At 39.8% G+C, this 117,256-nt stretch overlaps 6 protein-coding genes across 10 annotated transcripts; 4 read left to right on the top strand and 2 right to left on the bottom strand.

Moving 5' to 3' along the window:
• Positions 1–540: 540 nt before the first annotated feature.
• kcna10a (potassium voltage-gated channel, shaker-related subfamily, member 10a) lies at positions 541–29,245 on the top strand (the record flags this gene model as incomplete). The annotated part of the gene is made up of 2 exons (XM_081387470.1): positions 541–691; positions 27,416–29,245. The coding sequence occupies exon 2, from the start codon at positions 27,554–27,556 to the stop codon at positions 29,243–29,245; it is 1,692 nt and encodes a 563-aa protein (XP_081243596.1). The 5' UTR covers positions 541–691; positions 27,416–27,553.
• A 24,802-nt stretch (positions 29,246–54,047) lies between these two features.
• On the top strand, positions 54,048–61,207 carry LOC308702970 (uncharacterized protein). Its single transcript, XM_081386166.1, has 6 exons — positions 54,048–54,196; positions 55,019–55,619; positions 57,710–57,850; positions 58,037–58,101; positions 58,328–58,594; positions 59,356–61,207. Exons 2-6 carry the CDS (start codon positions 55,028–55,030, stop codon positions 59,398–59,400), a joined length of 1,110 nt encoding a protein of 369 aa, XP_081242292.1. The 5' UTR covers positions 54,048–54,196; positions 55,019–55,027; the 3' UTR covers positions 59,401–61,207.
• Positions 61,208–63,391: 2,184 nt separating this feature from the next.
• pnpla1 (patatin-like phospholipase domain containing 1) lies at positions 63,392–66,966 on the bottom strand (the record flags this gene model as incomplete). The annotated part of the gene is made up of 9 exons (XM_081386506.1): positions 63,392–63,695; positions 63,785–63,907; positions 64,061–64,193; positions 64,274–64,504; positions 64,816–64,876; positions 65,311–65,520; positions 65,643–65,708; positions 66,354–66,586; positions 66,762–66,966. 9 exons carry the CDS (start codon positions 66,964–66,966, stop codon positions 63,392–63,394), a joined length of 1,566 nt encoding a protein of 521 aa, XP_081242632.1.
• A 699-nt stretch (positions 66,967–67,665) lies between these two features.
• etv7 (ETS variant transcription factor 7) lies at positions 67,666–75,700 on the bottom strand. 3 transcript variants are annotated; one of them, XM_081385929.1, is made up of 9 exons: positions 75,400–75,700; positions 74,763–74,883; positions 73,312–73,476; positions 73,093–73,212; positions 72,147–72,293; positions 71,112–71,267; positions 70,830–70,972; positions 70,656–70,756; positions 67,666–69,121 (listed from the first exon to the last, which is right to left on the bottom strand). In XM_081385929.1, exons 1-9 carry the CDS (start codon positions 75,433–75,435, stop codon positions 68,938–68,940), a joined length of 1,173 nt encoding a protein of 390 aa, XP_081242055.1. In that variant the 5' UTR covers positions 75,436–75,700; the 3' UTR covers positions 67,666–68,937. The 3 variants fall into 3 exon arrangements, with proteins under 3 accessions (XP_081242055.1, XP_081242056.1, XP_081242057.1); XM_081385930.1 differs by having other exon boundaries at positions 74,763–74,880; positions 75,400–75,556; XM_081385931.1 differs by having other exon boundaries at positions 72,147–72,224; positions 75,400–75,556.
• A 1,172-nt stretch (positions 75,701–76,872) lies between these two features.
• ube2t (ubiquitin-conjugating enzyme E2T (putative)) lies at positions 76,873–79,989 on the top strand. Its single transcript, XM_081386339.1, has 7 exons — positions 76,873–77,014; positions 77,223–77,340; positions 77,438–77,507; positions 78,398–78,503; positions 78,677–78,775; positions 78,987–79,070; positions 79,218–79,989. The coding sequence occupies exons 2-7, from the start codon at positions 77,232–77,234 to the stop codon at positions 79,338–79,340; spliced, it is 591 nt and encodes a 196-aa protein (XP_081242465.1). The 5' UTR covers positions 76,873–77,014; positions 77,223–77,231; the 3' UTR covers positions 79,341–79,989.
• Positions 79,990–80,327: 338 nt separating this feature from the next.
• On the top strand, positions 80,328–116,257 carry LOC308702872 (uncharacterized protein). Of its 3 annotated transcripts, none has more exons than XM_081386013.1 (4): positions 80,328–80,379; positions 81,089–81,526; positions 102,154–102,591; positions 115,709–116,208. In XM_081386013.1, the coding sequence occupies exons 2-4, from the start codon at positions 81,091–81,093 to the stop codon at positions 115,903–115,905; spliced, it is 1,071 nt and encodes a 356-aa protein (XP_081242139.1). In that variant the 5' UTR covers positions 80,328–80,379; positions 81,089–81,090; the 3' UTR covers positions 115,906–116,208. The 3 variants fall into 3 exon arrangements, with proteins under 3 accessions (XP_081242139.1, XP_081242137.1, XP_081242138.1); XM_081386011.1 differs by lacking the exon at positions 80,328–80,379 and adding an exon at positions 80,499–80,678 and having other exon boundaries at positions 115,709–116,257; XM_081386012.1 differs by lacking the exon at positions 80,328–80,379 and adding an exon at positions 80,505–80,529 and having other exon boundaries at positions 115,709–116,257.
• Positions 116,258–117,256: the final 999 nt, after the last annotated feature.

Below are 117,256 nucleotides of genomic sequence, written 5' to 3' on the forward strand. Positions count from 1 at the left end.
ATTTTTTGTAGCTGCAGCATCTCTCGGTGGCCGGCAGGGGGCGTGGGGTCCATAGATTTTCTAGGTCCATTTTCCTCCAAGCAAACGTGAGTCTGATGAAAATAAATGAATTGCTACTTTTTTCATACATGAAGTGAAAAACAAAACACTCTTGCTTTTATTATCAAAGTAGACAGCTATAGTTGTCACATTTTTTATTCTAGTAAATATTTCTCAGGGTAGGTTTATTTTTTTATTTATTTTTTTTAAAAAGAAGACAATTTATAGACACAGACATTTCCACAGTATACACACGTTGACATTTTAGCATGGCACAGCAATAGGGATACGCTTTTCGTCATTATTATTTAAATAATAGATCAGCTGACACGTTTTGTAGCCTACTACAGCACATCTGTCAGTGTCCGATTTGTCCTGCCCCTGTCATTCCCACACATAAATTTAAACACGGATGTTCTGCTGGAATCCAGGATGAAAATAAACTTCACCAACAATGCTGGAAACTCCTTTTACACACTTTACATTCTAATGACTGTGCAAGATACCTGCTACCTGCTGTTTTTACGACGACTTTCTCGAGCTTGTTTTGTCGAATTTTTCATTGTTTACGCGCGTCTCGAGCTCTGCTGCGCGTCACCGTGTAGTTGCACGGGCGCGCGCTGGCAGGAACACATCACTGCACCTCTCACAGGTAATGTCAACATTTACACCTGAACAAAACCTTTCAGATTCAAGCCATATTTCACCTAGCTGTAGAATAACTGAATTTATCCTGTATGAATTCGCCGCAGAGTTGTGTGAAGAACAGTATATCAGCTAACTGGGAACGTTCTCAGAACTTTAGCTAACTTTAGCTAGAATGTTCGTTCTAAGTTATCTGGTCTTCAGTAACGTTCTCAAGACGGTATTTATACTGTTTTTTATGTTTTAGTTGGACAGTTCAAACCAAGTAGCCTAGAGTTTGAGTGCATCTAGAAAAAAATCATTAAACTATATGATTATTGGGTAAAACTTTACAATAATGTATTAACTAGCATGATCTAACAATGAGCAATACATTTGTTACTGTATTAGTTAACCTTTGTTAACGTTAGTTAATAAAACTCCAGCTGTTCATTGTTTGTTCATGTCAGTTCACAGTGCATTGACTAATGTTAACTAATACAACCTTTGATTTTAATAATAATAGTAAATGTTGAAATTAATATTAACTAAGATTAATAAATGCTGTAGAAGTATTGTTCATTCTTAGTTCATGTTAACTAAGGTAGTTAACTTATGTTAATTATTGAACCTTATTGTAAAGCGATTATTTTAGGTATTGAGTCGTAGCATCTTCGCAGATGATTTGCTTTAAATTGAAAACCATCTTCCCACTCTCATGTCACTCCATAGGCTATAGTTTTATGACTTTTTTTTAACCTGTGGAACACAAAGTTATCAAAATGTAAAATATTCTCTTTTCCATAAACTACAGTTTGTATAAACTACAATATACATATTCAATTTTGCTTAATTTATTAAACACACACACACACACACACACACACACACACACACGTTGTATTTTCATGTTTTATGTCTTATCCATATTCTATCCCCTTACACTAACCCTAAACTACCCATCATGAAACACTTCAGGTAACACTTTGCTTTACTTACCATAGTTATAACAGTAAATTATGCATAATTGCATGCAATTAACCCTCAACCAAAACCGAATCCTACTCCTAACCTTATACTGTAGTAAGTACATGTTGTTAATTATTACTCAGTACTTTAAATGTATAATTACACTGTACAAATGACACCTTATAATAAAGTGTAACCAAACTTTCTGCATTTTTACATTTTCAAAAAACATCACTTGGTGTAGTATGATTTATAAGCTGTTTTCCTCATGGGGACCAAAAATGTCCCCACAAGGACAAGGATTGTGTCCCCATAATGTAGGGTTTACCACACATTAGGTCAGTTTGAACTTGATCCTCTTGCTCAGGCCACATATTACACTTATATAAAAAAAAACCTGCGGGGTGTTAATGTTTTGTTTTTTCTTTCCTTTTCATTGGTCATATCTTTTCCTAGGGCGACAAGTCAGCCAGGGCCACCACTGGTTCACACTCCAAAAAAAGAAAATAACATCTAAATTAAAATATGTCTGTCTATGAGCTTGAGACACACGTCAGGAAAAAAATACATTGAACAAGACTTTTGCAATCTAGCCAGCATGGAGTGCATGATAAATGTTGGATGTCCACAATACTTTAAGAGGCTATATGTAAGAATTTGCATGTATTAAACACTTTTTTTATTGCCAATGTGTGAACATCTTGTAACGAAACTTAAAAAATGAGACCTTCCCCAACTTCCTCATTGTCTGTGAAAGCCTGTAGACTTATTTTTATGTGAAGGACTCTGCACGTTTTTGCCAGGAAAATCAAAAGGATGTGACGTCTACTTACGCTCCCCGCTCTTCCGTTCAATGACACATGAAACGAATGCTAATGCAAATTTCAGGATAATGCAGAAAGAGCCATTCTGTTCTGTAATGTCAATGTGCCATGCAAAGAAAAGGGATTAATTCAATCTAAAGTCTCACATAGCCAGAACTACTGTATATAATCTACAGCAGTGGTGCCCAATCCTTTTGGAGCTGAATTGTGCAGGTAGGTAGATCTCCAGAAGCAGCATTGGGCACCCCTGATCTATAATCCCAAATATATATTATAATCAAATAATCATAACAGTGTAATTTCATCTGTTGACATGATGCCGGTGAATTGCAGAGATGGTGCAAACATGGCAAAGATGGCTTTCTCAACTGCTGTTTTCTCACCGCTGTCCTTTTTGTTGTGCGTTTGTTTTGTTATTGAGAGGAAAGCACGGAGCACATTTTTACATTCATCTAAACATCTCTTTCAGAAGTTTGGACGCCGTCAGGATGTTTGTTAACAGTATATCGCTACAAAGGTATTTCCAACTTCTTTTTACTTCTAAGCAAAGAACAGAAAACATCTTCATTGTGAGTATATCAGGGCCTTGAATCACGGTCAAGCAAAAGCAATTCTGTCATGACAACTCTTGGGAGATTGGTGTGGTAATAGAGATGGTCATGGTAATGGATATGGCAATGGTAATGTATTTGGTCTTACAGATCTATACAGGTGGAGCTGGGGAAGATGTAGGGTTTCCGAAAGTGCGCTGTATTCTGCTACCAGCAACACCCCGGTATTTGTTTTAGGCCCCGTCCACACTACTGCGTTTTCGTTTAAAAACGGATACTTTTTGCTACGTTTGCACCTCCCGTCCACACTAAAACGCCAAAAACGGAGACCCAAAACGGAGAAGTTTAGAAACGCTGCCGACCCGTTTTTCGTTTTGAATCTCCGGAGGGCGTTTTAATGTGGACGGGTCAAAACGGAGGACTTTAGAAACGATGACGTAGTAGAGGCTCACGCTCGGCTCTATGATTGGGTGTCATGACATGGCGTAGGCTATATCTTTGCTAGCAGCTGTTGTCCAAGTAAATTCTGCATTTTACAATGCTATAACTGCCTACATGCGCCGGAGGCAAGCTATTATTCGAGCGATCTGTGACAATTCCCATGTGCAGCGGCGGTATCGACCGTACATGGAGCGTCGGTTTTGGGTTAACCCGGGAAGAACCAGCGCATGGTGGGATAATTTTATCAATGAAGTTGTGTTCACACCGGCACGCGCATGCCCAGTGTTGGTGAATGGTCACGTGATCCGCGTTTTCAGTCGTTTTAATGTGGACGGAGATCAATTCTAATACGCAGCTAAAACGCTGGTGTGGACGGAGATCGTATTCGTTTTAATTCTCCGTTTCTAAACGAAAACGCAGTAGTGTGGACAGGGCCTTAATGTTGAGCCGCAGCTCATTGGACACTGATGCAACAGCAACCAATCAGCTGTGCCATGTAGATAATGATGTGATCGCTACCAAATGAGTCAAAGACTTATCAGCCTGCACCATCTGTTTCATGCCAGAACTAGGTAATCAGTTGCTTCCTGCAGTCCATTTAACAGCCACCGTCATCACTAATAACAAGGGTTTCTGAATTCTGCTGTACAGCTCCTTTAAAACAGATTATTTCTTTAAAATACTTAAAATACAAAGATGCAGTGCTCACATGTTGACCTTTTGTGACAACATGGCACCAAATATCACTCTACGGGCCAGATTTACTAACAGCTTGCTCCATCACAAACCCTCTTTTGGAGTAAAAAAAAACTACTTTCAGGATTTACTAAAGACAAATTAGGTAGGAAAAATATGAAGGTAATATGATGCCATAAAGAATGTAAGAAAGTAAGATTTGAGAAAGTGTACATAAAATTGCAAGCATAAATTTAATTTGCATGCGCAAGAGAAGATTTGTAAAGGTGTAAATCGCCTTTCAAGTGTAAGAACAAATATTTGCAGCATTTTACTGTTATTCGTAAGTGTAATTCATGTATTGTGAAACTGCAGCTTCATGCTAACGCAAAATAAATATGATCTGTATTCGTCTGACTTTCATTTTTCCACGCTTACACTTTTGGCACGTTTTTTTCGCACAAATACGGCCAAAAGCACTGCTGGCCTGTGAGCAGAAATTTGCAAGTGAAAACAACAGTCAGGAACTGCAAAACCGATTGATCGCGTAAAACCAACCTTTGTAACCTTCGCGTATAACCCTATTTGTACAGTTGCGTCTATCTTTTAGCTGTAATTGGCACAATTCTCTCACTCATTGAGTTTTCCAAGCGCGAAGAGGAGGGCGGGTCCACCTTCATCATGTATCCAATCAAATGAGCTTCTCGCTGACACTCGATTTACTCTTATCTGATTGGTTCAATAAACACGCCAGTCGCCAGAACACATCTTTATCTTCTTTTGGCTCAGCATCGTTCTCGTGGCCGAAATGGTACTTCTAATGCACACACACATGTTAAATAAATACATAAATCATGATTGCTTAATAAGCTGTGCAACATTAGGCTGACTAAGGGGCTGTTTACACCTGTCCACTTCATGCGTTTTCTCAGATCTGATAGCTATCCGATCGTGAAAAGACCAGGTGTAAATGCCCTCCGAAACGCATTCGAGACGGATTTGAATCCGATCGCTCAAACCACTTCAGGAGGAGGTCTGGGCCGCATTCCTGACGAAACTAGACAAGTGTAAATGCATCTGGTTGTTGAAACCACATATGTAAATTGTACTCCTCCCAAAAATGCTACAAAATAAACGTGTGAAAGCGTGTTATAGGCTATATATAATGTTATAGCCAGATATGACGACGCTACTGGAACACGCGCATCACCGCAGATGAGAAGCTGAGCATCTATTCATTAATCCAACGTGCACCGCAGACGCTTAACACACAATCATCATCATTAAAAGTAAAGAAATGAAATGATCTTACCAGGGCTGTTGCTGCTCTCTCTTATTGCGGTCTTTGATTTGTAAATTTTAGCTGATGATCAATAAAATGCAGCTCATATCTGTTGCTTTCGGTGACGAGCACTCCATTAAATCCGCATATAGTGCGGGAATTGAAGATCGGATTTAAATCCGTTTCGCAAAAACACATTTATGTGACCAGGTGTAAATGGAATCGTTTTGATAAATCAGATAGCTATCCGATCTGAGAAAACACATGAAGTGGCCAGGTGTAAATATCCCCTAAGGCTGACTGACATTCATACTGAATTTCGAGCTGTTGTTAACGTTATTTAGTAAATCTGGACCCATGTTCTTTATTTTATTTATTTTTTAAAGGAGAAAAAAAGAAAGAAATATGAAGTCCTAAGCTTTAATGAAATAGTAATATATATATTTTTTAATTTTTAATGTTAAAAAAGGAGAAGACAAGCAAAAACTATTCTTTGTATATGAAATATAATATATACATAATGTCATGTAATATTTGGAGTGCATGATTAAGGGTGGATGTTGTTGGCACAGGTTGGGCAGAGAGTGCCGGTGAGAGGAGAGCTCATCCTCCTGCCCTCCTGTTCACAGTGAAGGACCTTCTGCGTCAGTCGTAGGCGTTGACCATCAGAGACACTAATGCTCTTGTTAAGCAGTGCACAGATGGGTGCGCAGCAGGGGCAGGGTATTTTTAGTGTACATTTTGGAAGGGTTTCTGCAAACTCCTTAGCTGATGATTTTGTGACCTTTGAAGGTCACTTCACAGACTCTTCCAGCAGACATAGATGGAAAGACTTCTTCTGTATAATATCCCAGCATAGGTTGTAATGGCGAGTCTTACATTTGCTCATTCTGTTAATAACTGGCTCTGCGATTTGAATGTTTAAACAGTTAAAGTGTATAATTTCTGTAAAGGTATTAGATGATGTTGGCATGCAAACATGTTTGATTTATCAAACTGTGCCAGTTGGCAGTGCCAATCCCTTACCCTCCATCTTATTTATTTCCTCTGCTCAGTGCAATAAGCCCTTCATCATGATGTACAAAACTAAAAATGTAAGTTAACTTTTGCAAGAAAAGAAAAACATCCCGATACTGTACAGTACACAGTTAATAAGACTTGTTTACTCTGCTCTGGGGATTTTCTGACCTTGTACACGTGTTTATGTGCTTGAAGTGGAAGCGGAAAAGTAACATCTGTGTGGCCGGGCTCAGCACTTATCTAATGGTTAGTTGGGGCTTGTTTGCAGATGTGATTTGGCAACTAAATCAGGCTAGAACAGCTGCCACACAAGGGCAGATCATGACCCCACCAGCGCTCACAGACACCAGACATTCACAGAGCTCCAAGCTGAGTCAACCAGAGGTGTGTGAGAGACGGAAATGAGATGGCAAAAAAAGTGCCCTCTGGCTTTGATTTTTAGAAGCTCAATGAGAACATGATGAGCTCATGGAAGGCAAGAAAATATTCAATATATTGAATATATATTGAGAGATTTACTCCACATAGATAGAACCCAAAGCTGCACATATTCAGTGTCTACACAGGCCAGTTAACACTATGCTATAGACTAAACTGCTAGCTTGCTAACGGAAGGCTTTCTGAAAACAAAGAAAGGAAATGTTTAGTTTGGCCATTTATAGATTCTGGAACACCAACCTTATTTTCCAGTAATTTTATTTTATTTTTATTTTTTTACCAACCTCATTTTAAGTAATTTCCTGTGAATGTTTGACCTTAATAAATAACCCTTGATAAATAACTGTAAGTGCAGTAAACGGTAAAACTATCTGTGCTTCCAACCAGTGTGCTTATGTTCACGATAATTTAATCTGACTGTCTATTTACACCAAGTGTAAATAGCCTACCTTGTTGGCAGAGGCTAACTCCGCCCACCTTTGTCTAATTAAACCTGACAAAAATACAAAAGAAACCGTTTGATAACAGGATCAGTGGTGTGGAGAGAAAGGTGTGAATTCGACGCAAGTTCGAATCTGCCATTTTCCGAACTCATTCTTCTTCATTTTCCCTATGACATATCAGTTCGTTATTCAAAATTAACCACAAATTTATGCATCATCAATCCTTCTCCCAAAACATGTTTTTGTCCTACCCTGATTCAATATGGTAAGTCTGGATTAGTGTTATATTTTAGACCAAGTGGGATGGTTTTCGTGGGAAATTGCGTACGTGCGTTACTCGCACATGCTTTTCTCATCTTATCAGTGCCGGTCCTAGACTTCTGGGGGCCCTAAGCAAAACTTTGTGATGGGGCCCCTGTCAGTGCGTTCATAAAAAAACCCAAATTACCTTCAATCTCTTAATCTGTTCTTTCAGAGCAGTTTCAATGGCAACAAACAACAGTGAGTTGAAACAGTCAGTACAATAAAACATTAAATTACAAACAATAGGAAAAATACAAAAGAAAAAAAATATACAAATGAAATAAATTTAGTCTACAAATAATAATAGTAATAAGCCTACTCAACAGAAATTGCATAAAGTAAATCAAATGTAAAAATAAAACACTGCATAGTGTTCACCGTATGAATTATATATACAATCACTCTTATTAAAGTTATTCAGTGAAGAGCAGTGAATGATTCTATTGATTACTTTCCCAGCTGTTTATGTTCCAGTTTGATACATGCTCTTAATCACTGATTCGAAACCAGTTTGCAAAGGTTTGGAATAGGGCTGCACGATTTGGGGAAAATGTCATATTGCGATAATTGAGGTCAATATTGCGATTGCGATATGCGATATAATAAACAAATAGTTTCATGAGTCAACTTGCTTGGTTCTCAAGGAAAATAAATACACACACAGATTAGTGATAATCTGCCTAAAGAAAAAAGTTCTTTAGTCAAGAGCAGTGAGTGTTTTTCTCTGTCCCCTTTGTTCTTTGATTAACTTTAGCGACAGATATAATTAGTGGCTACTGTGTACTGTCCCTTTAAGACCAGCCGCTGCTCTCAGAGACGCGGATCTCACACACGACTCATTCTCTCACGAGTCACAACTCTTCACGTTCATCAACGTCACACTGTTCGTCACAGTCAAACATTCCAGCAGCGCGCTCTTTTTTGTCTTATCGCGCATGAATGGTTTAAAAGCATTTGCATGAATAAGAGCGGGATCATGTAACACTAGTCAAAGGATGCCAAAAATTAACAGATGCTGCGTTAATTGTGTTAACAGCGCTAATTTGTTTATTTAATATAAAATTGCAGCATTTTGCGTCATATAATCGCGTAGGCTTGACATCGCGATTGCAATTGCGATATGATTAATCGTGCAGCACTAATTTGGAAGTTTCACAAAGCGTGTTTCGAAAGCGCCCATCACTACTTAAAGGTCAGAGTCATCTTGGGAATGTACTTGGGAATGTATTTTCAGTTATGTGAATACAGCTTCTATCCAGTTGAATGAGAAAATTCTGGAATCTGAAAAAGTATAATGTGATGAAGACTCGTTTGCTGAAATCACATAACATTGATACAATGTTAGAGTTTTGTTTGGTTGTTGGCCTCTGTCAAATGGGACTTTTACGGTTCTTTCCATGTTTATAAACCCATATGGCTGCTGATGGCCAGGGGATTTGTCTCTGCTACTCTGTGCACACTAGAGTGGATGACCCAAAGGGACAGGCTTTTAATTTGGACTCTGGCATCTCTATGTCTGAGGGCTTCCTCGTCTCTGCAAATCTCAGAAGCTGTGCCAAGGAGAATCCCCAAGCTCCACGGGCCAAAATGCAGAATGCCAAAGAGGGAGAGCATCCTTTCCTGTCAGATCCATACATGCAAAGTCACTGAGTTTTAAGACTGCAATTGAATAAAAACAATTATGTTGTGTTTTTCAGTATTTTAGTTTCAATAGCAAAAACTCAGTTACAAAAAAATGACTTTATCGGTCTCTGAGAAACAGCAGAGAAAGCACTTTTTTTTTTTTTTTTTTTTTCGCATTCTTTAGGAAGTAAAAATAGAATTTGAAAAATAGTTTCCTTTCAGCAGCCCAGTAAGCTGAAATTTCTTCCCATGGATTGAACACACAAAACTTGGGAAGAGAGAAAGAAAATAGATTAAATAAATAAATATGACTGGTTGCCTAGTTATAATAGAATATTCTAATATTTTTAGGTTGTATTCGTACTGACGCACAAGTCAAACTATGACGTAGAGGAGGGTGAAAACATAAACCTCTCTCAGTGTGTGACTATAAACATCTATCTATCTATCTATCTATCTATCTATCTATCTATCTATCTATCTATCTATCTATCTATCTATCTATCTATCTATCTATCTATCTATCTATCTATCATAGACGTTGGAACAGGGGGGGCGGGGGGGTCGGCCGCCCCCCCCCCCATTTCCCCACCCCTCTAGGGGTCAGCTAGCTGTTTGTTTCGTTGTTTTTGTTTTCCGTTGTTTTTTATGTATATATATTATATATATAAGGGTGATTCTCCAACTACAGGCACTTTTGTTGTCCCTGGCCTTTTTTTGTAAATAAATAAACAAACAAGTGCACAAATAAACTGTCATTATGAAGTTCATGCTCCAACATCATAGTAACCACCAAATCTTGCCCCTTTTTTCTTTTAAAAAATGCTTTTGCATGGCTGTTTATTAGCAGATTTTGCAGTTTTATGCTTGTCCCCAACCCAGACTGGCCCTCTTTGAATGTTAGAAAATTCTATTAAAGGATCGATTTAAAAATATTTTTTAACATGTTTGTCTTAAGGACAAATAAAATAATATCATACCATCGAAATTCCATATGTATATCATAATTTTAAACTATTTTTGGAATGAAATACGTCTGTCCCCAGGTTTTCCGTCATTTCCACCTCCCTCAACAAAATCCACTTTAATAGATCCACTTTAAATATTTTATTTACTTGGTAATCATGGAAATAATAGTGAAAAGGACGTATTAGTTGAAGATGAAACTTCAGGCACATGTGCTCTTCAGCACAAGAAAATAAATCAAGGTAAGTCAAGCTTTTATACAGAATATTTTTATTCAGCGTCATTTCCACCTTGGCTGTAGTTCGGTTGAATTATGTACAACAAATATGAAAATAATGTATTTATGTTTATTACGAGTAAACAACATAATAAGTCCAAAAGTAGCTAAGCCTGACATGAGGGTGTGCTAATATTGCAGAAAAACTGCTAAAATGTCATTTCCACCTCCGTCATTTCCACCTCTGAGAAATTTGAGGCGTAGATTTGGACATGATATATGCTGTTTTTGTGCGCTTTTGGCATGTTCTCATGACATATTTGTGCTTTTGGACTGAGAACTTTATATATCACCATTCCAGTACACTCTAAATGTATTTTTATTTATCTATATTTATATGAATGTTTTGAGCAGGTTTATATAATTTGCATATCATTTGTAATCATTATTTTTAAAACTATTAGGTATACTGTTCAACTCATATATGTTAAATAATAAAATACATGGTTAAAAATATTTTTGGACTGGCAATTTAAGTAAAAATAAACAGAAACAATCTTTCCACCATAAACCGTCATTTCCACCACTTTCCACCACTACAGTTTTTAAGAAAAAAAATAAGAATAACCAATGATGTGGATCTAAATGTATTTTAAAATAAGTAGTAATAGTTCATTACTTACAATATATGTGTGAGTGACTTATAATAAACATAGACCTGAGCAAAAATGAGATGCTGTAGGCAAAAATCCCAACTCGTGGCAACCCGTGGCATTTAGCAACTTTAAATGAAAATGCATTAAGTTCATGAAGTATTAAGATTTATTTTGTTACATGATTAGGTAGCCACTGATGTTGTTGACAGATACATAATCTTATATAACAATTTTACAATATTATATTGTAATAAAATACATAAATTGAAAAGTGGTGGAAATGACATGGCTCTTCAGAAAAACTGTTAAAAATAATAATAATCCATGGAATTCTAAAACTGCCCACTGTTATATTGTGTTAGAAGACAAATGAATGAAGCTAGGAAGATTGTTTTAAGAGTGTTTTAAGAGAGTGAATTTTACATAAACTTACAGTGCCAAAAGTGCTTCTAGTTGGAGAATCACCCATAAATGCAAAATCTGAATGAAAATGTGTTTGATTTAAGCCTATTTAAAAATTTTGTGTCATAAAATTTCTTGTTTTTAAGCCTTTCGCACGTACGTTCACACCGGTGTGATTAGAACGGTCAGTGCATCACATGATCAACTGCTAAATTCAAATGTTGAATTTAGCCAGAGACAGGCGCGCTCAGAGCTGTCATATATCATAGACCAGGTTGAAATCACAAAAATGTGCCTAAATAAAAATCCTCAGGCATTTTTGAGTAAAAGTTGGCAAATAGACTATTCTAGGGGTATTTTTTATGCTGAATCCATTTTTGCTGTTTGCCAAGCTGTATCTCTTACATGAAACTCAGTAGAGTGCAAAATCCAAGATGACCGCCTCATAAGCCAAAATGAGCAAATTTCTCAGCACTGGCTCAAAGATAAACTGTTTTTATAGTACTATAGCATTTATTGAGTAAAGGAAACAAACAGAATAGTCAGAACAAGTTAGTCATTCTGTCTTACAATATTTCAGGTAAACACTGACAATTGTGTATTTGAGTATGTCCATGTAAGAACATCAACATCATGCTGGTGGCAGCAAAAGGCCTATATCTTAAACCATCATCCTATTACATTAAGAGTGTTTATTACTTTTCAACATTTACATGTCCATGTAAATAAGTTTAAGGACTTAAATTTAACCAAACTAAATTCTCTTTTGGTTTATTTATGAAAAAAATATTCTCAGAAAGATTGCTTGTAAATATTAAGAATTGAGACAAATTAACAAATTACTAAAACATATCACGGTAATGTGCCACACCACTAACATTAGCTTTGAACAGATAAAGGAAATAAACACAGTAAACTTGGCCTAAAATTACCTTATAAAGTTGGACATAACATTAGCTGAATAATAACTAAAACATGAACTGCATGGCATATAAAATGTAATGTTATTTAAACAATGGTAAAAAATAAAGTATAAAGTCAGCAACACCTAAGCTCCAAAATTATCAAAAATATTTATTTTACAAGACAACTATCGCATGGCGTATGTGACGTTTCGAGCACGCAGGCTCTTCACCTGATGAAGAGCCTGCGTGCTCGAAACGTCACATACAGCAGAGCAACGCAGACGAGACCTTTTACATTTACATCGTGCACTCATACATCTTAAGGCGCTGTTGCAACTGATCAATTCCAAACAGTAGTCTGACTAACCGAGGTTACGTTAGGTAACCAAGTACGTTCTCTTAAGAGAGGTTCTCTCGTATTGCGTAAGTTGCTTACGCTATGGGAACCCCTTGTCAACGCCGTGTGCGCCGATCATCCACTGCATGAGTCCCAGGGAAGCCCGGGGAACACAAAACATGTGGGAAACAGGCGGCCAGCAACGCGGGCCAGCACATGTACATAAGCACTTCATAGGGAAATACAGAGCGGCTCCGCCGGTCTCTGTATAGAGAATATCGCCCTTAGTACAGCTCAACCAGAAGAGCTAATAGTCACATGAGAGTAGCCTGCACACGAACAAACTGGGAAGAACATACACACCACTTAGACTGATAAAAGTCTAGCCTGCAAGGCGGGAACTTCCAGGTTATAAAACTTAACAAATGTAGAGGGGGAGGCCCAGCCTGCCGCCATACAAATGTCATGAATAGAAATCCCACTGGACCAAGCTCACGATGAAGCCATGCTTCTAGTGGAATGGGCCCTGATGCCCAGAGGGCACTGCAGGGGTTTGGACGCATAGGCATGCTGCGATAGCGTCCACTATCCATCTGGACAGGCTATGTTTCGAGGCGGCGAGACCCTTGGTGCGCCCACCAAACGAAACAAAGAGCTGCTCAGAACGTCTGAAGGCAGCAGAGCGTGTGATGTAAACTCTCAGCGCCCTGACGGGGCATAGGAGTTTTTCACCGCCCTCGCTATCGGATGCTGGCAGAGCCGATAGGGAGATGATCTGCCCTCTGAAGGGAGTGCCAATCGCTTTGGGGACATAGCCATGTCTCAGTTTGAGGATGAATTTAGAGTCATTTGGTCCAAACTCAAGACACGCGGGGCTAACAGATAGCGTGTGTAGATCCCCCACACGTTTTACTGATGACAGAGCTATCAGAAAAACGGTTTTGAGCGAAAGGTATTTTAGGTCCATGGATTTTTAACGGTTCAAAGGGAAACGCTTTCAGGGCCTCTAGGACCAAAGAAAGATCCCAAATAGGAACCGAAGGGGGTCGCAGGGGGTTCATCCTCCTGGCTCCTCTAAGGAAGCGGATGATGAGCTCGTTCCTTCCTATCGCGCGGCCGTGCGTCGACTCTGCTAACGCTGCAATAGCCGCAACGCAAACTTTGAGTGTGGAAGGGGACCTGCCCTTGTCCAGCTCAACTGCTCTAGAAGGAAGGAGAGCACCCACGAAACCCCACATGTGCGTGGGTCCTGGCTCTTTGTAGCGCACCATTTGGAGAACACTGACCATTTAGACGCGTAGAGTCTTCTCGTAGAAGGAGCTCTAGACTGCGTGATCGTGTTCACGACCCCTTCTGGCAAAGCAACGGTTATTCGTTAATTATCCACGCATGCAGAGACCAGCGCTCTGGATGGGGATACCGCGAACGCATAGCACAAGCGGTGCCAGACCACGTGCTGTTCTGTGTTCTGGACAAGAAGCACTCTGGCAATTGCTTCTCTGTGTTGAGGATCGTGAAGCTTGCCTCTACTTTGTGCAGCTGATTTTAGTGTCAAAAGGCCCTGTTCTGTCGCATTGTATAGCTTATCTTTCTTGGATTCTTGGCATATAATGCAAGTATCCAATGACATTGACCGGTCAGGCTTCAAACTACACACAGCTTCCATAATTGGTGATCTTATAATCTGCCCAACTTCATGGGTACAATTCCACAACTGGAAATATTTTGTGTTGGTTCATGTCGCTTTTTGGATATAAAAATACGAAGTGTGGAAATAACTGCAGAAAGTAATAGAAAGTAGAAAGTAGAATAAAAAACCTCTTGGATAACTCTGAACTCAATTCACACACTTTGATCCAAAGACAATAGTATGCATGTGACTCCAAACAAATGACTCTCGCATTTTAGATATTCTGTTTGTCCATTTGAAATAAGGAGAAAAACAGATATTTTCATGACTACAATGAATAATAATGCAATTATCATTGTCACATACAAGTATCTTAATTCCCACCTAAATAAACTTTCTCGTTAATTGATGTCGTGCATGATGTAAAGTTTATAAATATAGAATTTCCTGACATTTTAGAGGTCATCTTGAAGTTTGCGCTCTACTGAGTTTCACATAAGAGATACAGCTTGGCAAACAGCAAAAATGGATTCAGCAGAAAAAATACCCTTAGAAAAGTCTGTTTGCCAACTTTTACTAAAAAATGCCCAAGGGTGTCACATTATCTGAAAATTGACCTAGTCTATCACAACTTTTCAGTGTTTTCAACCACATACTGCTTATTTTAGGTTTCAGACATATAAATTCACATAAGTACTAAAAAAACAATACATTTAGAGTTTGTCAAATACATAACGTTACTGATGTCTATGGAAGAGGTAATAATAATCCTTTCCATTATAATTCGACACGTTTTATTCACATCAGATACACATTGTCTAAGTAACTTTAATGTTTACTCTATTCTTCTCCCAGTTCACCAGCCACTTACTTTTAAGTATTTCGGGAGAAGTGGATGAATTCACGTGGTGTAAATCCAACAGATCCGATTCTCTGACCTGCGTCTGCGGCACAAATTAACATGGCGCCGCCCATCGCGCATACAGCTCAACTAACGCGATGCGATCGTTATAAAGGTGTTTAAACAACAATACAAAACATTCCACTTGCATGTATTATTTGACAAGCGGAATATCAGATATTTCATGCCATAGCTAACACATTTGTGAATATTCTGAATAAAAAAGGGAAAAAATGGCATAAAAGCAGATCATCATTCATTCAGCTCTGTTGCGGTTGCTGCTGCGGTGTGTCACGTGACAAGCAATGACGCGTCACCATGGAAACCATAAAGTGACATTCTAAATAAGTCGCCTTGAACCCCAAGCACCCCCCCCCCAAGAATCCCCCCCCCCTCTCACAATATAGTTCCCACGTCCCTGCTATCTATATGTCTGTCTGTCTGTCTGTCTATCTATCTATCTATATAACCTTTAAGGTTTTATCACATGTGTCAAAATGTCTTTATGTATTTTCCTTTTCTAGTTTTAATTAATATGAATCGATATATAAAGCCAGTCATTAAAGCTTTCAGATTGCACATTACTTGAGGACGGTTGAACCTTCCTCTCATTTGAAGTATTAGCAACTTTATTTGGTCGCTATTCTGATGTAGCCTACTTCCAGTGACAGGGCATTAAATGGTGCTTTTAGGATTATTATTTTTTTATAGGCAGAGACATATAATGTCCCGATGTGGGCTTGTCCTGCAGTAAATTCCTTTTAGGTCATACTGGACACTTCCTATTAAAGGAAAATCCTGCTCCATAACATATCTTTTAACACACGCACGACATGTTATGGGTCTTTCTTATCAGGCAGTGATGGACTAGTCATCTATTGTGAAGAAGCTTCTGGATCCTGATGATGGATTGATGTTTTGGACTTGTGCCCACTATAATTGAGCCTGCAGCCATGTGGCGCTAATGTTTAGTTGAGCGAGGTGATCCTCAGCTTATATCACTGATCTGCCTCTGCCACATTAATCCTCTTAATGTAACCATCCTGATTCCCAACCAAGCCCAAAATCACCTGCTGTGGATCGGGTGTAGCCCAATGCAATTACAATGCACTTTTTTTGCCCCACTTAATTTTAAATAATGGCTCAATGTCGACAGAAAGAAAATGTAGACTCATATGTCTGTTGTTTTTTATTTAACCCTATATGTTATGGATTTATTCATTTATTTTTTCCCAATAGCATCAGCAAATATAATGTACTGTTTAAAATTATTTTTGTTGTGCATTTTAAGTAGAATCTTTTACAGAATATAAAATTAATGTTTTTGATTACTAAACTGCATCTTACCTCATGGAATGGTTATAATCACTTTGAGAATTCCCCACTTAAGTCTTCAGTCTATTAATAACACAGACAAAATTGTTCAAAGGACAAATGGCGTTATTTAGGATTTACACGCTTAGCCTTTAATGGCTTTTGACTTTCATATTAATTTCCTTTTGAGTGACAGACTGATTAAGGAATTGTAATCATGCTTGTTATGGAAACATTCTGCTTGTGATGTGCAGTTAAAACCTTTAAAAGGGTCATGTATTGAGAAATATCATTTTCCTTGATCTTTTGATGTATTAGAGGTCATCATATTCTAAAAAAATATCCTATACGTTTCAAAACTCAAAACTTCCTTGTTAGTCCAAAAACAGCTTTTATTGAAACCAAACTCAGAAAATGACTCGTTCGGGATTTTGTCACATTATTACGTCATGTGATGAAAGACCACTTCTGCAGAAGAAGATCAACGCCTACTTCTACATCATTGCCTCTTTAGCCCCGCCCACCGATTCACGCATGTCATGTAATTGTAAATTAGAGAGATGCAAAAACAGGATTACTTCAGTAACAAAAAGATAAAGACACCTCTGAGGATTACAATTACTCTGTTTAGTCTGTCTTAGTTTCATTTTCAAGGACTTTTAGTTTGCTCACCTGTTTTCTTCCGCTAGTCATAGCAGAGCCTGTCTACGGAGAGCCTTGGCACTCCCTATTCAGCCCCATTGTATTGATTTTGGTTGCAGTTCCATTAGAATTCCACTGGGGGTGATCGCGAGCGAGTGCAGACTGAATGGGAGTCAATGGGGCTATACGGCTAAATGTGTCTCTTTCACCCGATTGCCGTTGAGAAATCTCAGATTTTATTGTAGGCTTTGCAAGTTCAACATGGGTTATAGGTCGAAAGTTGAATGAACGAGTACTCATTTCTTTTCGATTTCTTACAGGTTGAGTTGTTGTTGCCCATAACACGCTAGCATTCTGCTAATGCTGACGTCATTGACATTTTAAAAGACTTTTTAAACCAAATAAGTGACTCTAAAAAATCTAACACCCAGCAATGTGTAATTTCTTTGCATCTCCTTTCGAATACAACATTTAAATTACTAGACAAAAAATTATATCCTGAGAAAAGTGGATTTTGAGGGTTTTTCGCCATAGACCTCCATTCATTCTGCACTCGCCTGCGAGCGCCCCCGCATGGACAGAGACGTGTTACTGCAGCCAGTCCAGAAACCGGAAGTAAGCAGAGAGTGCCAATTCTCTTCCTATTAGACATTCTCTGGTCATAGTCTCCTTGGTTTCTCATTAATTAGATCCCACCTGTTAGTATTCAGTTCGTCATCTTGAATATTTAAGCCCTTCAGTTCCCTCTGTTCCTTTGTCCAGTATTGTTGCATCTTCTTCATCCTGCATTTAAAAAAAACATTTAAATATGTCATTTTGGTGATAAAAAATCAAAGGGAAACAATTATTGACTACAGGGGGACTTTAAAACCCGACACTGCAAATTACAATATATACATTTTTCATTTTATCGAAAAGGATGAACTATGAAAATAGTCTGTAAGAACGACACTGCATCAAAGCGATGGTACATTCATTCATTCATTCATTCATTCATTCATTCATTCATTCATTCATTCATTCATTCATTCATTCATCCATTCATTCATTCATTCATAACACCGTAAGTCATCCTTTGTCAATTATTATGGCGGTAACTCCAAGTACTTAATTATTTTAAAATGCAAAACTGTTACCCAATTATAGAAGTGGGTGTTTACTTCCAAGTCTTGAATGCGGCAAGCCTATCAAATCAGTGTTTGAATGAGTGGCTCAAAAAGGAGAGAAAATAGTTTATCAGTTCTAAATTAGGATGTTTTTTGAAGAAAAGTGGAACTCAGAGAACATTGCAAAAAGGACAGAAATGCAAGGACAGAAATGAGCACCCGTTTAACAATCTGTCACATGGAGATGGGCCGTCTTTTTAAAGGACCTGGTTTAAAAGTGTAATAGAAGTCACTGTTTGATTTAATGACCAGACAGAGAGAAATTGATGAGAGCATTCAGTGTTTGAACTGCAGCCCACAAGTCATTAATCATGTCACATTACCGCGGCACTGGCCAGTGCATAATTAATCTCTCTTAGCAAGAACAGACCAGACACGGATAGTTACAGCATGGTGCTTTTATCTGAGAATCTATTATGAATTATCATCTTCACTAGGTTTTCGCTTATGAAAGTATAGGTGTAATAAATATAGTCAATATAAAGTTAATAGCGTTATTATACTTACACTTTGAAAGGCACTTTAAAGAAGTGTTCTGAGTGGTTGCCAGGGTGTTGCTAAGCAGTTGCTAAAGTGTTCTGAGGGGTTGCTTGGTGGATGCTTGGGCATTCTGAATGGATGTAGGGAGGTTGCTAGATAGTTACTCAGTTGTTCTGCAGCAGTTGCTAGGTAAATGCTAGTATCACGTAGCCACTCTATTGCAGCTTTCATTGGCCAAGGACCGCCCAAGAGGACATTTGACCGACATGTAAAGCAACCAAACACAGTTCAAGAGTTCACATGTTAATGAAATCTGATGTAATATTATAATGCGTATTTGGCTTGCTGTCCGGGGGGAGGGCTCCGAGCTCGGAATTCGGCCCGACCCCAGAGTACTCCCCCCTATAAATGTATAGATCATAGGTATCTATGATCAGACCCAGCTGAAAGTGAGGTGATGGGGTGGTGGCGGGATGCTGAGAAATTAGTCACGAGACAGTAGGTAAGGGAAGGCTTTATTTATACTGGCTTCTTCTTGTGCTGATTGGATGATTACCTGAACATGCTCCTCCCGAACTTTGTTACATAAAACTTCATTTTGTTTTGATCCGCGTCATGTTTAGGGGCGTTAAAATGTAAAGTTATAAAAAAAATGTAAAGCGATAACAGACTGGCGTGCATCTAATAAATTATTCATTCAAGAACGTTGTGCAAGTTTACTGCAACAATGGAGCCACGAACTTCACATTCATTTGAAAATCCAGCGTTTAGTTGATCCTGATAAGCGCTCATTGTCACAGTTTTAAACATGATGGCTTTCTTTTTCCATGAGGGGGTTTGGCATCACAACGGCTTTGTTTCCAGGCGGACTGTTAAAGAACGCGACACACGTCTCCCGGACATCCTGTAGAACTCAACCCATCAGATAATGATCCAGATAAAATGTTTCCAGTTAAGTGTGCCATATGCATCAGACGTTTAGCCAACGGTCCGTGGGCGTGACGTCTGACGATGAGACTACCGGTAAATGCTAGGATATTCTTGGTGGTTTCTGAGTGGTTATTAAAGTTTTATAAGTGGGTCCTGAGTCATTGCTGGGATGTTCTAGGCCAGATAAATGGATGGATGGATGGATGGATGGATGAATAGATAGATAGATAAAACGACAGATAGATGGATGGATGGATAGACAGACAGACAGACGGACAGATGGATAGACAGATGGACGAACGAGATAGATGGATAGATAGATAGATCAGTGTAGACAGACAAACAGCAGCAGTTTTCACAACAGAAAAAAAAAATCAGTGACATCTGATGCAAGCCACAAATCAATTAATCAAATCTACAGATAAGTTGAGACAAGCAATCGCCTGTCATTTGACCTCCACCTGTCTGTGGATGATGGAGCTGATCTGTAAGTGTGGAGGGTGGATCGACGCGCCGGTGAGGTGTAGTGATCTTTAAATAAGCAGGCTCAGGACTGATGTGATATGTAACCGATCGCTCTGGCAGGGATTGATGCTGGATGATGTAAGGCACTGGTCAGGTATATTCAGCTTTGGTTGATCTACGCTCATCAGATGTGTCTGGGCTGCACCGGTTCGACATGTCGTGATGAATATAAAATCTATCGTATGACAGTTAACAGCTGTTTTACAAGGGCGATCAGATGTCTCTCCCTGTTAAAGGTGAGAAGGTGAGCCTCTGAGGAGAGATTGGTTACAGCATTGCCTATATGAACCTCTATTAAAGTTTGATCCTTTAAAATCAGTCTATTTTACTGTTGTGTGATAGCTAATTCCTCTCTCTTGTATTTTGTGTTTTATTTATTTTTTTTATTTTTTTTTTTACTATTTTTTTTACTTTTTTTGTCTTTCTCTGTGTGTGTGCGTGTGTGTGGGTGTGTATCGAAACAAATGTCTGTGTTTGTGTGCTTGCGTGTGTGTCTGTGTCTGTGTGCGTAGTTGTTTGCGTAGTGTGAGCTCTAGTTTCTCTCCAGCATAAGGTTACCCAATGCGGACTTTAATAGATTAAGCCACTCTGAACCCAAATGTAGAACAAGCAACAAGCAGAAACAACAGCCGGACAGGAGACCCCTCTCTCACGAGAGGTAGGCCTGTGTGTGTGTGTGTGTGTGTGTGTGTGTGTGTGTGTGTGTGTGTGTGTGTGTGTGTGTGTGTGTGTGTGTGTGTGTGTGTGTGTGTGTTCAGTTAAAAAAATGAGTATTTGGCAACATCTGTTCAGACACCCTGACATCCTAAATGTTTGAGTAATTTTGTTCTAAATTATCTGTAATTTCAATGTTTTGTAAATGTAAATGTTGCTTTTAATATCCTCTATATGCTCTACCATCATAAATTTTGAAGTGTGAACATTTAATTTGTCAGATTATTGTTTAGATTATACTGTTTAGAACTAAAATAGGGTTTTATATGAAATATATATATATATTTTTTTATATATGTATTTTTAACTTTTTATTTATTAATATACGGTCAAATATGATATGTTGCGTGAGATTCACTGATATAATATTCAATTTAATGACAAGAGTCATTAGTTATTGTTATTGTAAGAGTTCTTAAGATTGTTAAAAATGTCCAGCTATAGAACTGGAGCTAGAGCTATGATCTCAATAACTATATTGAAATGATTTTCAATTTGAAAAGATCCTTATAGAAAGAACCCCACAGTGATAAATGGTTCTTGATATGAAGAGGGTCTTTGCTAAACTTGAGATGCTGAGAATTTTTTATTTTTTTTTAGTGTATAGAGAAAAATGACAGAATATGATGAAACTAAAATATAGGATAGAATAGGGTCATATTTATTTGAATTTACTTCTGTGACTTTCACATCATGTGAAACATAAAAAAAGAAGAAGATTGAAACCTAAAATTAAATTGCCTAACTAGAATAGCTAATTATGAAAGATTTGATTAGATTTTCCCGGTGTGATTTTCTCTGCCAGCAGAGGTGGTGTTGAGTGACGCTGAATATATTCCTGTAAATATCATTATCCAGCCGAACAGCCCTGATCAGCATCACACACTTCTCTCAATAACATTTTCTCTTCTGCTTTATTCTTTCTTTGCTTGTATTTTTTCCAAATATATGTAAGTATGTCCTGCTACATCAGTGTTTCTTCATTGTTGTAATTGATTTCCCTCGGAAAGCTATACAACTATTTAAACTTATTTAATCTTATTATACCTGTTTTAGCTTCTTTACACTGGTTACCTGATCATTTAAGATTTTATTGTTGACATACAAAGCATTAAATGGTTTGGCGCCAATGTATTTAGATGAGCTTTTGAGACCTTATATGTCTTAGATCTTATTTTAACAAATTGCTGGCTGTTCCAAGAACCAAATATAAGACTAAAGGAGACGTCTTCAAAGTTATGGAGTAGTTTGCCAGTGGATATTAGATCTGCTGAATGGGTGTCTGTTTTTAAATGTCGTTCACAAACGTATTTGTATAGACGTGCATTTAGTATTTTTGTGTGTTCTGGGCTTTGGGTATATTTTATATTTGTATTACATTTTGTTTGTTCATATATTGTATATAGCTCTTCATGAATGTATTCTTAATGATTGTGTTCTTATATTGTGTAAAGCACTTTGTGCATTGCAGCGTTAAAAGTGCTACATAAATAAAATTTTACTTCGTTTAATGACAGCCTCTCTCTCTCTCTCTCTCTCTCTCTCTCTCTCTCTCTCTCTCTCTCTCTCTCTCTCTCTCTCTCTCTCTCTCTCTCTCTCTCTCTCTCTCTCTCTCTCTCTCTCTCTCCGTGACGCACATGTTCTCTGTTTTCTGGTCAGTGGCAGCTGAGCAGGATGACTCATTTTTGGCATCTTTAATTAAACATCTGTTTGCGCCTCTCAAACCATGCTCATATTGAGATTTAGCCTGTTAATGCAGGACTTTTAGAAACCTATAATACCTGTACTGTACATCAGAGGTGGACAGTAACAAAGTACATTTACTTGAGTACTGTACTTAAGTACACTTTTTGAGTATCTGTACTTTACTTGAGTATTATCTTTTCTGGAAACTTTTTACTTTAACTTCACTACATTTGAAAGACAAATATCGTACTTTTTACTCCACTACATTTCTGTCAAGGCCCTTGAGTAGAAAGTAGTAACGTCTGTCAAGGGATGATTTTGGTTTGGAAATGAAAGTCGGGTTGACGTCAAAACCCGACGTCAGACAGACATTGAATTTTGGTTGGAAATGAAAGTCGGGTTGACGTCAAAGCCAAAAAACTAAGCCAAGGGCACTATTTGAGGGAACAGCCATTTGGGTGTCCGAAACCATTGTAGACGTTATTGAGTACACTTATTCAATCTCATATTCAATCCCACTACTGGAACTGTGTTCTAGAAATAAATGTGATATTGATATGAGGGTAGGCAGGCATAAGGTACTGTAAGTATTACATTCAACAATGCAACAATAATAAAACAATGCATTGACATTTACTTTTACTTTTGATACTTAAGTACTTTTAAAAACGAGTACTTCTGTACTTTTACTTAAGTAAGAATCGGTCTTTACAACTTTTACTTGTAACGGAGTAATATTTGACCAGTAGTATCTGTACTTTCACTCAAGTAAGGAAGTTGTGTACTTTGTCCACCTCTGCTGTACATGCATGAAATCAAATCCAGTTACACTTTATTTTGATTGCCCACTTTAGACATTCTACTGACTGTAAGTAACTTTGCAACTACATGTCAACTTATTCCACTAACCCGAACCCTACCAGTCTACTTATACTCTAATGAGAGTTAGTTAGTTGCAAAGTTACTTTTAGTTGGTAGAATGTCTAAACTGGACCGTCGAAATAAAGTGTAACCTAAAACTAACTCCTGTTACACTTTTATTTCAGGGTGTCCTTGTTTCAGTGTAATTATACATTAAAGTACTGAGTAAATTAACTACTTACTATAGGGTTAGGGATAGATTAGGTTTAGTCTAGGACTAGTTGTAATTATGCATTTATAGTTATTACTATAGTAACTACATGTAAGACGTGTAAAGCCTGTTTTATACTTCTGCGTCGGACCTACGCCTAAGCCTCTACGCTGTAGGCAACGCGTTGGTTTTCATTTATACTTCTGCGTCGTTGTCCGCGTTGACGCGCAATTACACTTGCAGAGGGAGCGTGCATGTGAAACCCGAGGGAGGGGTTCTAGCAGACCAATCACAGCGCTTGTGTCCGCGTAGAGTTGACGCGTTGTTACATTTTTGAAGAGGTGCACGTCAGGGTACGCCGAAGGGTACGCGCGCTACACGCAGCCTACGACGTAGCTACGGCGTGAGTTCGACGCAGAAGTATAAAACAGGCTTAACAAGGACACTGCAAAACTCTTTATTTTGTTTGTTTATAGCCATTGTTTTTAGCATTGCTCTGTGGTAGCTAATGTGTTCGAAGCGGTGATTTCTAGGATATTCAGGATGATTGTGGTTAACCAAGTCATGTTCATCCCTGATATTGTTGTCTCTACATTGAACTCAGAGCCCTCCTTCAATGTAAGTCAGTGGGATTTTGCACCTGTTTTTCATTGTCCACCAGGCAAAAAAAGTCACTTAGAAGTGTAGTAGATCTGAGGTATCATTCACATCCACGGTACAAATGTGTGGGACGAGTTGTATTCAATTTTAATGTCATTAGTCGTGTTTCCATTACAGATTTGTGCAAAACATTTGCGATATTTTCTAAATGTCGAAATGACGGCGTTTCCATTAATTGATGTTATGCGACTAAACTTTTTTTTTTTCATCTCGCAATAAGTCATTCCAAAAATCATGGCAATGGATGTTGGGAGGTTTACATATATCCCAGCCACCGCACTGGCCATTATTTTTAATGGAAGGAGACGTAGGTGTGTTATCCAAGCATTAATGGCAAGGAAAGACACGTATACTTAGGAGGGCCATGTATGAGGTGTTTCTCCCTCCTATCTGCTTCAAGATCTTGAAAAATGTTGGCATTTGTTTGTTGTTTAGAATCCAGTATTCCAGTAATTATTTTGACTTGTATGATTTTAATCTTCTGTCCAAACATACTGTCATCTTTAAAAAATGATTGACTTTTACGTACGCCAGATGACCTTCAAATGCATAAATTTTGCAAATGCGTATTTTCAGTTCTCAGTTTAAATTTGCGCAATTTGAAGGGTAATGGAAATGCGGCTATTGATTACCGGGGTTAAAACCACCAGAGAGAAATACTCAGTCCTGTTATTAATGACTTGTACAGCTTGGCTGAAGGCATTGCAACATTTCCTCTGAACCCAATGCAGGTCAGTGGAATAGTAAGTGAATTAGATGAGGGGCGATTGTTTTCCCCACAGTCTTGGCCTTTACTGGGCCAACAGTTTCTCTTTCTCTCTCGGCTTCCTTGGCTCTGCTGCTATCTCTCGACTTCTCTTTCGGCGGCTCTCTTATTCTCCCACACCGCCTCACAGGCCAGGACTCTGGTGTCAAGTGTTTGACAGGGGTTACACATTAGCTGAGGTGATGTCCGGCCGGCTGTTGTGTCAGAGGTGTGTCACCATAGAAACGGGAAACGTCACATTAAGAACAGCAGGGAACCCGTCCAAATGTCCGGTCACATGTACGAAACTCGAGTTTGTGACAGCGAGAGGATATGGGAATGCAAAGAAGCTTTGCAACCTTTAGCATTTGAGTGTTAATATGAATGGGTGACTAGGTCACATTTTACCCCAAAATCAAAAGAAAGAAAATACAAAATTATTAAATATTTTGCATAAAGCCTGTTTTAAGATGCACATACATTCATGATAATCAATCTTTCCAAATTCTCATTCATGTAATCTGTCCAGTTATTGTTAATGGTGTTATCCCTTAAATGTTCTTTTTTTTAATGCACTATTTATTGTTGTTTAATAAAAACATTATTATTTATTTAAATTAAACAGTACAACATATACTACCATGATGTATAAATACTTTTGGTTCCACTTTATATTAAGTGTCTTTAACTACTATTTACTAACATTTAAATTAATCATTTAATACAATGCACTTACAATGTTTTTACATTTTAAATTGTACTAAAAAATACTTGCATGTAATTGTCAGTAATTAATTGTCAGTAATTAATTGTCAGTATATATACATATATACTGTATCCCACTGTTAACCTTTCCCTTACCTCTTAACCCATCCTTAAAGGCCCACTGAAGTGCCTTTAAACGTGTAGCGTTATTCAATGTGTTGACATAATTTCCACTGAAACAGGAAGACAGGGCGGGACATATCGAACAGCTCCTCCCGTTTTTTAAAATAGCCAATAGCGTTTATTTTATATCACAACTCGGCCAGAGCCGTTGAGCTCGATAAAGCTGCAGTTTCCTCCTAATCTCTAACCGTTTCTCCTCCTATTCTCCTCCATATCGCTTTAAAATACAGCATTCTGTGCAGAATTCAAATGCTGATATGTTTTCTGGCCTGCGCCGACTCACACATTTGATCCGCTCTGTGCTATCGTGTCTCTGGTCCGGAGCTGCGGCGTGAGACTGACACGAAACCAGACTTCATTCGCCCCAATGGAAAGCATATTTACACTTTCTGAATCGTTCCCTATCCCCTATGTTGTGCACTATATGCCATTCACCATGTAGAAAATAGTAAATGTGTGAACAAGTGACCGATTTCAGCCGCAGATTCAGCGTCTATTTATAATGTAGGGGGCGGAGCTTCAGATTCTAGAGAGCATTTGATTGGACAGAAAATCTGAAGAGAAGTGCAGAGTGATGTCATCAAAATCATTGATCCATATTGGCGGAAGTGAGAGACTGTAAGTTTTGAATGCTTATATCTTCTAAATGCAAATTTTGTCATTGTGTTGGAGCACACTAGATTATAGATAACAGTAAGACGAACATATTCATACTAAAAGCCAAAAAACATCAATTTTGGATTCATGGGGATTTTAAACCTACCCATACCACCCGACATGTCCCTAAACTTGTCCCGTATCCCACCTCAATAGCAGCACAAGTGTTTTGCAATACAACACAACAAGTGTATTTTTATGTAAGTACATAGTAGCTAAAGACACCTAATATAAAGTGTGACCATACTTTTAAAATAGTTCATTTAATATATCATTATTTCTTTTGCATTACAGTAATTGTGAATTGGAGGAGGACATGTGTTTAATTCTCATAAAAACATTGTAACAATGAAAAAATATACTAAGAGCTGAACATGTCAGTCCAAAAGAGGATGTTTAACGTTTCCTTCGTGGATTGTGATAGACTTGTGAAATTTGCCATCACTCCCACATTTGCAGTGTAAAGTAGATTATCAGCGAAAACAAAAATAACCCAGCAACGACTGGCATTTTTGGAAGTGTTGTGATGCTGACACCTCCCAAAATATGTCACCTTCACCAGCTGCTCTCCTTAGGGTTCGTCTCAGAGCAGTTACCAAGAAACAATGTGCCTCTCAAACACCATTTACTGCTTTAGTCTGAATTTTACTATGCAAAAACACGCTCTAACACTTCTTCTTTGTTTTGCAGGTCACATCACTGTTGATTCTTCCTCAGTTTGTTGACCTTCACCTCAGAATCAAATGCAGAAGAGCATTTGAAGTATTAAACCAGTGATTTTGTTCTGGTGAAGGTAGAATTGGGCTGTTGTGTGATATCTGGGGCCACATGACGGTCCAGGCTGGAAGGATGGAGGTGGCACTAGTCGACTTTGACAGTATGGAAAATATTGACAACTGTGTGGACAACTTCAATGACCCAGACTATCCCAATGAGATGACAGCTTTGACAGTAGAAATGCCAGAGTTTGGGCCTGGCAGCACCTACTGCAATACTGCAAAAGTGTCACCATATAAAGAGAAGACCCCACCAAATCTGGATGTACCGCAATCACCTGTCCTGCCCCCTCGCACAAGGAGAGGACGTGCTAGCTGTGCTAGTCTAATTTCCAACTGGAAGTTACTTTTGAACAGTGAAGGAACACAAAGTGAGACAATCTTCAGTAAACTGGCCAAAGAATGCTACGAGGACTTGTTTGTTGATAAGCGAGGTCTTGATGAGGGTGATCAGAAGGTCATCATCAACATCGCCGGTCTTCGCTTCGAAACCCGCCTGAGGACCCTCAACCAGTTCAATGAGACTCTTCTGGGCGACCCAATGAAAAGAATGGGCTATTTTGACCCAATGAGAAACGAGTACTTCTTTGACCGCAATCGTCCAAGCTTTGATGGGATCCTCTACTACTATCAGTCGGGGGGCAAGATTCGCCGGCCTGCGAATGTACCTTTAGATGTCTTCTCAGATGAGATCATCTTCTACGAGTTAGGACAGGAAGCCATGGACCAGTTCCGCGAGGAGGAAGGCTTTATCAAAGAAGTGGAGGTCCCGTTGCCGTCCAATGAGTTCCACAAGCAGTTCTGGCTGCTTTTTGAGTATCCCGAGAGCTCAAACGCAGCCCGAGGGGTTGCTCTCGTTTCCGTCTTCGTCATCGTCATCTCCATCATCATATTCTGCCTGGAGACTCTCCCAGAATTCCGTGAGGAGCAGGATATTTTTCCAACTGCTGGTTTTTCCTTAAACCAAACGCATCCCTCAGGTTCTCCTCCAAGCGCCTCCCCCAAAACCATCACCAGCACCTTCTCCGACCCCTTCTTCATCATTGAGACCGCTTGCATTATCTGGTTCTTCTTCGAGCTCCTGGTGCGTTTTATGGCCTGCCCAAGCAAACGAGAATTTTTCAACAACATCATGAACATGATTGACATTGTCTCCATTGTTCCCTATTTTGTCACTTTGATAACTGAGATCGTGACCACCACCCATAAGACCAACACAGGGCAGAATATGTCCCTGGCCATCCTGCGAATCATTAGACTGGTGCGAGTCTTCAGGATCTTTAAGCTTTCCAGACACTCCAAAGGCCTGCAGATCCTGGGCCAGACACTCAAGGCCAGCATGAGGGAGCTTGGGCTGCTCATCTTCTTTCTCTTCATTGGCGTCATTCTCTTCTCCAGCGCCATCTATTTCGCTGAGGTGGACGACCCCAACACCCAGTTTGTTAGCATCCCTGATGGATTCTGGTGGGCTGTAGTTACCATGACCACTGTGGGTTATGGAGACATGTGTCCCATTACACTAGGTGGTAAGATTGTGGGCACTTTATGTGCCATTGCTGGGGTGTTGACCATCGCCCTGCCAGTGCCTGTGATAGTCTCCAATTTCAACTACTTTTACCATAGAGAGACAGAGCAGGAGGAGAAGCAGCCCATAGCTGAGACAACCGATGAAGCTTCAAAGTCAGGGAACAATACAAAACATGCAAGTAGTTCCTCTCTGAACAAGGCAAATGGGAAGTATTAAGTATTAAAACCCATATTGAAACTTCATTTTCATGAGCATAAATCACATTAAACATCTGCAGGTCATATTTCACCCCAAAATCAAGAGATTATTATGGAAGCTTGTTTCCGCCACAAAATAAAAAAAAATAAAAGATAATTGCGACTTTTTATCTCACAATTGCGAGTTTACATCTCGCAATTCTGACTTTATTTCTCAGAATTGCGAGATATAAAGTCAGAATTGCGTGTTTTAAAGTCGCAATTGCGTGTTATAAAGTCAGAATTCTGAGATATAAAGTCAGAATTGCGTGTTATAAAGTCAGAATTCTGACTTTATAAGACGCAATTGCGACTTTATATCTCGCAATTCTGACTTTATATCTCAGAATTCTGACTTTATATCTCAGAATTCTGACTTTATTTCACGCAATTCTGACTTTATATCTCGCAATTCTGAGAAATAAAGTCAGAATTGCGAGATGTAAACTCGCAATTGTGAGATAAAAAGTCGCAATTATCTTTTATTTTTTTTTATTTTGTGGCGGAAACAAGCTTCCATAGATTATACACTGCCCAGCCAAAAAAAAAAAAAAAAAGAAGAAATTCGCTGTTTGGATTCAAATAGGCAAATGCTTAAGAGTCTATGACTGAATCATTATTGATTATTATGTTTCTAGCATGTTATATGTCTGGCAACAGTTCTTCTAACCCCAATTGATGGAGTGTGTAGCTTTTACTTTCTTAAACAACCATGTAGGAAGACACATCATGGCCATATTCCAGGATGACAATGTCAAGATTCATCAGACTCAAACTGTGAAAGAATGGTTGGGAGGGAGTATGAAGAATCATTTAACACATGAATTGGCACCTTAAATTCATTGAAGGTCTTTGGGATGTGCTGGAGGAGACTTTACAGAGTGCTGGACTCTTGCATTGTCAATACAAGATCTTGACCAAAAATTTACCAAAAAAAAAAAACATCACAACATTTATTTCCATCAAGAGGTGCATACATATCTTGTATGGACAATGCACAACAAGTTAAACAAGTACTTCTAAGACTTTACCATTACCAAAAAAAAAATCATGGTGCTAAAAAATGCATAGTTTCCCTAAAGAAAAAAAATCTATATTTTTCTATTTATTTTGTGGTGAAAAATGACCCAGTCAGGTTCTTCACTGGTTTTGTGAGATTCAGCCAATGAGTTTCATTTTTAGTGTTTGCAAGATTTTTCTTGGCGAAACAGATGCTTATTAAAGTTACCTAACTAATAACAGTTTCTCTGAAAACATAAGTAACATAAATTAGATTTCCATCCGTGTTGCATAATCCTATTATTAAATAATAAAACAATTTAAACCATCTCATAATCTCATAAACCTATCACATCCTGTCCACTATGTGTAATTAAAAATGAGAGAATCACTCTAAAATTAAACGATAAATGCACTATCATCAAGTGCATTTGGGTGGCTTAATGTTTTCATCAGCAAATTACCGTTTTGGGTAACTTGCAAAACGCCTTTAACTTTTATCTCTAGCACCTTGCTTTGTCATATAAGTGTCTCTATGTATGTGTTTTCTAATATAATTCCAAGTAAGTAGTGTATATCATAATTCTATCATGTTGTATTTGAAATGATAATCATGGTTTGTTGTGGCACTTTAGAGGAAGCTCAGCCAATGAAGAGGAGAAATGTATTTAGAGTTTTCCACTTACAGTACATATTTATTTCTATGAGCATTACAGTGCCTTTCACTCAAACGGGATGTACCAGGTTTTATATTGAGTGGAATTGATTTCATCTTATTAATGGTAAATGTTGACTTGAGTTGAAAGAAATGGACCTACGTATCAAGACTTTCCAGTCTTGTTCTCTCTGATTATCACTTTCTCTTGACAATTTTCAAAGACATTCACTCTTGGATCATTTTGATTAATAATAAGTGAAAATACATAACGTTTTGTTGGAGAGAGAATCAGGGAGCTATGAGCCAAGGTCTCATTGTATTATACAAGTTGTTTTTCATTTATGGGAATCTTGGTGAGCTGTTTTCCCCAAGACATACGGGATGTACTGTAAACACATATTTTCATTGTGTTTTTGGTGTTAATAACTGCTGCTATTTTATACTTACCTAAAGTTATGTTATTTTAGTATGAAGGAGAAGTAGTGTGCTATTTCTGTTTGAATTATTAAGCAGATAATCTGACATTTATTTGCACATTTTGCCTCTATAATGATGGTTCTTTACAGACTAACTGAACACTGTGGTGGTGGCGCTACAGAATGAATTGAACATTTTAACGCATCCTTTTATTCTAGAATTAGAATTCTAATGAGAAAATTCAAAGCCTTCAAAAATATTAAAAACGAAACTTCAGGAACTTGAAAATCATGTGCTTAGCCTGACAACTTATCATAGTTGGTCGTACATTTATGACTGTAAATAAGTGACAACATAAAGCCATTGAATGTGTTAATAACTGTGTTATTACTGTATGTATTAAAATTCTACATTGTGTACTTGTTGAAGTGTTTGGTATGAAATGCAAATCTCAGGCTGCTGATCACTTCAAATCTTGTTTCAATAATTATCATTAGATACTTGCATTTATCAGCTGAAATCCTGAATTAGTTATTTTATGCCAATAGTAACTATAAGGCTAGAAATGTCATGTCTCTTTACTGTTATCAACGCAATAGACCAATCTTTTTCTCTCTCTCTTAGATTTTCTTAATTTCGCAGGAAAGCAAAGACTTTGGTCACACTTTAGTTTAGGGTCAAATCCTCACTATTAACTACGACTTTTGCCTCAATTAACTCCTAATTACTGCTTAATAGTTAGTAAGGTAGTTGCTAAGTTTATTGGGTGATTAAGGGATGTTGAATATGATCATGCAGAATAAGGCATTATTATGTGCTTTATAAGTACTAATAAACAGCCGATATCCTAGCATGCTAATTAGCAACTAATTGGACCCTAAACTAAAGTGTTACCCAGACTTTGCCTATAAGCATTGAATTATTCAAATAGCATTTTAAGTAAAATATAGAAATTGTCCTTCAATGTGTCTGTCCCCAACATGAACTGCAATATACAGAAACCTATTTAAAATTAAACTATATAATTAAATACAATTAAAAGGTATTGACTAAATGGACTCAATTATCACAAATGACACACATATACATATATTACTACTGTATAAGAGCCTTTTTCTTTTCAGTAACCTACATTCATGTATGTAACTCGCATCAGTGTTTTACATTAGTCTAATCAGAAAGTGTGCCAAGGAGTTATCTGGCGGTCAGGTCTTTGAGGTCTTCCACCTCTCTGGAAAGCCCTCTGCCTCATTCACTTACTTTGTGTTATATAAGATGCCCTCATTACCGACAATAACAGGCTAGACTTTCACTGTAACTTGAGCAGCTGCTCTTTTTCTCTTTCATCAGAGACAGATCATAGACATGCTTCCCTTTTCCTCTCACATTGTTGCTTCGGCTGTATCTGAAATCACTCAATATACCCTTGTTCTATGTAATACATTACACCACTAATATAGTCCACTGTAGTTGTTAATGAAAACAAGTGAGGGAATTCGGACACTGGGTGTGCCGGAAGTGCTGTGGAATTAATTTGGCGTGACGCTCGCAGTGCACGCAGTGTCCACTATGAATTCTGACACCACTGCAAATGGCTTTTCCCTCTAATAGAGGACTATATAAGGGTTTAGGGGGCGATTTCCAATAAGCCTTTTTTTTTTGTTTTGTTTTTTTGTGAAAAAAGATTTGGCCACATTATAAATGTTTTAGTACAATCAACTTGAATGTTTAAGTCATTCCAACTTAAATTACATTAAACTGACTTAAAAAATTAGTTTTTTTTTTTTATTATTATTGTTTAATTTATAGTAATGTGATGGGACCCCCTCGAAAATGAGATGTTACATCTCAAGGGGCTATCCTTTCAAAAAATTCAAAAAACTTATTTTGATGAGTTAAAGCAATGTTAAAACGCATGTTGTCATAACTTGATCATATACGTTTTTTTTACAGTGCACAGACTTGCATGTACAAGTGATCTAAGGAGTATTTTACTTTAAGTTTACTTTAACCAGTTTTCATACTTCCCTTCTGCATTTAATTTTATTGAATGTGCATAGTGTTCATCAAATCTTTAAAGTATATTTACAAATATAATATTGACTAATATTCTCAAAAAAGTACACTTATTTTGATGCATTGACTAAGCACATGTAAAGTACTTGATTATCATTTTAATTTTATGTTTTAAATGTACTAAATTTCATCATTTCAAATGTGCAATTAAAAATATATTTAAATACATGGCATACATGTTTCAATAAAAATTACATTAAATTATATTTTAGTTTATCATTCAGCAGAACACTCATTATATTTCAAACACAATATAAGTCCTACTTAGCACTCTTAAGTTCAATTAATTGCATTTAATAAAAAAATCAACAAAAATACAGTTTCATTCATTGTACATAACATGCAATTAAGTGTCTGAAAATGTTACATTCAGTTCACACTTAAGAATATTCTTTTCAAGTGTATTATTTCCATAATAGGTACTCCTTTTAAAAGTATAAAGCTAAAGTGTAAGTTTTTCTCAAGGGTTGTGTTGATGTATTTCCTGTTGAAACAGGAAACTGGGCGGGAATATATCAAAGTGCTCATCCCCTTTTATTTATATAGCATTTTGTTTACATATTTGCTAAATGCTAGCTAGTCAGAGGCATTCCGCATATAATGTGTAGTAGGCTATATCTGCTAAAAGATGATATTTGTCAACTCTTAGGGGCACATTAGCACATCAATTAGCTTCAAAGCTAACAGACATGGATTTTGATTTCATGAAAGTTAGTTGAAATGACTCCATTACCTCCCTTAAAAACCACAGACTACAGAAAGATGGACTCTGTCGGGCTCTGACTTGTTTTATCCCCAGTCATAATAGCTGTGTCTCCTGTAGCGATCTGACAAAAGCCCCAGGAGTGATCACTTTAGTATACTGTAGGTAACTCTAGCCCAAACGCTGCTAAGAGGTGAGAGACAATGAACAATGGGAACATAGAGTTTGATTAATGGATGATATGTGGCATATGGTACTTTAGTAAAAAACAAAAACAAAACAGAGCTGTGAACAGGAGAGGGAGGCAATGAGAGATACTGTCAATGTATTGCAGCTGTTATTTATGGACCTGAAAGCAGCTCTTGAAGGGTATGATAATAATTATGATAGTCAGATCTATTACAGGCTCTTACAAGTTCTTAGCAATGGTTTATGTGTGTGTGTGTGTGTGTGTGTGTGTGTGTGTGTGTGTGTGTGTGTGTGTGACTGTGTTTGCAGGGAGTTAGTTCTTGTTTTACATTTAACAGGAAGACATGACACCTGCCTGCTACATACACACACACAAAATCAATGTAATATTTATGTAGTGTAAACAGACCAAACTGAGTGAACCCACTTGCACTATACTGGTTTCCAACTTTAAAACTCACCAAGCACCAAATACAAGAGACAAACAAATGTAATTCACAGAATTAAAAAACAATTTCTGGTGCATAGTACATAGTACATAGTGCATTGTTTTAAAGGTTAAACGTGATTAACGCCTAACCCTAACCCTCTACCCTAATAATGTCACCAAACGCACATCCAAAGATAATGTATTTCTAAACAGGTTTCAAACCTTTTCTATCTGTTATTGTTCACATATTTTTAAAATGCAAATTAGTTTCATGTAATGTAAGGCAAGTACATTCACCCACCATTGGCAGATGTTGTTCATTTTGGATTCTTCTGACAGCATGCACTAAAATCACATTGTGAAGAACACATGAACAACTAAACAACTAATATGTTATTTAAAACTGCATTTGGTTTTCTATTTTAATTTGACCAACATTTATTTGATGGCATCTGTTGGCAGTCGCCTTGAACCTTCACTGACACCTGGTGGTGTGGATGCAGCGTCACACAAAAGCTCCATTTTCAGTTACTGATGCTATTGTAATAGTTGCGGTCAGACATGATTACACATGAGTCGAACAATGTTTTGGTAACACTTTATTTTACAGTGTACTTGTTAAGTTTACATTGTGTTACATGTAGTAATAACTATAAATTATGCATAATTACATGCAACTAACCCTAAACCAACCCCTATTCCTAAGCCTATAGTACATGTTAATTTTTACTACTCAGTACTTAAACGTATAATCACACAGAAAAACGGACACCTTAAAATAAAGTGAAACCGATGCTACTCAGATAAGTCTTCATCTCATATAAATATGATTTTCAAAAGCGCTGTTAATTTATGTGTAAAACTTTTAATTGAGGAAAAATTACTTATTGCACCTTTAATCACCAAATAGCATATCATGTAACATATTTCTATGTATTATTATTTTTTTAACCACTACGTTTGTAGTTAATAAGAATTTTTTTTCTTTCATTTTTTTATTCAGCAAGGATGCTAAAAATATTGAAATGACTGATGTACACATGTGTGTGTTTGTGAGAGAATTTAAACTCTACATTACACATGGAATGCAACTATTGAGTATGCCATGTCTTCATGTGTGTGTGTCTGTGTGTCTGTGTGTTTGTGTGTACACATGCAAGTCACACATAGGCCTACTTGTGACGAACAGATGACTATGTGGAAGCATGTGGAAAATATTTCAGGTGTATTTTAACAACTAAACATCACCAGGTTATAGATGTTAATGCCAGAGATAAATCACTGAAGTATTGAGAGGTGACACTACTTTTTCTTTCTGTCTCAGCTGCCTCATACACCTGAAATATCATGATGTCATGATGCACACACACACACAAAAAAAAGATTTTAAAGTTGAAATCTTAGTTGTTTTCAATTGGTGGATCTCATGTGAGTCATAGGTTGCCCCGCCCGCACGCCAGTAAACACATCCTCAGAGAAGAGAAGACACTGCAAGAGGGAGGGAATAAACAACAACCAGAGTGATGGAAGAGTGAATGAGTTCAAACAGGTTAGTAGCGCCACACACACTTTTGAATCGCTGTTGTGATAAATAATAATAATAATAATGTCTCCTTTCCTTGTATGAACAGACCAGACAATATGGAGGAGATGGAAATCCAGGCAAGTCGACTCTCGACTCAGGCAAGTCTGTTATGGATCTGTGAAGGAGAACTCAAATGCAGGATGACAATTAACAGCTTTATTGATAAACAGATAACACGACGAGGTAGGAGAAGGTAGCAATCCAAACAATAGGTAGAGATGAGACAATGCCAACAGCAGAGCAGCAGATGTAATGAGGTATCCGTAGGCCGGAGTGAAGAAATGGCAGATCAGAGTGAGACCAGAGGTAACCAGCCAAAGCCAGACAGGAACTTCTTACAGCTTGACTTCTTACAGCTTGACACTCAGGTATCTCAGGCTCAGAACAAGGCTGCTCGCTGGACAGGATTAAGACAGGACTGGAACAGAGAACAAGACGGACAAAGCCAATGGCAGTAACCAGAGCACTGACAAACTTCTACAACAAAACACTAAAGACTTGAGAGAAACCAGACTTGAGCAAAACGATACTGAGACAACATAGTACTCTGTGGTACAACAATTAACGAACTGGCAAATACAAGAGGGAAAGAGCAAACATATAAAGGGAGCTAAGAACATGAGGAACAGGTGAGCACACTCAGACAAACAAGGACTTAACGAGACGACAGGTGCTAACACTCAAACAAGGACTCAACTAAACAAGGGGGCGTGGTAACGGGAAACAAGGAGGAAGGGACAGAGGAGCACATGGCAAACACAAACAAAGACACAGCCATGTGTTAAAGCACAACACAAACATAGAGACATGAAACAAAGACAACACAGACAAAGCTGACAGGGCAGAACCCTGACAGTACCCCCTCTCTAATGGACGCCTCCAGGCGTCCAAAACAGGCATAGAAGTCCACGGGGGCAACAACTGGGGAGGTGGGTGGGGTGAAAACATTGAAGTCCCAAACTGACCAGGGAACACAGAGGGAGGGACGGGGCGGTTGGGAACAGAACCGGGAAAAAAGTTCAAGGCTGACAAAGGTGCCAGCTTAGGGGAACCATAACCAGGAAACACAGAGGGTGGGATGGGGGGAATGGGAACTTGATTAGAGGCACTCTGGGAACCAGGAACTGGCCTAGCTGGTCTGGGCCTCCAAGGAGGCTTGACAGGTCTGGGGGCGAAGACAGGGCTGGTAGGATCGGGGAAAGTCTTGGAAACAGGTAAGGGGACTGACTCGGGGACGCCCTCCTGGTCTGTGCAGACGTGCACGGGGACACCCTCCTGGGCTGTGCAGACGTGCACGGGGACTGACTCGGGGATGCCCTCCTGGGCTGTGCAGACGTGCACGGGGACACCCTCCTGGGCTGTGCAGACATGCACGGGGACTGACTCGGGGACGCCCTCCTGGGCTGTGCAGACGTGCACGGGGACACCCTCCTGGGCTGTGCAGACTGGAGCAGAAGGCTTGAAAACAGTGCTTTCTGTAGCTTCAGCGGGCTTTGGGACAGCCCTTTCAATAGCATCAGCGGGCGCTGGGACAGCATCTTCAGTAGGATCAGCGGGCGCTGGGACTGCACTTTCAGTAGCATCAGCGGACTCTGGGACAGCGCTTTCAGTTGCATCAGCGGGCTCTGGGACAGCGCTTTCAGTTGCATCTGCTGGCTCTGAGACAGTGCTTTCAGTCGCATCAGCGGACTCTGGGACAGCGCTTTCAGTCGCATCAGGGGGCGCTGGGACAGCGCTTTCTGTCGCATCAGCGGACTCTGGGACAGCGCTTTCAGTCGCATCTGCGGACTCTGGGACAGCGCTTTCAGTAGCGTCAGCGGACTCTGGGAAAGCGCTTTCAGTAGCATCAGCGGACTCTGGGACAGTGCTTTCAGTAGCATCTGCGGACTCTGGGACAACGCTTTCAGTCGCATCTGTGGGCTCTGGGACAGCGCTTTCAGATGCATCAGCGGGCTCAGGAAACGCCCTCTCTGTAGCAGCAGCGGGCTCGGGAAACGCCCTCTCTGTAGCAGCAGAGGGCTCAGGAAACGCCCTCTCTGTAGCGGCAGCGGGCACGGGAAACGCCCTCTCTGTAGCTGCAGCGGGCTCGGGAAACGCCCTCTCTGTAGCAGCAGCGGGCTCGGGAAACGCCCTCTCTGTAGCAGCAGCGGGCTCGGGAAACGCCCTCTCTGTAGCAGCAGCGGGCTCGGGAAACACCCACTCTGTCGCGGCAGCGGGCTCGGGAAACGCCCTCTCTGTAGCAGCAGTGGGCACGGGAAACCCCCTCTCTGTAGCGACAGCGGGCTCGGGAAACGCCCTCTCTGTAGCAGCAGCGGGCTCGGGAAACGCCCGCTCATTAACAGCAGTGGGCTCAGTTAACGCCCTCTCAATAGCAGGCTTGGAACTAGTGGACAAGACAGGATTAACAGGCATCTCTAGGATCTTGACAAGACTAGTTAGAAGTTCAGATAAAGCCTCTGCAGCAATGACAATAGGCATCTTGGGACTGGGATCAGTAAACATAACAGGACTGGTAGAGGTTGTCTCTGTGGGAATGACATCGCTGATCAACGGCATGGGAATAGAGCTCACTTGGCTTGATACCTCAGAAACCATTGGATCTGGGGCTTGGGAATGGAGAAATGTAGACTGTTCAGCACGTACCCCTCTCCTCTTTCTCTTGCGACGAGCTGATACTGCTTGCTGGGCTCCTTCTGTAGTATCTGTAGCCAACTCGGCCAACCCAGGCGGAGAAGCAGTAACCCTCGTAGAATCAGCACTGACTGAAACAGATTGAACAGGCTCTGAAGACACAGGATAGTTCTCGTTAGTAACAGGGAAAACAGAGGTTAAGTCGACAGACTCAGAGATGACTGGAACAGGCATAATTGACTGAGGGAAGACATCGGTTGACTTGGCTGTGTCATGAAGAACAGATGGAGACTCAGATCTTGAAGTGACCGGGAGTGACATAATTCTCTGAGAGATGACTACGGTGGATCTGACAGTGTCTTGAATAACAGACCGTGACTCCGATCTTGGAGCGACTGGGGCTGGCGTTATTGTCTGAGAGGTGACAGCGGTAGATTTGACTGTGTCTTGAATAACAGATGGTACCTCAAATCTTGAAATGACTGGAACTGGCATATCTGTCTGAGAGACGACAGCAGTTGATTTGGCTGTAGCTTGAATAACAAATAGTGAGTCAGATCTTGAAGTAATTGGCATAGTTGACTGAGAGATGACAGCAGTTGACTTAGCTGTGTCTTGAATAACAGATAGTAATTCAGATCTTGAAGTGATTGGCATAGTTGACTGAGAGATGGCAGCAGTTGACTTAGCTGTGTCTTGAATAACAGATAGTGAGTCAGATCTTGAAGTGATAGGGACTGACCTGGATTTCTGAGAAGTGGTGAGGGTTGGTTTGACTGGCTCTGAGGTTGATGTGGTGAACTGGACTGCCCTATTCCGTCTGGATCTCAGTCTTCTCGTAGAAGCCAAAGGAGGATCATAAATGTGACGAGACAGGCGGGGAAAGTTGAAGGCAGATGCAGGTGGGCTTGGCGGCATTCCCCACTTACTGCGATTACCAAGGTAACTAACGAAACCCCAGAAATCCAGAACACGGAGAGAATCCATCTCCCATGCAGGCAAGGGGTCATCCAGGCAGGAGTTAAAGATATCCTTGAGAGCTGCATCATTATAATCTAGCCCCCTAGACCAGGTCCAAAACATCTGGGCAAAGCCCCCAACTCCTAAGCCATCCTGGCGAAGAGCGGTGAGACTACAATGACGGGCCAATCTCTCTTGCATGTTGGCGGGTGGCAGGACCTTGATGCTCATCCTGCTGAGTCCTGTAGTGGCCAGTTCGTTCTGTTATGGATCTGTGAAGGAGAACTCAAATGCAGGATGACAATTAACAGCTTTATTGATAAACAGATAACACGACGAGGTAGGAGAAGGTAGCAATCCAAACAATAGGTAGAGATGAGACAATGCCAACAGCAGAGCAGCAGATGTAATGAGGTATCCGTAGGCCGGAGTGAAGAAATGGCAGATCAGAGTGAGACCAGAGGTAACCAGCCAAAGCCAGACAGGAACTTCTTACAGCTTGACTTCTTACAGCTTGACACTCAGGTATCTCAGGCTCAGAACAAGGCTGCTCGCTGGACAGGATTAAGACAGGACTGGAACAGAGAACAAGACGGACAAAGCCAATGGCAGTAACCAGAGCACTGACAAACTTCTACAACAAAACACTAAAGACTTGAGAGAAACCAGACTTGAGCAAAACGATACTGAGACAACATAGTACTCTGTGGTACAACAATTAACGAACTGGCAAATACAAGAGGGAAAGAGCAAACATATAAAGGGAGCTAAGAACATGAGGAACAGGTGAGCACACTCAGACAAACAAGGACTTAACGAGACGACAGGTGCTAACACTCAAACAAGGACTCAACTAAACAAGGGGGCGTGGTAACGGGAAACAAGGAGGAAGGGACAGAGGAGCACATGGCAAACACAAACAAAGACACAGCCATGTGTTAAAGCACAACACAAACATAGAGACATGAAACAAAGACAACACAGACAAAGCTGACAGGGCAGAACCCTGACAAAGTCGACTCTCGACTCAGGCAAGTCGACTTTCGACTCAGGCAAGTCGACTCTCGACTCAGGCAAGTCGACTTTCGACTCAGGTAAAAGTTGACTCTTGACTCAGGCAAGTCGACTCTCGACTCGGGTAAAAATTTACTCTCGACTCAGGCAAAAGTCGACTCTCGACTCAGGCAAGTCGACTCAGGTAAAAGTCGACTCTCGACTCAGGCAAGTCGACTCTCGACTAAGGTAAAAGTCGACTCTCGACTAAGGTAAAAGTCGACTCTCGACTCAGGCAAGTCGACTCTCAACTCAGGCAAGTCGACTCTCGACTAAGGTAAAAGTCGACTCTCGACTCAGGCAAGTCGACTCTCAACTCAGGCAAGTCGACTCTCGACTCAGGCAAGTCGACTCTCGACTCAGGTAAAAGTCGACTCTCGACTCAGGCAAGTCGACTCTCGACTCAGGTAAAAGTCGACTCTCGACTCAGGCAAGTCGACTCTCAACTCAGGCAAGTCGACTCTCGACTAAGGTAAAATTCGACTCTCGACTCAGGCAAGTCGACTCTCGACTCAGGCAAGTCGACTCTCGACTCAGGCAAGTCGACTCTCGACTCAGGTAAAAGTCGACTCTCGACTCAGGCAAGTCGACTCTCAACTCAGGCAAGTCGACTCTCGACTAAGGTAAAATTCGACTCTCGACTCAGGCAAGTCGACTCTCAATTCAGGCAAGTCGACTCTCGACTAAGGTAAAAGTCGACTCTCGACTCAGGCAAGTCCTATATCAGTCCTAGTAAGTGACGAGACCAGGCAATCTCTGTGCGTGTGGTGCTGGCTTATGTAGAGCGGTAGATGAGGATGATGACAGACAGGTGTGATGATTGAGAAGAGTGTGCTGGTGATGGCCAGGGAGGATTATGGGAAATGTAGTGTGCAGATGTGACAGGCATGGTGATAGGTGATCCTGACACCGGGTGTGTGTCCATTGTTTGCAGTGTGTGTGTTCCTAATGTGTGTGCACTAACTTTGATGGGTTAAATGCAGAGGACAAATTCCAAAGTATGGGTTACCATACTTCACTTAGTAGTCTCTCAGACAGTGAAACCTGAAACCATTATGTGAAGTCAGCGATCTTCTCGGCTCTGACATCAGTGCTTATAAATGACCCGAACACTAGAAGGTTTCAGTTTGTGTCAGTAACCAGTACTGGTTAATGTTAAACACTTTTTTCCAGTCTCATGCACCAAACTAACTTGCACTTTTATTCCCTTCATGCATGCTATACAAGCATAGGTATACTTTGAACATATTTTTTAGGATAAAAAAAAAAAAGTATTCAAATAAAATGTCATGTTCTAGGTCAGATGCTATCAATTGTGCTAAAGTCAAGTCAAGTCACATTTATTTATATAGCGCTTTTTACAATACAGATTGTTTCAAAGCAGCTTTACAGTGATAACAGGAAAATAATACAAAAAAAGTTTGTTTCCAGAAGAAAATAGCGTCACAGTCCAGCTTAAAGGGATAGTTCACTTTGAAATTAAATTTTGGTATGTTTTAGCTTACCTCAAGGGCATCCAAGATGTAGGTGTCTTTTTTTCCGCAGTAGTTTCAATTTTGATATTTTTAGGTCAAACCGTTCTTGTCTGTCAGTCATTTAATGCAGGTCTATGGTCACTGTCTCAAAGAGCATGCACAGAGTCCAAATTAAAACAATTCCCCGTCGTCCAAATTAAACATAGACCTGCATTATATGACTGACAGACAAGAACGGTTTGACCTAAAAATATCAAAATTGAAACTACTGCGGAAAAAAAGACACCTACATCTTGGATGCCCTTGAGGTAAGCTAAAACATACCAAAATTTAATTTCAAAGTGAACTATCCCTTTAAGTAAGTTCAGTGATGTTTCATTTTTTTGTTTAAAAAAAAGTTATTAATTAGTTAATTTATATATATATATATATATATATATATATATATATATATATATATATAGCCGCTCGGGAGTAAACCGTGATGTTATCATCCAGCTCAGTTCAGTTCTTATATAATAGTGTCAATGCAAGCAGATCAATATTATTGTTGAAGTTGAATATTAAATTAAATGTTAAATTTAATGTCCCCAACTAAGCAAGTCAAGCCAATGGCAACAAAGGTGGAAAAGGCGACAGTGGCAAGGAACCAAATCTCCATCAGGTGGCAGAATGGAGAAAAAAACCTTGGGAGAACCCAGGCTCAGTCGGGGGGGGCAGTTCTCCTCTGGCCAATGAATGAACAGTGTATGATTATGATTCAGGCAGCATTATAGGTCAGAAGTCAGATTGGTTTGGAACAATCACAATATTATCCAGTTCCATCTGGTTTAAGATCAGAGTCATCACACCGGGATGGAGACGGGTTTGTTGAGGGTCAGTGCCGATGGCTGTCGTATCGATGAAGCCTTCGATGAGAGTCTAGGTGACACAATTTCTGCTAACACTTCAGGGATGCGTTGTGGTCGTGTCTAGGTGAACGTCCTCCTTCTGGTCTGGATACGGCCCATATCCGGCTGACTACATCATGCGTTGTGGTCCTGTCTAGGCGCAGGTCCTCCATCTGGCCTGGATACGGCCTGGATCCAGCTGATTACAGTAAACCTCAGAATAAGCAGAAAGACTAACATTAGTGTAGATGCCATTCTTCTTATGATGTAACGAGTACATCGGGTGTTATAGGAAGTGTTCCCGGTTCTGGCTGGCTTAATTAATGCAGCCTAATAATCATTTAACTGATTTGAATAATAGTAATGTATAATTTTCTATGTGTATGCCAAGTTAAAGAGATGTGTTTTTAGTCTAGATTTAAACTGACAGAGTGTGTCTGCTTCCCGGACAATGTTAGGAAGACTGTTCCAGAGATTTGGTGCTAAATAGGAAAAGGATCTACTGCAAGCAGTCGATTTTGATATTCTAGGTATTATCAACTGGCCAGAGTTTTGAGATCGCAATAGTCGTGAAGGACTATAATGCGTTAAGAGCTCGCTCAAGTACTGGGGAACTAAACCATTTAGTAATTTGTAAGTAATCAGCAATATTTTAAAATTTATATGATGTTTAATAGGGAGTCAATACAGTGTTGACAGAACCGGGCTAATATGGTCATACTTCCTGGTTCTGGTAAGAACTCAAGCTGCAGCGTTTTGGACTAGCTGTGGTTTGTTTATTAAGCGTGCAGGGCAACCACCCATAAGAGCATTACAATAATCTAGCCTTGAGGTCATGAACACATGAATTAACTGTTCCGCATTTTTCATTGAAAGCATATGTCATAATTTAGATATATTTTTAAGATGGAAGAATGTGGTTTTACAGATGCAAGAAACTTGGCTTTCAAATGAAAGATTAGTATCAAAGAGCACACCCAGGTTCCTAACTGATGACAAAGACTTGACAGAGCAGCCATCAATTGTTAGACAGTATTCTAGGCTAGTACGTGCAGAGGTTTTTGGTACAATCATTTGAAACTCTGTTTTTTTTTTCAGAATTAAGTAATAGGAAATTACTATGCATTTTACTATCAGCTATGCATTCCATTAATTTCTTGAATTGGCAAGTTTCATCGGGCCGCGAAGAGACATAGATCTGAGTATTATCAGCATAACAGTGAAAACTAATGCCATGCTTCCTATTGATATCTCCCAAGCGTAGCATGTACGAAGTGAACAGCAACGGTCCTAGTACTGAGCCTTGTGGTACTCCAAACTGAACTTGTGATCGATAAGACATTTCTTCATTCAGAATCTTCATTTCTTCTTCATTCTAAAGTGTATTTAGTTATGCACAAAAAAAAAAAAAAAAAAAGAATGGACAGATCCTATACAAACTATGATTAATGTGTTATTTGAGATCCAGTATTTATGTGATGCCCTTCTTATAGCTTTTGGATCTTTGTATCACTTCTGGTGGACCCAGTGTGTCCTGCATGCATAATGATGGAAACATAATTTTTTACATGTGTAATCTTAGACTTCCTTCTCACTAAATAACAACAGTGCTCAGGCTGTTTTCAGCTGGTGACTGCTCTGAATTTCTGTCCCACAGCACAATTCACAATTCAGCACAATGCTTCTTCTCACCACATCTATATGCCTTAAACACTTTTTTCTCAGCAGGGAAAGACTTTCTGCTTGAGCTTAATGCTTAGTTGGGAATGAATGCGTTTAATTTAGTTGGGAGATTTGGTGTTTTAATCCAGGTCTTGACAAAATTGAAGATTAAAGACGAATAAAAAGGTGATTTGGAAGCAATTTAATTTCAGCTCTTCAAAAACTCACTTCACTTCTATTTGAACAGTCTGTCTGAACACTTTAACCTTGATTTTTTAGATAATAGAATACTTTTTCTATCTTAATTTAGGATAACATTTTATTTAATGGTCCACTTTAGACATTTTACTATCTATAAGTAGGCCTATGTTTGTAACTACATGTCAACTAACTCTCATTAGAGTATTAGTAGACTATCTGCTTAATAACTGCTAACTCTTTATTCCTCCAACAGACATTCTACTGACTATAAGTGACTTTGCAACTACATGTCAACTTATTCTACTAACCCTTACCTAACAGTCTACAACAGTCTACTAAAACTCTAATGAGAGCTAGTTGACATGTAGCTACAAAGTTACTTATAGTCAACAGAATGTTCAAAAGGGACCACAATAAAGTGTTACTGATACGCTATGGTTCAACAAATTTGTTTTGAAGAAATTAATACTATTGTCAGAGTGAATGCATGTTCCTCTCGGGGGAACTCAAAGTTTTTCATCCCATATTTTTTCCACCACCATGTCCCTTTAGGATGGTGCTCTGTAACTCAGCAGAATGATTTCTGAAGGATCATGTGACACTGAAAACTGGAGTAATGATGGCGAAAATTCAGCTTTGTATCACAGGAATAAAGTACATTTTTAAATAGACATTTATAATATATATATTTAAATAGAACACAGTTGTTATTTTTATTTGTAATAATAGTTCACAGTATTACTGTTTATACTGTATTTTTGATCAAATAAATGCAATCTTGGTGAGCATTCTTTAAAAAAAAAAAAAAAAAAAAAAAACGGTATAGTGTAACATAACAATATGGAATTGTTCTGATTGCACAAATAAAATTAAAATAAACACCACTCTTTCATTATGCCACTAACAGAAATTCTAAATTCTAGCATAATTTGTGTGCTGTATATGTTTACCTGTGTTAAATCAATTTAGTCTTGCATTATTAATAATTCAACTTAAATTACATCTTTTACATGATAAATTGGACATATGTTTTGACACGTTTTTTTCAAACCCTATATATACAGTTGTTACGTTGCTGGTCAGGCAAAGAGAGGAGGTGGATCTGTAGGCAGCAAACGTTTATTTATATTTACATACTAAAACAAAGACAGAACTCTAACACAGAGAAAAACAAACTGAACAGCTTTGCTTGAAAACCAAAGAAAATATTTGACAAAGGAACTGAGGAAACAGAGGACACTAAATACAACAATGAACTAAACAAGAAACAGGTGAGCATAATCAATTAAGAAATCAGAAACCATGGAAACAAACTAGCAGAGTAAACTTAGAGGCCGTTTACACGATACCATTTTCAACTAAAAACTGATTTTTTTTTTACAACAATGGCATTTTGGGGGCCTGAAAATGCAAACTTTAAAAATGGGTTTCAAAGTGCACGTTTTTGAAAACGATACCGTTATCGTCTCTGAAACTTCAAAAACGTGAATTTGTGAAAACGGTGACGTCATGTGCATGTGTATTACGTGTTCAGTCTCTAAGTGCGTAGTGCTTCTTTACAAAGTGACATCGCCAACTACTGGCCTGTAATGAATAATACAACGTTTTTAGTCCTTTTCACAGAAGATCGATTAAGGAAAAACGTCTCAGTTTTTAGTACATTGTTGTCGTGTAAATATACCCTAGGGGAACAAAGGACAAGGTGGCGGGAATGCATGTACAGTAATTATGGTTTTCCAACTGCCATAAAACCTCAAAAGAAGAAGAAGAAGAAGAAGAAAGGAACAAAAGACACAGGAACTAAACATAGGAACAGAAATCAAAACTAAACATGACAACAGTACATCTGCACACCATTAATGTGAGTGCTGGTGGTTTATAATCATTTAAAAGGGAAACATTTTAGTGAGGCATTCTTGCATAAAAAAGCACAGACTGCCTCAGCAAGTCAGAAAACCCATTGACCTTCCCATTATCTTAAACAGAGACAGTGTGCATTTCAAAACAACTAAACTTGCCCATCTGAACACCTAGTGCAGAGAGATGCTTGTCTTTATTCTTGTCTTCTCACAAATTAGTTACTGTGTCCTGCTGACTCAAGTGTTTTGTCTTTGCACAGTGTGAAGTTTGTGCACAGAGCAAAGACAGATGATTTTGGCCTCTGTTACTATGTCTGCTCCTCTAACCAGATACACCAAGCCAAAAATAACCAATACCTTCCTTTGCAAGAAACCAAACCAGCTCAATGCACTGGTCTCCGCAGATACACGGAACTTTCCATCAAAGAGACTCGTTAAAGATGGAGTGAACTCATGAAAGTTTAACGAGTCAGGAGAAAATCCTCTGAACCATCCGAGCTGGCACTAAACCAGGCACTGACAAGTGACAACAAGTCAAGTAAAATATAGTTGCTTAAAAGGAATATTAAAAAGTAATTATTGCATTACTGTGACTCTCAACAGAATACAATATACTGAGGAATGGACTTCAATTAAGACCCCCTAAAAGTGTGAACAGTTATTATGTATAATATAATATAATATAATATAATATAATATAATATAATATAATATAATATAATATAATATAATATAATATAATATAATATAATATAATATAATATAATTAATATAATATAATGGAAACACACATATGGAAACATCAAGGTCAGTTCAAGGTCCATTAGTGTGACCATTTCTTTGGTCTGGACCAAATGAACCAAGCGAACCAAACTACAAGTTTGAACACACCCTAAAATAACACTTCCCTGAACTATGATATTTGCTCAATGACATATGATTCAAAGCTAAAAGAATACTATGAGTCTTCCACAGAGGTTATTCAGTAAAAGGACCCTGGAGGATGGACTGGGCATGTGAGATTGTCTTACTGATTGCTGTCTGTAAAGAACAGCAAGATTTTGTCCATGGCTCTGGACTCTTGACTTTGGACTCTTGACTTTGACTTGTCGACTGGTCACTGGAAGCAATGCGATACGCAGAGATTGTGATCAAGCAGACAAGAGACCCAGCTGAAATTCTTTCTTGTTTCTTTCTCCTAAACTTAGTCTCACCACATTAATGTTTAAAAGACACTTGACTTGCAGTTCCATATAAAATGAATAAAACTGATGACATTAAATTGCTTTAATTATGTCATTTAGTCAAGAGAAAGACAAGTAAACAAGTACACTTAATATGAGGTGAAAGTAACTTATGCTATTCTTAAGTGTATATGTGTAATATGTTTGGTCAAGCTAATATGAAGTGTGACAGGTCAATGCTGTCTATTTGATATACTGTCATTATTATGCATATTTTTAAGGCAGTTTGAGGCTATAATCTGTTTTATTTTGAATGTTACAAGAAACCGACTAAGCAAAGAATCTTTGTAGAAGAAATATTAGAAAGATGTTTATCAAATAAGAAGCCAATACAAATGCAATCACTCATAGGAGGATCGCTCCCTTGAGGAGCACACATAGAGTTTTTAGATCTTACTCATCTCGATCATACCCTGATAACAGCCTCTACAGTGTGTTTTTCCAGGAAGGACTCAATCCTCAAATAAGAGGACGCTTGCTCCTCTAGGGACATTTCGAGAATATGTGGACTTGGTGCTATTTTAATGTGGGATCCTCCCATGTTCGCCCAGGAGGCAAAGCCCACTTCTAAGTCTGCCTGGTGTGTGAACCAGTTGCTTTATCAGTCCCACCAGGTGTGTGAACCGGTTGCTTTATCAGTCCCACCAGGTGTGTGAACCGGTTGCTTTATCAGTCCAACCAGGTGTGTGAGCCGTTTGCTTTATCAGTCCCACCAGGTGCGTGAGTCGGTTGATTTATCAGTCCCACCAGGTGTGTGAGCCGGTTGCTATATCTGTCCCAGTGGGAATATTGGTGGAATTGGATGAAGAGGAGTTGTGTCCTGCACATCCTCCAGCATTGGATATCTGTTATTTACGCCGTTTAGAGTAATTGATGCCCTGATTTCCTCCCTTCCTTCTCCGTTGGTTCCATCCGGCATCCAAGTCTCTTTGTCTCTGCTGGTCCCATCTGGCTTCAAAGTCTCTGCATCTCCGCCGGTCCCGCTCTTCTTCCATGTCTGCCCGTCTCTGCTGGTCCCACCTGGCTTCTATGTCTCCTCTTCTCCGCTGGTCCTACTCAGCTTTCATGGCTCCACCTGGGATGTCATCCTTCCGGCTCCACAGGGCTCCCTTGTCCCTCCGGCTCTCCCTCTGTCAGCCGTTGCTCTGCCTCCATCTCGGACTTCCAGACTTATTGGGTTGCGGCTCATCCCTCCACTTCTTAGGCTTTGTTGGGCTCCTCCTTCCCTCCGGCTCCTCCTCAGTCTTCAGTCCCATCAGTTCCACCTCATCCTTCCGGCTCCACCTCGGGCACTCGTCACCATGGCTCTGCCTTACCCTCCTGGTCCTCCAGTGTTGCTTGGTGTCTCTGTCCATCGGACTCTGCCTGGATCTCCACCTTTCCCGGATTTACATCTGTTGGTTGGGCTCATGACTCCACCCTGGCTCCTCTCTCCATCAGTTCCACCGTGGGCCATCCTCCTCCTGGACCTTACTGGGGACGTCCCATGGTCTCTTCCTCCAACTACTTCTTCATGGACTCTTCCTCCCCCATGGACCCACCCCCAGAGTTTTGGCAACCCTCCCTCCACTTTTTTTTTTGTTTTTTTTTTTGTTTAAGGCACCATGAGGCACCTAATGGGGAGTGGTGTAAATGTAACATGAGGTTTTAGTTTTAGTTTTGTACTTCCTAGTTTTCCTGTGTTAGTTCTTGTTTTCTTTGTGCCATGGTTATTCATTTGTTAATTGTTTATCTCCACCTGTTCCTTATTGTTTCCCTTAGTTTGTGTATATAATTTGTGAATAAATGTGACTGCTGCGATTAGATCTTGCCTCTCATTGCAACCAGTGTATGAGACATCCACGCACAGTCTTTGTCACATGACAGTGGGAACACGGGGAAACAAAGAGGTGCGCTCAATCTTTTTAAATCTTCACTTCTGCTTACCTGTTCTCATGTTTTCTTAACCATCAGGGCACATCTGAAGACAGGGGCAGTAACGAGTCATGACTGCGTAACATTTTAAAGCTCTGCACTTTATCACTCTTTCTTCACATGACAACCACCCATGTGTTTTGCTCTTCTAACTGTAAGTCTGTGCATGTGTGTCATAGTCCATCTTTCCTCTGAGTCTGCAGCCCCAGACGCAACATTCATCATTCTAAAGGTCATCTGTCTCTGTCCTCTTTTTCTCCTTTGCTCCATATTTTTTCAATCTGTCCTAGCTTCCACACCCGCGCAATCAATACACTTCGATAGCGTTCTATTGTCATCTCACCATTTTCTCTTTTCCCTACCTTCCTAACAACATGGAAGACGCCCATCTCATTTGAACTCAAACATATGCTCAGTCCAAAACCTAAGCATCATTTTATGCAATTACAGACATAAATACTGCTATCTTAATTATAATGTCCAATAAGATGCATTCCCCATTTCCCAATATGCCTACTCTCTTTCTACACAGTATGCAAAAAAGTAATATGTCTGAATTCATAGTATATTCATAAAACAGTAAGCAAACATATTTTCACCCTTGTGAAAAATAATTGCTGTCTATAGGAAGAGCTTAAATAATACATTTTAAAACAACATAAGTATGAACTGAATGTGATGTTTTCAGACACAATTTCCTGTTTTTTACAATCAAATGAAAATATAATTTAGTTTAAATTTATATTAAATGCAATTAGCTGAACTTAAGAGTGTTTTTTTGACCCATTAAAGTAGGACTTTTGTACATTCTTATATTCAAGTTAATAATTACTTTGATTGTCTTTGAAATATGGTTAAAGTTACTGATAAATGTACTGACAAGCATTTATGGTAAACTGAAATATATAATGTCACTTCTATTAAAACTTGAATGTCATGCATTTAATATATTTGTAATTACACATTTGTAATGATAACATTGCTATTAAGTTCATTTAATATATATATATTTTTAATGTAATATCAAATAAGACACTACAGTTAAATTATTATTATGTGCTTTTCATTTGACATTATTAGAACATGCACTTTTTAAAAGTGTACTTGAAAGTACTTGAAAAACATGAAAGTGAACTCTCTTTAAGTGCATTTAAGTGGCCTTTCATTTCATTAATATTATATTATCTGTTTGATTTAAAAAAAAAGATTTCAAATAGAAGTAGGCTAATTATGAAATTACAAATAAAGATGTACTTAAGTCCTACTTAAGTCGGTCAAACAAAGTAGAGGTCTGCACTCCCGCGGGAGTCCCGCGGGACCCGCGGGTTGCGACGCAAAACAGTGCGGCGCGGGACAAATTTTGAAAGGTCATTGCGGGCGCGGGCGGGATGATGGAGGTGCACTTGCGGGTGCGGGCGGGAGGGATGATACGCTGCACTCCCGCAAATTAAATATGAGTGTAAAGTAAAATATATAAATGATTAAAGTAGCGTACATAATTTGTAGTTTTGAGGGAGATTCTGTTTGGCAGCAATAAAAACGTTTTAAGCAGCCTAAACTTGTGGATGTTGTCCTTTGGAGTACGGGCGGGGCCTAATCTCACGCACACTTGTTTAGAGACAATTCCTTCCCGCTGCTCCGTGTTCGAACTCGAAAGCTCAAAATAGACAGCAATAACATTCTAACATTATCTAATATATAATTATATATATTAGATAGATAATAATATTACCTAATCGAATAATAATTTTTTTTTTTTTTTGGTTACTGTTAGCCTACTAGTGAATATTATGCTGTTCGTAGGCCTAATATGGGAGCGTTTCGTGTTTTGGTGATCACATTTTAAATGTTTAAATGGCCTGTAGTCTAGGATAAAAATTATCCGTTTAACAAATGTTCCTATGTGTGTAGGCCATGCCTAAGGCTGTTTTTATGTTACATGATAATTAAGCCTATTGAAATTTGGGCCGATTAATGTTTATCTTTGTTGGCGTTAGTTACTGTAAGGAATTATGTGCGCACGCATTTTTTTTCCAAGACCTTTCGTGAGACAGAATGTGAACATCCATCCTGCTGCCTGCCGTCTTGCGGGCATTTGCGGGCGGGAGCGGGACATAATATCACAGATGCGGGCGGGAGCGGGACTAAAAATGACAAATCTTTGCGGGAGCGGGCGGGAGCGGGACTGAACACTGCGGGAGCGGGCGGGAGCGGGACTGAACATTGTGTCCCGCGCAGGTCTCTAAAACAAAGCACTCTTCATTTAATATAAATCGAAACTATATAATAGGCTACATTTTCACTTAATTTGAAGTAACATGTAATAAAGTTTCAGAAAACATTACATGCAGTTCACACTCAAGTATAGCCTATTTGTTTAAGATTTATAATTTCCGTAATAAATACTCTCTTTAAAACTATGACAAAGTGCACTTCTTTTTCACTTATGACTGAGCGCTCTGTTTTAGGAAACAAATCACACTGCAAATCTATAAATCTCTCTGAATTGTATAATCTCCATTGCATGCACTTAAAAGTTGCTACACTGTCTTTTAGAATTACGTATTATTGTTTATTGAATTAAATGCCCCCTTTAATCTCCCTGGCTGACCAACTTCAAGCAAATCTAACATTAGTGTTAACCTACTTCTGAATAATTAAACTGCTGGAGTTGAGTTAAACTCATGTGAATTATTCACTTGGGTGACTTAGAGGTAACATGGTGTTTCCTGACCTATATCTGTTTGAAAGATGCCAAAAAGACACAGGATCTCACGATAAGCCCTATTTTGACTTGCGTATGGTCTCTTAAGGGAATTTAAGTTGAATATCTGCTCTGCCGCAGTCTATGTAAGCACAGGTTATGTTTCGCCAGTCAGATTGAATTCTGTGTGATAGGCTCCTGCAGTCATCAAGCTGTCAAGTGTTTTGATGTTATCGGAATGGAACGGAATAATTAAATAAGGTGTCCGACAGTTTGTCAATTTAAAGGATGGTCAGGAACTAACCGAGCCTAGTCTGATGAATAGACCAGTTTACATTGTAAATATTTCATTGATTATTTCCAATTAGTTTTAGAGAGTGTTTTAAAGGAGGCACCGCAATGCTGAATACAGTACTGAGTCTGAAGAAGAGCTGGGTTTTCTTAAGCTCAAAGAGAATGAAATACCCAAATATTTTAACCTAAGGCAGTTTATAAAGAGAAAATAGAGAGGCCTTTATGAACACATAGTTCATAATTACAATTACTTCAGTTTAGTTGAAGACATACAAAAAGACTATATGCAACACTGTAAAAAATTATTTTCATGATTTGTTATCACTTTTTTTTCTTCTTTTGTTAAATCAGCTTAGGTAATTAATGTGGATTAGATAACATCATATTTAGATTTTTTGTTGATTAAACCAATCTCCTTAATAGTAATAATAACTAAATATATATATATATATATATATATATATATATATATATATATATATATATATATATATATATCAATGATCTAAAAAAATTGTAAGACAACCAGGTAACTTTTCTAAGTTAAATCAACAATAATGTTTACAGTGCATGAAATAATGTAACTATGACGCTATTACATTTGAGGCTCAAGGAACATAAATGGCGGACATTGAAATGCAGAGATGCATTTCTGCCAAGCAACAAGAGAGGAAACTTGTGTCTTGTCTGTAAGTAGCATAAATAGAATTAACTTTGAATGAATATCGCCATCTTGTGGAGAGTTCAAAGTGACAACGGTAGTAGCCTGCATGTGGAGTCTTGTTGTTGTTTTGTAATGACTACAAAGTATCCATATGCTAATTAATATTCATGAGGTGGGTGGGCCGTGAATGTCACGTGATCCCGTCGGAACCGCCAACTTGCAGGGAAGTTGTCGCGTTACTTCTGCAAGACAAGTGCAAGCACTTTTTTAACCCGTTATTTGATCTCTAACGTTACGTCCAAAGGTGGTCTACATCCAATAAGGTGAGGTGTATTTACTTAAAATAATGAGGTCGCGATAAGTGTAATGAACGGGACAGCGCGTCTGGCCGTCTCAACAAATGAAAAGTGTTTTTATGAGACTACGAAGGTAAAGGCTGTGCCTCAAAACTTTTTAGTGAGCTGCCTACTTAGACAAGCATTTGGAGCCATCATAACCGTGGACATGTTGCCCAAAAGTATCTAAGTAGGCAGCTCGCTGGGTTATGAGACACGGCACTGACCTAACTTCCGTTACAGATAACAGATAACTTACGGTTTCATTTTAACACTGTAAACTGTATGAAGCCACTTGGTCTAAATATGACTTTTACCATAGTTAGATGGTAGATGTTTTTTTTTACCATAGTCCTACTGTAAAAAACTGTCATTTTGTGTGTATATATATATATATATATATATATATATATGAATTCATCAGATTGAAAAAAAAGATAATAATATAAAACAGTGAAATAATATAAATCGTTTTGATTATTATGTAAATAAATAAATAAATAAAAATGATGCCTGACACACAGTTGTGGGTCATTTTCACCATGGTTAATGTTTACCAAGGTCACAGAAGTCTCAACGAAGATCTTGGGATGTAATAAGAAAATAAAGGTTAAAGACAAAATAAAGGTTATAAAAAACACTTGAAAATTTGTCAAAAAGAGCTAATATGAGAATGTGGAACTGGAAAAGTTAATGTTTGATTGTGTGTATTTTGGATAGATCAAATGCTATAAAATAGATGAAAATACAGTGTTCATGTGTGTGTTATTTGGTTCTAACTTCTAACAGTATTATATTGTTTCATTATAGACACTGTGAATGCAAAGTACAAACATGTTCAAGTCTGCTTCCCGTAACTCTCAGCTGCTGTTGTTGGATCAGAAGTGTGCTAAATGTCTGTTAGAGACGTACGTCAAGCGGAGCCTCAGCCTGAATGAAGGATGCAAGAAACATCAGCTGAAACAACTCAAGGCGGTGAGTAGGAATGAGCGAGGAAGCCAGGCCAGACGGGCGTCCAGTGACCCCTCCAAGCCCTGCCTGTCAGCAGAGAGGCTTCTGAAGATCAACCCGTGCCCAGAGTGCACTACATCAGCATCTGATTTGCCGTGTAAGGGCAAATCAGCACCGAAGAGCCAAGCCAAGGGGCGCTCTCCCTTAAGAGGTTTTCTCAAACTCTTCTCTAAGAAGAAGTCTGACCTGAAAGTGAACGGAGAAGGGGTTTCAGAAACAGACTGTGGACAGTCTACAACAGAACAGGGGGTTGGCACTTCTTATGAAAGCTCACGCGGCCACACTGAGACTCTGAGGAAAAAACACTCTCTGAAAAAGATCTTGTTCAGCGATCAACATGTTGAGCAGAGAGAGTCATTACAACGGGCAGTTCCTGGCGGCGTGGAAGGGCTTTCAGATGGTGAGTCAGTGCGATATTGCCTAAAATCTGGATCTTTTCTGAGATTTTATTGATAATGGTAATAATAAGACAATATTTTTTGTGTTTTTTGCGCTGGTAACTTGGCTGGTTTGGGCCTGTCATGGACAGCTGACCCCAGAAGCTTTTCATATTCTTTCAATTCTGTGCGGAAATTAACGTTTTCATTAAGGAGCAATATCTGCCACGTTAAATTGATTTCCAGTGCCAATTTTTTTACCTTATTAGATGAATGCATATTCATCTTTTATGTCAAATTCTTACATTGAAAGGAATAGTTCACTTAAAATGTAATAATGTGTTTCACACCTGTATGAATTTATTTCTTCTGTTGAACACAAAAGAAGATATTTTGAAGAATGTCAGTAACCAAACAGTTGATGGACCCCACAGGAAAAAAAATCAGATGGGGCATTAGCCTATATTATAAGAAGATATTTTAAAGAATGTTGGTAACCAATCAGTTTCTGCTCCCCATTGACTTCCATAGTATTTTTTTCTGTCAATGAGGACCAGAAACTGTACATTCTTCAAAATATCTTCCTTTGTGTTTAATAGAACAAAGAAACTCATACAGGTTTAAAATAACTTGAGGGTTACAGAATAAATAAATGATGACAGAATATGTATTTTTTTCTGGTGAAATAACGTGTCATTTAGGGAGTCAAGGTCTGTTCACACTAAGACACTAAAAGTTCAATACAGAAATTCGGTGCAATAAACATTTTAATTTGAATAAAGGGGTGGTGGTTGCACAACAGTTTTCATTTCCTTGACTTCCGTCTGAAATCGCATACTGTTTAGTAGATACTACCTTTTGTTTTAAACCTGCTTTGCGAGTCGCGACCACTAAAAAAATTATGTTCAGTATAGTATGAATGTATGTATGTAATCTGGGTGTACTACATTCGCCATGTTGTCATTATCATGTGACTTACCAGCGTCAATGGCATCACTTCACCTCCATTCATAAATCCTCTCCCGTGGCCTCATGGGATAGTAAAGTGTCCCTCGAGTGCACACTTCAGAATCCCACTGGAAGTAGTACATCATCCTGGTACTTTTTGCCTACTCTTTCATGAGTACTATATGAATACCATTCAGCTCGCATACTGTTTTTCGCCTGCTAATGCTCTATAGTATGCAAGTAACCATATTCGGATTCGGACGCATAGTGAATGAATTTTACTGTGTTCCAAGGTTCGAGTTGAACTCTGAACTGTTTTCCCTGTTTTCACAGAAAAGGTCTGACTCACACCCAAATACAATGCATTACAGTGATCCTAACAGGTTGAAAGAAAGACATGCACAACTTTCTTTCTCCAAGTCCTCAAAGGAGAGGATAGACCTCACCTTAGATATGTATCTAATATGAAAAAAGCTGTTTTCATGTCAGCATTTATTTGTCCATCGGATATTCCACCTAGGTTTTTATCCCTGAAAGCAATCCCAGGTGATCCTCATCACATCCCTTTGGACCGAAAGAGAATTAACTTTAAAATGACCTTTAAAATTGTTAGCCAACCAACCCTTAACACACATCAGTCAGACATTCATACAGAGACTCAAGAAAAAGTTGCTCAACACTTATAGAATTTCAAGAAAATGAAGTAGATTATATATTTTTTACATTTTGAATGTATTATTATTTGTTAAATGTCAGCGACCCATCTCTACACTGACTGAATAGCAGAGGAAGAATCTGGATCAGGTTCTGTACTCTTGTATTTGGTATTATTTGATGGAAAAAATCTGAAAATGTAAGTAAAGTTTGACTTCCTTTTCTCTCCACGACTGTCAGGTGTCAGAAATGGAAAGTTGCGCATCGTTTTGTGTACTCTGGCAACTGGAGCATTTCTGCTTTTCTATAAGCGGTCTGGGAGTGAATTTGTATTTTCAGTCTGCAATGTTTTTTGTGCCAAAGTACCGAGTTTTAGTGCCAAATAATTATGCTGGTGTGAACAAGCCTTCAAACTTAAATGTCACTGTGTCATTGGTCCATATACATCAACTAAATAAAAAAAAAACTTGTGTATGTGAATGGTTTCTTGTTTCCCTTCCTCTCCCTGTAGTGAGTGCGGACTCCAGTAATACATACTTTGAGAGAGTTTCAGAGGAATTGGAGTGGATTGTGAATGAGATCCAGTTCAGTCCGAAAGATGATTCTGCTCCACTGCCTTCTAGTGCTTGTGTAGAAGATAGCAGATCTTCAGGTGATTCTCTATGAAACATGACTAGCAGGAGATCCAGTCAATTCATGTTTTTAGAGCAGAATAAATTCCCCAGAATACTCTGGGGGATCTGGCTCTGGGAACATTTTACTTACTTATTAATTGATTTATTCAAAGCTTGTTTCAATTTATCACAAGTTGTAAATGTACACACTTGTGTCTCCTCAGGTGATGACAATACAGAGAGGATTATCAGCTTGCTGAAACAACATGGAGATATTATTGATCAAAAAGTTAGCATTTAATCATTACCGAAGTTTGAGTCCCTATCATTTGACATAATGTTCAGCCATTTGACTGTTATTCACTATATACAGAAGCTATTTTAAGGAGAAAACAATTAATTATGAACACATTTTATTACATGGCTCTTTAGGACATTGTATTCTGACTGCTCAATCACACCGTTCTGTGGTTTTTCGGTCATATTGACCAGCATAATGACAAATCTCCTTCTAGATCAGCAAGAATAAGGGTGTCCAGGACTTCCTCCAGAAACTGACGTACAGCTCCTTCCAGCAGCTGGCGGATCGCTATATATCCCAGATCCCCAGTCCTCTTCCCCAGACCACAGACGCCTCCCCTGAGCTGGTCAAACTCGCCTTCACCCTGGACTTCACTGCTAAAGTAGCTGGACTGTGCAGCCAGACGGTCGGTCGAATCATGGGGTTCGGTAATCAATACCTACAGGATTCCTTCACACAAATGTGTGCGGCCCATAGACAGGTAAAAACGGATCAGGCAGCAAAAAGCAAAAGCACTTTATCATTAAAAGGGTTAGTTCGCCCAAAAATGACAAAATATCCTGGCTCTTCCAAGCTTTATAAAGGGAGTGAATGGTACTTTAGTTTTTGAAGCCCAAAAAAGCACATCCATCCATCATAAAAGTGATCCATACGACTCCAGGGGGTTAATAAAGGCCTATTAAAGTGGGCCTTCTGAAGTGAAACGATGCATTGTTGTAAGAAAAATATCCATATTTATCGATTTGCTTCAGAATGCCTTTATTAACCCCACTGGAGCCGTATGGATATCTCTTATGATGGATGGATGCGCTTTTTTGGTCTTCTAAAGCTCAGTCATTATTCACTCCCATTATAAAGCTTTGAAGAGCCAGGATATTTTTTTTAGATAACTCCGATTGTGTTTGGATTGTTTAATTCTTCTGATGTTGGTAAACAGTAGCACTGTGGGCCAAGTTTCTGTACCAAAAGGACGGGTTGATTTGTAAATGTGGTCATGCATCTGTTGATGCATTTAAAGCTGTGACAGAAGCTATAGAAATAAACGCATATTTTTTCCCACTGCGGTCCGGGAGGAAGTTTTGAGTTCTGAAATTCAATCTCTTACATCAAAGTTAGTCTTTAAGTTAGTTATTTAGTTCTAGTTATTTCCTCATTTTGTTTCCTGTTTCTTGTAAATGGTTTCAGTTGATTTATTATACGTGTGCAGTTTGGTCATTTCTCCTGTTTTTCATTTCCTGATAGGTGCCTGAAGATTTGGAAGGACAGAATACCTGTGATCCAGACTGAGAGCTTATTACTGTGAAGTCAAAAACGACAAATGGTACCATAGGGTAAACTCTGGGAAAGAATATTGTGATATATGTGTAGCTGCTTTTGTGAACAAGCCAAATGTCGTTGTATGTTTATACTGTAAGCTTTATTACCATTGTATAAACTACAAGGACTGAACCTAATGCTGAAGCTGTGAATAAGAAATGTTTCTTGGGTGCCGTATCATCTGAATGATCTGAATGAACATGTGACACTGAATAATGATGCTGAAAATGCAGCTTTACTGTGACGGGAATATTTATTGTAATATCATTAAATTGTAATACATTCAAATAAATGCAGCTTTCTTTCAAAAAATACTATATAATCTTACCAAGCCCAAACTTTTGAATGGTAGTATGTATTAGAAATATTCTGCACTGTGACATTTTAGGTTAAACCACAAGAAAATCGGGGCCTCATGCTGCGTGTAACCTCTTTTCAGAACCGATATTTACGCTAAACAACATTACGCTTGGGTATAAAATGTAAGATATGGATCTAAAGTCTTGTGATTTTTATATGGCTAGATCAGGTTGAGCTTTTAAAAGGTAATTCGTCGTGCTCTTTAACTGAGGAGGTGGTGTCTGTGGAAGGACCAGCAGATGTTTGTTCTGATGGTGGGAGAGGATGTTTCTTCCGACTGCATGATTGAGACCAAGCTTCGATGCGCTCTCTTTTGTGCCATTGTGCTGAAATGGTAAATGCCATGAAATAATGGCAGTATTTGTTTCTGGATGTGAATGGCAGCAGGGCAGTGTTGTCTGGAACTGTATTAGCCACCCTTGACATTTCAATGCGTCCTGTAGAAGATTGAGCACCATTGCTAATCAATCTGGAAGGTATTCCTGGAGGTTGGGATTTGATGTCATCGGGGTCCTGTGATCTAACCACGGCTGCGTACGAAAACTTAGGCAGCTGACTTGTTGCCTTACTTCATCAGGCAATGACTTTGCGGGCAGAGTTTGTGCACAAAGGTGCCTCATGAAACTGATTTCAGACAGACTTCTGAGGCAGCGCAACGGTTTAATGATCTACATCAAAATAGAGCGAATATTTAATTACTATAAAAGTAATTTCTCACTAGAAATGGCATCAGAAGTGGAAAACGTTGGTCAAAAACACATTTATACACGCAACTTTCAGACGTTATCTTTATTTTTTTTTAGCTCAACTGTTACAGAATGGAAAGCACAGGATTGTGGGATATCAAAGGCAAATCAATCAGATGAAGTGAAACTAACATTGGATTTTATAATTGGTCGAACTATTTAAAGGTCCCGTTCTATGCCCCTTTTCACAAGATGTAAAATAAGTCTCTGATGTCCCCAGAGTGTGTATGTGAAGTTTGAGCTCAAAATACCCAACAGATCATTTTTTACAGCATGTTTAAATTGACATTTTTTGGGGTTTAGAAAAACGAGCCGTTTCAGTGTGTCCCCTTTAAATGCAAATGAGGTGCTGCTGGACGACACAGGGGGCGGAGCTTCATGAGCTCGTGCTCAGTCTGTCAGGAAAAATTCATCTCATGGAATGATGATAATATCAGAAACTCTCAGTAACGGCGTTCATTTCGAGTCGGACAATAATGCCTACAGAGTCAGATTGCTGTATAGAGATGAAACAGGTATGGTTTAGTAGTTTAATTACGGTTATTATAACGTATTTGTCATCTGCTTGTAGGCTATGTATCCATTATTTATTAATAGCCTACAAGTCTGCTGTCTGAATGATGATCAAACATGTACTGATGAGTTTAATAAAGTTTATTGTACATCACACAAAAGATGAAGCGTCAGTTTTACTTCAGAAAATCACCGTAAGAGCTGAGTAAACACAGTAGGCTAAGTTATAAGAAGTGTGCAAGTAGCCAGTAGAGTTGAGGGAGCATTCCTGTGGGCGGAGGTTAGTCAAGAAACGGTTCTGGTGATGTCACTAATGCAGGATGTAGAGGGGTGTAGTCCAATCGAGCCGTTTTTTGTAGTCAACTTCTGTTAAATAAAATATCTCGCTTGGCATTGAACTTTGAGCTTTATAATTTTACAGATATTATTTATGCTCTAACAGCAACATTACACACTAACTAAAGTTTGAAACATGGAATCGCATGCAACGGGACCTTTAACACAAATCATATAATGATTGCTAGATTAAATAATAAACAACTATATAAAAACTATTGTTTACCAAGACATGGGTCTTCAACCCTTTTGGTGCTCAGACAGCTGTATATTTTTATAATACTAAAGCAAATAGTTCAAATGTGTTGACAGCATATCTGAGATTAACATTTTCTGTTATTTTCAAAACTTTACTGTTAAAAACTAGTGCTGTCAAAAAATGGTAAATGCAAAAAAAAAAAAAAGTATTTCAATAATGTCTTATAACTATTATCTATTATCTCATATAAGTGTTTAACTATCACAAGTATCTTCTAAAAGTTTTTTAGGAGTTACGCGAGCATAAAAATGGGCAATAACTTAATAGGGAACACTTTTCAACAAGGTCCCTTTAGTTAAAGGTGCTCTAAGCGATGCTGGGTGACGTCACTTCTTGTTGACGTTTGAAGTATTGTCAAACAAAACGGAGGCTAGCTCGACCCTCCCTCCTCCTCATCCCGTCCCCTCCCCCTCCCTTCCGTGCTTTTCCGATGTAAATTATGGACTTTGCATGTTGCTTCTCCTTGTTCCCTCTTCTTTGCTATTTGTTCATCGGAACGTCGTCTCTTTGGTCGTGTGTCGGCCATATCAAAATTCAAGAGAATATAATTCTAACGTTAGTCGTTGTCGTTGTCTAGGACATCTCTCCTCTAGCTAACTTCCCTCTTCATGCTTCTCTTTCCTCCACTTCCCACACCGCCCTTCATGTGCACGCGCACTAACCCCCCAACCCCCACCCCCAAATCATTCTTGTCAGTTATTGGCTGGAACACTGTTTGTTATGTTTCGTGGTCCAGGCTGGGCCAGTTTGTTTATGTTGCCGTTTGTGGAGCCTGGGCTGTCTACAGAGACCGCGTTTTTTTACAGTGTGTTCAGGGGACAGGCAGCTAGCGGATAGTGAGGAGATGTTTGCTGGATGTGACAAAAAATGTTTCAGCATAAAAAACGCGTGACATCGCTTAGAGCACCTTTAAACATTAGTTAATTCATTAACTAACATTAACCTACAATGAGCCATGTATTTGTTACAGTATTTATTAATCTTAGTTAACATTAATTAATAAAAATACAACTTTTTTTTTAGTTCATGTTCGGTCAGTTCCATTAAATAATATTAACAGATACAACTTTTGATTTTAATAATGTATTAGTAAATGTTAAAAGATTAATAAGTGGTTTAGTTACACTTTATTTAGTAACACTTTATTTTACAGTGTGCTTTTTATACATGTTACATGTACTTACTGTAGTATTAACAGTAAATTATGCATAATTACGTGCAACTAACCTTAATCCAAACCTTAACCCTAGCCGCCCTAATTATATAGTAAGTACACTGTACATGCTGTTAATTAATATTACTTGGTACTTAGACGTATAGTTACACTGTAACAAGGACACCTTACAATAAAGTGTAACCCTTTATTTTAACGTGTCTGGGTTACAGTGTAATTATACGTTTAAGTAGTAGGCCTAATAATAATTAACAACATGTGCTTACTATAGAGTTAGGGTTTGGTTTAGGGTTAGTTGCATGTAATTATGCACAATTTATAGTAATTGCTATATTAACTACATGTAACGTGTAACAATGACACTGTCAAATAAAGGGTTACCAATAACTAAAGTTAACATATGGAACCTTATTGTAAAGTGTTACCATACATTTTTATTAGATTTTTAAAAAGACACTAAAACATCTAGAGCATTGTCCCAATGCTAGTCCCATGTTAGTATATATATATATATATATATATATATATATATATATATATATATATAAAAAAAAATGAAACCGAACATCAACTTCACTCTGTGTTGTGTAACATTAAGCATCCTGCATTGCTTGCATTATTTTCATTTCTTTTCACATGTTGTTGTAATGTGTGTTGCACCTCTGTCTTGCGTCTTCTCCACTTGTTCTCTGTTTCTAGTGAAAACAGGAGCGTGTAGATGTTTGGCAGGGTCTGTGCCACAGAAGCGCTCGCTGGGAGAAGAGATGAGACGTGGCCATTCAGATTAGAGGAGGCCATGTGTCTCTTAGCAAACTCTCTGGGCCTGCGGTGCTCATCATGAACTTGTGCAGACATGAAATTGATCAGACTCAGCATCCTTTGCAAAAGGCAGAAGATACTTCCTCAGTGGTGGTATTAACAATAACTGTAACAACAGACAATGATTTTTTGTTATTGTGTACTTACATGTCTCCAAGGACATTCCTCATAGTGGACAACACAATTTTGAGTACAAAGATCATAAATATCTTGACGCCATGCCAGAGCCAGTATGCCAAAGTCGTAGCTTTAGTGATCCATTTCTGAGACCTGTGAAACAACATATCCAAACAACATGAGTGCTTATGAGCAGCCTCTAAATAATGCCTTTTAAATTCAGAAACCTTTAGGTGGTACATTTTTTTTATTCATGTGTCCTCTCCTCATAATCTTTAATCAAAATAACTTCCCCTTCCTCTATACCTTTCCCATAAGATTGTGGTACTCCAGATTGGCAGTGTAAACAGCAAGAGCAGGTATGAGAGCGTCCATTGAGATAAAGAGACATCCGGATTACTCATAATCTCCAGCCGTTTCTCAATATTACACAGCAGCACTAAAACAGAGAATAGGAGAATGTTTCACTTATGTATCGAATCCTTCATAATCACAAATGCAAACAGGACCCTACAGTACCTTCCTGAACCTTCACTGGCGAGATCTTATGTTCTGTGCGCTCTTGACGGGACGGACTGACGGATGAACAAACCCCATTGATGGTCTTCTCTTCGGGTTGTTCCAGGGAGTTCTGCTGTGAATCCTCTTCCTCAACAAAATCAGTCTGTGTTAGCATCCAGTGATCTGAGCTCAGGGAATCATCAGATGCGTCTGACTCCTTTCTCCGTTCAGGGAACAACGGCAAAGCGTCTGTCGAGGTGTGTGAGACAGTTATGAATGACAGTTGACGTGATTCAGAGTTGATTCAGCTTTTTAAGATTGTTGTGTCTAAATATTAAAATCACAAAGGTTCCAATATTTCAGATTAGAATTTTCAAAAGATTATCGCTAAAATTGTATATGTGAAAGGGTTTATGTTTTGAAAGCTGTGCATACTTTGACATTGGATGTGTCTTACCTAAACTAATTGTTCACTTTACATATATACTTATGAATACTTCAACATGAACATCCGAAAAAATAATTGTAAAAAAATAAATAAAATTTACTGTAAAACTCACTGTTCTGTTGCAGAAAGTATACGGTATCTTGGTATCCACTGTAGAAAGCCTTCTTCAAAATCTGTCAATTAACAATGAATTAAGTTAAAGGAAGTGTTGATAAAAATTATGTCATCACTTATTCACCATTGTGTCATTTGAAACCCATATTACCATTTATTTATTTATTTATTTAATAAAGACCATAAAAGTTACAGAATGTTCAAGCTGCTCGATGCTCTTCCAGTGGAGAGTGATCAAGGTGGTTTACTCCCCAACAAAATTAATAATAATGGGACGCTAAATATTATTTTGGCTTTAATAAGATTTTCCCAATTATTAGGCAAGAATAAACCTGGTGCCCTCCATAATTCCTGTTCTTTCCGACAACAAAGCACTTGAATGTGAAAAGCTCGTAATCATAAACCTCAGAAGTGGGATGAAGGATATCTCCAATAGCACGTGAAGGCAGCATTAGAGCAAATAGGTACTTGTGTTGGGACATACAGAACTCACCCTCCAGTCCCGAGGGAACATAGCATCTACCAGTCTGAGGAAGTTGGTAAGGGAGCACTGGAAGGAGAGATTCTGTAAGATGGCGTCAAAGAGGATGGTGGAGGTATCAGAGGGACAGATGTCCATGTTTCCAGCAAACGGGGAGATGGTGAGGGTGGGAGAGGAATCCTCTAAGGGCTGGATGTTTGTGAAACCTCCATCCATATAGTGCTGGGAAAGTATAGAGGTGTTATATGTATAGCTTGTTTTAAGCTGCATGTTGGTTTAGAGTATTTCTGTAGTTCTTAGGCATGTTGTTACAGAGGACATACAGTACAAACACTTGTACTCACCTCGCCTTTATACTGTGGTGGGATCACGCCACAGTATACAGGAACAAAACAACTGCACAAAAGAGCCTTGTAGAGGACGGAAAGAGACCACTTAAAGGGTTAGTTTACACAAAAAATGAAAAATCATCTCACAATTTACTCACCCTCAATCCTAGGTGTATATGACTTTCTTCTTTTAGCCAAACACAATCAGAGTTATATTAAAAAATAACCTGGCTCTTCCAAGCTTTATAACGGGAGTGAGCGCCAAAAAGTGCATCCCTCAATCATAAAAGTAATCCACACTACTTCAGAGGGTTAATAAAGGCCTTCTGAAGCGAAGCCATGCACCTTTTTTAAAGAAAATATCCATATTTAAACTATAATCACTGGCTTCTGTAACAGCCGTACGCGAGTCTAGTTCCGATGTAGGAGCATCGGAGCGAGGCGAATTGGTGGTAAATTTGTATGAACTTGAATAGTCTCATTTTCATATTTGCTTTTACCTCACCAAAGTTTAGGTTTTTAGGACTTTTTTCCTACAAATTTGTACAAATCATATAGTACAAATGAATGCAAACTCGCCAACTCATAAAATAGTTACATTTTCTCATGAGATTGGGTTGCAACAGCTGTAATTGAGCTGTAACATGACACACTACTGTAAACTGAACATTTTTATACATTTTATACATATACATTTTTAAATGAAATGGCAAAAATGATGCTTACTTTTATAAGGTCATCTTTGGAGTGAAATTCCGACAATAAAACATTTTTCCCATCAGACACGCGAGTCATGGAAACATGCAGCCGTCCGGTGGCCAGAGTGTGGGCATTATCAGGCAGACAGCGTTGCAGTGTGACCTCCAGCGACCTGAAAATATCCACCGTGGGACTGAGAACACCGAGCGGCTGTTGTTTGGCAAATCTCGCAAATTCCAAGAGCTGGTCTCGCACGCGTCCTGTGAGAAGGTGGATTTAAGTATACTGACTCATTTTAACAGTTCTTTAAGTCCTAATTCTTTTATCCAAGTGACTTACAGCGCACTAATCCCTGGACCAACCTGGTCTTTTTTTTAACACTAGTCCCATAGTCGATAAATGAAGGTGAATATGAATAGAAAGATCTCACATTACCTAGATTGGACCCACAGGCGACCGCTGCAGCCACGAGAGAACCAGCAGACGCGCCGTAGACTCTTGGTGCTCCTTGCAGGATCCAGGCTGCGTTATCCAAAAGACTCTGCGCAGCACCGAGTTGGTAAGTTGCTAGAAAGCCAGAACCACAGAAAGACACGGAGAGGTTCTCATTTTTAGACAGAACGCATAACGGTGATGACATGACTGGAAATATCTCCTCGTGGTCGGATGGTATCAGCTCTTCAGTGCTCCGACTCTAACTTAAGATGAGGACCGTCAGAGCAACAAGATAAAATCAGACCGTCACGGTGTTGTTAACAACAAAGAAATGTAAGAAAGCCCACAAAGTCCCTCCTTCCCCTCTAGGAAACCGGGAATGATCTCAAATCAATTCCTCACGTAATGGTGTCTGAATTAGGCCTTTATATGTGTCTGCACACAACCTTCAGAGGCCTTCAGAGGTAAATGTATATTATTGTCATCTTTGGAGCAATACGAATTACTTGACATTTAGTAAACGTCTTTATGAGCGTGGAGATTACCGTAGAGAAGAGCTAAACCATGGCATGCATTACAAGCACATCTATCAAGAGGGAGTATGGATCCGTGAACTGAATCAATAAAGTTGAAACAAAAAGTTGTCTTCTTCCTCTTCCAAAACGTATGTAGCGACCATTATTTTAAATGCACCTACTGTTCACACAGTCAGTTGATTTGCCGTGAGCAATAAGCCAGTGATGTCACTTCAGTGCTTTTTAGATCAGAGGTTCTCAACCGATTTTGACTCAAAAGCCCCTCATATGTGAACAATATTCAAAGGCCCAATGACTTTTCCAAATGTTCATGATTTCTTAGATAAAAATTGAGGATGATGATCTATATTTATTTAAAAAATCAGTTTGAGTTTTAAGATTTTATTAATTTACATGACTTTTCCAGGTCTAGAAATCACACTTTAAAAATTAGGCTAATATAAAGGCTTTTCCCAGACATTGGGAATCCCAGTTCTTCAAAGAAATTAAAAAAATAAATTAGGTGGTATTTAATTTCATTGACCATTCATCCAGATTTTTCTATTTATGTTATAATAATGGTAACTTTAGGGTCTAATTCTCACTATCAACTACAACTTTTTCCTCCTAATTTTTAAAACTCCTACTTTGCTTATTAATAGTTAGTAAGGCAGTTGTTAAGTTTAGGTATCGGGTGGATTACAGGATGTAGAATCCTGCAGAATAAGGCATTAATATGTGCTTTATAAGTGCTCATGAACAGCCAATATCCTAGTAATATGCATGCAAATAAGCAACTAGTTCATAGTGAGAATTGGACCCTAAACTAAAGTGTTACCATTATTATACTAGATTTTATGAGACCAAATGACATATTTACTTATAAACAACTTACTTATTTACATTTGACTGCGAAAAGCCTCAAAAATCAAATAAAATTTCCCAAAATACAAACTTTCTATTCTGCATTCATATTCATTTTAACCTAAAATATGACAAACTAGATGCTCATGAACTTTTTTATATATATATATATAGTTACCTTTATAGAGTTAATAGGCAATTAATGAAAACATCGATTTCAGTGTACATATTGTGGTCGCACTTTATTTTACAGTACGTGCACTTACGTGTACTTACAGTGTACTTACCTAAGAAAGTACTGGGGCACATTAGGTTTAGTGTAGGTTCAGGGTTACCTAGTTATTACCCAGTTACTGAAATTACTGTATAGTATTTTCATGTGGAACAGGACTGTAAAATAAAGTGTCACCCATATTATTAATGCTATTTGATTAATCAATGCAGTACAGTTCACAAATTTATAAAAAAAAAAAAACATTGCACAGTTTTACAGCCTGAGAACGTTTCATATCAACTCGACAATGTGAATCAATCATAATTGTTGCGTTGATGAATGTGTCGTGTAAATTTCAACACATCCTCACAGCAAACAAACGCATAAACTACCCTGAGTCTTTACCGTGTGAAGTAAACTTAAACTGAGCATCTCCTAAAATATTCCAATGGTTCCTCTACAGGATATCAGCAATCTCTGGGGATGTAGATGGCAGTCCGTATTTCACATCAAACTGTATCGGACGTCCAGCTCTGGGGTTTCCCATTCTAAAAGGCCAGGTTAATTAATGTAGAAGTGAGTGTCATGGGATTGGCGATATGCTGAAGTTGTGATCAGAGCTGGGACTCGGGGTGGTAGGGGTCGAAACAGGCGATACTTCCAGAGCGTCTTCTCTGTAGTCAGGGGACGCGGGACTGTCAGGAGACTCCGGAGGTTCTGCACGCTCCGACCTGCCTTGCATTATTTCCTCAGGCGTCTTCAGAAACCTGCGGCAGACCAAGAGACAGTTTTAAAGACATTTAGGTAGTGACTGATCAACAAATGGGCCAGGACGCAGATCCTGATTTCACCATGTGCAACATGTTCCTGGATCAACATCTTTGTTGATCCTGGAACAACATTCCAACCAACCAGTCAGATCTGAGGGACAAGTTTACAGTTTATGTCAAGTTTAGACTCACAGACAGGTTTCGGTGCTTCTACATCAGTGTTATTCACCATCATTTCACTCTTTTTAGGGATAACTTATGGGTAGGGTTAGGTTTAGGGGTAGGGATACAGCATTTTCCTTTTTGAGATCATCATGCCCAGTTTAACAGAATTAACAGTTTTAGCTCCCTCTTGTGTGAGTTCAGAAATCTACTTTATCAACTGTATCTGTAAAAATAATTTTTCAAATATTTTAGTGAATTTCTAGATTGTCTAAAATATGTATTACTTAAAAAAGTGTGGGGACATTTACTCATTCTTAATGTGTCTTAATTTTCCACATTTTATAACAACAGTAAAGTGATTAAACTATGAAATTACAGATATGGATGTATGGGTACTATTATCTATACACTATTTTCAATCTCTCAACCGACCTAATCAAGCATCTCTTTTAAACGGTATGTGTTGAAGAATGCATGCCAGACCGCATTTAATCATACCATTTCAGATTTAAAGATTTTTAGCATCATAAGAAACATAAACAGAAATTCATGCAAAAGTTAATTGGCTTTTAGTATCACTTGTGAAAAAAAGTACACTTTACACAATTAAAAGGAGTATTTATTACAGAAAATAATACACTTTAAAGTCAACCCTGTGGTGAAAATCAAGTTTTTAATGTTGTTTGTATGTCTATGTCGTGTTTTTAATGTGCTTTAAGACAAATCATGTGAGTAAAACAACATTGCTGAGTATTTTCTCCTTAAAACTGCAGTGAACCAAAGACAGTCTCTAAAACGCTCTAAAATATGTAATTTTAGTGATGTTTTAAGGGTTAAAATAATTGACTACAGGGGGACTTGTAGCTACTGTAAGTGTGAACTGAAATGTATTAAATTCAATTAGCTGAACTTTAGTGTTTTCGACTCATAAGTAGGACTTGAGTGTGATTTCATCCTCTTATTGTGTTTTTGGTTGAAGTGTACTAACCAAAAAGGTACATTTCTGCTTTATCGGCAGATAAAATATAAAAGATTATGAGGGCACATAAATTTTTTTTTTTTAAATGATGATGTGCACCGATAAATCATTTAGAATAAACACGGCAATATTCCATAAAAAATAAGAATTGTCCATTTTGAATTCATGGTGACCTTAAAAATGAACTTAAAGTACACTACAAATGCCCATTCAATACAATTACACTTCTTTGTTACAAAGGGTATTACTAATTGTCCATCATTATTAGCCTATATAGGAATTATATCAGCATCACCATCAACTAACAACTGATATAAGTCAACTCCGACATTTGAGTTATGAGCAAGTACAAACAAATACTAATGTGCTTCAAATGCCTCCACTTACCGGAAGAGCAGCCTCTGCCCTGTCTCCTTCTTGATAATGTTGAGTTTGTAGTAATGGCGCAATGCTCTAGACATTTTCTCATAGGTCATATTGGCCCTGTTCTGCAATAACAAACAAACAGACCCGGTTATTGTCAATAACACTTAAACACAGAAGACTCTCCTGTTAAAGTACCTTGTGGTTTCCCCAGAGTCGTGCCAGTCCATTGGGATCCACCACTCTGAAGACCATGGAGTCCGGATCCTCCCAGCGGATGAAGGCCTTATACCGACTGTCCGACAGCAGGTGGTACACATAGTGCCATAACAGTTTGCAGTCTAAAGAAAGGATGGAATGGTCAAAGGCATGTTACTTTATGGTTTCGACACACTGTAATTTGTATTCTTTTTTTCTTCATTTCCAGGGTTTGGAAATTATTAAATGATATCAGCCATAGTTAATGTCTCCAATGAGCACCTGGAATCTTTCCATTGGCCTCAGTGGTGTGTGTGGTGTTTGCAGGTTTACTGGACAGGTTGAGAGGCTCATCTGTACAGAAAATATTTACAGGCTGTCTGGTTTTGTCTGGAGATTTCTGTTGCAGTCCTTCCTCGGGGGAATGTTGAGAAAGCTCTGCAGAATATGGGTAAACAGTGAGCTAAAAAAACAAACTCATCCATATCCGATATTAGTGGATCTCAACCAGAGGGCCGGGACACACTTGGAAACTACAAGATGGACAAGCTTTGGTGGGTCCTTTAAATATAACAAACCAAAAATACCACTGTCCTGGGGGTGGGCGATGCACCCGTGGACACAAGTAGCCGGTATAAATTTGCATGTGACTCTGCTGTGCTGCCCGGTCACAAAGGCTTATGATTTGAATGCGTATTTAATCATTGATGTGTAAAAATAAGTGATTTTAAACCACTGAAACACAATAAGAAGCGAAAGAGAACTCATTTGTGAGTGCTTTTTGCTGACTAATTCGGCTTGAACAGTTAAATACGCACACTTATATGTCAAAATGACCATCTTTGCAAGTAAACACAGTCATTTATGTCTTACGTTAATGTAAACAGTTGAGAAAGAAAAGTATATTGGATCCATGCATTTGGTCTTAAAGTGACAGCAATCTATTATTGTTAATCAAAAAATAAAAAAGAGAAAATCTCTCACTGCTCTTGACTGAATCATTTTTTAAACTTTAACACAGTGAAGACTAGTGTTCACTGACTGCAGTGTTTTTATACACATTTGATTACTTTATACAATTTGTGTAGTATTACTAAGATCTAGTGCTTGAGGTTTTTCAGGTAGGTCTATTTCATGTCTTTGTTCTACTGTAGTTTTTTTCTTCAATATGCTTGTATTCAGTTTCTTTGTTCTTTAACACTGTTAACTTGTCTTCTTCAGTAAGCTTAAGCAGTACGTTTTTTTATTTTATTTTTTACTTAGGCTAGTTTTAGATTTTAAGATAAAGTGGGTAACAAAGATGGCTTAAACACTGACCTGTTTTCATGACTTGTGGATGCTCAGGGTAAGAAGACAACGGTTTTCCCTCCTGGCTGTGATCCGTGCTGCATCCGGCTGTTAACACCCGAGAATTTGGATTCACAGGACAAACAGGAACACTTCTGTTAGAGGGAACACAAGGACCTGCAAGACCATTTATCAAGTGCTATTTACAGCTGCAATTGCAAAGCAAATTAACATTTTATTTATAACATTACAGGGTCAAGTCTAACACAAAAAGTCCAATATTAAAGTAAAATAAATGTGTAATATTGTTTGAATGGAGTTAAGTCTGATTTAGCCACACCTTTTGGCAACGGCTCTAGTTTTGCAACCAGGAAATTCCCTCCTGCATAAAGGAATGGGTGTAATTTAACCCCGTTTCACAAATGAAGCAGATCAGTGTGTTTATAAAGAAACAGACGGAACAAGGAAGAGTTCTTTCAACTTGTTACTTAACCTTACCTTGAAACCTAAATAACCAGATAGATAGATAGATAGATAGATAGATAGATAGATAGATAGATAGATAGATAGATAGATAGACGGATGTATAGATAGATAGATAGATAGATAGATAGATAGATAGATAGATAGATAGATAGATAGATAGATAGATAGATAGATAGATAGATAGATAGATAGATAGATAGATAGATAGATAGATAGATAGATAGATAGATAGATAGATAGACGGATGTATAGATAGATAGATAGACGGATGTATAGATAGATAGATAGATAGACGGATGTATAGATAGACAGATGTATAGATAGATAGATGTATAGATAGATGTATAGATAGATAGATAGATAGATAGATAGATAGATAGATAGATAGATAGATAGATAGATAGATAGATAGATAGATAGATAGATAGATAGATAGATAGATAGATAGATAGATAGATAGATAGATAGATAGATAGATAGAACAGATCACCTGTGGTCGCATGCGAGTCGATCATCTGTTGTGTGTGTGTGTAGGAGTTGGCCAGCGGAGTGAAGATTGCACATCTCCTTTGCTGCTTCACATGTTGAAGGAGTTCATACAGAACATCACCTGTTTCACAGCAGTTGCAGTTATATTCCACAGTGCAGTTATTATAAAAGTTCTGGACAAATCTGATAACTATAACCTAATAGTTTTAGCATCACGCACCAGAGCTGGGACAGCGGAGACGGAAGTCCTCTTTGGTGAGAAGACAAAGTGCCTTTCCGTTCATCTCAAATCTTTGGTGGTCCGCACGTCGCAAAGAGTATTCCCTCTGAGCCCAGCGCAGCCAGAGATTCACATCCTCTTTATCCCACAGAGAAGGATTGATCCCTGTACATTACAACCAGAAAATAAAGGGCTCATTTACTCAGCCTTGTGTCATTCCAGAAACATAAAGAGATATTGTGCAGGATGTCCTAGAATGAAAGCAGCAGTGTGAAGTGACTCTGAATCTCCTAAAAAAAGCCATTTAAGCTCTTTAAAAAGTAGTCTGTTACTATTTATGAAGCCTTGCATGTGTTTGAAGAACAGACCCAAACTGATATCATAATTTGCTGAAAATACATTCCGTGTGTCGCAGCAAATGTGAGTATATTCAAATCTCATGTGATGCATCTGGAGCCACAAGGTTTGAATATGTGCAAGTTTGAATGTTATTTGAGAGTAAATTGAGTGAAAAATTTCAGTCTATTCCTCTCACAAAACTTTTGTATGACTGTCGACTACAAGAAGACTTAGTCCCTGTTTGTGTTAAGATGCGTTTGGTGGATCGGATCACAAGTAGACGAGGGAGACACATTCCCGTTTACACCTGGTGTTTTAATCCGCCTCTTTTGTCCACTTTCAACCACTTCTGTCCTGATTTCTTCAAAAACAGGGTCTATGGGCGGATAAAAGTATGGGCTTTTTCAGATCTTTTGATCTAATGGACAAAATAAGCTCTCGCAATTTACATATGAACACGAAAAATAGAAAAACTTAGCTTTAGTTTCTGCTCTGACAGCAGCAAGATCACGCTGAGTGTGTGTTAGAAATCAGGAATGGTGAGAGAACATTGTGCTTGGTACATTTTTCATCTTCAAACTAAACATGGGTCTTCAGCAACCAGTTTGAATCTCATGTGTTTCCTATAATGTTACTCATCAGGTCAGTATGTGGAGAGAAGACGGTCTTTTGTGGCTGTTTGAACACATTTGTCCACATGAGCGTTTACACTACGAAAGCAATCCGGACGAATGTGTTTTCAACTACCTCTGGAAGTGGTGGAAAGTGGACAAGCTCAAAGCGTTTTAGACCCGTTTACGTCTGTATTTAGCGTCGTTAACTTCTGATCCAAACGACCAAAACGCATCTTTATACCAGGTGTAAACTGGGCCTTAGATGTAGACAAATATATGAGGCTAAACGCTTTATGGTATTGTTATTGTTCTTTTTGACCTTTTTTAAGACTACTGGCTACTGTGTGGAAAAGTGCAGCTTGGATGTTCTCCTGGAAGAAGTCATGTTGTTGAGTAAACTTTTCCTTTAATGTATGCACCTAAAACATGTTTAGTCGTTCGTTGTGATCTGTATGCATTTATTGTAACCGCAGAAGTGTAGTTTTTATGGGAACATACGTAGTCTTCCAGGGAGCTTGCACAGTTCATCAGGCATGGCTTCATTCATGGAGGGAGGTCCGTTCTGAGGGCTGGGCAGAACGGGCGCACAAACTGAGGGTTCGTTCCCATTACAACTCTGCTGATGTTTGGAAGGGAAAGCAGAAAGAAACATTTACTTTAATAACAAATGAAAGGGAAGTCTTTATCTCAGCCTTTAATTCCCTTTCATGATTTCAGTGATGTATAATATATGAATGAACTAGAAAGGGCAGAAACTAGATAGTGACTCTGAATGCTGAATGAAAACAACACACTGCAAAAGTGAAAGTAAATTTGAGGCACACAGTTTTTATTTTCAGTTTTACCCAACACCGTCGCCTAAATTGTTAATAAAGTAGATTTGCATCAAAAACCTACACTAATATTTTACTTTCACATTATGATATTTTGAGAGGGTTTGCAAAATAACAAAACAGCCATTTGAGTAGCCTATAACATTTGCTTAAAGTGAGGAGTAAAGTGTTTTAATGTGATTAAATTACTTTAGTTCGTTTTTTATTGAGGCACTAATACAAACATTGATTAGCCTACTCATTCAGATTTTTTAACAGTGGGTCTACAATGCACTTATTTGGTGAGTGAGTGAGTCTCTTACCTTTATTAAAGGTGGCGGAGAGGAGGCGTCACTCATGTTAACCTTCAAGACTTGACACACTCTTCTATTTATTCGCGACGCTATCAATAACTGATTAAAATATCAACAACGTGTCGATGTATACACAAAATAAGGCGTTTAAAGTCGCGTGACGCCGTATTCTCGCACAGCAGAGTTTGTCTTTTTCTTATGCGGATCGCCTGCAAAATTAAGAAAGGAATCCTTCCGGGAAATGAAAACGAAAGAGACGAAAGAGAGCGGATCTGCCAGGGGCTGTGTGTGTGTGTGTGTGTGTGTGTGTGCTCTTAAATCTCACAAACACAAACACCGTAGGGAAAAGATAGGGCTTATGCTTGTGTATGAATTGACTCTCCAATAGCCCATCTGGTGTTTCCTGAAAGTCCAGAAAGATTATTAAACTGAAATGCGTAGGAAATATGCATAGTGGGTAAACTTTAAAAGAGCGAAACTTTAAAAGAACATTGCAAACAAAATTTAGATGCTCTGAGAACCAAAAAAAAAAAAAAAAAAGTTTCTACGTGTGTTCATTTTTAAGTTTTCTACTTTAAGTTTTGTTTATCATTTTATCCATTTCTGTCAGCAATTTTCGGTTGAGGTGCGTATTTTACGCATGGTACTTTAGCGCCCTAGGGGTACGCATGTTACTTTAGCGCCCCTAGGAACGTGAGGGAAACATTCATTCATTCATTTGAATAAGCTTATATGAATAAGGTTTCAGCGTCTGCATCCCCATTTCCCTATAGGACAAGCAGTTTGGAAGATGGATGGATTTCAAGAATCAAAGTGACCATTATACCATAGAAAAAATATGAAATTAAATAATGGTGAAAATAATTTATCACCACAGTGCGTGCAGAATTATTAGGCACGTTGATTTTCTGATCATATTTTTTTTCCAGGCACATTTGACCAAATTCCAAACCACATTAATCTTAATAACTACTATTGATTTTGTATTTAATCATTCATAAGTGACATATAATTGTTCATGGAGGCTGGAAATGAAAACGGCTTATATTCAGGTGTGCATAAATAATTATTAGGCCAAAAAAGAGATTGAACTCAGACTGAAAAGTCACAAATTATTAAATGTCCATGAGAAGGATGCAATAAGGCAATACTAGAAATTGGGAGTGACTCTTGATCAGCACCATGTTTCAGAATCTGGCTGTAAGTTTTGAAAGTTCATTTTTTGTAGTAAATATTACCAATGGTTGACATTATGCACTAGGCTAGCTATATTTCTAAATGAGGTGAGCTAATTTTACAAAACATTTCAATAAAAGGTACAAAACATTTCACCTCACACATCAATACAGGCATTTTAAGACTGTATGACAGAACATTTTAAGTGAGCATCGCTTCAGCTGGAGCAAAAAAGACATTAATCAAACTATGACGAGTGAACACGCAAGAAACTACAATACCCACAATGCACCTTGAAGTAAAACCACGCGTCGGTCGCACAATGACGTATGAACATTTAGCGGGCAGAATCAAAAACAGGGGCTGTTTGTGTTTAGTGTTCAGCGTTCATTGTTTAGTCATTAAGTAAAACGCGGCAGTAACGACACTAGTAAGTCAAGATATCAAGGTAAATATCTCATATGATGGTCAATGACATAATTTGCTTTAGCTATATAGATGTTATGTAACATCTTGACAAAATTGAGTTCTCACGCAGTCTTCATAATATCATTGGGCTGCTTGTAAGGGGAATGTGCCATTAATATTAGTGTGTATTGTGAATATGGCAAGTGCTAAAGTATTGTTCGCTTAATAACCGTGTCGCGTTGATTCAGACAGGCGTCATGCAGAGAATCAGTCGCCTGAAGCGGGAGATGCAGCTTCTCAGTGCCGAACCTCCTCCGGGAGTCTCGTGCTGGCCGGTCGAGGGACGGCTGGATCAACTACAAGCCCGTCAGTCTGCATTCACTTCACATTACATGCCATATCTAAGTAAATCTTCAATACTGACAGCATCCTCACTCCTGTGTTACTCCTGTGTTTGATATAGAGATTGTTGGAGGTGCAAACACTCCCTATGAAGGAGGCCTGTTCACACTGGAAATCAACATACCTGAGAGGTGAGCCTACAGTACACATCCTGATAGTCAACACTGACTGAAGGCAATTTGTGTAACTTTATTTATTTAAATGAAAGCAATGTACTATATTTTAGTTCAATACTAATTTGTTCTGTATTGTTTCATATTTTGAGCGGATTTCATGTATGGTATTGACCTCTAAAATATGCGCAATTTATTTCTACAATACATAATACAGATGATATCAAATTTTAAAATAGAGTGCAAGTAGACTATAGTGACATCTGGTGTAAAAGCCATAGGAAAATCACATGTAATACCATGGTTTAACTACTAACATAGGCTATATTAGCACCGATTGCAATTTTCTGTGCCGATTCCGATTTTCTTTCAAACAACTACTGACAAACAAAAATGTTCTTTTCTTCAATGCACAATTTTATGTTCTTAAAAAAAAAAGACACAAGTTAAAGTCGGTAATAAAATAAGACCTAATAAACTAATTGCAAACAACAACACAAATAAATACATTAGATAGAATAAACACAGATATGAAATAAACAGGTTATGTTTTTAACAGTAGGTTAGTAAATTAAAGTAATCAAATGTAAAATAACAATGGATATTCTTCATTGTAAAAATGAAATACAAGATTAATGCTTGCAATTAAAGTTACAAAAGTCGTGATTTTCTTTTTTGTCTTTTGTTCTTTGGTTAAAATGACAGACCGCTGCAGGTTTATTAGGCTACTGTCACTTTAAGAGCTTACGCTCAGATCCAATATACTGTTACACTACATGCGTTTTCTCTCAACTATTTACATAGTTAAAATAATTAAAGTTTACCAGAGCGTTAAATGATCTTAGCATCAATGTGCAATTTTATTAAATAGATTTTTAACGCGTTTAACACTTTTCTCATGTTTGAAGGTATCCGTTTGAGCCGCCGAAGATGCGTTTCCTGACACCCATCTATCACCCCAACATTGATAATGCAGGACGCATTTGTCTTGATGCTCTGAAATTGCCACCAAAGGTAAAGACTGAAAATATAATTGAACCCAAACCTTTAATGTATATATGTTTTGCAAAAAAATAATTTATACATGACACTTGTAGTGATATTAACACTGACAGTAGACTTTTTTTATGCACATTTGTTGCTATTGTAAACTAGTCAACCTGATATTCATGCATTTTCTTTCAAAGGGAGCGTGGAGGCCCTCGCTCAACATTTCAACATTGCTCACTTCCATACAGTTACTGATGGCCGAACCGAACCCTGACGACCCACTCATGGCTGATATAGTGAGTTAAGCTGCTGTGTGTTCCCTCAGTTTAAAGAATGTGCAACTTATGGAATTGAAATGTTTGTTTGAACTGCACAACATAACTGACTGAACCAGGGAATTAAGTAGGAGATTAGCTGTTAGTTCAAACAATGGTTTTCTTAACTTCATGAGCTGTTCTGACTGTCATTGCCCTTGGAAATTAATGGAGTGTCTTACATACTTTCCAGTCCTCAGAATTTAAATACAACAAACCACTTTATCTAGAGAAGGCAAAGAACTGGACGGCTGAACATGCAATCCAGAAGAACAAGGTACGATTTGTGCTTTTTCGGTCTGTTGTGTTTCAACTGTCTGGCAAAGCCTGAGCTCAACACACACTGTCGTTACACACATGAGCCACTGGTGGGAGCCACTGTTATTTCATTCTTCACTGTTTCCCTTCCCTCTTGTGTTTGAAGGGTTGTGTGGAGACAGAAGAAAAGACTTCAACTGAGAATACAAATAAGAAAACTGCACACAAGAGAGAAGCACTTACTGCACAGGAGAATTTAGAGCATACCAAGAAAGTATGCATGCAGTAGGTTTATATCTTACAAATGACTGATACAAAATTAAGTTGTTGTTTATTATACAAATTGTTTCTTTTTAGTATGGTTATTTTTCTTGTTTACTTTTCTTGTTGATTATGTGAATAAAAATATAATAAAATATATTTAAAGTTACACAAAATTTGCATTTTCTCGAATTGTTCATTTGTCCTAAATACATTTATAGCATCTGTTGTCTGAAGAGCCTACAAATGTCAATGTAAAATTGTAACTTTGTACACATTTATTATACTTTACAATCTGTAAGAGATCCCAACAAAACTATATTGCAACCTGTTTAAATCACTCATGGATCTGTTTATATCTTCAGTTTATGGCACTGACTTTGTTTGCACTTCACTTGTGGTCTGAAAAAAGGTGATTATTACAATAATTATAGCTGAACAGTAACAAGTAGTAACCAATAAAAAATAAATGTTTTTATTTTTGACAATGTAAACATATTTAATACTATATAATGTTGGTAGGCAAAACCTTTCAGCACTGTTGCATGATTATTTCTGAAAATGCATAACACGATTTTTAAGTCGACATGAAAAGTTGTGATAGACTTTTATTTCATATTGTGTCATATCAGAGTGAAATGGCTTTTGAAACAAGAAAAATATATATATGTGGCTGGACTTGATTTTGTCCATGTGGAATTGATTGGATGTTTGTGGTTTGCTATTGGTGGAGCTCATGTGAGTGACAGGTTGCCCCGCCCTCACACTAGTAAACACATCATCAGAGAAGAGATGAGATGTCCCTGCAAGTAGGAGGGGAATTTATTTTGATTAAAGATTATGAGGGCACATGAATTAAAAAATAAATAAATAATAATTGCACGGATGCATAATTTATAGTAAACTACAATATTCAATAAATAAGAATAGTCAACAAATGATTTCACTGTGACTTTAAATGGCTACTTATGTTAGGGACTCCTTGTGAACCTAATACAACCGTCAGAATGTAAAATATCATTCAGGTTGATTTTAGAAATAATTAAGCACTGTTCCAGGTGTTTGGGGTAAGTAAATAACCTTTAGAATATGTCTTATTGATGTTTTTTGTCGTAAATAAATCAATGTATGGACGCTTCGGATGTCGTTCGCGCGGTCGGTGGAATTTTCACACGATCCCTTATTTACTGCAGGAAGGGAAAGCTCGCACACATACAGTACATAATACTGCTGTTTTATCAACTTGCGTAGACTGTTTGATTAAATGTGTTGTTAACTATATTTGTGGTATAGTTATAAAATCGTCAACGTAACTTTGCTATTTTGTAGGACAGACTGTCTCCCAAGAGAGCCCGTCCAGGAGAAAGTAAACAAAACTTTACCTGTATGAGTTTACATTAGAGTAGAACGCAGAGAATGTACCTTGCCTTCATATTTCATAGTCCAGCACATGCAGTGGCTTAACTTTGAGTGTGTGCGCGCACAAAACAATAATATAAGATGTCCAGAAATCAATTTCAATACTAGCCTACATTGAGTTTAATTTAACGCTATAGATCTAATTTTTAATGCGATAGTTTCATATACAAATGCCTAAAAGTCATTTTCGTTAACTTTTTATAGTAGCCTACTTGATAATTTTCATTGTCACAGAATTATTAGTATTTATAAAAAAAAAAAAACAACAACAGTCTTTATGAAATTATTTGAATTGTGTTCAATTCTGTTTTGGTCTACATGTTTGTGTGTAAAATAAATGTTTTGTTGTGTGTCTAGAAATGCTGTCTAACAAAGTGGGCAAACAGCTGGGTCACCCAACATATTCTTTAACTGGATGGTTGGTGAGCAAGTTCTTTAAATGGCACAATCAGATTTTGGAGGAGAATGCAGTGAAATTGTGCAACATACAACCCAACGACACAGTGCTGGAGCTGGGTCACGGGCCAGGCCTCGGTCTTCAGGAGGCCTCACAGCTCCTCGTGGGCCCGAGAGGGAAACTGCTGGGTGTGGACTACTCAAAATACATGCATCAGATGGCCAGCAAGCGCATGGAAGAGCAGATCTCCAGAGGAAAGGCTGTGTTGTATCACAGTGATTTGGTGGCCATGCCGATAGAGGAAAACACTGTTGACAAGGTGTTTCACTGTAACTGTTATTACTTCTGGCCGGATCTCAAAGCGGGAGCGAGAGCGATCCACAGAGTGATGAAACCAGGTGAGATGAGTGATTTAACCAAATCTCTAAACCAAAAGTGATATGTATTTATTATAGGCAAACTTTAATTAGGCATATATACACTCACCTAAAGGATTATTAGGAACACCTGTTCAATTTCTCATTAATGCAATTATCTAATCAACCAATCACATGGCAGTTGCTTCAATGCATTTAGGGGTGTGGTCCTGGTCAAGACAATCTCCTGAACTCCAAACTGAATGTCAGAATGGGAAAGAAAGGTGATTTAAGCAATTTTGAGCGTGGCATGGTTGTTGGTGCCAGACGGGCCGGTCTGAGTATTTCACAATCTGCTCAGTCAAGTCAAGTCATCTTCATTTATATAGCGCTTTTAACAATGTAGATTGTCTCAAAGCAGCTTTACAGAGATAAGCGTATAATTTAAGGTAACAGAGATTGTTTCGGCTTTACAGCAGAGTTAAGTTATTTCCATCTAAAGTTAGTTTTAATTGATTTGGTTCCGTCGCAATGATCATTTGTTATTAAATTAGGGGCCGCTAAGACGACACCATTCCCTCTACACAGACTTTAAACGCGAACCTGTGAGAAACGCTGATGGCGGTCACATGCGCATTTAGAATGGGTTCTATAGTTATGTGCGTTAGAATATACGCAGGTTTGGAATTCCCTACAAGCCAAGCCTAAACAAAATACTTGTCTTTCCTTATAAATTTTGATAAGGAATTTTATTTTATTTGTTGCTTTGGGGTAGGACCGCAAGACGAATTTTCCCGACAACGCCTTATCTGTAGAGTGGTAGTGGGATCCTCCATAGGGAGAGACTAGTTGGCACTTCAGCACTGCGTTGTCATCGGTCCAGGTGAAGGTCCTTTGTCAGATCTGGATACGGCCTGGATCCGGCAGGCTGCAGGAAAAACCTTGGGATAAACACAGACACTAAAATTAGCGTAGATGCCATTCTTCTCATGATGTAACGAGTACATCAGGATTTTTGGGAAGTGTTCCCGGTTCCGGCTGACCTAATCTATGCAGCATAACATTAAATTATAGAAGTCTATAATGTATTATGTGAAAGCTAGGTCAAAGAGATGTGTCTTTAATCTGGCTTTGAACTGACAGAGTGTGTCTGCTTCCCGGACAATGGTAGGAAGACTGTTCCAGAGTTTTGGTGCTAAATAGGAAAAGGATCTACCGCCAGCAGTGGATTTTGATATTCTAGGTATAATCAACTGGCCGGAATTTTGAGATCGTAATAGACGTGACGGACTATAATGCGTTAAGAGCTCGCTCAAGTACTGCGGAGCTAAACCATTCAGTGCTTTGTAAGTAATCAGCAATATTTTAAAATTTATGCGATGTTTAATAGGGAGCCAGTGCAGTTTTGACAGAACTGGGCTAATATGGTCATACTTCCTGGTTCTGGTAAGAACTCGAGCTGCTGCGTTTTGGACCAGCTGTAGTTTGTTTATTAAGCGTGCAGGGCAACCACCCAGTAGAGCATTACAATAATCTAGCCTTGAGGTCATGAACGCATGAACTAATTGTTCCGCATTTGTCAATGAGAGCATATGACGTAATTTAGATATATTTTTAAGATGGAAAAATGCAGTTTTACAGATACTAGACACGTGACTTTCAAATGAAAGATTGGTATCAAAGAGCACACCCAGGTTCCTAACCGACGACGAAGACTTAACAGAGCAGCCATCAAGTGTTAGACAGTATTCTAGATTATCACGTGAGGAAGTTTTTTGTCCAATAATTAGAAACTCTGTTTTTTCAGAATTTAGAAGTAGGAAATTACAAGTCATCCAATTTTTTATATCCGCTATGCATTCCGTTAATTTTGTGAATTGATAAGTTTCGTTAGGTTTTGAAGAAATATAGAGCTGAGTATCATCGGCATAACAGTGAAAGCTAATGCCATGTTTCCTAATGATATCTCCTAAAGGTAGCATGTACAGAGTGAACAGCAGCGGTCCTAGTACTGAGCCTTGTGGTACGCCATACTGAACTTGTGATCGATGAGACATCTCATCATTTACTGCTACAAACTGATAACGGTCAGATAAGTATGATTTAAACCATGCTAGTGCATTTCCCGTAATGCCAACATAATGTTCTAATCTATTTAAAAGAACGTTGTGGTCGATGGTGTCAAATGCAGCACTAAGATCGAGTAACACTAATAGAGAGATACAACCACGATCGGATGATAAGAGCAAATCATTTGTGACTCTAACGAGAGCTGTTTCGGTACTATGGTACAGTCTAAATCCGGACTGGAAATCCTCGCAGATATAATTTCTTTCAAGAAAGGAACACAGTTGTGAGGATACTGCCTTTTCTAATATCTTTGACAGAAAAGGTAGATTCGAGATCGGCCTGTAATTGACTAATTCTGAAGGATCAAGTTGCGTTTTTTTAACAAGCGGTTTAATCAAAGCCAGCTTAAAGTTTTTTGGTACGTATCCTAGAGACAAAGACGAATTAATGATATTAAGAAGAGGATCTATGACCTCTGGAAGTATTTCTTTCAGTAGCTTAGTCGGTATAGGGTCTAACATACATGTTGTAGATTTAGATGATTTAATGAGTTTAGTAAATTCTTCCTCTCCTATAGCAACGAATGAATCAAATTTTTCCTCAGGGAGACTACAATGCACTGCCTGATGCGATACTGTAGTAGACGGTTGCATAGTTATAATTTTGTCCCTGATATTATCAATCTTATAAGTGAAGAAGTTCATAAAGTCATTACTGCTGTGTTGCTTGGAAACTTCGGTGCTTGAAGCTTTATTTTTCGTTAGTTTAGCCACCGTTTCAAATAAATACCTAGGATTATGTTTATTTTCTTCTAATAGGGTTGAAAAATAAGCAGATCTAGCAGCTTTTAAAGCCTCTCTGTAAGTAATTGAGCTCTCTTTCCATGAAATGCGAAATACCTCTAGTTTTGTTTTCTTCCAGTTGCGCTCCATTTTTCTGGCTGCTCTCTTAAGGGCCAGAGTGTGCTCGTTGTACCACGGCGTTAGACTATTTTCTTTAATCTTCTTTAATGCAACGGAGCAACTGTGTCTAAAGTGCTGGAAAAGAGAGAGTTAAACGTTTCTGTTGTAATATCTAGTTCTTCTAAGCTATCTGAGATGCTGAGATGATGAAACTGATTAGGAAGATTATTAATAAAGCAATCTTTAGTAGCAGAAGTGATAGGTCTCACATATTTGTAACACGGAGTCGGCTTTGCAGCCTTGGCTAAATGCAAATTACACGAGACTAGGTAATGATCTGAGATGTCATCGCTCTGCTGCAGAATTTCAACGGCATCCACATCTATTCCGTGTGATAATATTAGATCTAGAGTATGATTACGACGATGAGTAGGTCCTGACACGTGTTGTCTAACTCCAATTGAATTTACAATGTCTTTAAATGCCAATCCCAATGCATCTTTTTCATTATCGATGTGTATATTAAAATCACCAACAATTAGTACTTTATCTGCAGTCAATATTAATTCTGATAGGAAGTCCGCAAATTCTTTGATAAAGTCTGTATGGTGCCCTGGTGGCCTGTATACAGTAGCCAGCACAAATCTCAAACGTGATTTATCGTTTACACTATATATTTTTACATTAAGCACCAATGCTTCAAAAGAATTATATTTAAAACTTGATTTCTTAGTGGTTTTGAAACTATTACTATAGATTACAGCAACACCACCCCCTTTGCGTTTCAGACGAGGCTCATGTTTATAACAGTAATCTTGCGGGGTTGATTCATTTAAAGTAATGTAATCGTTTGGTTTTAGCCAGGTTTCTGTCAAACACAGCACATCTAGGTTATTATCTGAAATCATATCGTTAACAATGAGTGCTTTTGAAGTAAGCGATCGAATATTCAGCAACCCAAGCTTTAGCATTTGCTCATCTGTATTATAGCTGTTTTTTATTTGTTGAACATCAATTAAATTTTAAACCTTAGTTGGGTTTAAACGTTTTTTGGATTTCCAAATTCGGGGAACAGACACAGTCTCTATATGATAATAGCTAGGTGAAAGAGGCTCTATGTGATGGGATTTATCTGACCTTGGTGACGCGAGGCCGCTAGCAGACAGTCGGTTAAGCCAGTCTGTCTGCTTCCTGACCTGAGCCCCAGATTGTAATGTTTGAGCTCTAAGACTATGAGCCATATTACTAGAGAGAAGAGCAGCACCATCCCAGGAGGGATGAATACCATCTCTTTTCAACAGGTCAGGTTTGCCCCAAAAACTTTTCCAATTGTCTATGAATTCTATATTATTAAGCGGACACCACTGAGACAGCCAACCGTTAAGCGAACATAATCTACTAACTATCTCATCACTCCTGCGAACAGGAAGGGGGCCAGAGCAAATAACAGTCAGTTACTGGGATTTTCACGCACAACCATTTCTAGGGTTTACAAAGAATGGTGTGAAAGGGAAAAACATCCAGTATGCGGCAGTCCTGTGGGCGAAAATGCCTTGTTGATGCTAGAGGTCAGAGGAGAATGGGCCGACTGATTCAAGCTGATAGAAGAGCAACTTTGACTGAAATAACCACTCGTTACAACCGAGGTATGCAGCAAAGCATTTGTGAAGCCACAACACGCACAACCTTGAGGCGGATGGGCTACAACAGCAGAAGACCCCACCGGGTACCACTCATCTCCACTACAAATAGGAAAAAGAGGCTACAATTTGCACGAGCTCACCAAAATTGGACAGTTGAAGACTGGAAAAATGTTGCCTGGTCTGATGAGTCTCGATTTCTGTTGAGACATTCAGATGGTAGAGTCAGAATTTGGTGTAAACAGAATGAGAACATGGATCCATCATGCCTTGTTACCACTGTGCAGGCTGGTGGTGGTGGTGTAATGGTATGGGGGATGTTTTCTTAGCACACTTTAGGCCCCTTAGTGCCAATTGGGCATCGTTTAAATGCCACGGCCTACCTGAGCATTGTTTCTGACCATGTCCATCCCTTTATGACCACCATGTACCCATCCTCTGATGGCTACTTCCAGCAGGATAATGCACCATGTCACAAAGCTCGAATCATTTCAAATAGGTTTCTTGAACATGACAGTGAGTTCACTGTACTAAAATGGCCCCCACAGTCACCAGATCTTAACCCAATAGAGCATCTTTGGGATGTGGTGGAACGGGAGCGTCGTGCCCTGGATGTGCATCCCACAAATCTCCATCAACTGCAAGATGCTATCCTATCAATATGGGCCAACATTTCTAAAGAATGCTTTCAGCACCTTGTTGAATCAATGCCACGTAGAATTAAGGCAGTTCTGAAGGCAAAAGGGGGTCAAACACAGTATTAGTATGGTGTTCCTAATAATCCTTTTGGTGAGTGTAGATGAATTAAGAATAGAATGAGATTAACAGGGTAATGTGCCAACTTTTTTTTTTATCAACACATTAAATGGTTGTGCTCTCATTAATCTTAATGGACATTTAAAATGGCATATTTGGCCATCTTACACTTCAAAATAAAGGAATCTAAAAAGGGTTATAACAGAAATGCCAGGGGTGTCAAACTCATTTCTTTGATGGCCACTTCCCTGCAGAGTTTATCTCCAAAATAAACACTCCTGCACCAGCTAATCAAGAGATGTGTTCAACTTGAAGCAGCGCTGCGCAAACCGATCGTTTTATGACATTGAAGTACCGCAAGAGCATTCGAAAGCACATGGAGTCATCTTCTCTCTTATCGATCACGAATTAGAAACTTCTAGGCATCCGTTTTGGCAATGCTATCTCACGACTACGATTTGTCTAAACCGCATGATGAGTAGGGATTAGGGGCAGGTTCAGGTGGAGGTCATTCGTACGAATTCATAGGAATTGGGCAACTATGTACGATTAAGCAAAAATCGTACGAGTGAGGTCGTATGAATTCGAACGAATTAGCCACCTCGTAAAATTTGTTAAAACAGGTTTTGGAGCAAGTTGGAGCTAAACTCTGCAGGTCAGTGGGCCTACAGGAGCGGCGTTTGAGACATGAGCCATAGAAGAACCATTTTCGGTTCTCCAAAGAACCTTTCAGTGAATATTTCTTATAAGAACTATTTTTTGTATAAAGTGTAAAGACCATTTTAATAATCCAAAAACCTTTTTCTGCTAAAAAGAACCTTTTGTGGCTCCAAGGATATGCTAAAGGTTCTTCATTGAACCATCAGTGCCAATAAAAAAACTTCATTTTAAGAGTGTATCATAACATAACACAATTTTTAACGTTCGGAACAAATTATTTTCTGTACCTCAGGTGGAATTATGGTTACAACTCTCAGACTAGAGAGTGTTAAAAAAGTAGCCTCGAAGAACATGTTTAGCGGGGAGAGCTGGCGTCCTGAGGTCTACATGGAAGCGCTGGAGTCCTCTGGGTTCACAGATGTCCGAATGGAGAACAAAAGAGAGAAACTCGTCACATTTCAAGCTATTTTTGCCACTGCTGTGAAGTAAAATCACTATGTAATATACTGATATGTTCAAAAAAGATATCTGCCCTGTCAAACTTTCTCAAGATCGAATATACTCCTATTCATTGTTGAAATTAAACGGTGGTAATAATAAATAATGAAGACAACTGGTCAATTAAAAATATATTGAATAAGAAATGTAATGCATATATTTAGCAAAATGATTTTCTAGAAGATTAAATGGCTTTCCTGGGGTAATGACGTGTTTCCACGGTTGAAACACTGATTTAGCGATTAAATGAGACATGATACAGTTCAGTTGTTTCTTTCAACATTCCTTCTGATGTTCATTCATGATGATTTCGTGCTATAACTAGCAGGCCTAAAGATGATATTGTCGTGGAAATTCTTAATACGAATACAACCTACTTAATCTGACTTCACCACGGACAATTTAAACAACTTCTAGTTGTTAAAAATAATAAATACAGTATTTTGAGGTAATTACCTGAATACTTACAATACAATACAATGCTTCCCTGAAGTAAGGTGACAGTGTCCCGTCAAGAAGCAACTATCACTACCTCAATCACACATAGATGTTCTGTTGTTGTCTTTTGAGCGTAGAATCTATTTCTCAGCTGCGCAGCATATACCTGACACGACTCCCAAGTTGTTCTTTGCGGAAATTACGTTTTATTCACGGCGGGGAGATCACTGGCCAAAACAACCAAGTGAGTCTCCTGAATAGAAAGATACAAGTACATTTAAATCATACAGTTGAGTAAAAATCCTTGTCACTCAGGTCTTCTTCACTGTGATTTGGTCTGGTGATTGGCTTGTAATGATCTAAGCTACCCTTACGCAACAAAAATATATTTCTCAATATATTACGTGACAATATATTTCACGTGTCTCCATATATTGTGAAATTGACATAGTAATATATCATATGATATATTATAATAATATATTATATATGTAAGTTATATATTGCAATATATGGGACAATACTGCAATTATTGCCGTTTTCATATATTGAATAAATACATATTATTATACTATTTAATATATTGTTATGTATATTGAAATATATCCCACATTATATGAAATTATATATTGGAAGAGGCATTGTATATATATGTAAATATATATGTAAAATTATATGCAATAATATACCTCAATGTACAAGATAATATAATCAGATTTATATGGGAACATATATTAAATATGTTGAAAAATATATTGATTTATATTACATAATATATTATATAATTATCATATTATATATTGTATACATGGTAAATATGAAATAATCTAATGTACAATGTCTGTCATATATTTTAAAATATAATAGACTGAATAAGACATCGATATAGTTCACATTAACTGAATGAGGTTTATTATAAAAGCAGCAGCTGAATGACAACTGTTCTTCATTGTAAACAAATAAAACAGTTTTTAGTGCAACAAAAACAGAACAATCCCTCAGTGGAAAAAACAGGACAACAATCCTTTAGTGCAGTGTTATGTTATGGTGCTAAGAGCCAATAGGAGTGGCGCATTCAGATCGCGCTGGCGCCGCTGCCAGTGTGAGCAGGGGAGAGAGCATAGACAGTAAAAGAAATGGACACAGCGACCCCATTGGAACTCAATTGAGACAAGTGAAGCCCATTTTTAGCAATTTCTTAGCACTTCCTTTCCTGACGCGCAGACTCAAACCGAGCAGAGCGTTACACGGACCACGTGAGCAACCCGTCTGTCTTCTAGTAGCTGTGCCAAGAGAAATCTGAATCATTCCCTTCCGAATCTTGCAGAGACGGAGAGTGTGAGTAGGAGGTGTCCATGAGCATGGAGCAGGATCAACTTTTGCTAGGTATTCTGATTAATTATATTGTCATTTTGCCTCTACGTCCCCCCGATTGCCCGCGAGCTTCTCCTCCCGTCCATACGGTAATCTCTCTAATGTGCGACAAAGAGTCGCTTGGTTATGACGCAATCGTTAGCCTACTTTTACAAAAACTGCTTCTACGGGGCCATAACATAAGCTACAAGGTAATGGAGCATTTTATACATTGTCGTGTTTCTTTAGAAATAAAAAATGGACAAATGGAGTCTTCAAACGCCTCAGATGTAAAGTTATTCGCTGTCAAAGTGACGCCAAAATGAATGGAAGTCAATGGGATTGCTAACGCAAGTGAAGTTCCGCTCAAGATGGCGGCACCCGGCCGACTTCAACTTCCGGTCGACTTCCTTCCCGCTTGGGAGAGAGTCAGATGAGAGCAGATCTGATGAAACAGCAGGCAGCAGCACAGAGCATTTCTCCAAAGCAAAATGTGATTGAGGCCCTGTTTACACGAGAACGCTCGCGGGTGAAAACGTAAAAATATTTTATCAGATGTGCCTTTCGTTTAGACGGCGACGGCGTTTTCGGGGCTTAAAAATGCAAAAAAGTGAAACCACCCTCCAGAGTGGAAATCTTAAACGCTCCACCGTCGCGTTTCCGTCTAAATGGTAAAAACGCAAAAGTTTGCTAGACAGTGAAGGCACCGATCAGTGCTTCACATTGCCACCTAGCCGCCTGGAGTGCATACTACATTGAATTTCACACACTTTTGCGTCACCATATAGACCAATTTTCAGTTGGTAAACATGGTGACGTTTTTGTGTGGGCGGAGCTTAGGTGGTGGCAGAACGATCCCTCTGGCCGCTTTACTAACGTTGGTTTGCAAGTTTTGTAAGCTTGTTTTTTTAATAATGACTGGAGAAAATCCGATTTTATCTTAATGTGCAAGGTCACTCACTGTCCAGGACCGCGATTGTTATTTGGAAAAGTTTATTTTAACGTACATCCCAGATTGGCTGACCTGTACGCGCTCAGTCAATGAATGGACGATCTGACAGGATTAACGTCAACGCTAGCTCCGGTTGAGTGGCCTGACTTCTACACCTACCCGATAGAGAAACTGAGTGTAAAGAGAAACGGGCATATAAATCTTTAGATGCCTATAACTGTAATGGTCACGTACAATTTAAGCCTTGTGTGGTAGCCTACGATCCGCAGTTCTGCCTAGCCAGCGCCACGGCCAGACACAAAGACGACAATGTAAGTGACATTACGGTGCAATTTTAACGATGTGATTAAATAAAAATTCCAGATACAGCATATTCATTTTTAACTATGTATTTGATTACCCTTTTTTACCAGGTTCTTCAAAAAGTATAGTCACAATCAATCAAAACTATGTAGGCTATAAAATCATAGATGATTCACAAATAATCACAATCATTTAGAAAACATTATGCGATAAAATTTCAAATTGGAGCCTGTACTCCGTTGATTGTTGCACCCAACAACACAAGATGACATTTAATAACAATAATAATAATTTAAGCTCTTTATTATGTAGCCGAATCTGTGCTGGTTTGTATTGGCCGCCTTCAGTTTTCCCTTCCTTTTGCCACCAGCTAGCGCCGTGACGTAACTGTGACGTCGGCTTGAAATTGGTCTATGCACGCAGATTTCCCCCCGATAACGCTCGTCTAAACGCAGAATAAAAAGTGATCACTTTTGCGTTTTCTCTTCAGATCGTTTCCGTGTAAACGTAGCCTGAGTGCGCTTGGAAAGTTGGACTTTGGTCATGTTGAGGATGAAATGTCATGTGGGGGAATTCAAAATGTAAAAAAAAAAAAAAAAAAAAAAAAAAATGTTGTAATTGCTGCTGTTAATGATAATTTAATTTATAATACTCTCATCTACATTTTACAATATATGAATCAATACATAGCCATATATGGCCCATCCATATGGCTATATAATGTAAAATATAATGAATGTCATGCAAAAATTTGATTTGGACTATGAGCTTGCTTAACTCATAAAAAATACTTTGTTTCAAATTAAACATACATGCAATAAATGTAATACAGTTTTGTTTGTATATCAATGTATTTTAATATATGAATCAATATATAGCAATAGGTTGTCCATCCATACATTGCTATATATTTTCAAATATATGAGGAAGTTTCTGATACATTGAAATATATTTTCTAATGTATTGCAATATAAATTCTAGTATATTGCAATATATTTTTGTTTCGTAAGGGTAATAGTTCTACTGTCTGTGTTAAGCACTTTTTGAGTAAGTATATATGGCCTTTGACCTAAGCATCCCTTAGTCTGCATTTCTCTGTACATTTAATGTTGAAAATACCTATTACATAAAATAATATCACAATATGTTCACAAGCGGTCAGGCGCCGCACTGCCAGTTCAATGGCTACAGGCTAATGAAGCATCACTGTTTCAGTCAGTGATTTGGCCCTAAACCATTTTGGTCGAATATGTTTCTGAAATTTCTGCACATCACTTACACTAGCAGGGTTCCCATGTGCCCTGGAAAATGAATGACCAATTTTCCAGTCCTGGAAAACACAGAGAAAATGAAAGAGAACACGACATCCTGGGAAACCTGCTTGTCCAAGAAAATTCTTTCTTTTTTCAAAACGCTTTTGTTCATTGAAGAACAGACAGGTTACAATCAGCCTGAAACAATTAACATTAGTAGCTGGGGTGTGACGAGACACTTACCCCACGAGACGAGACACGAGATTGGGTTGAGAACGAGACAAGATTTTTACGCTATTTTTAAGTAATCCTCGATAAAATATATGACAGGAAAATAGTCTTTAATTCAACTGAAAATCAAAAAATGCAAAACAATTTAGGTGCATTTTTAAATGAGCGTGTAATGAATGTCATTTTACTTCTATTTTAATGAATTATATGCATTAAAAGAACATGCAAAACACTGCAAAAAAATTTATTTCACTTGAGAAATGTAACTGAACTCTACACAATTCGAACATAAAAAATTATATAAATTATAATAAATATAAAAGTATAAATAAACATATAAATAACACAAATAAGACTTAAGTGCGAACAATAATTGTAACCATAATCAAAACGTGCTCTCTCAAAACTAAAAGTGCAAACTGAAACTGATCAAATTTTTTCTTCAAGCATGAAAAAGAGATGAATGAACTACACAGAACAGCCTAAGATATGGTCATGTTCATTTTCTAGAATATAAGCATGTCGACAATTTCTAGCAGCAGTTTGAGACCTTTGGGCAGTAACCATGTCCCCTGCAGTTGAAAAGACACGCTCACTTGGAACAGAAGTAGCAGGGATGGAAAGGTATGCTTTGGCAAGTGGAGCCAGCAAAGGATATCAAGAACTGTTTTCTTTCCACCACTTCAGACGGCAACACCTGAGCGGGATATAGGCCTCTCTTCTGTAGAGATCAATTTCCCTCTTTATCCCTTGTAACAGTGGTGGTGGCTGCCCTAAACTTAAATTATTTTTTTAACGACAAATTCGGGCGCCAGACAGTTTTCTAAAACTGACAAAAATCAAACAACCCAGGATAGCAAAAGAAAACCACTGATTACACACAAAAACAAGTATTTCAAAACAAGTTGGAATTTATTGCATAATGTCCATAAACATTATTAAAAAAAAATACTTATTTCGAAAAAAACAAAAAACAACCAAACAAACAGTAAATAAAGAAATAGATAGATATTAGTTCTAAACGTAACAGTTAAATTTCTCAGTTCCAAATCAGTGTTCACACAATCACAAACGCTATAAAGGAAATCCCAGGTCATACTGGTCACACTCTATAGCTGGGCGTCAACACTGGCAGATTCGTGTGTCCATATTCACGCCAAACTTTACATATAACAAAAGAGAAAGAGGAAAAAACATTTTGAATTCACATTTCGTGGTTGAATACTCAAACAAAATGCAAAACTTCAACGCAAAAAGATCAACGATAAGGCATTCAACTTAATCAAAAAGCACGAATAAGCAATAAAACAAATGTGCGGATCTGAATGGAATGTGTGTGTCTGATAGCGTGTGAATGAGTGTAGTGTGAGATTGCGCGTCGGGCACACTGACCAATTTTGGCGGACAGAATCGCAAACTGGAGAGTGTAGTTGGACCTCGTCTGGCTCCAGGAAGGAAGTTTAACGCCTTGGACTCGTTTGAGAGTGAACCGCTCACCAACAACAGCCGATCTTTAAGGTGCGTCGCTATGGAATCGCCAGACTCCACGTCGCATCAGACAGCGTGCGCGGGAAGCCTCAGTTCAAACAAACGCCGCCTTCCACTCCACATGGTAACCATTTACTTCACTCTCCTTCTCACGAATCGAAACATACCCCGATGACGTGTCCTCCTTCCACCTGACTAAATAGGCCTCACCTCCATTTCCCTTTCCGCCATTAATTACTCACTCCACCCTTTCCGTTAAAAGTGAAAGTGAAAGTAAACGTAAACATGGCTGTATAGTTTACTGCACTGTCACACCCTTTGCTGGGCTGTTCTGACTTGGAGAAAGAGTCCCCTAGTAGATCCTCAAGCGCTGTCTTCTTGGAGGCATTGCAGTTGTTTCTCCCTGAAATATTCCTGAGGATTGCTCTCTTCGTGTCGGCCACGATGGGGGAATCACCATCATTTGGTGTCATGCTCCGTTCAATCATGCTCTTCAGTGGCACAATGAGAAACAATGTGGGGCTCTTCTACTCACATGAGTCTGTGGTGGCTGTCTTCAAAGGAATCAGCAGCTTCACAAGGTCTTCAGCATTGATGATATCGCAGCTGTCCAGTGTGTCAATGCTTCAGGCGTTTTGTCTGATCTCAGGGCAGAGAGTTGCTGCTATGGTAGCTTGCTGCTCCATGTAAGGAACAAGCATATCCAATGTGCTATTGCATTATGTGGAAACATCCATGATTCATTTGTGTGGTGGCAGTTGTAGCAGCTTCCGCTTGGGCATAAATACCGCCACAGCTGTTGAACTCAGGTGAAAAAAAGATGTAAAGCGCCTCACCCTACCAAGCAAACTAGTGACACGCAGCACCGAGGCCAGCCTGGTAGCAAGGTTTATTGTGTGTGTGAAGCACTTGATGCGCGGCCCCAATCCTGTGTCGCACACAGCCACTTTGGCACTTCCATATTACGAGCATTGTCAGTCAAAAACGCGGTTCCATGGTTTGGGTTTTTAAGCTCACAGTCAGTGACAGCTGCTTGTAAAACTTCAGCTATGTTCACCTCTGTATGGGACTCAAAAAGTGGGCGATTCCAGCCAGTCATTGTTTATTGTGTGGGCTGTAATTGTTATATAGCTCTGTGTACACCTAAGTACAACTGTCAGTAGTAATGGCGATGCTTTCTGCCTCTTTTAGAGTCTGTAGCTATGTCCCAATTCAGGGGCTGCATCCTCCGAAGGCCGCATTTGAAGGGCGATTGCGTCACATGGGTGCGACGAAGGCTGTCCCAAGACGAAGGATCCTTCTAATGCGGCCTAGTTATATCTTTTAAATGTAATAAAGAAATTATTCTGTACATTTATTTTTGTCATGTCAATTAATTTGTAGCGTACATTTGATACAAAATTTTAAATTTTTACTTACAGTACTTTTTACAATTATTTACAAGATAAGTTACGTTTAAGATAAGAAATACAAAATAAAAAATGTAATTAACAGTATACATAAAACCGATTGGAAGAAAACATTTTTCGTAGACTTGTATTGAGCTGAGCAGGAGATCCTGAATAGAGACACTGCTAAGGCCTCTGCCGGCGGGACATCATCTGGGATGGGTGCATATTTCCACTCTCTACCAACAGGTTTGTAGGGCTGAGTCAGGCGTGGGCTGCCATGTCACTGAGATGTTCTCATAAAGAGGGAAGAATAAAATAAATTAACTCACATACTCAAAAAATCAAACCATAAAATATTTTAACATGCAAAACCGTTGAGCGAAACTCTGCAGGACAGCAGCCCTCCAGGACCGAACGTTGCCTATCTCTGATCTATAAGAAATATTTGTAGTGTTTCTATATACTATTCATATTTTTTTAAACAATATCTAATATCAAAATATAACATCCAGTCAGTTTTTCATAAAAAGTGCAATATTTGCCTCTGAGATGAAGTGGAGTTGAATAACAATCTAAAGTACTTAAAATGTATACTTTAATCCAGAGTAAATTAATGTTGTTACATTCCACCACTGGTTATTTGGAAAATGAAATAACAAAATGTATTGTCACATTAACAAATTGTTGCTAGCTTTGGAGTTGTTCAATGGGACGGTCTGGTTTTGTCGCCTATAGCAATTGTGACAGCCGTTGTGACGAGTGGTAGTAACATTGGTACTGGACTTTATATATAAAACTTTATATAGTTTATAGTATAAACTAGCCTATGTAAAATCACATACTGGTAACATATAAGTCAACATTTGAACCATTATTGTATTATTTATATATATACTGTATATATATATATATATATATATATATATATATATATATATATATCTTTCATTTTTATCATTAGATACATTAGATTACTCAATTAAATTGAAACCCAATACTTAGATTTAAAAGTGTAATCTGGCAATTTGTCTTTCTTTGTGCACTTCTAAAACTTTTCATCACAAACCCACACGGTTTGCTCTCTTTTCTGCTGTCTTTTTTGTGGGTCTAAATATTTTGCTTGTGAGTTGAAAAGTTTTGCTTGCACGTGAAGCTGTACCTCATTGGGCGGTCTCTACCAACCAGGATGAAAGGCCTTTTTCTATTGGTCACCCTCGATTGAAGTGAAAGGGGGGCCACGCCCACTAAGTTTTCCCGCTGCTGCTGCTGCTGAAAAGCGCTATTGAATTGAATTGAATTAAATATCATGTGCACTATATTAAAATATTATATTTTTACTTGTATCATTGAAATATTATTACGTTGTTATTATAATGAAAAACACATTATATTTATATTTGAGTTATTTTTAACCTTTATCTATTAACATTGTAAGGCTGGAAACTTACGCTGCTATTTTGAACCAATAGTCGGAACAAAAGTGTATAATTCAAATATTTATCTGACTCCAATATAATTAATCTGACTCCATTAAAGTTGTTGTTATTCTTTAACCTATTATTCTTTAAAGGTAAAAGTCTTTTTTAGAACTGATAGGAAAACGTAGGATTTAACCTGAACGTTTAGATAACAAAAGTTATAATCACTTTAGCTTTCAACATAACCAGTGATAAAAGGAAAGATTCTCAAAGCCTTTAAAGCAGGCAGTTATTTATTAAGTTACATGTTTAAATATACAGACAGTAGAATGGAACAACATACTGTATAGAAACTCAGTTGTAACAAATAATGCACTGTTGTGCAGAAGAGGCCGTAAAAGCCTTTCTTGTAGTATGAGGTTACGCACTGGTGTGCGGGAGTGGCGGGGTTAAAGCCTTTCTCCTCAACAGTTACCTTTCCTTCTTATACCCTGAGCAAAGCATTGTTAAACATGAGTGGAATACCAACACCAAACCCAACTGACAGGAAACCACATATTCTCCTCAATGCATGTTTAACCAATAGTACCTAGACTGTACATTAGGATACTTAAATATCTCTATTAAGTTCACCACCATTCATTTCAGTTTATAGGCTGTCAGATGAGACCAAACATGGCAAAGCATAATGTCCTGTGAAGCAAATGGTACAGACGTGCCATTAAGGTGCAAACGACTCTGTCTCTCCCGATAGAACCATCCTGTGCCTGGAGTGTCTTAAAACAGTCCTCAATCAGCATATTGATGAAATCCCTGCACTAGATAGGCATTAGCATACTGTGATGATGAAGGCCATTGTGCCACGTTTAATTCACATTTAAAAGGCTTTTTGAAGTACTAGGGCAGTAAAGAGTTCTGTCCATATTTGCTCAGCCCTACAACATATATCAACGGTACCTATATTTACCTAAATTAATCGATATTGAATCAAGATCGGAATCAAATCACAAGAATTGAATTGAAATCGTGAAATAATAAAAACAGTGGCATTACCATGTTGAAACATGTTGTCACTTAATGGAACTTAATAAAATTCTGTTTAGTTACCAAATGTTTTGACAATTACTATACACTTGTTGTGATGCCATTTTTTTTTTTTTTTTACATCCCTCCCAAATCGGAGTTGACGTCGCAATCGTACTGCATTGTGGGCAGTCTAAGTGCCTGAAGTATACATGAAGTAGACTCGCTCCCTCGGTCAAAATCGAGGGAACGAGGGTCTGTCCTTATAAACTTCCCTGTCCACTTCACGAAGTGGAACGCACTTCAAAATGGCGGCAGGGATTCCTCCGAGGGGAAGTGCTTAGGGAAGTGCTTCGTAGCGCCGCAGTGACGCAATCGGCTATACTTTCCCCTTTAAATGAGTTTCGGTGCGGACTTCAAAGGATGCAGCCCCTGAATTGGGACACAGCTTAAGGCGGCCATACACTGTGCGATTTTTGTCCGATTTTGAGCCGAATTCTGACTCGTGCGACTCTTTTTCGTGTCGGGCTGATTTTCAGCTTTGTCGTGCGTCGTTTGTCGTGCAGTGTACAGGGGGAAACGAGAGGCGATTAACCTCTCCCGACCGGCAATCGGATGGTCGGATGAATTTCTGGCATGTTAGAAATTTTGGTCGGTCCTCGTGACTATATCACAGTTGAAGCAGAGCTAAGAACCGATTGCCCTAAACTCAGTGTTTTTTCCCTCACTGCGCCTGCGCGAAAACAGAAGTTTCATCTGCAGCAAAAAAAAAAAAAAAACGAAAACGAAAAGAGGGAGATCTTTAAGTAGTTCAAACAAATTACTGTTGCTTACCTGTTGCAAAATGGATTAACCCTTACCCACTTCTTCCAAGCCACCTGCGATGTACACTTTGCCTCTTTTGTTAATTTGTTAAACAATGTTTTTGAAATAAAGCTGTTTTTAATTTTCATTGATGAATTATTGCAGTGTTCGGACATATTATAGACTGTTAATAATTAATTATAGATAATTCATTGTAATCGACCTAAATGTTTTAGACAATTTTCAACAAGGAGGAGTAAGCTTCTATGTAATATTTTATTATCCTCACAGCGCGTTGGTTTTGTGGTGATGCGCTATGAAATTATTGTGTGGCAATTTAATTACAACAGCCTATCACTTTAATAATAAAAGTAGCCTAGGCCTTCCCTAATAATAATAATAATAATAATAATAATAATAATAATAATACAATAATACTAATAATAATTTAATACATAAATTGGAAATGCTAAATCATCTTGATATTGATAGCTGATGCTTGTTTTGACAATATCTCTGGATACATGATATCGTCTATAGGCGCAACAACGCACGAGGGTTTATCGCGCTGATTCACGCTTATTTCACACGTAAAGTGTGAGCAGTGATAATGTCCAATAATTTACGTGTTAACATGCAATTTACGTGTTAACACGTAAATTGCGCGTTAACCTGTAACTAGGTGTTAACACGACAGTTTTTGTCCCTTATAGCCTAGTGAAGTCGCAGCTCGATGGTCGGACCGTATAGTGTGAGCACATAAACCCTGACGCTGCCTTCACACTGGCAGTTGAAATCAGCTCCAATACGGCTTCGAAACGACCGGAAGTCATTCATTTCCTATGGAGATTCGCAGACTGCATGCGAATGGGTCCGAACCGGGTCCGAACGAGTGCGGTGCGAAAAAAATCGTGTCAGATGGTCATCCGGATGCGTTCAAAAAATGTAACTCTTGCGAAAGGCTATGGACGGTTCCTATCCGACAAATTCCAGCAGAAGTTAGCGTTGCTATGGTACTGATAAACAAACCTTAATTCTTAACTTTTAATAAAATAAATAATGATTTTATAACGATAAGTTATGTCATTTTTTTATTTTTATGATTTTCTAACGTTATTAGGGCAGTTAATACAATTAAAAGCCCTATATAACACTATATCACATTTAGCCGACCTGACATGTCAACGTCCTGGGCAACTGTTCTAATCTCTCCGCCATTTTTGTTCTATTCGCTGCCGAAGCTTCCGACGCTTTTCAACGGTGTAGCACGACGTCCGCTGGGGGCGTATTGCGTATTACGGAGCTGATTTCAACTGCCAGTGTGAAGGCGGCGTGAGCTTTGGCTTTACATCGCATGCGATCTACTCATTCAGTGTGAGTAGGTACCTTGCTGAAATCGCACAGACATCGCAGTGTGTATGCCCGCCTTTAGGTCTTATTCTTAGGTGTTTGAGGTAAGTTGGGTACATTGACTTGGGGTCTTAGGATAACAAGCGAACGTTTTGCTGTTTTTATTGTAACTATAATAAATGTACACGCCTCAGATGTTGTTTGTGCAGTGGGTGGAATTTTAACACGATCGCTTACTCGCGTGCAGACATTGCCTTGCTGCTACAACACGCGTTGACCGTTTTTGATAAATTATTTTAGGCCTAAACTATGCTTCGCCTATATAGTTGTCAAAGTATTTGTACTGCTGCTATCTTTTATAAGACTGTGCTCCTAGAGAACAAAGTGAATATCGGAGCTAAATTTTACTTTACCAGCTTAAGACTCTCGCAGTTCCGGAATTGTCATTGCACAATCGGACCAGTGTTGCATGATAATTTGCACGTATCTGGGCAGTAGGCTACAGCTAAAATATTTATCACGATATAATGTTTCATATCATTCCGTATCGATATTTTTTTTTTAAAACAAAGACCAATAGATTTTTTTTTAAATATATAACCACTGTATTTTTAATTTACCCAATTTATTAAGACAAAACAACAAATAATTTTAGCTTTAACAGTAAAACACAAAATAAAATGTAAACATGTTTTTTTCTTGTATAGTCTCCTGGGGCATGAGGACGCAGTGAGCAAAATATTAATATACCGCATTAAATTGTTTATTCAAAGCATTGAAATAACATGGATGTTTGTAAAAAAAAAAAAAAAGTGCATACCGTTTAAAGTAACATTTATAAAACAAATGTAGTTTCATGAATTGCATAAACAATTATGTACAAAACGGCATTGTGTATTTATGCTAGCTTAATACAGCCGAAGCGCCGATCACACAGATTGCATTTAAAAACATGGGATGCAGTGGAATGGAAAAAAATCCCCACAAAGGCTCGAGACATATTTTCTAACTCGTTTCTCTTTTAACTTTACATGATTTCTAAACGAGTGCAGCGCGACACGAGTGCAACAATCAAAGTTTTCCATCTAGAAAACGCGCAAATTATGCGTTCTGTGTGAATGGCTTGTTTTTGAAGTAACCAAGATTTATTTATTTTTTTCCATAATGAGAAAAAAATATTCTCTAATATTTCCACTATTTCTCTAATATTTTGAATGAACAGCGCAGCCGCGCCGCATCTCATGGGTTCAACTAGATAGGTTAACAAAACATTAAAACGCAACAATTGACACTTTCCTCCCCTTTTTTATCTTTAGGATAAAGACCTTCCTTATCCTTTCAACAAAATGTATATCTCTACTTTGACAAATGCAAAAACATATGCACACTCACAATGTCTGGTTTTCAAATGCACATTTCAAGGATTTGCATCAAATGTTTATTTTGAATTTCATTATTAAAACAGTAGCCTATATTTGATATTAAATGCCCATTCTCAGTGTTTTTAAGTACTATTTGTAACAACATGAATATGAAGGAAATAATATTATCACATAGTATAGTCAAATGGAAATCACTTTTTACAGGACTGTTACACTTTTATTAGTATATTAAAATAGTTTTAAAATATTGCTAATTGTACGTCACACTATCTTGTGCATGCACGAATTGAAAAGTGATCTTAATAAAAACATATTTTTGTTAAATGTGGTAGATGTGAAAATAGCACATTCCTTTTTTAGAAAAGTACGCGTTTAGGTGGTGCAAGACACTATAAGCCATGCCCCCCACTTCTGCTCTGTGGCTGCTGGTCTGAAACTGCGGTTCTGCAGCTGGAAAGTATTGAAAGAGCCCTTGAGTAGACAGAATTGCGTCATCTTCGTTCTCTCCAACGGACCATTTTATACAGCAATGGAGTCTCTCAATAATTCCCTGAAGGCACCAAATACTAACAGTGCAGTTGAGTTGCAGCAAATCAGACTATTTGTGATCAAAATAACATCTGCATCAAATTAACTTTAATTCATGCTAGTGGATTATTCCTAACTAAATTAATAGATTTAGGGGATGTTATCAGACAGGATAGGCTTGTGTAAAATAAATATTTATTTGTTTTGTTTTGTTGTGTTGTGTGTCTAGAAATGCTGTCTAACAAAGTGGGCAAACAGCTGGGTCACCCCACGTATTCTTTATCTGGATGGTTGGTGACCAAATTCCTTAAATGGCACAATCAGATTTTGGAGGAGAATGCAGTGAAATTGAGCAACATACAACCCAACGACACAGTGCTGGAGCTGGGTCACGGGCCGGGCCTCGGTCTTCAGGAGGCCTCGCAGCTCCTCGTGGGCCCGAGAGGGAAACTGCTGGGTGTGGACTACTCACAATACATGCATCAGATGGCCAGCAAGCGCATGGAAGAGCAGATCTCCAGAGGAAAGGCTGTGTTGTATCACAGTGATTTGCTGACCATGCCAATAGAGGAAAACACTGTTGACAAGGTGTTTCACTGTAACTGTTATTACTTCTGGCCGGATCTCAAAGCGGGAGCGAAAGTGATCCACAGAGTGATGAAACCAGGTGAGATCACGAGAACTTGAGTTATTCAATACAATCTCTAAACCAGAAACGATAACTTAATTTTTCATCCGAAATATAAACATTTGTGTGATTTATTCAATCAAAACAGTTTTGAGGTTAAATTAGGTAATTTTTTTTCATTGAATATTAATGTAATGTTCAAATTTTATGTTGAACAATAGTTATCCCTGTTGGTTAAAGGGATAGTTCACCCAAAAATGAAAAAAGTCATTAATTACTCACCCTCATGTCGTTCCAAACCTGTAAGACTTTCGTTAATCTTCAAAACAAATCTTGAGAGATTTCGGTCCACGCAACTACCACTTTGTCACTTCAAAAAGTTAATGAAGAGATCTTAAAATTAATCCATATGATTAGAGAAAATTCTGAAAAGACTTGCTTTATATGATGATTGAATTTAGGCTTTTATTCACATATAAACATTGATTAGCGATCAAACAGAAGCTCAACTGTTCTTTGACGTGGTAGAAAAAAAACATAACTGGTTCTTGCGGAAGCTCAGACGTGCTGCGTACACGGGAATTAACCTAATTTGTTCCTGTGGAAGCTCAAACGTGCTGTGTAACACGAGAACGAACCTCATTGATTCTTGCAGAAGCTCAAACGTCCTGTGTAACACGAGAATGAACCTCATTGGTTCTTGAAGAAGCCCAAACGTATGGAGTTAATATTGTGCAATAATTAAACAAACAAATCCAGCATTTTGCAAACAAACTCGATCTGCTTTGCAAAGGAATACTCAGCTTGCAAACAAGCAGAAAGCAATGTGCAAGTCCAAAGGTCAATTTGAGCAAAAATGCAGTGGAGTAACACATATGCATTGTTTTGCAAATATAAATAAATGAGCCTAGATAATATTTCACAAATAAATACAAACCATCCTACGAATTGCATGTAACCTTCAAACAAATACCAAATCTAGTGCATACAAATGCATATCTGTCTGTTTTGATTGTGAGACACTTGACTTGGCTTTTTATGAGATCTCTCGGCTCGATTTTCTCACAAATGTGTCCAGGCAGATTTTCTCACAAATGCAGTTGAGCAACTTCCTCTTCTAAAACAGTAGATGGCACTAAGCTAGGGGATTAATTTAGCGCTAGTCTCCCAGGAGAAACACTAATTTGAAACTTGCCTTTGCCAGAGCTGAGGAAAATGACCGGTGGACAGGTGTGTTTCTGTCTTACTTTATCTATAATTAACCTTTTGAGGTTTTCTTTTGCAAAATGTTTATTACATCTAGACAGATTAGCACTTAGTAGCAATTCACTCTCTCTAGGATAGGGGAATCTATAAACTGAAAGCCCTGCCATTATATGTTGCTTTTTTACATTTTTGTAAAAACTTTACATTTTCTGAACGAGTCTATTTCTTTCGTTCTCCATAAATTAATGAGAACATTTCATTTAATTGAAAGGAGGGACCCACTTTTTTATTTAGTTGGATTTCAGTCAGCTTAACTGTGTAATAAAGTAATTAATGAACAAAACAAACAATCTACAATTGTTTCTTAAGTTGCCTGTGACGTATGCAGTGCCCAAATTATTATTATTTTGGGCAGACAAATGAAACCCTCCTTTCAATTAAATGAAATGTTCTCATTAATGTATGGAGAATGGAAGAAATAGATTCGTTCAGTGTAGACCTAATCACTAATGTAGTCATTTCGCACACGTCCGATGTAGAAAGTTAAAAAAAAAAGCAACATATGATGGCAGAGCTTTCAGTTTATAGATTCCCCTATCCTAGAGAGAGTGAATTGCTAATCTGTCTAGATATGTAATAAACATTTTGCAAATGAAAACCTTAAAAATGTTCATTATAAAGTAAGACAGAAACACACCTGTTCACCGGTCATTTTCCTCAGCTCTGGTGAAGTTACTGTATTTGTTAATCTTTGTTAACGTTAGTTAATACAAATTACAGCTGTTAATTGAATTAGTAAATGTTGAAATTAACAAAAGCCCTATTCGGACTGGACTAGTTTAACATGGAGAGGTGGGGTAAAGTAATAATTACCAGAGCTTCTCTGTGATTTTAGTCCCGTCCGAATGTGCATCTCAGTAATCATTACGGACAATGTCAGTAAAGATTACGGCGACTTTTACCTTCAGTAAAAAGGTCCGGAAAAATTACCTCAGGTAATAATCCCGTGCGAATAGACCTACGAGTTACTTCAGTGACGACGAATGGGGTTGCGGAATTTGCATAGCGTAACTCCGCCCCACCTCGTGGGTATATAAGGAAGTATGCCGGCAACATGCAGATATGTTTTCGCTTCGGAGCCAAGTTCATTCACTTCACTCCACAGCCAATTCTAAGTTCGTCTCTATTTCTCTTCGAGACGAGCCTCTCTCCAGGTGTTGGTATGACAGCGAGTTCCAGCGAGTGCACATTCCCTGCTTATCTGTGCAGTGATCTCCCTGGTCGCTTAAACACTCTGCGGAGAATCTCCTTTCACCAAAGAGCATTGCACGCGACACGTCTTTTTAAAGATGCCTCGCCCGTGCATTTCTGGTTGCGGTCGCATCATTTCTGATTCTGATGGGCACAATCGCTGTCTTGCGTGTCTGGGCGTTGACCACGCTAAGGTAGCGTTTGTGGATGAGTCATGTTCCCATTGCGGGAACATGACCATCGCGCTGTTGCGTTCGAGACTCAATGATCTCGTTCGAGGGAGAGTCCCCTCATCCGCATCCCAATCTACGAGCTCCGCGAGAGCTGGTACTTCGGCTGGCGTCCAAGGTGAACTGAGGGTTACGGTGTGGAACAAATCGTCGACTATTCCACGCTTCACACCCCCCTCTAGCACAGTGCAACCCGAGAGTGTTCCGATTGAGCCTGCGGTACAGTCTGTCGGCGTGCCGCGGGTCTCTTTCGGCACTCTAGATGATGATGAGATGTCGATCGCTGCATCACAAGGTGGGCGTGAGTCCTCGGGAAGTGAGGATTCAGCTGTGCTGCCGCCTTCGGGTGTGCCAGCATTGTCCGAGTCTGATCCCGAGCTGACGGCCATGCTTTCCCGGGCAGCCGCGGCCATTGGCCTTGAGTGGTCTCCGCCACCCGGTCCAGTGCCCCAATGCCATTCTTCCCGGACGTGCATGAGGAGGTCACAAGGTCCTGGAAGGCACCCCTGTCTTCCCGTGATCGCTCTGCGACCTCCTCCGATCAGGCGGCTGCCAAAGGGTACACTGGAGTTCCCCAGGTTGAACGCTCTGTTGAGATGCAACTGTGTCCGCAGAGTACTTCTTCCCGCGGCGACCCTTAGCACCCCTCCAAGGCCTGTAGGTTCTCCTCCACCCTTGTGGTGAAGGCCTACAGAGCTGCGGGACTGGCAGCCTCCTCATTGCATGCCATGGCCACTCTGCAGGTCTACCAGGCCCAGATGCTCAGGGACATGCACGAGGGGAGGACTGACCCTGGGCTCTTTGATGAGCTGCGTGCCGCCACCGACCTTGCTCTCCGAGCGACGAAGGTGACCGCACGCTCCCTGGGTCAGGTGATGTCCACATGTGTGGTCCAGGAGCGACACCTGTGGCTCAACCTGGCCGATATGCGGGAGGCCGAGCAAACCAGTTTCCTCGACACCCCCATATCCCAGGCTGGCCTCTTCGGCGGTGCAGTCGAGGAATTTGCCCTGCAGTTCTCGACTGCTCAGAAGCAGACTGAGGCTTTAAAACATGTCCTGCCCCGACAGCTCGCTGCTGCCTCCACCCAGCCGTCGGCACAGGTGCCTCAGACCGCGCGCCACCGAGGGCGCCCTCCCGCGGCTCCTGCACGGCCCCAGCAGTAGCCTTCACCCGGGCCGCGTCGTGGAGGAAGCCGCAGGAAGGCGCCACAGCCCTCTCCCGCCCCGCTAAACGCCAGGCAAAGCAGTGCTCCTGAGATGGGCTACTCAGAGATGGCCATCAGTTCTTTCAAGGAGACGGTAGCAGGGCCGCTCCTTCTCCCGGTGGAGGGCCGGGGGAGAATCCTTGGTTTCCCGAATCCAACGACGGGCAGCACCCTATTTCGTTTAAAGAAAGAACTGACACACCCATCTCTGAGCACACAGAGTTCTCGGATGACTGTGCGCGCCGCTCACGAGACTCGCCACTCTCGTCCCCCTCTGTCGCCAGAGCACACCCCCGTGGGTTGCTTGTCCTCCCCTGGCCTCCTCTGGCAGGACGCGGCTAATGACAGTGCCCCCGCACCGGGCCGCTATGCCACCCTCGCCTGGGCTGAATCCTCCTCGCCCTCCTCTCGTACCCTCTTGGGACCTCTCAGTGGTACTAACTGCCCTGCAGAGTGCTCCCTTTGAGCCTCTGCAATCAGTGGAGCTTAAGTTTCTGTCAATGAAGACAGCGCTCCTGGTTGCATTGGCCTCCATCAAGAGGCTAGGGGACCTGCAGGCATTTTTGGTTGACGAAGCGTGCTTGGAATTCGGGCTGGCTAACTCTCACGTGATCCTGAGACCCCGGCCTGGATATGTACCCAAGGTTCCCACAACTCCCTTTCGAGACCAGGTGGTGAACCTGCAAGCGCTGCCCTTGGAGGAGGCAGAACCAGCCTTGGCACTGTCCAGTACGCGCCCTCCGTGCTTACGTAGACAGAACGCAGTGTTTCAGGACCTCAGACCAGCTCTTTGTCTGTTATGGTGGGAAGCTGAAGGGAAAGGCTTTCTCCAAGCAAAGGTTGTCCCACTGGATAGTGGACGCCATTACTTTGGCATACCAGCAGCATGATCGACCGTGCCCCCTTGGAGTGACGGCCCACTCCACTCGGAGTGTGGCATCCTCTTGGGCTCTAGCGCATGGCACCTCGCTAACAGACATCTGCAGAGCTGCAGGCTGGGCGACACCTAACACATTCGCGAGATTCTACAATCTCCGAGTGGAGCCAGTTTCTTCTCATATACTCGCTTCAACCAGCCGGTACTAGATTTTGCTCAGGTGTCTTCGCTTGCTCGCCATTCCTCTCCACGGACGGGATATGTGCGATATATTCCTCAGGTGAGCCTAATAAGCCCTGAGTCTCCTCCAGCACCGTCGACGTCAACGCTTTGCCACCGGCAGCTTTCGCGCTTGGCTAGGTGCCTCCATGTGCATGGTTCCCCCTCTGGGCGACCCCCACATGTGTATTTCCACTGTAAGCCTCTCTGAGCATGTGTCTTTCCCTCGGCAAGCCACCTTGCCACCCCTGGGGTTGAAATATTCCACCTGCGGCTGGACACCCCAGTTATTCTCCATATGCAGCCCCTCCGGGTCATATGTGTATTCCAAGTCTCCCCCTTCGGGCTGGGCATGATTGCATATTTCCGCTGAGATATGCTTCCCAGTGTACCTTGGTATTCCTGTGTTAAGTAGGAGTCCTTCGTCCGTGCCAGTCTCACGACAGGGAGCTCAGACTTACACAGGGCACTGGAAGACAGCCGAGGTGGCGTGATTAGACTGGGAACCCCATTCGTCATCACTGACGTAACTCATAGTGACCACGAAAGGGTCTTGGTTACGTATGTAACCCTCGTTACCTGAGTAGGGAACGGAGACGTTACATCTCCCTGCCATTTCCGCTGCACCACTGGAACGCCTGAGTTCAGTCTCGGCTCCTCAGCCAAAACATATCTGCATGTTGCCGGCGTACTTCCTTATACCCACGAGGTGGGGCGGAGTTACGCTATGCAAATTCCACAGACCCATGGCATTACATTGCCATTGGCTCGTTTAATATATACTCGAAGATGATATGCTTTCTAAGCGAAACCCCATTCGTCGTCACTGACATGACGTCTCCGTTCCCTACTCGGGGAACGTCTCGGTTACATACCCTCGTTCCCTGAGTTGGGAACGGAGACGTTACGTCGGATGACGACGAATGGGGTTTCGCTTAGAAATCCTATCACCTTCGAGTATATAAAACGAGCCAATGGCAAAGAAATGCCATGGGTCTGCGGAATTTGCATAGCGTAACTCCGCCCCACCCTGGGGGTATATAAGGAAGTGCGCTGGCAACATGCAGATATGTCTTCGCTGAGGAGCCGAGACTGAACTCAGGCGTTCCAGCGGTACAGCGGAAGTGGCAGGGAGACGTAACGTCTCCGTTCCCTACTCAGGGTTACATACGTAACCGAGACGTTCCCTTTCGTTGTCACTCCGAGTTACGTCGGATGACGACGAATGGGGTTCCCAGTGTAATCACGCCACCTCTCGACTGTCTTCCAGTGCCCTGCGTAAGTCTGAGCTCCCTGTCGTGAGACTAGCACGGACGAAGGAGTCCTACTTAACACAGGAATACCAAGGTACACTGGGAAGCATATCCAGTGGAAATATGCAAAAATGCCCAACCTGAAGGGGGGGACTTGGAATACACATATGACCCCGAAGGGCTGCATACGGAATAACACTGGGGTGTCCAGCCGCAGGTGGAATATTTCAACCCCAGGGGTGGCAAGGTGGCTTGCCAAGGGAAAGACACATGCTCAAAGAGGCTTACAGTGGAATACACATGTGGGGGTCGCCCAGAGGGGAACCTAGCCAAGCGCGAAAGCTGCCGGTGGCATAACTCTGGCGTTGACGTCGTCAGTGCTGGAGGAGACTCAGGGCTTATCAGGCTCACCTGAGGAAAATATCGCACATATCCCGTCCGTGGAGAGGAATGGCGAGCAAGCGAAGACACCTGAGCAGAATCTCTTACCGGCTAGTTGAAGCGAGTACATGAGAAGAAACTGGCTCCACTCGGAGATTATAGAATCTCGCGAATGTGTTAGGTGTCGCCCAGCCTGCAGCTCTGCAGATGTCTGTTAGCGAGGCGCCATGCGCTAGAGCCCAAGAGGATGCCACACTCCGGGTGGAGTGGGCCGTCACACCAAGGGGGCAGGATCACGTGAGAGTTAGCCGGTCCGAATTCCAGGCACGCTTCGTCAACCGAAAATGCCTGCAGGTCCCCTACCCTCTTTATGGAGGCCAATGCAACCAGGAGCGCTGTCTTCATTGACAGGAACTTAAGCTCCACTGATTGCAGAGGCTCAAAGGGAGCACTCTGCAGGGCAGTTAAAACCACTGAGAGGTCCCAAGAGGGTACGAGGGGAGGACGAGGAGGATTCAGTCTCCTGGCTCCCCTCAGGAACCTGACGATCAGGTCGTGCTTTCCTAAGGACTTACCATCAACTGCGTCGTGATGTGCGGCAATGGCGGCAACATACACTTTCAGGGTGGAGGGAGACAGCCTTCGCTCCAACCCTTCTTGCAGGAAGGAAAGCACGACACTGACGGGGCATTTCGTGGGTTCTAGATTTTTAGAAGAACACCAGTTGACGAAGAGGTTCCACTTCAACGCATAGGCATGTCTCGTGGACAATGCTCTAGCGGAAGTGATGGTAGCCACCACCGCTGGTGGTAGGGTACTCAAACCTGCCTCATCCCGTCCAGGAGCCACACGTGGAGGTTCCAAAGATCGGGACGAGGTTGCCATAAGGTGTCCCGTCCCTGAGAAAGCAGGTCCTTCCTCAGAGGAATTGGCCAGGGAGGTGCTGTCGCGAGGAGTACTAGTTCTGAGAACCAGGTGCGGTTGGGCCAATACGGGGCAACCAAAATTACCTGCTCCTCGTCCTCCCTGATCTTGCGCAAGGTCTGCGCAAGAAGGCTCACTGGGGGAAACGCATACTTGCGGAGACCCTGCGGCCAGCTGTGCGCCAGTGCATCCGTGCCGAGCGTGCCCTCGGTCAGGGAATAATACAGGTCGCAGTGGGACGGGTCGTGGGAGGCAAACAGGTCTACCTGTGCGTCCCCGAACTGATCCCAAATCAGCTGAACCGTCTGGGGATGGAGTCGCCAATCTCCAGCGAGAGGCCGAAGCCGAGACAGCTCGTCGGCCGCCTGGTTCAGGTCTCCCGGGATATAAATGGCACGAAGCGACCTCAGATGCTTCTGACTCCATATGAGGAGGTGGCGGGCGAGTTGTGACATACGGCGGGAGCGCAGACCACCTTGACGGTTGATGTACGCTACAGTCGCGGTATTGTCCGATCGGACTAGTACGTGTTGACCCCTGAGAAACGCATGGAAGCGGTGCAGGGCAAGACGTACAGCCAACAACTCGAGGCAATTGACATGCCAAAGGCGCTGGGGTCCTGTCCAGGAGCCCGCGGCAGCACGTCCATTGCACATGGCGCCCCAGCCCGTGGTGGAGGCATCTGTTGATACAACAACATGCCTGGAAACTCGTTCCAAGGGCACTCCGGCCCGAAGAAAACTGAGGTTCGACCACGGGGTGAAGGTCTGACGGCAGGCCGGAGTCACTGGGACTCGGAGCGTGCCGTGATGCCATGCCCACCTCGGGACTCGATCGCGAAGCCAAAGTTGAAGTGGTCTCATATGAAGCAACCCGAGCGGCGCGGCTGCGGATGCCATATGCCCAGGAGCCTCTGAAATAGTTTCAGTGGAACCACACTCTTGCCCTCGAACTGACGAAGGCAAGTCAGCAGTGACTGCGCGCGCTCGTTCGTAAGCTGCACGCACATGGCGACCGAGTCGACCTCCATACCGAGAAAAGAGATCCTCTGCACGGGGCAGAGTTTGCTCTTCTCCCAGTTGACCCGAAGCCCAGACGAGCTAGGTGCACGCACATGGCGACCGAGTCGATCTCCATACCGAGAAAAGAGATCCTCTGCACGGGGCAGAGTTTGCTCTTCTCCCAGTTGACCCGAAGGCCCAGACGAGCACAAGGTGCCGGAGCACAAGGTCCCTGTGTTCGCAAACCTGGTCTCGAGAGTGAGCTAGGATCAGCCAGTCGTCGAGATAGTTCAGGATGCGAACCCCGTGTTCCCGAAAGGGGAACAAGGGCTGCCTCGACGACCTTCGTGAAGACGCGAGGAGACAGGGCTAGCCCGAAAGGGAGAACCGCGTACTGGTATGCCTGCCCCTCGAAAGCAAACCGTAGAAACGGTCTGTGTCGAGGAAGAATGGAGACATGAAAGTAGGCGTCCTTCAGGTCGATCGCTGCAAACCAATCCTGTGGCCGTATGCACTCGAAAATGAGCTTGGCCGTGAGCATCTTGAACGGCATCCTGTGAAGGGAGCGGTTCAAGACGCGCAAGTCGAGGATTGGCCGTAACCCACCGGATTTCTTCGGTACAATGAAGTAAGGGCTGTAAAAAACCGGACCTCATTTCGGCTGGAGGGACAGTCTCGATCGCACCCTTCGCCAGTAAGGGAGCGACCTCCGACCATAGTGAAGCGGACTCCCCTGAAGCGGGGAGGAGACCGCGCGAACTGAATCGCGTAGCCGAGCCTGATGGTCCTCGCGACCCAGCGGGACAGCCTGGGAAGCTCTAACCAGGCTTCCAGGAACTGTACCAGCGGGGTCATACGGACCACAGACGTACCCTCGGTGCTGCAGCGAGGCGGAATGACCGGCCCAGCCATGGGTGGCATAGCGGCCCGGTGCGGGGGCACGGTCATTAGCCGCGTCCTGCCAGAGGAGGACCAGCGCCCCACTGGGGCGTGCTCTGGCAGGGAACTGGCGACAGAGGGGGACGAGAGTGGCGAGGCTCGTGAGCGACGCGCACTGTCATTCGCGCACTCTGTGTGCTCAGAGATGGGGAAGTGAGTTCTTTCTTTAACCACCTTAGGGTGCTGCTCGTCGTGGGACGAGGGTGGGAAAAACCAAGGATTCTCCCCCGGCCCTCCACCGGGGGAAGGAGCGGCCCTGCTACCGTCTCCTGGGAAGAACTCAACGCCATCTCTGAGCAGCCCGTCTCAGGAGCGCCGCTTGGCCTGGCGTTAGCGGGGCACAGGGCAGGAGACAGGCGGTGCCACCCTCCTGCGACCTCCTCGTGCTCTGAGCCAGTGAAGGCTCGAGGGGAGGAATCGCAGAGGGGCGGTGTCGGCGGGAAGCAGGCTAAGGAGACCACACGGACAGATGACCGTCGGTGCAGAAGGTCCTCAGCCTGCTTATAGAGTGATCGAAGGCTGTTGGGCGCAATCCTCAATCACACCGCCGACCAGGCTGCCCGTCTCAAGAGTGCTGCTTAGGCTGGCGTGACAGTCTAAGGGGCGGAGACGGGCAGCGCCGCTCTCCTGCGACTTGCTCCTGCTCAGGGCCGGTGAAGACCCGAGGGGAGCAGCCGCACGGAGGCGGCCTTGGCGGGAAGCAGACTAAGGAGACCACACGGATGGATGACCATCGGTGCAGGACCCGAGTCTACTTAAGGTGGTCGAAGCCACACCGCCAAAGAGCCCAGCCCGGGACATGGGGGAGCTTAGAATATGAACTCTCAGACACCCCCACATCAACCTGGCTAAGCCCATGTCTGGACCACACTAGTGGACATCACCTGACCCAGGATCACGCAGGTACTGATGTCGCCTGAGCGAGGTCAGCAGTGTGCGTGGCGGAACAACCAGGCTGGGCATGGGAGGCATAGCGTCCCAGCATAGGGGCGTGGTTAGAGTTTCCGCGTTTTGCCAGGGATGGCCAGGGAAGGACTAGCGTTCCACTGCGGCCGGTTCGGACAGAACTCCCGGGACAGCACTGCATCGAAGGCGCAGGTGACACACAGCACTGCATGACCGTGCCACGATAGTGACAGGGAACATACAGACCATGATCGCCGTGCGATCGAAAGCAGCGAAGGCGGAGGACACCCGCGGGCGTCCTGATGCACGTCCGGGAAAAGCTTACAGAGCTCGGGGGGAGGGCGGGGCCACTCCAGCCGATGCTTTCAGCTGCCCGGGAAAGCATGGCTGACAGCTCTGGATCGGTCCCGGCAACGATGGCACTCCCGTGGGAGGCAACGCAGTCGAAACTTCATTTCCAGAGGAATCAAGCCCGCCTTGTGATGCTGTGAGTGCATGACACCATCCGCCAGAGCCCCGAATGAAACACTGGGTCCCCGAAAGAAACCAGGCACACACGGAAGCTCCACGGTTTGCGATGTGGAGGGGGGTGTGGCCCGAGGAATTGACTCGTCGGTTGTTGTGCCACACCGAACCCTCAGATCACCCTGGCCACCAGCCAAAGTATCCCTTCTCGAGGAAGAGATAAATTGGGGTGTGGCAGAGGGGACTCTACTCACATGGAGATCATTGAGTCTCGATCTATAAACATAGCAGTGGTCATGTTCCCGCAATGAAAACATGACTCATCAACGAGCGCTGCCGAGCGTGATTTAAGCCCAACACGCAAAACAGCGCTCGCGACCGTTAGGCAGATGAAACACGCACACACATCCAGGAAATAAAAAATACACGGGCGAACCGTCTTGAAAAAGACGTGCCGCGTGCAGCTCTTTTAGAGAGTGGAAAAGCTCAGCAGAGTGCTGAAGCGCCCAGGGAGAAACACACTCACTGTCGGCAGATTACTGCACAAATCAGCAGCAGGAAATGCGATCTCGCTGGAACACGCCGTCACACCAACACACTGAAAAGCCGCTCGTCTCGAAGAGATTTGAGATGACACTCAGAAGGCTTGTGGAGTGAAGTACTGAACTTGGCTCCGAAGCGAAAACATATCTGCATGTTGCCAGCGCACTTCCTTATATACCCCCAGGGTGGGGCGGAGTTACGCTATGCAAATTCTGCAGACCCATGGCATTTCTTTGCCATTGGCTCGTTTTATATACTCGAAGGTGATAGGATTTCTAAGCGAAACCCCATTCGTCGTCATCCGACGTAACTCGGAGTGACAACGAAAGGGAACGAGGGTTACATATGTAACCGAGACATTCTCTCTATAGTTCAGTGGACCGATCCCAGTTTCACAAATACAACACTGTCTGATAATGTTCGTGTATGTGGTCTCTATGAAGTCATTCGTTTTTAAAATCATTGAAAATAAGCAAGTCTTTAAAACAAATCAATGCTTAAGTTGCCTTAACAGAACACAAAAGAAAATTTTATTTAACCCTTGTGCATCAATTTAAAAAAGATACACATAGGTCCAAAGAGGACAAAAATGTCCATGTCAAAAAACTGTCATAAAAAGTTGAAGCTTGGGAGCACAGACTTAACTTTGGTATCATTTTAAAGAATAACCTTGGCAGATTATTGCTGAATTTTTTTTTTATAAGTAAATCCAAAAAAAAGTTATATAGGTTTAAGTTTATGAAAATTATTTATGAATATTATTTTATATAAAATATATATTTTATGAAACAAGTTGAACTCTAAACCGGCTAGAAAATCAAAGCCATAAATCTAAAGTTGTGTTCCAAATTTGAGGTTGATATCTCAAAAAATGAGCTTTCAGTAAGATTTTGTTTGGGCGCATTACCAAACTTTCCCCATTGGATCCCAGCAAAACTCCACTGGTGAACACATTGATTGGATTTTCGATTTGCAGTTGAGTTTTTCTCTCCCAAATATTACAAGCACACAAACATACTTTTTATTTTATTACACACATACAAACCACACTTAGACATCTATACCAACAAACCCACACAATTATCGTTGCATAATTTATCCAATTAGCTCTATTATGGCGAAGCAGAAAACAGGAATAAAGCGAGTATTTGCTTTGTAGGTCTAACCTGAAAAAATGGCACCATCTGATAATTTTTTTAAAAAATGTCAATTTTGAAGCCTTGCCAAAAGAATGAAATCCTATTAAAAAAGATTGCATCATTTTATAGTTAAACGGCACAGGGATTAAAAAATGCAGTTTTAATGGGTTTCAATGGGGCCATTTTTGTCCAAAAGGTGCTGAGAGGAAGTATTTTGTGTAACTAGTGCAAAATAGATTTTTTAAAGGAAATGGTGATGAAATAGTAAAATTCCAATAAAAATACACACCTGTGCCAAATTTTATGCAGTTAGCATTAACACAGGCAAAGTGATCAAAAAAACAAAACTGAAAAGGACAAAAATGTCCTTAAGGATGCACAAGGGTTAATAGACTTTTTCCATTAAAATGAGAGTACCAGCATAACAATTAGAGTAAAAATGCTTATTTGAATTGCTATGAAAAGGTTTTGCATTAATGACAGCATGTAGTTCTCAAGTTAGTGATGATTCATGAGAACATAATTTGAAAATTAAACTTTTAGACTCACCGCTCTGCCACTCTGACCCAACATTTAATAATTAAAACAATGTGCAAATTATTTTCTGTTCCTCAGGTGGAATGATGGTTACAACTCTCAGACTAGACAGTCTTAAAAAAGCAGCTTCTATGGGAGTGCTCACTGGAGACAAATGGAGACCTGAGGTCTGCATGGAAGCGCTGGAGTCCTCTGGGTTCACAGATGTTCGAATGGAGAACAAAAGAGATAAACTCATCAAATTTCAAGCTATTTTTGCCACTGCTGTTAAATGAAATTCCTGTGTTATGTATTGATGTAATAAGATGTCAGTCCTTCCACACTTTCTCAGGATCCAATCTACTCCAATTATGTTGTTAAAATATAAACATTTAAACTGGCTATAATAAACTATTTTCATGACAGATTTATTCAATCATTTATTAAATTCAAGTTAACATGTCAAGTAACAATATAGCATGCAATATAGTGCATATAGCAAAATTATTCTAAGCTGACTACGAACTATGGGCATTGAATGGCTTTCCTGTATTATTGAAATTTTTCTGTTACATTCGGTCATGCCGTATTAAAGAGTGAAAATAACATTTATTGTTTAAATTTCGTAATAAAACTGACAGAACTCTGATTTATTGCTCAGGCCCGGTTTACACCTGGTGTTAAGATGGGTTTAGGTAGATCCGATCACAAGTAGTTGAGGGAGACACATTACCATTTTTTTCCCGTTTACGTCTCTCTTGTCCACTTTCAACCACTTCTGTCCTAATTTCTTTGAGGGGAGGTTCTATGGCTGGGTAACTGGTGATTTGTTGAATGTGTGTATGTGCAAATATATATCGTTCAGACAGTTCAGGCCAGGGTTAGCTCACTTACGTTAGCCACCTAACGTTATCTATGAAGCGTACTACAGGATATGTAATTGAAGGGCATTGCTTTCATGAGGAGTGCTCACACATGATGCTAAAGTCACATTTACCATTATAGCAAACATGTTCTCTCTAAAAAAAAAAAACTTAGCAAGCGCTAGCTCACTAGCCACCTGGCTACAAACGTACCTTGCCTGAGTTCTGTATGCTGGTGTAACTTTATGAACTTCAGCTAAATCACCCAGGCATTAGCTTATCTGTCCTACTGGCGTCATGAGCGCTCGCATGATTCTAACGTTACATTTACCATTAGAGCAAACATGATTCAGTGAAACAACACGTATCACTTAACATTCTAAAATAAAAGTTTTAGGATAATGGGAAATACTAGTGTACATACCTCTGACTGACATTCACAATGTCACATACAGTCCATCTCTTTAGTGACCCCCCAGTGGACGTTTGTGTTTCAAAACTGTAGCAATACGTACCTGGTGGTAGCCTACATATTTGTGGCGCTGCAAAAAAGTGTGCAGAGGTATGTTTTTCCTATGAGACCAGGTTGGCGTTACTATATTTTTTTCCTAGTATAATTATTTTTTCTCTCTATTTGTTTTTCATTTTTATAGAGTTGTCTATTCTTTAGGAAATTCATATGGGTTCGTATTGCCTTATTTGTGTATAAAAAATTAAATAAAAATCTCGCCGGAAGTAGTAGGTCATCCGGCTACTTTTTGTCTACTCTTTTATGAGTAGCCTA

Source organism: Scardinius erythrophthalmus (assembly GCF_964197995.2).
Source record: "Scardinius erythrophthalmus genome assembly, chromosome: 15".
In the NCBI taxonomy this organism is placed as follows: Eukaryota; Metazoa; Chordata; class Actinopteri; order Cypriniformes; family Leuciscidae; genus Scardinius; species Scardinius erythrophthalmus.

Coding starts and splice junctions, on each gene's coding strand:
- LOC308702970 (XM_081386166.1), top strand. CDS start 55,028: ATGCAAAGTACAAACATGTTCAAGTCTGCTTCCCGTAACTCTCAGCTG. Junction 55,620..57,709: donor CGTGGAAGGGCTTTCAGATG/GTGAGTCAGTGC, acceptor CTCTCCCTGTAG/TGAGTGCGGACTCCAGTAAT. Junction 57,851..58,036: donor AGAAGATAGCAGATCTTCAG/GTGATTCTCTAT, acceptor GTGTCTCCTCAG/GTGATGACAATACAGAGAGG.
- etv7 (XM_081385929.1), bottom strand. CDS start 75,435: ATGAGTGACGCCTCCTCTCCGCCACCTTTAATAAAG. Junction 73,477..74,762: donor CAAGCTCCCTGGAAGACTAC/GTATGTTCCCAT, acceptor TGTAATGTACAG/GGATCAATCCTTCTCTGTGG. Junction 69,122..70,655: donor GGGCAGAGGCTGCTCTTCCG/GTAAGTGGAGGC, acceptor GGTCTGCCGCAG/GTTTCTGAAGACGCCTGAGG.
- ube2t (XM_081386339.1), top strand. CDS start 77,232: ATGCAGAGAATCAGTCGCCTGAAGCGGGAGATGCAGCTTCTCAGTGCC. Junction 77,341..77,437: donor GCTGGATCAACTACAAGCCC/GTCAGTCTGCAT, acceptor TGTTTGATATAG/AGATTGTTGGAGGTGCAAAC. Junction 77,508..78,397: donor GAAATCAACATACCTGAGAG/GTGAGCCTACAG, acceptor TCATGTTTGAAG/GTATCCGTTTGAGCCGCCGA.
- LOC308702872 (XM_081386013.1), top strand. CDS start 81,091: ATGCTGTCTAACAAAGTGGGCAAACAGCTGGGTCACCCAACATATTCT. Junction 81,527..102,153: donor CCACAGAGTGATGAAACCAG/GTGAGATGAGTG, acceptor TTGTGTGTCTAG/AAATGCTGTCTAACAAAGTG. Junction 102,592..115,708: donor CCACAGAGTGATGAAACCAG/GTGAGATCACGA, acceptor TCTGTTCCTCAG/GTGGAATGATGGTTACAACT.